Genomic DNA, 144,179 nt, shown 5'->3' on the forward strand with positions numbered 1-144,179 from the left:
AGGTCCCCAGAATCTTATTTATGACAAGCATCTCTCAGACATCTCTGAGCAATTCTCCTCTTCATCTGGCAATGGTGAAACAATCATTATATATACTCACATTTGACTTGGGCTCAGTCATAATATACTTTTACCAGCTGTGGTAAAAGTGACAAGTGCCAAGTCTCTCTAGTGTGTTCAAAATAGTGGAGATGCTTATATACAGTAAACATGGAGCATGGCAGCATGCTCACACGCTCCTACAAAAATAGTTTCTTTGCATGTGATACTAAGTTTGAAGTAATCTTATAAAAATAAGGATAAAATGCTTAATTTTGCCTTATGGTGTTGATGCTCATGTGATGTTTTCTGGCTGCTGGATATTGGCCCTGTATGATTGAGTGTGTGTGTGTGAGTTGTGACACAGAAGTGCCTTGTCTGGAGCAGGTTCCCAACTTTTGATTAACTTCCCACAGTCCTGAGTTAGTTAAGCAGATTTTTTAAAAGCTGGAAGGATGGATTAATGCTGTGAAGCACCACATATAACACTAAAACAATGGAGCTCCTGGTAGGTTTTAGGAGACACAAACAGAACCACAGCCCAGTCACTGCTGATGGGGCAACAGTTTCATCTTCATATTCTTTGGGACACAGATTTCCAATAAACCCAGCGTGGACTCAAATAGCCTCAGAAAGGTCAAAAGAATTGTTTAACATTGCGAAATATTTAAGGAAATACAACATGGGCAAACAGAAAATTGCATGTTTATTATTGCCCTACTTAAAATTGCCTTGATATATGGAATGTTATGGGATCTGACTCAGCTGAAGAGTTTTACACCAGAGTTAACCATAATAAAAGCATGTCCTCACCTCTACATTCCAGCATATACCACCAAGCCAAGGGGTGCATGAATACCCAAAGTACCCACAGTAGATTGTCCAAAATGTTGAATTTCACTTGTTGCATTATGTCTTAGACCATGTTGTTCATTGATATATGTCAGACTGATTTTCTATACTTCTATGCTCTAGTATGACTCTAGTTATAAGATGCAAGAAAAATCTTCCAAACAGAAACAGTCATTAGATGAGTGCTATGTGCATTACAGGAGAGATCATTGAGATGTACATATAGTGGATGTTTAGTATGAAGCCACCGTCCATTCATCCATCCATCCAGCGATTGGTGCATCCTACTATAGTTGTATCTGTTTAACCTAAAAATTGTACACGTTTAAAAAAGACAATATTACAATTTTCAGCCATTTATCAATTTTCCAATTGACTTCTTCATCTACTAAATACAGTCTTCCTTCCATGAAAACAGCCACCTATGCTAAAATCCACTGCAGGCTTCTCACCCTCTTTTGCTAAAATGAAAATATAACATCCTGGACATGACACAATGAGCAGTGTATCTGGGCAGCTTCATCATTTACATACTGTATGTGTACAACAGAAATGGACTTCATTTTTTCACCTAAAGGATTTATTCCCTTTACTTCTTTTTCGCAAGCCAAGGTGAAAAAGAGAAAGGAAAACAGCAAGACATGTAATGGCCACTCTGATAAATTAGCATTTCCAAGGTCAGGTGCTCATCAAAAAAAAAAAAAAAAAAAATCTTCAATAATCTGCTGCCTTCTAGCGAAAGTGAATAAAATATTACATAGATCAGTGCTTTCAGCAGCAATTCATAATGCAGAAAAAGAAATACTGTTAATTAAACTCTCAGTAATATTACTGCTGGTCTGCAACAATGGCAAAAGCAGTTTCTTCAAATCAGCAGCAAAGGAAAAAAAACTGCAGCCACAGCAAGTACACATTACAAAATTCAGGCAGTTAAAATATTTGCAATGCCAGAAATGGGACTTATTTTATTGGAAAAGTGAAAAAGGAAAAAAAATATATATATTATGTAGACTACATCCATAGTAAACCTTCATAATGTAGCTTTTCAGATGCCAGGGAGATGGGGCTTACACTGAGACTGTCCTGCACTGGACAATGGGGGGCATTGGTCAGTCACTCACAACGTCACACACTTTCCCAAACATGGGTAATTTTGAATTGATCTGTAACAGTGTTAAATTACAGACTAACTTAACACTATTATCTTGAAGATGTAGGAAGAGATCTGGAGTTCATGGAGAAAAACCAGGATGGAATGAACAAATCGAAGTAACACTGTGATCAAATGAGTCCCCTTTTGTAAATTAATAAGTTTAAATTATTCTTTAAATGTATGGTCATGTGTATACATATATTGTACAATGAAATTCTTACTTTATTCCATTTGCATGCACTAACTGTCATGTTACCACATATCCAGCCTTCAATGTGTTGTCTGTTCACTGTGATCAAGAAGAGCCGTAAGATAAGGCCAAGCAAAACATGAATGTTGTAGGTGGTGACTTCCTGTTGTTTGGTGTAGGAGATTATCAGTAGAGCACAGTCGCAATTAACAAAAATGACTTGTAGTTGGCTTGAATGTTTATATTCAGCCTTCTGTTTATACTATATGTCGTATGGATACCTGCCATGTTATTATTACGTTTCTAAAAAGATTTAACTGTTTGATGAATCATTTTAAAGCGGTATCCTTCAATAAGGGCCCATAAATAAAGGCGAGCTTCAAAAGGGTGACCTGAATTGGGTGCGCGAATAAAGGCAAAGGCAACAAAATTATTACAGAAAATGTATTATTTTTGTTGCTCTTCACATATTCCAGAGCCATTTGAACTAAATTATCTATGAACGCCTTTATTTGCCGTGCTCAATTGAGGTCGTCCTTTTGAAGCTCGCCTTTATTTACGCGGGCCTTTATTCACCGCGCCCAATTGAGGTCACCCTTTTAAAGCTCGCCTTTTTGTGCATGCCATTATTGAACAGAGCCTTTTAAAGCTAACCATAGTTAGACATACAGTGGTGTGAAAAACTATTTGCCCCCTTCCTGATTTATTATTCTTTTGCATGTTTGTCACACAAAATGTTTTTGATCATCAAACACATTTAACCATTAGTCAAATATAACACAAGTAAACACAAAATGCAGTTTTTAAATGATGGTTTTTATTATTTAGGGGCTTTAAGACCCGACTTATACAAAGTCCTGTTTTTTATACTGATCGTGTGTGCAATGGTAATTTTTATTTTAAAGCAATTTATTGTTTTTATATAATTTTATATATGAGATTACATCCATTAATATATAAAATGTTTATGCTTTACAGTAATCCCTCGCTATATCGCGCTTCGACTTTCGCAGCTTCACTCTATCGCGGATTTTATATGTAAGCATAACTAAATATATAACGCAGATTTTTCGCTGTTTCGCAGGTTCTGCAGACAATGGGTCTTTTTACTTCCTATACATGCTTCCTCAGTTGGTTTGCCCAGTTGATTTCATACAAGGGATGCTATTGGTGGATGACTGAGAAGCTAACCAATCAGAGCACGCAGTTGAGTTCCTGTGTGCTGAATGCGGTGTTAACCAGGAAGTCTTGTCTCACTCATTCAGCATCAATGTGTTTTGCTGTGTAGAGAGTCAACTTTTGTGCTCTTTTGTGTTTATCTTTGTGCATAGTCAAGCCCTTCATTATGGCTCCAAAACGATCTGCTCCTGCTTCAGGGGCAGTGCCCAAGCGCCAATGGAAGATGTTAACAATTGCTGAAAAGGTAAACGTTTTGGATTTGTTGAAGGAAGGGAAAAACTACACCGCTGTAGGATGCCATTACAGCATCAATGAGGCTACGATTCTTTTTATTTAAAAAGTAGGAAAGGAATATAAGATCTACAGCCACAGTGTCCTTTTAACCAGGGTGCAAAACGAGTTGTAAGTGGATGTAATAAGGCAGTAGTCTGGATGGAATCTGCTTTAGGGATTTGGATTGAAGACTGCCGGAAGAAGAACAATGGCAGTGCTACACAATCGCCTGAAGAGGCTCCTTTAGAAGGGCTGTAACGCTCTCCTTTCTTGTGCAGTAAACTAAACTCATTGTTATCGGACAAGTCATCGTGTCATTGTTGGTGAGTAACCATAATTAACTTTCTACTTACAGTACTTAGTACATGTACCTACGTTTAGTGTCACTGTACACACATTTACTGTATACAATTTTTCTTACATTGTACGTATTTATTGCTGGTGGCCTGTCTATCGTAATGGCTGTAACATATGTGATATCGGAGACACTCGATATCTTTAAAATAATATTTAGGTTTTACTGTATATACTGTAAACAGTGTGTTTACATACATAATTTCAATGAATCTTACCTAATATCTAAGAGAATACAAAGGGATTATGCTGTATAACTGTGCAGGGTATATTTATAAACAGTGTGGGAGAGTTTATAAGGGCTTAAAATATAGAAAAATAACCATAGAAACATATGGTTTCTACTTCGCGGATTTTCACCTATCGCGTGGGGGGGTCTGGAACGCAACCCCCGCGATCGGGAATGGATTACTGTATATGATTTTAAGATGCATGGATACTGACAAACCTGTTTGCACATTTCTACTTACTTTAAAGAATTTGTTCATTTTTAATATAAACTAGAAGGGACTACATTACCAGATGTGTACGTTGTATACAATTGCTTAATAAATCTGTAGTGGCAAAAATAATTACTGTAGCGTTTAGTGTGAGGCATCCCCAACCAGGGTGTAAATTTGCAGCACCCACTGCCAAAGTTTGGTGAAAAAGTCAGTTGTCCTAACACTAGCATGGTTTTGCTTTACGTGCTATGTTAAGAGCCTTATTAACTGCTATAATTGATAACATAATTATTGACTGTTCTGGAAGATTACAATGTGTGCTAATCTCTTGTTACTTGTTACATATGAAAAAATAGGCTCATAAGATGTTATAATTTAACTAGAGGCTAGTATGATAGGTATGACGTTAACCTGCATCCAGCCCTGCATGTAGGCCTTCCAACCTACAGGGATTGGAGGCAGAATTGGCATTCCAGCCACCATAAAAAACTTCACACTGTTCCACTTCATCTGAACTAGTGTGGTGCTGAGGTGTCACCAATTGCAAGGCTGCACTCGGGTCGTAATCTGGGATCTTCAGTTGGTTTGTCTTGTGGTGGGTGTGGCTATGTGCTGTATCAGTGTGTGCTCCTGACCTCTCCTCTCTCTCCCTAGTATAATAGCACTGATTTGGTGCTGTTTTATTAATATTTATGTATTTTTCAGACTACTTTTAAAATCAACATACATTCAATGTATTTGGCTTACTTCTTTGTGTTCCTGATTTAGGTTGGATTCATAATGAATGGATGGGTGGGTCACTGAGTTAAACTAAAGTTAATAAGAAACAGAAAACAATTTAAGGTAGAGGTTAAGAAATGTGGTACCAGCTGCTGTGGTCACCCACAACCATAAATTGGACTAAGCAGATTTGAGAATCTTGTGTTGTTATGTTACGGGTTTCACTCTCCTTTAAGTATGAATCAGAAGCAGTTGCTGGAAAAATATTTTCATGACAATTTATTGTTACTAGAATATTTAATATAATGTTTATAAGCTGTTAATAGCTACTTTATAATTCGACCGTGTCAGGATGGTCTAAATGTTTGAAAAAACACTCAGCCTGTCATAATGCCCATAAGTTCTATGTTCCTTATAGCATGTATGCAGCCGAGACTACAATAAAGTAGAAAGTTACTCTAAAGTGTTATACAGAGATGAAGATTGCTCAAGAGTAACAAGACTCAACACAACACTGACATCACAAAATCTGAGCTAAGAGAATAACCTTTTAGCTGAAAAGGCACATTAATTCTCATTTAGCTTGCTGTATATATTCTGTTACATAAGTAATCAAAAGAAAAGATGATTGGTTATTTATTAATTACATACTTATTTTATTAAATGAATGTTATTAAATGCAGCTTAAAGAAAGAAGAGAAGGCCAGGAGTTAATTACAATCTTTAGAGACAGGACAAAGTGTCAGTCAGGGTACTTTAGTATTTAGCAATCATTCCAAAAAAAAATCCAATTTTGTTCCTGCATAATAATAACAATAAGGTTTTATTTGATGGATATTTTGTTTTTTTATTTATTTCGCCAGCAACATTTATTATTAAAACAACAATATACTCACTCAATATTCTCTTCTGGGAAAAACTATATTACAGTGGTGCAATTGTCAGGAATCCTTCACAGAAAATGGACCTGTTTAAAGGATTAATTTCAAAATATAGAAAAGAACATAATAATAAAGTTACAATTAGTAAGTGGAAGACAGAGGTGCTTATATTTGTATTAATAGTGAGTGCTTGTCTGTGTGTAAAGCCAGAGGCTACTAGGTTAGAGTACATGATATAGATGCCCAGGAAGCATATCCTCTGAGGGCATAAAATCAGCAGCTGTGTTGTGGTGGATGGAAAAAATACCGGTTATGTATTTTCCATTTTCTAGGTGGAAATATAGTGCTAGAGAGGAGTATTTCGAGGGTACAAAGCCCAGAAGCAGCTCCATGTCCTGGCCCTTTACATAAGCATGATAGAGTGGGGTGAAGAGAGACCTGCAACTAAAGTTCATTCTGTTCTAGGATCATGGCTCAAGGCAAGAACGTAAAAGCCAATCTACCTCCTGAATAAGGTTGGGAAGAAGCAGACAATAGCTCAGAATGTTAAGGAGGGGAATTATTATAAATATGCTATATCTGATAGTTTTCAACCTATCAAATTTATCATGTGCTAGATGTTGTAGTCAACCAAGTGTTAACAACAAAAAATGTCACTTGTGTTCTGTGAGGTTTCAGACCGAAAAAACCTGCACTGGCCCAGCTATCCAAACTATTCAAGCAGCTGAGACAGAGAACCCAATACTACCATAAAGCAGCTTAACAAAAAGATGAAAAAGGACAAGTGGGAATTCCTGGGGCAGGCTATCATAAGAGAGCAGGTGTGATCTAAAACAGTCACTATATGTTTTGAAGCAATTGGGTGCTAAATCCTACTCACACTCTTGTGTTTCCATGTTTGGTTGATGCATGTTTGTCTTTTTATATGTTATTTCAGCTGTCCTCTGATAGAAAAGGATTGTTTCCATGTTTGGTTGTAACATGATCATCTTTTATGACTTACAAACTATAGAACCTGTATAAAAAAGGTCTGGCAGTTGCCGGACCTTTGAAGCTCAGCCCCGATGGATTGATGATGTTGCTGCTGCTGCCTATTTCTCATTGCTGAATTTAATGACTTCCACCATTTCTTATGCTCCCCTTCTAAGAATGGGCGTTGTCAAGAGTGTCACAAGAGTTTTGATTTGCAGTGTAAGCCAATATTAAACAAACCGAAGTTACTTCTACTATGTGATTTATTTAGTATTATTGCCATATCACAAAGGAGGGGTATTGTCTTTTATGTTATATCTCTATAGACTTGGGTTAAGTAACATGCTGCATTCACTAACAGCACCCCCTGCTGGACACAAATGCATAGGCTTGAAACAAATCTCCCATCTTGGTGCCCACAAACACATACACTATACAGTGTGTTGTTGAACCTAGTAACCCTCAGTTGGATTTGTCTGGTTTAAAATAAAATTTGTTCTATCTATCTATCTATCTATCTATCTATCTATCTATCTATCTATCTATCTATCTATCTATCTATCTATCTATCTATCTATCATGCGCAAAGCTGTCTGCTTTTGCTGTATACAAATTTAAACATAAATGTTATGTTAGACACATGCACATACATATACATTTTCCTATACACCATGCATACATAATTTTGCACCTTTGTCATATACAAGTTTTACTGTTCATTCATTGAATACTCACCAAAGACTAAACAGAAGGTAATTGACCAAGTAAATCAAGGACAGACATTGTGGGAATCAGAGCTAATTTAACACTGATGACAGCAGAACTACAAAGATGAGGTCAAGTAATATCCGGAGAAAGTGCCTAATTGTTGAGAGATGATTTTGATGTTTTGTGAGAATACAGAAATACTTTAACTTACAGCAGGGGTATTTAATTGTGTTCTAGAAGGACTGGCTGAGATGGCATGGAGTCCTCAGATTTCCTTTGCAGACTCTTAGCCAACAATTCATTTCTATTATAAGATGTGTTTGTTACCTTTAATAACCTTTACCAACAGCAATCATTTTTCTAGTTCTAATTTTTAATGCACATTTTATATTTGCTAATGACATATGGATGTTTCTTAAGGATGAAGGTAGTTCCTCAATTCATTGTCCATCAGTATATTTAAAATGAATCCCTTTAGTCCCTTAAGATTAAATTAGAGAATTAATTAAAGAAGTAAAAAAGGCCTTAGACTAGAAGGCTACATATGGTGTCACTGATGGAACAAACAATCTCATGGTAAGGAAACTATATTCTATACATTTTAAAAATAGTTTAGAGGATGTTTCTAAATAATGATCCTCATTTTCACTAACAATTTTATTCAACGTAGAACAACAACAATATTTTTTATATAGCACATTTTCATACGAACAATGTAGCTCAATGTACTTTACAAGATGACAAAAAGAAAGTTATATGAAATAAAAAACAATTAATATTAGGCAATGATAAAATAACAAAGGAAAGGGTGAGGTCAGATGGCTGGGAGGACAGAAAAATATCCATAGTACTTCTAGCATGTCAAAATCAGTGAAATTGTCTTTTAATCTCTCATTTAGTCTGGTGATGTCTACTCTTTGGAACTCTGTCTATTTTGATTTCCAACATCAACCACAAAACAAATGCTTGCATTTCTTCTCAGTTGAACCCGTTGATATTGTTTTGTTTTAATCATAATAATAATAATGTTCATCTATCTAATTTTTAACCCTCTTATTTGTATTCACGTCTGCATGCTGCTGGCACCTATCTTGGTATCAGCACATCACATGGTACATTAGTATATAAAATACTCCCACATTCTCACAAACTTAAACAATTGTCTAATTAGCCTAACACGCCTGTCATAGGTGTATCTGTGGAGGGGTAATGGGTCAATTGTCCTACAATCTGAAAGTTAGGGTACTATGCCACTCCAATCCATGGAGCACTGCTAGGCAAAAGTAAAATTGCACTTGTAAGTCCAAAGCAGATGTGGCTTGTAAGTCTATCAGTTGCTATAGGCTATTTATAAAGGCAAACCTGTACTTAACCTGACAGCCTAAACAATTTATTGTTCTTTTTACTCGTCCACTGTCCACCATGTAGTTATCAGTCACTAGAATTGCAGCTATAAACGTTGTTCATGCAGCCAAAGCAGGTGCAATGTTACATTTTTTCTTCTTCTTCCTCTTCTTCTTTCAGCTGCTCCTGTTAGGGTTTGCCACAACAGATCATTATTTTCCATATCTTTCTGTCCTCTGTATCTTGTTCTGTTACACCCATCACCTGCATGTCCTCTCTCACCACATCAATGAACCTTCTCTTAGCCCTTCCTCTTTTCCTCTTACCTGGCACCTATACCTTTAACATCATCTTCCCAATATACTCAGTATTTCTCCTCTGCACAAGTTCAAACCAACACAATCTTGCCTCTATGACTTTGTCTCACAACTTTCCAACCTGAGCTGACCCTCCAATATACTTATTTCTAATCCTGTTCATCCTCGTCCCACCCAATGCAAATTCTAGCATCTTTATGTCTGCCTCCTCCTGCTGTGTCTCCTGCTTTCTGGTCAGTGCCACCGTCTCCAGCCCATAAAACAAAGCTGGTCTCACTACCATCCTGTAGACCTTCCCTTTCACTCTTGCTGATAACCGTCACAAATTACTCTGGACTCTCTTCTCCACCCATTGCACCCTGCCTGCACTCTCTTTTTCACCTCCCTTTCACAATCCCCATTACTCTGTATTGTTGATCCCAAGTATTTAAACTCATCCACCTTCGCATACTCTACTCCTTGCATCCTCACCATTCCACTGACCTCCCTCTCATTTACACACATGTATTCTATCTTGTTCCTACTGACCTTCATTCCTCTCATCTCTAGAATATATGTCCAACTCTCCAGGGTCTACTCAACCTCGCTACAGATCACATTGTCAAAATGATGTAAAATTGTGATATTATAAAAAGCAGCCCAATAACCCTTAAACACAATTTTAGTTTATGAAATCAGTTGGCAAGCCCAATATTTTCATAAAATTTAAGTAAAAAAATATAATAATGACCTTAAATCACTAACCCATGTTTCCTGCTTACTGTGCACATACTAGTGTGAGTAAAGAATGCAATACCACTCGCTATCTGCTCAAAGTGCAATGAAACAAACTTTTCAGTGAACCAAAAGCAAATGTGAGGACTGTCATAGAAGGTAATAACCAACTGAGGATAATATTTGCCATGCTCTTATGTTATCCCATTTCGGAGACTTGTGTATTTTTCTTTAGCAATACATTTCAAGCCTAGGATTATAGTCATGTTGCCCTATAATCATTTATTTTTATTTTGTTGTTGCTGTGTCTTCTACGTTTCTGCCATCTGAAGATTATTATTGGTGTTGTTGTTTTTTTTATTGAATGACAAATCTCTGAAGCCATGCAATGTTTTCAACAAGTTGGTGCCCATGATGCCTATCATTGCGATGTAGGTGAAAACCAAAATGCACAGTGAAAAAGTTGACATAGGGAGTATGTGTTACTGCATACAAGGTCAGTGTAAACTGGCGATGTTATCCACTGTGCCACCATGCTGGCTAAAAATGAATAGCAATGATGAATGAAAATATATTATTATTTGATTAGTAAAGTGGTCATTTAGTTCAATAAACAAATGTGCTGAAGAGGAGGAAGAGGAGGAGTAATTTAAAAGCAGCAGGAGACACTTCTAAAATGGGATGGCTTTGTACCTCAGGTTGTTGCTTATGTTTCCAACTTTTGTTTAGACACAGCAGCAGCAATAATTTTTTTTCAAATAGCTGAATATGTATATATATATACTGTATACACGAACACACGGGAGGCAGTTTGGTGGTGTAGATGATGGTAATTCTCCACTGAGACAGGATGTGACTCGCGGTAATAACAATCTCTCTTTTCCTCACTCTGCCGAAAGGAAGATTGATGGCTTTTCTACCTCTGACATCACTTTTGTCCATCTGTACCTACCTGTTGCCCCAGAATGCCTCATAAACGGAAGAGCCACCATCTTTGGTGATCGACCTGAACATTACAGAAGACTTGTTTTGTGTTTTCACATATATTTTCTTTAAAATCATAATCCACTTCCGGCTTTTGAAGACACAACACCACTGGAGGACTTCATTTCTGGTCATCCCTTGGATCAAAGTGACCTACAGTATACGGGATGGTGTCCCAAACCTTTATACGGGTCTTTGTGCTTTGTCTTTCTATATATATGTATATAGTATATGTTCTAATATATATATATATACAGTGGAACCTCGGTTTACGAGTAACTTGGTTTACGAGTGTTTTGCAAGACGAGCAAAATTTATTAATAAATTTTGACTTGATAAACGAGCGATGTCTTGCAATACGAGCAGTATGGATACACTTTGTCTGCTGAGTGTCATGTGATCACAACTGAGCTGATGGTTCTTCTCTCTCTCTCTCTCTCCTTATCTCTCTTGCTCCAAAGCGAGTCTTTTTCTCCTTATCTCGCTCGCTCGCTCACAGTGCAGTCTCTCTCTCTCTCTCTCTTCTCTTGAGGGCAATTGTCTCCTATTCTCCGTCTGAGTCTGTTTGCCTCACTCATATAGTCATCATCTGTACGAGCGTATACTGTTTACTACAGCATTGTGACTGTGTGTGTGTGTGCGCGCGTCCCCATCTTGCGCCCCAAAACACGAAGCTGAGTCTCATTACTTTAACAACACCAGCCGCCTTCAGCTTGAAACAGCAACAGCGCTGTTATTTATTGCAGCAGGATGTTTATAATGTTTCTTGTATCGCCCATTGACGGCAGGCGCTATAGCATGTCTGTGATCTTTTTAAAAATGTGCTTATACGGCGAACTGCTACAGCGCTGGGAGACTGCGATTGCTTTGGGACGCTCTTCCGCGTGTCGTCCCGTTGGGTGGAATCCCACATGAGTTTAGAAACTCACTCACCCCAGCCATGATTCTTTTTAAAGGTAAAGTGCAGGTTAATTTGTTTTATGTATTTTTACTTTATATTTTGTATTAATCATTTTTATATGAATAGTTTTGGGTTGTGGAACGAATCATCTGAGTTTCCATTATTTCTTATGGGGAAATTCGCTTTGATATACGAGTGCTTTGGATTGCGAGCACGTTTCTGGAACGAATTATGCTCGCAAACCGAGGTTCCACTGTGTGTATATATATATATATATATATATATATATATATATATATATATATATATATATAAGAATATACAAGATGGGACCTATAAATTACGAGAAATTTTTTTTTTTAAATCATGTATTTCTCTGAACCTTTCCAACACTTAATCACCCTCAAAATACTCTCCCTGAGATATAATACACTTGTTCCACCACTTTTTTTCTGAAACTCTTGCAAAGTGATAGCCTTCACTGCCTCCATTGTTTGCTTCTTGACTTCCTCTGCATCCTGAAAATGCTTTCCTTTAAGGTCCCTCTCCACTCTTGGAAATAAGAAAAAAATCGCAGGATGCAAGGTTAGTTGGGGGTGCTATTTGAACCACTGTCATCCCGTTTTTCGTGAGAAACTGCTGTACACTCAGTGCTGCGTGGGCAGAAGCGTTATTGTGATGCAGAAGCCACTTTCCCGATTCGGTTCGTTTTCCCCACACTACATCACACAATCTCTTGAGCACTTTAAGGTAAAAACCCTTGCTTGGCTCAAAGCTTCTTCTTTGAAAGCCTCTCGAAGCATTGTGACAGCTTCTGCTGCTGTTTACCCCAAAAGAAAAGTCTGCCATCACAAAATCGACTAAGACAGTAACATAGGTTTAAGAAAAAAATTACACTGACCTTGCATGCCTTTCCCCAAGGACGCTGCTTGGCCAAATGATGCAGAGTGCAGTCTAGTACAGGCACCAAGCCGGCAAACATCGGAACTAACACCCCTCCAGCCTCCAGAAAAAAATTCTCGCTATTTTTGGGTCCCCACTCATATATATGCACTAAGTGTTTACATGTTACTCTACTTTCTGTAAGAATTCTCCCAGGGGATTTTGATATCTTTCCAAAGTAGTAGTATATGCTGTTAGTAGACTGGCATAATTTCCATGGCATATTTGGGCTTAATACAAAGACTTAAATAATCTCACTCCACCTTATATTTCAGAATGTCTTTCACCAAACACTCCAAATTGTAACCTTAGATCTTCAAATGAGTGTCTGCTTATTATTCCAAGAACTAAACTTAAAAGAAGTTATGAGGCGGCCTTCTGCTGTTATGCACCTAAAATCTGGAATAGCCAATAGGAATTCACCAGGCTAATACAGTGGAGCACATTAAAAAACTGCTAAAAACTCATTATTTTAACATGGCTTTCTCATTGCTTCATTTTAGTTTAATCCTGATACTCTGTAGATGCATTTAATTATCATTATCATTCCTGGTGGCTCTGTAAACAGACTAACCCCTACTTTCTCTTTTGTTCTTTTTCTGGTTTTCTGTGGTGTCGATCTACGCCACCACCACCTGATCAAAGCACCGTGATGTCCCTACATTGATGGATTAAAGGCCAGAAGTCCACATGACCGTCATCATCAAGTTCTTCCACGTGAACCCTGAATACAATGAGGACTGATTATGAGGTCATTTATGTTAGGTAGAATGACTAAAGGCGACTACATGGTCTTGTGGCCTAGGGACCCCTGCCAATTTTATTTTATATTTTTTCTCCAGCTGTCTGGAGTTTTTGTTTTTTTGTTTTTTCTGTCCTCCCTGGCCATCAGACCTTACTTTTATTCTATGTTAATTAGTGTTCCCTAATTCTATTTTCTTATTTATTTTGTCTTTTTTCTCTTTCTTCATCATGTAAAGAAATTTGAGCTACATCATTTATATCAAATTGTGCTATATAAATAAATGTTGTTGTTGCTGTTAATACTGATAAAATGTGCACCAGTTTAACAAGTTTCTGCCCAGGGACAGCAGGAACAGAAAACTCATGGATGTATGTTGTTTCCACTAAACCAATAAATGTTTCCCACTACTTTTGCTATTGTTTTATTTTTCAAAAATAATACTCTATGGTATAAAACAAAAGTATGAAATGGCACGTTCAGCTGATAGACTAATCCCCAGAGCTGATGCAGCATTCATAAGAATTATTTTGGTTTCCTACTGGTATTCAGTATGAGAAGAGCTGACTGCTGAAATGTTGAACTAAATGAAAGCAGTAATGACTTGAGCAAATGGGATGCGCTCAATGTAATTCATACTGACAATTGCATTTCGTCTGATATGACAAACTTGATGGGAGTTTAAAGAACAATTTTACTGGTGGCACACAGCTGATACTTCATACTTGAGCTACAGATGCAAAAGGATTCTATTTATTTATTTATTTTTTCAGTCAGACCTCACTTGGAGGAGTTTAGCTATTAACTTTGCGAGCATGAATGAATAAGTTTCCTTGTGATTTAAAGAGTGCAGTGCACATTTGAATAATACCAGTATATTTGTTGAGATATGAGAGTCTTAAGGTTAGAATATAAAGTAAATAAGTCCCAATAAATACATACATACACAAAATAATATTTCAGATTAGAGTAAAGTTCTTTGGGCAAAAAAGGAAAAAATTCATGCATTTAAATGACACGCTTAAAAAGTTTTCTGATGTGAATGATATATTCATGTTAATATTCTACACATAAGGTACTGCTTTCGTTAAAACCATACAATTCTACATTTGTTATAAAAGGGAACACATCTCATACAGCTCTCTCCATACTGAGACTGATGGCATTACTAGATATACTTACTATACACATGGGAGTAATGAACAAAGAAAGACTGCAAAATATTTAAGACCAAACACAAAAGCCCTGCTGCTTCTTTGATTCTGCTCTGCCTGCATTTGCCAGGTAAGGCTGGCTTCTTCACTTTCCAAATTTTGCAATTACATTTATATTAGAAGAAAAAGGCAATAGGTATAACACACATATCAAAAGGGATAAAAATCAAAAACCTTATAAAGATTCCAGTCCCTCCTGTAATAAAACTTCATGTCCAAGGATTATTGTGAGAATGGGGAAATTACATGAACTTAGAAACATTTAAAGAGAGCAACCAAGTCAGTACTGAAAGAAGTAAAACAATCAGCTAAACAAAAATAAAGGACAGAACGAGAAGCAAAGTCAAAGGCAGAAACAAGTTCAGTATTAGGGACTAGTTGCTTGAAAATCATAACTAGAATTATTTTTTTAGAATTTTATCCAACTGAGGAATAAGACATGTTGAAGCTACTGCCATACTTATACGTGATGACTCCTAATGCACTACAAAAACAAATAATTGAGACAGGAAAACCAAATAAAACAAAGAGAAAACCTTTAAAACGAAAAAAATAAAATAAAAATAAAAAATGTATACTGAATATATTACTACACCCCCCACACAATAATTCCATAATACGGGCCAACGAATAAGAAGAAGACAAAGTAAATCAAGAGAGAGAGAGAGAATGTCATTTCACTAGATCATAGACAAGCAAGCTGCAGATAACCTATTACTAAAAGTGGCAAAAGTTCTGAAACTACAAAATTTTTAAAAGACTTTCACCTATAAATTAAAATCAGTTTAATTGCTGTGGTTCGTAAAAAGAAATATTTACATCATATTGAAGAGAAGAAGAATATGAGGTGGAAAAAGAAATATTCAAATACAAATTTTTTAAAAGCAAGTTGGAGACTAAAGCCACAGAAAGCAAAAAGGTTGTTCCTAGAAAATAGAAATAAAGGTGCCAGGGTCATTAAGAGAGCTAGTGATTACATATGAAGTATGATGGAAAGCAGAATGGGAAGACACTTTTTTGTGGTAAGATATACACAATCGGGGGTGGCACAGTGGTGCAGTGGATAGCGCTGCTGCCTCGCAGTTAAGAGACCTGGGTTTGCTTCCCGGGTCCTCCCTGCGTGGAGTTTGCATGTTCTCCCCATGTCTGCATGGGTTTCCTCCGGGTACTCCGGTTTCCTCCCACAGTCCAAAGGCATGCAGGTTAGTTGCATTGGCAATCCGAAATAGTCCCTAGTGTGTGCTTGGTGTGTGATGGGGTGTGTATATGTGCACCCTGCAGTGGGCTGGCAGCCCACCCGGGGTTTGTTTCCTGCCTTGCGCCCTGTGTTGGCTGGGATTGGCTCCAGCAGACCTCCGTGACCCTGTAGTTAGGATATAATGTGTTGGATGATGGATGGATATACACAGTGCATAAACATAAACTGGAAATGCCAGTAATTAAAAATTTTGGAGACCAGAGAGATATTTCTAAATTTGTTTACAAGGAAGATCAATGGGCCAGGTAGAGCAAATAGACAAGGGACAGTAGGAAACTTTAGTGAGAAAAACATAAAGTGTGGAAACTGGTTTCTTAGTATATGTAATGGAATAAAACATTTCATACAATTTTCAATTATGGAGAGAATAAGGACACTGGAAGACCACATGTCTGGAGTCGGATCTGAACTGAAGACAAAAAAGAAGTAGAAGGGATAGAAAATTTTGCATTTAATTAATGGAACAAAACAAAATCCCACAGTCATGTTATTCAGTGAGCTTAGACCCGTATGTGTCCATTGGGAAAAAGACTTATTGTGCCCACTAATCATAAAGGGCTAAAGTAAGAAAGGCCAAGCTGGAAAGGAACCCCTTAACTCGGTATCAAGTCTTGGGGCATAAAAAATTAGAGTTGAAAAAGTCTGTATTAGCAGCACTAGTCTGAGATGTTCATAAGAAATGTAGGGATTTACTTCATGAGGTAGAAGTGCATAATAGAAACGATGTTAAGTCAAACATTTGTAATATTAATATGAGTTCTTCAATTTAAACATTTAAAGTCTAAATATTTTTCAGATGCAATAGTGAGAAGTCAAGCAAAATGAAATAGAAATGTGTCATTTTTAATCCTCTGGTTGAGGTCCATTGAGGGTTAGCTCCTTACTAAAGGATCAAAAATCAAAAATAACATCATATGCATAATCACCGACCATTAAATAGTCTTAAACAATAACCGAAATGCTTATATTTGAAATCTGTCATTTTTAGAAGGAACATCAGAAAGGAATAAAATATGAAAAATATGGTTACATTCATGATCATCCATCCATCCATTATCCAACATTCATGATCAGCAACCTCAAACTAACATAAAATGACACTCCATTTGTCTATATTAGTGATCCCCAGATTTTTGAAGTTTTTCAAAAAGGAGTAATGCTGACCCTTACATCACTCAGATCCCCAGGGTTGGTTGATGTGGCATACACAACTTCAAGTCCTTCTGATAATGTTTGCTGAACACTCCGGTTGGTTTTCTCTTTATCATAATTGTGTAACCTCCTGCCCAAAATATAGTCCAAAATGGCCTAAAATAAGGGGTTTTGTGTCTAGACGGCCAAAAATAAAAGGAGCCCATCAAGATGCTGCTGACTGAGGGAGTGCACCGCTCTTGGGGGAAGTGTTGGACACCAACTGGGTGTAATATATATATATAATATATATACACAACCCTTAAAAAAAAACAGGCATTTGATGGCGCATTCAATAAAGGAAAATGAAAAAGTGAGTTATCTAAATATTAAGCAAGAGGCTTTGATTACAGGTAGGAGCTTCAGTCATCAGTCTGCTCCCACCTTTAGTGAGATGCACCATGAATCCTGCTTTTATAGCTTAAGGATCACCGAGAGAGGAAACAGTTTCAACCTGTGGGCAGTTTCTCAGGGCTGTGGGATTAAAGGAAGATGTTATCAGTGCCAACACCCCTTTTTGTCCCAGAGTGGTAGTACTTACCTCATATGAGCCCAGAATACAAACCTCAGATTCACATGCTAGACTACAAATTGCATGGTGGATCATATGTGGGGATTTTCTTGTACTGGTAAGTCAAGAGGTGCTGGACAAAAAATAAAAAAGACAGGTGATTTTAAAGCATTCATAAGTAATTCTTATGAACAAAATAGTGCTGGCATAAAGGCAAATCTCATGATTGGTGTTATGAATAGTGTTAAGGGAGATCAGGTCAGATGTATGTAGGGCAATAGCTAGAGGAGCCACAGAGAGACCGAAAAGTAGAGGAGAGAAAGTGCATCATTGGCACCTTTATATTATTTAAGTTTGTTTGCAAAGATAACAGTTGCAAAAGATTACTGAATTTGAGCCATATTAATACACTATCCCTCAAACACCATCCTCTTTAAGACCTGCCATAAAATGACCCAGTTCATATAACTAAAGGCACTCAATAATATGGAGAAGGCAATGAATATTGTCTGAAGCCTGACTAAATTTAATAAACCTGGTGTGATCAGTGTGTATTGATTTGTGGACCAATCTCTGTAGAGAACATGCAAGCACCTTAGACAATAATTTGACATTTGAGTTCATAAGAACTAAAGAAATAGTAACTTGATTTTGTACAAAATTGCAATATCTATTTTTTCTGTCATAAAGAATGTAGCATACCAAAGCTATTGCCCTTTAAACCAAAGTAATTAATGCTCCACAATGCCATAGTCTGATTAGCCTTTTATAGTAAAGAGTGAGATGCAGTGACAATCAGTAAAGGCAAAGGAGAAAAGAAACCTCAACAGAATTCTCAGAGCCACCCACTCCAATGCTTTGGGAAATCAACACCCTACATAACATTCGCAGATCACAAACCTGTGTCAACAGATATACTTTAATAGAAATAAAAATGATACAGGCAAAGGTGTAACAAACTACAATGCCACAGGCTTTAAACCAGAAAATAAATAGAAAAAGAACAATTTATTATTCAAATCCATAGTAAAAATTACTTAAGTTGCAGGTTTTCACTCTAACCATCTTCTAAATTAGTGACTCATTTTTGCTGCTGATTAACTTGTTTTGTCTTAGTTTTAATTGACGTGACTTAGACCCCTTAGTTGTTTCCTTTTCCTTAATGAGCGTCCAAACAATAATGACATACAAATCAAGCCACTATATGACCAGCTAACCTGAAAATAAAGAAAGGAGAAGGTCTCAGTCATGGAAAAGGGTTAGAAACCCTGTAGTTGCTGCGGCCCACCAGGACCGGAGTTGGACACCCCTGCCTTATAACTTTGCAAGATGCTGAAAAATTAGTGCACGCTTTTGTTTTTAGTTGACAAGATTATTGTAACACACTCCTCTCAGGACTACACAAAAAAGACATCAATTGCACTAATTGAATTCTTCATTCAACTAGTGCAGAATTGCAGCTGCCAGAATCTTAACTAGGAAAAGAAAATCCAAGCACATCTATCTATCTATATATATTTTTTCTTTCCTAGGTGACGAAGCGGAAGCGGAAGTAGAAGCAGACAATGGCCGACAGTGAGATGAATCGCGTTGCCGTCGTTGTCGAGGAACTCCAAGCACTCGACAAACAGATTCAGAAACTCCTGTTCAGACGAAGGTACCTCAGAGACTTGAAGACTCGGCTGCTGGACAAACAACACCAAACAACTGAAGTCGGCGTAACATCAACCCCACCTCGTGCCGCTCAAGTCCAAGGGCAAGTAAGCTTCACCCCCGCGCCTCATAGGAACAACGACAACGCTGATGAAGACCTCGACGGGTTTCAGCTTTGCAGGCGGGGGTTCAAGGCTAGAACACCTCCATCGGCACAGGCGAGCATTCAAATTCAGAACCGATTCGACCCTCTCCGCGTCCCCAGTCTGCCTTCAACCCGGGTGATGTAATCGTGGTAGGTGATTCCATTGTACGAAACCTGAATATCACGTGCCCTAATCAAAAATCCTTTGTTTCTTGTTTTCCCGGTGCTCGAGTTCGAGATGTGATGAGGCGGGCGCCGACCTTCTACCAGAAGCACAAGAGGGCAATTGGATCCATCATTCTACATGCCGGCGTAAACGACATAAGGCACCGAGAGTCAGAGGTTCTCAAGGCTGACTTCGCAGCACTAGTTGAAGACACGAAGGAGAGGACCCCATCCGCAAAAATCTTCATCTCGGGTCCACTACCTCTCGTCAGACGATCGAATGAATACTACAGTCGTCTGCTGGGTTTAAACAACTGGCTGAGAGGCTTCTGCGAGAATCAAGACATCGGGTTTATAGACAACTGGGATCTTTTTTGGGAAAGGCGCGCTTCTTCAAGCGGGATGGACTGCATCCGAATAGATTTGGCCCGGGTCCTCTCCAAAACATCGCTAAGGTAATTCGTCTATCTTGACTGTCTACTTCTACTGCTAACCCCTTACGTAATGCTACTGATAGGATTTGATAGGACATAATGGCTTAACAGAGTCTTCCGTTAAAGTGCACATCATTAATAATCTAATAACAAATCTTAACGCACGTAAAAAATCTAGGCAGTGCGGCATAAACACCAATAATTTAATTGAAATTACTACTTCAGATCAACACTGCATTAAGACTATAAAAACGGATTGTAGATTACATAAAAAGTACACACAGAGCGGCGTTAACAAAAATAACTTAATTTTTGTTCCGATTACCAATAACACGCATAAAATTCAGCTCTGCCCTTCAGAAACATTAAATATGGCACTATTAAATGTTAGAGCTTTAACTAACAAGACATTTTTTATAAACGATCTTATTAGTGATAGAAACATTGATTTTATTGCGCTAAATGAAACATGGCTTAATTCAATGGGCGGCAGTTTTAATCGAATCTGCGCCCGGATTACAGTTTTACTCAGACCGCCAAAAGGGGCGGATTGGCAAACATTTACTCGAGCGATTAAAATGTAAAGATGTTAGTTTTGGTAAATTTAAGTCCTTTGAGTATCTCGCCGTTGTTATTCATGGAGATTCTCACGCTCGTATTATCCGTGTATAGACCTCCTAAATATAACGCTCTTTCCTTGAGGAATTCTCTGACTTAATGTCAATTTTAGTTACAAACTATGACGCACTCTTAATAGTCGGCGACTTTAACTTTCATGTCGACAATCAGTGTGACCAAAAGGTAAAGGAATTCATGAACCTCCTGGACTCTTTTGATTTGAGGCAGCTCGTAAGTCAGCCTACACATAAAGCAGGTCATACGTTAGACTTAGTGATTACTAAAGGACTTAAAGTTGATATAAAGCAGGTCACTGATATGGTCTATCAGACCATTTCCTTCTACTATTTAATATAGAAATAAAGATAGAAAACGCTCATAAGAAGCATTTTGTTAAAAAACGCTTCTTTGACTCATCAGCAGCTTTAAAGCTTACAACTATTCTAAGCAATCAGTCCGTTTATAATGCCAGCTATAATAGCGAGGATAATGTAAATAGTAAAGTGGAAAACTTTAATTCTAAAGTAAGAACTGCTGTTGACATAGTTGCACCTGAAAAGACAGTTAAAAAATCCTCTAGTATTGTTATTCCATGGAAGACCCAAAGAGTGTCTGATTTAAAAAGAACATGTCGTAGAGCTGAGCGTAAATGGAGGAAAACTAAACTAACTATCCATTATGAGATATTGAAGTTAAAATAACAGAATACAATAACACTGTCCGTCTTGAGAGGCTGCTATTTCTCTAATATTATAAATAACAATGCTAGTAATCCCAGAGTCTTATTTTCAACAATTGATCGTCTGTTAAACCCAGGTAACACAAAGGAATGCCCCAGAATACTTCCAGTGAAACCTGTGAGAACATTGCTGTATTTTTCAATCAAAAAATTAATGATATTAGAGATAACATAGTATATCTCCCCAACACTGCAGAACCTCCAAAGCCCCGGTACTCCATTATAAACAAATTAAATGCTTTCACCAGGATAGATTTACCTGAATTACATAGTATAATCTCTCAACTGAAACCCTCCACCTGCGTCCTTGACCCAATACCAACCAGGTTTTTCAAAGAAATATCAGGGTGCTAATTGACAATATTCTGGACATAGTAAATTGTCATTAGATACGGGGTCTTTCCAGACTGTCTTAAGACTGCTGTAGTTAAACCCCTCTAAGAAAATAATCTTGACCCCTCTGCCTTTGAAAATTTTAGACCCATTTCTAACCTGCCCTTCTTAAGTAAAATTCTAGAGAAGGCAGTCATTATGCAGTTAAATGACCACCTCAATAAACATGCTATTCTTGATAATTTCAGTCAGGCTTCAGAACAAATCACAGCACAGAAACTGCACTTGTTAAAGTAGTAAATGACTTTGGTAAATGCAGACAAAGGCCATTTATCTGTTCTCAACCTCTTAGATCTGAGTGCTGCATTTGACACCATTGATCATAATATTCTTAGAAATCGCCTTAGTCAATGGGTGGGCCTCTCTGGCAGTGTCTTAAATTGGTTTGAATCCTACCTGGCAGGAGAAAATTCTTTGTGAGTTGTGGTAATCAAATCTCAAAGACACATGATATCCGATATGGTGTTCCACAAGGCTCTATCCTGGGTCCGCTGTTATTCTCAATCTACATGCTTCCGTTAGGTCAGATTATCTCAGGTTACAACGTGAGCTACCACAGCTATGCTGATGACACACAGCTGTACTTATCAATAGCACCTGATGACTCCGACTCTCTCGATTCACTAACACAATGTCTTACTGGTATTTCTGAATGGATGAATAGTAATTTTCTCAAACTAAATAAAGAGAAAACTGAAATTTTAGTAATTGGCAATAATGGATTCATGAGGTTATCAGAAATAAACTTGATGCACTAGGATTAAAAGTTAAGACGGAAGTAAAAATTTAGGGGTAACCGTTGACTGTAATCTGAATTTTAAATCGCATATTCATCAGACCACTAGGACAGCATTTTTTCACTTAAGAAACATAGCTAAAGTTAGACCTCTTATATCATTGAAAGATGCTGAGAAATTAATTCACGCTTTTGTTTTCAGTAGACTAGATTACTGTAACGCACTCCTCTCAGGACTACCCAAAAAGACATAAATCATTTGCAACGAGTGCAGAATGCAGCTGCTAGAATCCTAACTGGGAAAAGAAAATCGAACACATTTCTCCAGTTTTGATGTCACTACACTGGTTGCCTGTGTCATTCAGGATTGACTTTAAAATACTGCTTATGGTTTATAAAGCCTTAAATAATCTCGCCCATCTTATATATCGGAATGCCTGACACGTTATATTCCAAATCGTAACCTTAGATCTTCAAATGAGTGTCTCCTTATAATTCCAAAAGCTAAACTTAAAAGAAGTGGTGAGGCGGCCTTCTGCTGTTATGCACCTAAAATCTGGAATAGCCTGCCAATAGGAATTCGCCAGGCAAATACAGTAGAGCACTTTAAAACACTGCTGAAAACACATTACTTTAACATGGCCTTTTTATAACTTCACTTTAACTTAATCCTGATACTCTGTATGTTCAATTCTTCATAATAACTATTCATGGTGGCTCAAAATCCATACTGACCCCTACTCTCTTCTGTTTCTTTTTCCGGTTTTTGTGGTGGCGGCCTGCGCCACCACCACCTACTCAAAGCATCATGATGCACCAACATTGATGGACTGAAAGCCAGAAGTCTACGTGACCATCATCATCAGGTCCTTCCATGAAAACCCTAAATACAAAGAGGACTGTTTGATTTATGTTAGGTAGATTGCCCAGAGGGGACTGGGCGGTCTCTTGGTCTGGAACCCCTACAGATTTTATTTTTTCTCCAGCCTTTGGAGTTTTTTGTTTTTCTGTCCACCCTGGCCATCGGACCTTACTCTTATTCTATGTTAATTAATGTTGACTTATGTTTATTTTTTATTGTGTCTTCTTTTTCTATTCATTTTGTAAAGCACTTTGAGCTACATTTTTTTGTATGAATATGTGCTATATAAATAAATGTTGATTGATTGATTGATTGATAGATATCCAGTTCTGATGTCACTACACTGGTTACCTGTGTCATTTAGAATTCACTTTAAAATACTGCTTATGGTTTACAATGCCTTAAATAATCTTGCTTCATCCTATATTTCAGAATGTCTTTCACCTTACACTCCAAATCGTAACCTTAGATCTTCAAATGAGTATCTACTTATAATTCCAAGAGCTAAAGTTAAAAGATGTGGAGAGATGGCCTTCTGCTGTAATGCACCTAAAATATGGAATAGCTAACCGCTAGAAATTTGCCAGGCTAATATGAACTTTACAGAACTGCTAAAAGCCCATTATTTTAACATGTTTTCTTATAGCTTCATTTTAGTATAACCCTGATATTCTGTATATGCATTTCATTATTGTTTTTAGCATTTCTCCTCAATCTGTACTAATCCCTACTTTTTCTGCTATTCTTGTACCATTTATCTGTGGTGGCAATCTGTGCCACCACCACCTGATCAAGACAAAATGCAGTAATCACGTTGATGGATTGAAGGCCAGATGTCCACATGACCATCATCATCTAATTCTTCCATGTGAAGCCTGCGAACCATGAGGACTGATTTAGGTAATTTATTTTAGGTAGAACCCCTGTAGATTTTTTTTTTTTTTTTTCTCCAGTCCTCTGGGGTATTTTTTTTTCTGTCCTCCTGGCCATCGATTGAGTCACGTCAATTAAATTTAATTAAAAACAAGTTAATCAGCAGCAAAAACTGCTCACTAATTAAGAATTTAGAATGAAAACCTGCAACCAGTGCAGCCCTCCAGGACTGGAGTTGGGCACACCTGTTCTAGACCATTTGAGGGCAAATCGTGATCTCAGCTTATGAAACCAAGGAGTCCTTTTTACAAGATTAGGCAACAAGAGGGCTGTCCTGAAGATGCTTCTCTTTTAACAAATTGATTGCTGGACCATTTATTACCAGGATGCTGCAGTATAGATCTATGCATATATGATAAATAATTTGTAAAAAATTTTATTGATTTCAAATCAACAATTTTATTAACATCAGTAACTGTCAAAAATGTAAAGAACCTGTTAATTACTTTACAGCAACATGACTAAAGATTTAAAGATTTGAATGAAAGTCCTTGAATGATGGCACCTCACAGAGTGCAGGTTTTGAAACAAACGTGCCACAAATATAACATTTCTTGGCACTGTTGACACTTGTTGCATAAAACACATGTGGTTCTTGGTGAGTGTTTGTGCCCAGTGGGCAGCAGAATATCCATGTAGCGCTGTCCTGACTGTTGTGGCAAGTTTGATGACTTGTAGTGAAGAAATGTCTTCGGGGCAGCTATCCGCATTAGTGCCAGAACCTACATGTTCCACATCATCCAACTGATTGTCCTATCTCGATCACTGTCATTATCATCAAACTATTCATCAGGCAACAAATCTATTTGTTTCAAAACATCAGCAGCTTTAAACTGGTGTCACGCCAGCATAACTGCGGACTGTCTATTTTCCGCAAGCTGTTGCATCTAAAAAAAAAAAAAATTGTATGGCTATCCACTAGATGGAAGCAGCCTAGTAGATAACTGAGTCACGACAGCAAAGTTCACCAGCAAGCTGGCTGTGTCTACAATGGCTGTAGATATGTTGTATGTCGCTCTTGGACAGGCTCAATGAGATATGACTTAACTTGTACCCCATGTTCAGAGAGTTAAGGCAACTGATGGCTCTGGGGATATTGCAACCAGGAAAACAACCCTGATTGCAGTGGGACATAAATGCTGAAAATAAAAGCTGGTGACTAAGTCATAAGCTGTAATGTCAGAAAACTTGTATGAACTGAAACTGCAAATAGCAGGACCTAAAGAATCTTTGAAATGGTTGAGGTAAAGGGCAGTGACCAAAGTTTAGAGGTGAAGCCACATGGCACTCAGGGCATTAGCTGTAGGAACAGCTCTTGATGGAAATGTAGATGAATGTGAAGAGAGGTTCCAAACATTTGTAAATGCCTGAGGCTTAATTGATTAATTATATGGTTTGTTTGCTGTTAAACTACCAAAGATCCTACAAAGTAAAGCCAATATTTGCATATTATCAATTAGCATTAAATAGACAGTGGTGGTGAGAGTAAGGACATAGAGAATTATGAAATGTGAAGACCATGTGACTAATCAGTGATATCAGTGATGGGGCGGCACGGTGGCACCAGTTAGGAGACCCGGGTTCGCTTCCGGGTCCTCCCTGCGTGGAGTTTGCAGTTTCCTCCCACAATCCAAAGACATGCAGGTTAGGTGGATTGGTGATTCTAAATTGGCCCTAGTGTGTGCTGAGTGTGTTTGAGTGTGTCCTGCAGTGGGTTGGCACCCTGCCCAGGATTGGTTCCTGCCTTGTGCCCTGTGTTGGCTGGGATTGGCTCCAGCAGACCCCCGTGACCCTGTATTCGGATTCAGCGGGTTAGAAAATGGATGGATGGATGGATAGACTGAATTTGGTGTTTAGGCTAAACCTTAGAAAAACAATCTTTCATCCATTTTTTTCAGGTTCATTAATTAATTAAATAATGCTTTTTCTAATTACAACTTATGTCTTATTATGAATCCTTTACACTTTTTGTTATTGGTAAAGGGGATTTGAATCATCCTCCAGGAAAACTGAGCTAAAACATAACTTAAAAAGGAAATGCCAATTGCTTTTAACTATTTATTACATTAAAATGTGAGCTAGGAACATATCTTGGAATTACCAATGGGTACTTAGTGAGTGTCATTATCTAAGAAGGCCTTTTAGGAAAGTAAGCTGATTTGTAGAAGGCGTAATATTCCTTAAGAACGTGGACAAGGATAGTTTATCATCTGGTAAAGAGACATGCAGTACTGCATAATAATGTATTTTTGAAAATGTCTACAAAAGATCTAAATACACATATTTAAAACTTAAAACAAAATTATAGTGCTGTGATTAGCAGAACACAGGATGGCGAAAAGGGTGAGTGGGTCTCCAATACTGCCAGTCAGACTAGGAGTTTGCTGAGTCTGACGTTGAAATACTGTAGACCTCATCCCAAGCAGTTAATCCCCAAACTCAAAAGACAGGCTTTCAGGTCTGTTCAGTGTCAAAATGGGACCTTTAAAATTTCCAAATAATCAAAAATACACAAAAATGTACCTTCAAGGGGTAGTGGAAATCACAAACCAATGGCCTTTACTGTAAAGCAATCCAAAGAAAAGGCAAAATATAAAACCAAAAGGGTAAAGACAGATTTGATGAGAGGTTCCAGCTTCTCCGTGATCCTTCCCTGGATAAGCAGGTTAAGAAAATGGATGAATGAATGGATGATATAAAGTTGTTTAGAACTGTAACAGCTTTATCATATTTTATTCATTTTATCAATTTATTCAGTTAATTATTCATCTTTCAATTTTTATAACAATTTTGATTTCACTGTTCAAGTACTTATGGAGCACTATGCATAAGAGGGGAATTTTAATATACAAATCTAATAAAATACTGTACTTTGCAGTCATGATTGAACTTTTTTACAATTAATCTAAAATACAGGAGTGACAGCTAAGCAATATGTAGTGAAAAGAATTGGAAAATTTCATGGCAATGAATTCTTATTTACTGTATATACGGAAGGAGCAGCACAAAGCATGTGTGTGTTTACTCTTTTATCCAAAAATAATATTTGTGATATTCATCTGCCAAAAAGTCACATACTGTAAATCAAAGGCATTGTAGTCTAAGTAAGTTTTCAAATGAAGTGACACAACATGAAAACATGACTGTGAGGAACAGCTCAATAACTACCTAATTTTGGACTCCAGGTCCAGTTCTTATTTTACTGATTTTCATCCCACTGTATCGTTCTGCTGTCACCTCCTTCTCCCTCTCTCCCACCCATTTCTTCTCCCTAGTGTCCTCTGCCTGCCCCCCGACCACTTCTCCTCCTTTGACACCAATGCTGCCAGTGACACTCTGTGCTCAACTCTGTCCTCTTGCCTTGATGCTGTCTACTCTCTCTACGCTAGTCATATTGTACATGCAAAAGACCGTCCTGCCAGTAGCTTTTTGAAGCTCTTTGCAGATTACAGACATAGCATAGGACAAATGAATGGAAATGAAGGAAGTCAAAGGTCCAGGCTGACCTGAATAACTATCATTCTCTCGTCTCTCTTTCTTCTCTTCTGCTACTCCCAATGTCAAGGTAGATTCCTTTCAAATCAGGATTAGCAACACTTTTGATACTCACAGCTTGTACACTGCTTTCCATCAATGCACCCTGACTCTTGAGGAGTTTGCACCTTTTTTCAGGGAAATGATGCCTTCATCAGCAGTCAATTCTCATCACCCCTACTGACCAGTCTACTCCCTCCTGAACAAACCACAACAGTCGGCTCTCTCTCTCCTCTCTCCAACACTGACATTTTCAACCTTCTCTCTATTTGTCCCACTACTTATCCACTTACCCCATCCCGTGACATCTCATCCAGGGAATTTCTTCCTTGCCCATTTCTACAATTACATACATTGTTAACACCTCAGCACAGGCACTTTTCTTACATTGTTTAAATAGGACACTGGAATCATGTTACGTATGTAATTAAAGACCAGTCTCTCTCCTGTTCTTCCTATCCAAAACACATGCTGAATGTGCTGTCTTTAACCAAGTCTCTTCCTCTGTTGTACAGAACAGACCACTTGATCCTACCAGTCAGACATTAAGAAAGACCACTTTGCCCAGTCGAGGCTGGGCGGTCTCATGGCCTCGGAACCCCTACAGATTTTGTTTTGGTTTTTTCTCCAGCCCTCTGGAGTTTTTTTTTTGTTTGTTTGTTTTTTCTGTCCTCCCTGGCCATCTGACCTTACTTTATTCTTTGTTAGTTAGTATTCCATAAGCTTATTTTTATATTTTTCTTTTTTCTTTCTTCATCTTGTAAGGCACTTTGAGTAACATCATTTGCATCAAAATATGCTATATAAATAAATGTTGTTGTTGTTCACTGAGACAGCTCTGGTTACCACTGTCAATACATCACAGCACGCTAGAACTACCTGTCATCTGTCCTCATCCTTCTAGATCTCTCCTCTGCTGTTGACATGGTCAGCCAGCAGATTCTCCTTGCCACCCTCTCTGACCTTGGCATCACTGGGACTGCCCTCAAATGGTTTGATTCCTACCTTTTCAGCAGATCTTGCTGTGTTTCTTGGCATGGAGAGAAGCTGAACACTCTCTTCTTCTCTCTATATACATTACCTCCACCACTATCAGCTAGAATAACTTTCTGTCATACTAATGTTGCAATCTGAATGAAGGAACACGATTTGCAGCTCCAAGTGACAAGGATGGACCTTCTTGTTATTCCAGCTCATCCATCTATTTAGTCTTTAAGCCACTTTGGATTGTTGATCAATGGCCAGCTGTCTTTTAGGACAACATTTCTACAGTCTCTAAGTCTTGCAGATCAGACTGTATGAGATGGTCTGAACCAGCACAACTTCTGGTCCATGGATTTGGTCTTGTCACAACTGGACTACTGCAACTCTCTACTTGCAGAAGTACCAGCATGTATCACCAAGCCAATGCAGGCAATTTAAAATCTGGTGCTGGTGCTCAACCATCAGAAGTGGGAACATGTCACTCCTCTTTTCAGATTACTGCACTGGCTTTCTGTTGCGGAACTTAGTTAAGTTCAAATCCTTGATGATGGCCTGCAGAGTGATATATGATCACAGGCAGGTCCTATGGCAGGTCAGGTCCTATGCTCTTTCTCTCCCATTCATTTCTGATGTTAAATGGCTTCTGGTGATCTCTGTGTGGCATCAAATCTCAACTCTTTTCAAGAGTAGCTCCTAGCTGGTGGGACAAGTTGCCAACCTCCATTTGAAATTCTGACTCCCTCAATTTGTTCAAGAAGATTCTCTTGTTTGATGAATTCTTGTCTAACTGATTTTAGCTGTTAGTTTTTGTAATCTAGGAATTGTAACCAACTAGTTTTTTGTTATGAACTCTTGACTTGTGATCAAATTTCCGCTCTTGTCCTGTAACACTTTTTTCCAAACAGTCTCAAAGACTGCTGTTTACTCAATTATGTTGACCTCTTTTGTAAGTCGCTTTGGATAAATGTGTCTGCTAAGCAAATAATGTAAATTTACAGTGAAATATCTGGCGTCATTACAGAAAAGATCCAGCTGGAGCACAGCCAGGTCATTAATGTGCACTGCCATGCAGAGTATTTTGTGATTGTCCTGATTATGAAAGGAAAATAAAATCAAAATTGATTTATAGCTGGCTCCAACAGGTTCAAAAAATGCAACAATGTTCGGAGTGAGCAGGGAAGTCTTATTGCAGAATAACAAGCAAAAAGCAATAAGCAAATTAATTTAATTTGATTTCTTCTTGAAAGCATGTACTCGGATATACCAGTGGATGGCACAAAAATGAGGAAAACTGGGAGCACTTCTTTATGACAATGGGAAGAGTGAATCTAAATCAATGTGCTCAGCTGGATTGTTGAAGTAGATGAGGGTGACACATGCTTTAAATGACAATTATATTGTTCCCCAGGGTAGTTTTGCCCTGAGAACAAAATTCATTTGAAATAACTGTCACTTCGAAAGAGTGTTGTTTTCTGTGCATCAAAAAAAAAAAAAGAAAAACAAATCTCCACATGAGACTCTCCAATGGGATCAGTTACCTGTTACCTAGCAAAATGATGTAGATTAAGTAGGCAGACTCCATTTATACATGTTAACATTTTTTAATGTAAATATATCTATCTTTGCCAGCATCAGAAGAGTAATCGTTTTTTATGCAGCTATTCAAATAACCTTGAGCTAAATTGCTTACAGATGGAAAAGAATGATTTATTATAGGGCAAGAAATCATTTGAAGCCCAACCTGCTAAAATGCAGAAAGCATGAATGTTAACTTCCCAGTAGAATGAACACTGCTTCATTTTACTAGCCCTTAACTTTGTTGACCATACTCTACATTAAAATTTCCTTTTCATTTGATGATCATGCAAAAAATGGTCCCCACTGCAAGAATAGCAAAGGATTCTGAATGCCATTCACACAATCTCAGATTTCCCCATTTATTCCCCAGACAATTCTTTAAAATTCAAAGATAAAGTATTGCTTGAAACTGCAAAATTATACACTGAAATAGGTACAGGATTTGATCCCAGGATGTAAACCAATGAAGTAACAGCACTACTAAAATGCCACCTAAAATAGCAGGTTTGAAAATAGTAGGTTGGAAAAAACAGTTAACTTAGAAAAACCCTTATCCCTTAAAGTTCAAGCATATTTCAACATAATCCATGGCAGTTTGATATTAGTAATTAAAGAAATACCTGAATAAATCTTAAAATATGTGAAATGCAAACAGCAACAAGACTGTCCTTGTAAATTTTGCCATACAAGTATTGCTGAATAATGACATAGCTTAAAAATGTGGCTATGTATTAAAATAGAAAAACGGGCATGTATGTGCTGGACTTCTATTGTGCTAAAATGAGACCTTGAGTTTAGAAAATGCTGGACATTTGCCATCAAAAATGAGTTCATTTTTAAGCCCACTATGCCACTTGTTTATGATTTCTATGTAATAACAATTGATCCTATATCAATTTGATATGTTGGATTTCTGTTGTTCCAAACCAGAGTTGCTCTTCCAGGTCAGTGACTTATCTATCAGCTTTAAATTCAACCTTTGACTGTTATGTTCTAGTTTACTTTTTGTTTTTTCTTCCCCCCTTTAATTTTATTTTATGTTGGGATGTTTTACCATATGAGATTAGACTACCACTGAATCCAATTATAACAGACATTTTGTTTTCAAAATTAATTTTAAACAGCTCAATTATTTTCATGGCACCTTGTTGGTTTGGTGTTGTTTCTGCTATTTTATAGACCACTGCTACAGGGTTGCTATGTATTGACAGGAGGAGTGCATAAATGTCAACATCACATTGAATATAATTTTTCTTTACTTCTGTAGTATAGACAGTCTGAAGCACAGCCCCTTCTTGGTGACATTGCTGCAGGGAAGCACAGTGCTTTTTGCAAAAACGTGATATGCTCTATAATTTTGGCATGAAGACACACTAAAATGAACCATCATGCACATTATTGTGTTTTTCTCCACAAGAAAATAAACAACATTATAACCCATCCCTTATACAGTGTTTCCAGAAAACAACTCTTTCCTCTTTCTTGATTCCTACAGATGAGGATGGGAATGTCAGTGATCTGTGCACTATGGACTATCATTTCTGTCTCTGATGTATCTTTGGGATTCAGACTGCCCAAGACTATCACCATAATTGTCAAAGTGAAGGCCTTAATTGAAAAAAATTCCATGCCAGACCCCAGGGGGGTTGGCAGAGTGCACTAACTCTTTCTCTCACTTCTCTGCAGACCACCCATCCATCCATTATCCAACCCGCTATATCCTAACTACAGGGTCACAGGGGTCTGCCGGAGCCAATCCCAGTCAACACAGGGCGCAATGCAGGAAACAAACCCCAGGCAGGGTGCCAGCCCACTACATCTCTGCAGACCACTTACGGGAAATTCCAACTAGCTCCAATGACATAATTTCTGGTTCCGGCCTTAATGATGCCACCTGTGGTCCCGCCCCCACTGATGACCTAACTTCTGGCACCTGGCCCAAGTGACACCACTTCCGGTCTTTGCCCCACTAATGACATTACTTCCGGTCCTGGCCCCAGTGACACCACTTCTGTTGCTGGCACTACGGATGACGTCACTTCCCTTAAAGATGCCATCTTTGTCCTAGAACAAAGGTGTTGAACTCCAGGCCTGGAGGGCCGCAGTGGCTACAGGTTTTCATTCTAACCATCTTCTTCATTAGTGACCAGTTTTTGCTGCTAATTAACTTATTTTGCTTTAGTTTTAATTAACTTGACTCAGGCCCCTTAGTTGTCTTTTTTTAATTAGCAGCCAAACAATAATGAGACACAAAACGAGCTGCCACACGACCAGCTCACCTGTGCCCGTCATGCAATATCTGAAAATAAAGAAAACTGAAGGTCTCAGTAAGGTTGATCTCTCAGGCCACCAAAACATTTTGACGAACAGAAAATCAACAGTTTTGGAAATGTCTGCTGTGGCAGAATGAGAGCAGCAACACACCACAAAATTAAATTATGTGCTTAATTAACAACAGGAATTAGCTTCTCATTAATAGATTGGTTGGAGTGAAATTGGTTGGAGTTTGAAATCCCAGTTTAGCTGCTCATCTGTTGGCTCGTTTCACATCTCATTTCTGTTTGGCTGCCATTTCATGAAGAAACAAATCAATTCAGACGACTGAATCCTTAAAAACAGGGCTATTAAAATGAAAGGAAAAGGAGTTAATTAGCAGTGAAAACTGGTCAATGATTAGGAAAAGGGTCAGAATGAAAACCTGCAGCCACTGCGGCCCTCTAGGCCTGGAGTTTGACACTCCTTTCCTAGAAAATCAGTTCTGTTGTGAATTCCAGTCTGTACACATCTACAGTATACCATATTAATATCAATTTTTCCAGCTAGGAATAATATACAGGTGGCTGTTACAAACCTTTTTGTGGCTCTTTTGTCGTGTTTATGACAGGGTCTAAGTAGTTGTTGAATCTAGAGGAGTGTACATTCCCTAAAGGGAAGGTCTACAAGACCGTAGTGAGACCAGCTATGATATAAGGGTTGGAGAAAGTGGCACTGACCAGAAAGCAGGAGACAGAGCTGGAGGTGGCAGAGTTAAAGATGCTAAGATTTGCACTGGGTGTGACAAGGATGGACAGGATTAGAAATTAGTACGTTAGAGGGTCAGCTCAAGTTGGACGATTGGTAGACAAAGTCAGAGAGGCGAGATTGCATTCGTTTGGACATGTTCAGTGGAAAAATGCTGAGTATATTGGGAGAAGGATGCTAAGGATAGAGCTGCTAGGCAAGAGAAAAAGAGGAAGGCCTAAAAAAAAGTTTATGGATGTGGTGAGAGAGGACATGCAGGTGGTGGGTGTGACAGAACAGGATGCAGAGGACAGAAAGATATGGAAGAAAATGATCCGCTGTGGCGATCCCTAACGAAGAAAAGAAGAAGAAGAAGAAGAGGAAGAAAAAAAAAAATTAACATTGCACCTGCTTTGGTTGCGTGAACAAAGTTTATAGCTGCAATGCTAGTGACTGACAACTACATGGTGGACAGTGGACGAGTAAAAAGAACAATAAATTGACACGCACAAAAGTTCATGATTTAAACCAGGCTAATGCTATAGTGACTATCACAGCATTTTCCCACCAAAGCACTTTGACTGTAAAGAAGACTATCCAAAGACAAAAAGGCTGCAGCTAGGCAAAAGGACCAGGTTCTTTTATTATACCAGATCAGTTAGCCAATCCGTGTTGTGGTCCATGGCCGGCCATTCATCCTGGCCAATACCCCCAGGCCGCAAGAGGGAGCCCTCCCTGGACATGGAGATGCCCCAAATTCCAGCAGGGCATCATGGACTATGGAGTTTTCATGTACAGCCCTGCTGAATAACGACAGGACTACCAGGGGTCACTGCAGGGAGACCCAGGGACTACTATTTGCCCTACGCCCCAGAAGTATGTATGAGTCACATGGACAGGAGGAATGACATTCCTCCGGGGTGAAGAAAAGGAATTTTTATCTGACTCGGAGGTAATAAGGAATCATGGACTGAAGGATGGGAAACACTTCCGGGATAGGGACTATAAAAGGACACTGGGAACTCCCAGACAACGAGCTGAGCTGGGTGGAAGGGTGGCAATGCGTCTGGGAGTGAAGGATTGGTTTATTGTGATTATTGTAGTGTATTTAATGAGTATTGTGGAGAGGAGGGTGCTTTGTGCACTGTTGTTAATTAATAAAGTCAATATTTGGAGTTTTACCTGGTGTCTGGAGTTAAGTCTAAGGGTTCAAGGGAGCAATAGCGCCCCCTATCTGTCACAGTGTATAAAAAAAAAACATGACATATATGTTGATTTCTTAGATGGGTAGTACAGCTAGTAGCTACAATAACACAGTAATGCCTCTAAGTACGTTTTAAAAGCTGGAAATACTGTATTCCAAACTTCCACTGTCCCTTCAGTAAAGAAGTGCTTTTAGATTTTGTATGCACATACTGTAGCTTCCTATATTTAAAACTAAAGAGGTTTATGCTTAAATGTTTACCAGGGTTGTCTTTTCCCTGAATGTTGTGGCTTGAGGTATAATGCTTAAGATTTCCTGAAACCCATAATATGAGTGAAGATACTGTCATGTCTCATTCTTTGGACACAACTTTTAATTACAATTGTTAGACAGCACAAATTGCACCATTGCCACTTAGCATTGTATGGCTTTGATTTATGGTCTTGGTCACTGTCTCTGTGGATGTTTTCCATGGAGCTCCAGCTTGTTTTTCCCACACACCATGTTTAAATTGTGTCAGAAAGTGACATCTTTTTAGGAACTTTAAGGTTTCCTTAAAGTGTATATATCACAGATTATTAGTAAGACATGCATTACTGTTATGTTTTTTGGTGAGTGTATGTATGTGTCTGTAAGTTAGGGTGTGTGTCCTTCTATAGACTGAAATCCCATTCAAGGTGCACTTTGTTCTAGTTCTTTTAATTTAAATTATCTGCAACCAGATAATGGATAATGAATACGTATGTATAAAAATAGAAAAACACTGTAAGGTTTTCTCAGGAGCACACGTTCCTACCTTACCATTTTCTAGGCTTACATTCTTCAGTTACTTATAGCTGAGGCATATGTGAAATGATTCTTAATTGCATGCTTGCTAGCTGTCACATAATGTACTATACAGTATATTTATATCTCTTAACCCCTCTTTTTCTATAGTCATCTCTAAGTAATAAATAAAGCATTTCACTTTAGAAAATTAAGGTATTGATTTTTAGGATTTTTCTTCCTTTCTTTAAAAATGACCATAATGCATATATACAGTATTTTTTCAGTCTTTTATTTGCACTGAAAATAATGACACCACTTGAAAATATTCTTTTACTATGAGTATGCAGAGCTTTTCCACTGTACACTATATAAGAGCTAAGAGGTACTATATATGTGATGCATGCCCCAATCAATCAGCAACTTGTTTTACATTCCTTTCTTCTTTATATCAGATTCTCATGAAACAGGAGGCATAATTAGGTCAGCGTGTGCACTTGGCTGATGAAGTCCAGTGCTCCTACGGCAGCATGCTCATTATTATCAGGTAGATTGTTCTGACTGAAAGCATTGTGATTTGTGAAGGCTTTCTACCACAGAGCCAGACTGATGTTCTCTAAATAGCTAGTCCACGATTGTTCGTCAGTCTTGACTTAAAGGTAGCTGTATCATTACTTTCTAGATGCTGCCTCAACATTTCAGTGAAATCAAGAGCCAGAGTGAGGCCATTGTGTAGCATAATGATATCTGCTTATAGTTTAAGTCTAATAACCCATTCTATTTTAACACGCTTGAATGCAGTAAAGTACGGCTGAACTTAATGTATTTGTTACACAGTGCTGTTCACAACATGATCAGCCCCAAAGCATTCCATATAGGTTGTATATATAACTGTAAAACACGATGTGCTGAGACAATACAACAAGCTGTGTGTCAAAGTGGTTTAACTTTTAATATGTTAGGATAATACTTTGATTTATATTGCTTTATAGGCTATATATTTTATGGATAAGGGGCTAGAAAGGAAATGTATTCCCTTTACAACCCTTCAGAATCAGAAAAGCAGATGTTTTTTTCACATTGAAGCTTATTATGAAAATAATGGTTCACGTGGTACATAGCTGAATGACAACTTAAATGCAAGACTGATGGGCGAGACTTTATAAAGTTCATGTCCTTGTCTTAGCTTTGGAAAATAAATCATGTTTATGTGTGAAAGTAGAAACTTCCTTTCTAGAAGAAAATCTAGCTCTGACTTGACTGGGAAGCTGCATGGATCGAAGTGTTTAAGATGTGACTGATGTAGGACACTGATTGTTACCTCATTTTGTTAAACTTTGCCAGTGGTGGATGTCTTATCATGGAAGGATTTTGGAGTGACCCTGTCCTAAAATGTAGATTATTTTATTGCCATGCCCAGATTCTTTGTTTTGTACACCCATGGATGTGTCCTCCACCCCGGTACTTTTTCTCTTATAGTTCCACATACTGGGCGTTGAATGAGACACAGCCTGCAGCTACAGCGCACTTGCACCTTGGACTATGGATCAGACTGCACCCAGAACTGCCTGCTACCATGCTTCCTGTCTCTGTTAGAAGATGTCTCCTTTTCATCCATTTATACCCCAAGTGACAAGATAGAGCAAATATTAAGTGCAAGTAAGGGGAACAAGTAATAAACTTTACTTCACTCATTATAGCTTTAACATTCTTAAGTATTGTTAGTGTGTCAAAAGCAGAAGAAAAAAACAAATGGATGTGGCAAATCACCAGTACCAGCCTATTTCATAGGCTGTCTCAGATGATGCTGGCTGACACACTCAATGTTTGTGGTGTTCACTTTCTTAAGGTTCCTGAGCTGTGTCATGTGGCGTGGGTCTTCTTGGTGGTGGTATTCTTCCTGATTCTCTCTCTTCCCCGTTCTTCCTCAAGCTGCTAACTTTTAAAAGTTTGTCACGGCCAAACTGAACACTCCTAGCCCCTCTAAGAAAGACCATATCAGTACATATCATAATGACATGTGCATGCACGAAGACAACAAATGGTTCAAGGGCTTCTCTTTTATGCATGTGGGAAGTCCACAAAAATGACCACTTTACCATTTAAGATTTTGACCTTTAATTTTTCAAGACTGTCCTTTTGTGGCGGTAAGTTTCATTTTAGCTAGTTTACCTCTGTCTCCTGTCTCAACTAACACTTCCTCTTTCTGTGGTTTAGACAAGCTACTTTTACAAAGATCAAAAGTTCACATAAAGCAAAATAAAAATAGTAAAAGTCACAGTTCTATGTAGTACTTACTTACCTGAGTATGTGATGAGGTTGAGGGACAGTATATCTGAATGAAGTATATCAAGTGTGACGCTCTGAGGCAAATCCAGGATACACTGACACTGGTAGGAATATAACTCTGAACCTGCTCAGAAGTGCCTAAGATTTCCTGAGAGCTGAAATCTGTTTCTGGAAATAGTGTGATTTAATTTGTCCAATTGCCCAATCGAGTATCCAGTATTTGTGGCTCTCACTAGAGCTTGTGCAATCAGTCAGGACTTTCTAAAATATTCTTTAATTCACTGCAAACGATTCAAATCTGTGTGTCACACAAGCAACTTGCAGTGACAGTGGGCCATTCAGAAGTCCACTGAAATTGTTATGAAAAAAGCTATAAAGCATTTTTTTTTGTTTTTTCTTAACACAAAACACACTCTTTAATATAAACATAGATTCTGATAGACCACAGCATATTTCAGACTGGAATCACTGAAGCATATACTGTCAAATACATTGAAATATAGATGTTCCCCTGCAAAAGAAGACCATTTTCATTAGGAAAGTTAAATCTCATACAATACATCAAAATTAAGCATTTTAAATGCCGCTCTTCATATTCTTAGTCAGGTGAGCTAGCAGCTTATAAAAGGACCACAATAATGTAATTCATTCAATAATTTAGTGTTTGGATAATCTGGAGAAACAGACAGACAGACAGACAGATAGATAGATAGATAGATAGATAGATAGATAGATAGATAGATAGATAGATAGATAGATAGATAGATAGATAGATAGATCATAATATATATGTATATTCTAATAAAACATATACTAGGAAGCCATGAACCATTAATATTTTTATATAACAGAACTCACAAAAAGTCAAAAATGTTAAAAAAAAACCCTACTCCTGTTCAGATTTAAAGACTGCAATTTGTAGCTTAAATGCGCGTATCGCAGACTGAGTGGTCCTTTAGAGAGATTGTAAAGGTTGTGGGCAATTCACATAAATCACAGCTCGAAAAGGCAGACTTATGCTAATGCAGGGGCTGCCCTGGAATCAGCCCCCATGGGACAATGTAATAGTTAATTTAGACATATTACTTTATTCACTTAGGCCGCCTCGCAAACCGAGACTGGATTCAATTACAAGGAGACTCTTTCTCTCCGTGCTGTCACTGGATGGCTGCTCTCTCTCTCTCTCTCTCATACATAAACCTCCAAAGATAAAGCAAAAATATCATTCACAGGACAAAAGCATCTAATCCAAAGAGCAAAGGTAAAAGTCAGTGAAGCCAGAGAGGTCCTATCCAAAGAGATGTTTTCCTCTTGGGAGCCTTATACAGTATGTGCAGATTGACACGGATTAATAGGAAGCCTTTCCAGCATCAAATCTATGAAGTTTTTTGAGACAGAATTGTTACTAATCTAGTAATCTATTAATATTAAATAGTACATTCTGTGTAAGGAATTTCATAAGTCCCATCCCACCACAGAGTGGATGGAGTTCTGTGTAAAGTATCCATTTGGTTTAGTCTATTTCAGATCAAGCTCTTGTTGAAACAAGTTAGTCCCTGACAAACTAATAACCTAATGTGCATGCCTTTGGTGTGTAGAAGGAAAACTGATTATACTAGACGATATGGGAAGAACATGTCAACACCACAAAGATAGTGTCTCAAGACAAGGTTCCATGAGTTGTAAATGAGCAGTGTTAACATATGTGCAATTGTACTGCCCCTTACGAAGTGCCTTACTTTGTCTACAGTTTTTACACACTATGAAATGTTTTAAGGAACATTTTAAAATAAATAACTTGATGTGGGAAAACTAGCTGGGGAAAATTATGTTTTCTAAAGTCCAGAGAAGAGCAACTATGTTGATTGCAGTACTGCAGGGGATAAGTAATAAGGAAAGAACAAAAGGAAAAGCAAAAGTAGATTAAATGCAGACATGATTTAAGTGTTTAAAACTTTGAAGGATTTAGTACAGTGGATTGAGATTGTTACTTTATATTGAGTACATCAAGAACACTGGGACACAGTTGGAAACTTGTTAATGGTAAATTTAACAAACATTAGGAAGTTTTTCTTCACACAGAGAACCACAGACAAATGGAATAAATTGACAAGTAGTGTGGTAAACTGTAGGACTTAGAGACCAAAACTAGACATGATGTTATTTTGGAAGAATTAATTGGATAGGAGTTGATTGATCTAATGTTCTAACTCTTTTCTTGAAATTTCTTCCAGGATGGAAAATTTCACTAGACTGGCACTCAATAGGAGAAAAATTAAATGAGGTCCTAAAACTTAAAAGTAAAAGAACCTGTAAAGGATAATAAAATCAACATACTAGTACAATAAGTGCACGTGCTAGGCTACTAAATTACAAGAAATGATTTTTGTGTTGGGAAAGTGGTTGATTCCTCCAGGGACAGGCAACCCAGCTTAGAGTAAGGCTGCCCAACCTTTTGACTAAGAAAGAGACAGGGTGCCATATTTGGGAAGTGGCTACAATCATTTCTAACTGATATGGTGCAGCAGATGGTTTCAGATTAGGAGAACTGGGTCCATATTACTCTTTTACAGATGATGCTCATTCTTTAAGAGTTACATAGGGTTTAGCAGTGCAGGAACACAGGAGATGTCTTAGAGTCCCTGTAGCTAAATAAGAGTCATTTTTGATCATAGAATTAACTCCAAAACTTAGAAGTAAGTGACTCTGGTAAGCCAGACTTGTGTGTAGCATAAAGCAGGGAGAAAAGCTGTGCAGATGTCTTACTAAATACATAATCAAAAAGCATGTCAGAAAAAGAGAGAGGGAGGGATAGAGGCAGGAGGTAAGACATGAATATTTTTTGTACTTAGGTGGGGTCCAGTGGTAATCTCTACTGGATGTAGAGAATTCACAGGGGGGGAGGGCAGTGCTTTATTTATTTTTGTTGTTATCCTTGCACTGCCTTTTTTTTTTGTTTGCCCCTCCTTTGTGTGTTTAAAGATGCATTGAGGGGGTGCCTTTATCTTGTAATAGAAAATAATCAAATGTGGTTGCATATGCTTTTTCAGCATCACACAATTGAACTTTAAGCAATGGGACAAATCAAAAGTGGGCTTTTCTAATTTCTCTGGCATTTAATTCTTAATTCGAAAGCAGATATGAAGAGGCTGTTTTGTTTTTAAGAGTAATTTAAGGAGAATACTAAATACAGTATCTGTTTTTGAAAAATACTGCAAATGTGAAGAAGATATAAACAAAAACAGCAACTATAACCAGTGTAGACTAGAGATCAAAAATTAATTGTATGTAATGCATTGAAAAAGAAAACATATGCAGGATAAGAAAGAATTATGATCAGCTTAGACATTAAATGAACATGATAGAGACTGATTAAAGAAAATCAGAAGGAAAACAACTCATAAATAACAACCAGGGAGATAGTAGTGCAGAAATGAAAGTATTATCTTGTCCCAGAATAGACAGAACAAGTTAGAAAATGTTCACAAGGCATAACATTTATATGCGGGCACAGTAGCACTCAAAGGACTGAGTTCAGTTAAGTCATTTCTAGGATGTTTTTCATGCACGCTGTCATAAATATATTGTGACAATGTTTGCGGCACTGAAAAACTTTATTAGATGGGCAGCCTGTCAAAACTGGGACATTTTCATATTTAGTTACTTATCGGGAAGCATAGCCTGAAATTGGGACTGTTGCTGTCTCTGGGACATCTTATCACCCTTGTAAATTATAGTGTCAGTGAAATAGTGAATCATTAAAAGCTACATATAATGCAGCTGTGAGTCTGGTTTGTTGTTAGGTTAATACAAATTAAATGTTTACTTACTTTGTGTATGTAGTACTAGGATGTTGTACCGTGTTAGCCATTATGAATGTAAAGAAAAGCCAAGCAAAATGACACATTTTATTGGCTAACTTACAATATGCAAGCTTTCGAGGCAACTCAGGCCCCTTCTTCAGGCAAGGCATTTAAAATTGTACGAAGGCCTGGGCCTCAAACTCAAAAAGTAGGCTTGTAGCCTACTGTAGGCTGTATACTCAGAAGGGGCCAAAGTCAATTAATCTCAAAATAAGAGAGAAGAACCATGAAAAGCCTGGCCCAATAATCAAGGGAGTCCTAATATAATAAAGAAAAACTGCTCAAAAAAAAGGTCAAAAAGATAACAAAATTTTATTCAAGAAGGCAACCAAAAGAAAACAAAGCCAGATACTCATAATAAATTCTTATCAAGAGGATACAGCAGAAATATTCAAGAAACCAATAGAGGCAGATATTACTTACAAAAATCATGAATCCAGAAAGGTGAGTTAAACAACAAAGCAAAAAGTTAACGTCTCAGCACTCACCTGAAGCATCTGTGGTCTTTAAATAGACCCACACATGAAGCAGCTATAAATAATTAAAGAAAGTAAAATGTGTTTCAGTTATTTTTATTTCATTCTAATTTGTTAAAAGCATTTTTTCTAAACCACAGCAAAAGTTACTAGTTAAAGTTACTAATTTAAGACAGACTTTCAAAAAAACCTGCATATTGTACTTTTGGAGAGAACTAGAATTTAGAAAAAGTTCAAAACCTAAAACAATAAAATGATATTTTTTGCAAGACATTCCATGTCTAAAAAGCAAGACATTTGTGCTAATGTGGTCTGTCAAATTATATTGAACAGCAGGGGGCTGTTCCCCAATAAGTTTTAAGTCAGCAGCCTCAAAGAAGGGATGATAACCAAGAATGAAAACAACCAGGAAGAACACAGCCATCAAAAAGACCTGTGTCGTAAGATGCAGCTATGTAGCCCTAGGGGACTGAACACCAAACCATCTACTGTATGACAGCTCGTGAAACATCCAGATTGTCATATCCATTTGCTTTCTGTTCTGATTTTGGCACAATAAAAATATTTAAAAATGTTAAAGACTATCATGACTGAATAAAACCTCCCCTTGCATGAATTTACTTTTTACTCTGTCCTACTTTCTAAGGTATAAATGAATAAAGAAAAGCACAGTAGCAGCCACCTTTGGGTACATAATACTTATAGTTCTGGAGTACCCGATACAAATGCATTGCAGTTGGAAGGATAAAAGTACAAGAGCTGGGGTGAAAGGCATACAGTATGTGTATACTGTACATAGCAAAGTTAAAATCCTGCGCCTCAAAACCCTTCCAAGGTAAACTCAGCTACTGTTAGGGTTAATATACTGTATAGTGCATATATAATATAGTCAATAGATTTTTTATTAAAACTAAAAATATATTCTTATATTCTTCTGCATACGCTGCAAAATATAGAAACATGACTTATATTTCAGTCTCATCTAATCTGCCCTAATGATACAAGTCTAAAATTTTTTTAAAAATGGCAATGAAGCTATCTGAAAAGTTTCTAATGATTATGGATGTCCAACACTTATCATTTCACAATGGAAAGAAAAAGAATTTGAGTTCATGAACCCCTTCAGCCTTTACTGCTGTCATTTCTAATGAATAATAATACACTTAATTATTGTTGCCTGGTGCCAAATCTTGATACTACGGAGAAATAGTAGTGTAGGTCTTTTTAAATGTGAACTTTCAATCCAATTGAATTGTAATGGATGAATTACAATGGGCATTATTAAAAATGTACATTCCAAGAGCCTTGTGCTAATTTTGAAAGGCCCTATATAAAACAATTTCTTACCTCTTGTCATTGTAATACTATGAAAAGCTACTGTATGTATAAAATGTAGATAAGAGGACTGTGGAATTCAAATTAAATTAATCAACCAACACATAATAAACAATGCCTCTTGCCATTGCCATCTGACATAGTTTTATATATATTTTTTAGAGTAAAAATAATCAATTTTACTATTGTCTTGTAAAATTGGTTTGTCATGTGGTGGGTGCAGTAATGTGCTGTATCAGCGCAGGCTCCTAACTTCTCTCTCTCTCTCAGGTAAAATAGAAATTTACAATCTTTCTAGTGTTTCTTGCTTTCTAAAACAGACATCTATTTATTAAACTGAAAATTGTAACTGATAATTAAAAATGACAAATAAATGTATCTGCATTTTAACCAAGCAGTCTATATTTGTGAAGGCAAACACTCAGGGTGACCAAGAAAAAATTGCATCTTAACGAAAAGGACAATATTATACATGCAACAAAGCATTAAAAAAGATAAACGCATAAAAAATAAAAAATCCTCTTCTAATTATTCAGCTAATGTCAAAACAATCACTATTATGATTTGATTCAATTAAAACAAAATTGTGAATCAACGTCCTGATTAGAGAAAGATATCTTAGTTATAAAGCTTTCTGTTATTACATTTTCAACTTTGTATTTTGACTTAGGTGATACTTGTTATTTTGTCTTCGAGCATTATTTTGTCTACTTTGTGCTCAAAGAGTCCCAATCTTCATCACTAATTTATTCCCATTTAATCCCATTTTCTCGGGAGACTGACAGGTGGTGATGTGTAGTGACTGGCTCACTGCTGAAACACATGCCTAGTGATTCGCCTGGGTTCAATTTTTGCAAGAGTCTTGAAAGGTTTAATTGGCCAAAGTTCCAGAAGAACCACTTCCCCACCTAAAAGATGTCAGGTCTCAAGTTTTCTTAAAGTGGGCAATATTGTTACTATAACTACTACTACATAATAATGATGATGATACTGATAATAACAGTTATAATAAAGCAGTGCTGCCCAGACTATTAAAAGATATTTTTTTAACACTTGCCCATTATAGTGTAACAAGGTCATTTTAATGACATTAAATGTGTTAAACATAATGGATAGTAGCATTAATGTATTTTTTTCCTTACTTACTCGTAAGAAATACTGGTTCTTTGTATTCCATACATAATTTAATAATAATAATAATATTACAATTATAAGTAGTTATATTATAATTCTAAGTAGTTATAATGCTACTTCAACTACTACATAATAAAAATGATGATAATCCTCTTTAATAAAACCCCTGTGTGCATCATACACAAATAAAGGTGGAACCTGGGCACACAGTGAATGGCGTATCCTCGGCCGCGCAAAATAAGCAACACAGTTATTGGCGTAGCCTCTTTAATAAAACCCCTGTGTGCATCCAGGTGTCCGTGTGTGTGTGTCTTCTGGTGAAGTGCACATGCGCGGGGCTGCACCGTGCCCCGCCCATTTGCACGACAGTGAATGGCGTAGCCTCGGCCGCGCATCATACACAAATAAAGGTGGAACCTGGGCACACAGTGAATAGCGTATCCTTGGCCACGCATAATAAGCAACACAGTTATTGGCGTAGCCTCGGCTGCGCATGATAAGCAACACAGTGAATGGCGTAGCCTCGGCCGCGCATAATAAGCAAATAAAGGTGGAAACTGCGCACATTAAATCCGTTGCTAGGGAGACGCCATACATAGTGCCCCGCGCATTTGCTGGGGACAGTGCTGATTGGGTACTTACGGCCGCGCACATAAAATCCATTGCTGGAGAGACGCCACACATAGTGCCCCGCGCATTTTTACTAACTAACTATCTACTAATAACATACCACCCAAAAAGAAGGACACGTCAAGTGGGACAAAAGACACAGACACTCAAACCCTTTTTAAGCAACATCTCCTGGAAGAACGGTCAGCTCAACCAGTAAACATCAACAAAAGAAAGGCTGAAAGACAAAGAAAAATACGAGCACATAGATCGATTGAAGACAAAGAAAATGAGCGTCATAAAAATGCTACAAGCGATGCTCCTTAGGAATATAAGCATTAAAAGAGTGTTTAAAAACCTCATCATTGCTCAAGTAATAACAGGTTCAGCTGAAGAGGACATCGTCTTTATTCCCCGTATTGATTTGGCTCCATCCTCTACTAATTTACCCTTTACCTTAGGAAGGCGACAATTTCCAGTTACATTAGCCTTTGCCATAACAATCAATAAAGCTCAGGGGCAAACCTTAGAAAAAGTTGCCATTTACCTGCTACAACCAGTATTCAGCCACAGTCAGTTATATGTGGCATTTTCAAGAGTTAGAAGTTTTTCAGATGTTATTGTCAAGGTTGTTGATGGTCCTGAACAAGGCAAACTGTTGCCAAACTCAGAGTATTTACAAAGAATGTTGTCTATAATGAAATTTTATAGGAAAATTTCATGAGGTAAAAAAATAAAATCTTTTTCCTAAATATCTTCAGATATTGTGTATTACATATTGTTACAAAGTTTTACACTAAGGCAATATTAATTATACTTACTGTATTATCATATATGTTTCTATTTTATTTTTATTTTTATTATTATTTTACTTTAGGCTTCTTGCAAAAATATTTTTGAAAAAACAAGTTATGACAAGAAGCAGAATGAGGTCGAGGACCCTTGCCATTTAATATGGACTGTTCCTAATAATGTTTATGCAATACTGTTCTAGCGCCGGTTATTGTAACGGGCTTAATGTCTAGTAGTAATATAATTATAATAAAAGTGCTACCCAGACTATTAAAAGACATGTTAACAATAACAAATTATAGAGAAACAAGGTAATTGTAATGTCATTCAATGTCTTAAATATAATGGACCGTAATACTAGTACTGATTTTTTTTTTACTCCCTTACGCTTTCAGAATTACAGGTTCATGGTATCCCTTACCATGACTTCCACTAGTGTTCTAACGTGAGTCTTTATACTAGCAGTTTTCCTCTTAACATTAGAATTACTAGAGCCTACAAAAAAACTCATAGATCCATCCCTCCTTAAATCGCTTCTCACCTCTCCGTCAGCATCTTTTGTCCTTTAAATGTGTTGATCAGCAGCAAACAGTCTGCTATCACATCCCCCACCGGCGCACAGTTTTCTCAGCTCAAGTCTGTTTACCAGCGTGTCAGTTGCTTGGAGTTGTATAGAGTGGGAAGTTAAGCAAAATCACACCTTTTATAAATACTATATTGGTATATGGAACACATGCATTTCATGTGTGTTCCATGTCTACAATGATCTATGTAAACACATTGTTAAAAAAGAAACATTTTTCATGTTTTAGTAATAATTGACAAAATGTAGACATGAAGTTTATAATGTGTGAAGCCTGAAGTCCAAATATCAAATAAACACTTTCACAAAAGATACAAAAATAACAGAACAAGTACACTTTTATTCAAAAATATAACTGCAGAAAAAGAACCTGCATTAGAGTGTGACATTCACGCATTTACTATGACTGCTTTGGTGGCGCAACAGTATCAACTGTTGACTGGTAATCAAAACTTCACGGGTTTGATCCCCGACGAGTCTGTTTTAAGAAGTGAGTTGCTTTTATTCTTAATGTATTAGAATAATCATTTCAACTGATTAAATTTGAAGAAAAAATGTAAAAACTAAGGTGTTCTAAAACTTTAGACTGATAGTGTAACTCTCTTCCTTTAATTTATCCAACTTCAACCCTGTACCAGAGTTCTACCAGGAGACCACCAAAGAACTAACCCTCATGGCCGCACCTGTGGCATTCCAGGTCACCAAGGTGTACCGTCTGGCCAGGTTTGGGCCGTTCCAGATGAAGTCTGCTGAGATATTCAGGGAGCAGTCCAGGAATCGCATGCGGGCAGCAGGTGGTAACTAGGTGCCTAGGTGACCAATGAGGAAACAAGAACACCCAGATCCTCAAGAGCATCCTCACTGCCACTCCCCACGGCCGTTGGACTGTTGAAGCAGTACCGGGATGCTAGTGTGTCCTCACCTCTGGTCCTATACATGTGCCAAAACTGCTGTACCTACTCAGGGCCAACCAAGGTTTCGCTCATGTTTCACCAGTTGGATCGCTGGTGGTGTGGCTTGACATGTCACACTTGATGTGACACTTTGAGGTAGATGCCACCACGGAGAGCCACCCTCTGTACAACCTCTTCATGGCACGTCTCTGTTTTTTTATATTTGAGTGGGACCAGGGAGATGTAAAAGGCCAAGGCCAGTGAGGTGGAAAAAGGACCTTAGGGCTTCAGTGTCAGAGATATCCCTCTCAATGAGCTGGCCCATTTCAGCCAGCACTGTTGTCATACAGAAACTATAGAGTTTGGCCACAGCCACTTTGATAGGTAATTCTTTTTCTCCACTGTGGCTGGCACAGTAAGGTCTTTTTTTTAATCTACAAATGGGCCCATAATATTTTTTCTTTGTTTTTAAATGTAGAGAACTTATGGGATTTTGAATGTTTATGAGGAGGCCTGCTTAAAATTTTGTTGAAATCTCTTTGAGTGACTGGCACTTTGTATGTTTGTAGCGAGGCCTCCTTCCTTTTCCAAGTTGTTTTTTGTTTGTAAGTTTTTTTCTAAGCTAATTTTTATTTTTAAGATTTTTTTGCAATCTTTGCAAGTGACTGTCAGTTTGTATTTTCATACATAAGACTCCTCCACTCTTTTATTGCTTTTTTGATTTTCTTTTTAATATTATTGTCAATTCTTTTAATTGTGGTCTTCATCTGCAGGTTATCAGCATGCTGACTGTAAAATAACTTTTGTAAATAACTTTTATATTATTGCCTTTTGTATTTTCAGACCTGTGGGTTGTTGTATACAGATGATATCATGATTGTTTGTATAATTTATTGATTGATTGTATTTATTGTATGTCTGCCTGTGGCCTCCCTCTGCCCTGCCTCTATTGTATCCCCTTCTCTCTGTTTACCATCCCATGGCCACATGGATAATCTGCTGTGATGCCAAACACTTTGCCTTTTTTGGAGCAGACGCCGGTCAGCTTCCACTTTCTTGACAAGTCCTATTAAGATCTTCTCATTCTTCTCGTTCTTTATTTCTTTTTTCTTTTTCTATTCCTGGAACATAACACTTTTCAAATGTCTATGATAGGTATGTGGTTATTTCTGAAAATATCCATTTTAAGAGCCATTTGTTCTTTATTAAGGTTATGTTAAATTGATAGAAGTATTTTCTTAGTTATGCTAAAATTTTTACCTATATATTAGACTAATCCCAGTTTGCGAACTGCCTTGCAGTTAATAAGGCATGAAGTGCAAACAGTTTTCAAACCGTAACGTATCACATTGAACGTATTGACCATAATGAATGTGCTGTACGTATAGAATGTAATGAATGTATTAAGTAAAGCATATGTAATTTACCACAAAGAAATAATACAACTTTTAAGTATAGAAAGTAAAGTTTAAAAAGAAAAAGCTAAGTTTGTAGAATAAATATTTTCCTTTTTTGCGTAATAATTTTTGTCTCTATTTTTGTGTGAACCGCTTTGCTTTGAAATTTCACTAAACCTTTTTAAAATTAACTTTATTGGACTGAAAATTTTCTTGACTCATGCCAACTCAGTAGTTGCTTGATTTTGAGATCGTGGGAAAGACGCAGCTACATTCATTACTTGTGATTGATTTCATCAATATACAGTGTCATAGATGGGGTGGCGTTCCAGCTGGGACAATAGGCCCTCCCCTACCTAGCCAGGGGACCACAAAGAAGGATGAGTGTAAGGGATTAAAGTACGTCCTGAGACATGGGTTCAATGTTCTTCCTCACAACCAGGAGGCTTTTATGGAAGGATAAAATAATTAAAGGGCAGGTTTCCCTTCCACATTGCACAATGCCCCCTTGTATGGCCTGATGGCCATACAGGAGTAGGCTCAACACCAGAGATGGATGGGCCTCCCATTTTGGATGGGTGCTACTAACTGCATCTATTGGGAGGCAGGAATAGTGGAAGGAGAGAGAGAGGCTACTTCCGAAAGACAACCTGTTTTCCTCGTCCACTAGTTGTTGTTCTGCTTTGGGTACGCACAGGGCTGCCTGGGATTTGTAGTCCTTGTTGGGCTCCTCAGGTGCCACCATGAGAGACCTCCCTTGCTTCATGCCAGCTCTACTGACCCAGAAGTGCTTCCTAGGTACTCTTAGTTCCAACATAAAAACAGCCACTCCACACTACACAGACAAGTTGGTGTCAATAGAGGAGAAAGACAGCACTCGACTGTGAAAGAGTGGAGGTTTGCAAGGAAGGAGAAAAAGAAGAGGAGAATTTGTGTTTGTGTGATTTTGACACTGCATGAAGGTATTTTGTGAAATAAACCTTTTCAACCTATGAACATCTTTTGTCCATTTTTTTCTGGGGTCTGGGACTCTGCTCTGCCCACTATAGGCCATAACAGGTACACTTCCCTTTGGAGTTTCTAGCTTATAAATGAAAATAACATGGAACCACGCTGTCAGTTTCATGTTGTCACCTATTGTTAGTTGGAAAGTATAAAGCTGTTCAATTATAGTGAGACCTCAGTTTCAGCATCAGATTCACAGTCTTTTGCAACGTCTTTCTTTAACAACACAATGATTCTGTAGGTGAAAACACTTTCAATGATGTAGTGATACAAATTCACCAGTACTTGACCAGGCATCCCCAACTACCTGAAGCATTTCAGCAAACAGAGATGTTGTTCTGCTCTTTTGATAAATATATCAGTGCTCATAGTCTAGCTCAGGTTATCAGAGATAAGCTACTGACTGCTTCCACCTTAGTTCCATTACTACAGATTAATTTCGGACTGTATGTATTTTTACAGAAGTCTACTAGCAGTTCTTTTGATTATCTGATATTTACAGTAGGTCAAGGTTGTTGATCCAACATTATTTAAGCAGTTCCTCAACTTCATCCTGCGGCACAGATTCATGGTTGAAACTACTCCATTTAACTACTGTACCATGATCTACAAATTGCATGACACAGTTATTGCTGTGTCATGGTGTGAAGTTTTTCATGCACAGGAAGTGTAGTGTTGGGATCAGACAGCAGTCTTGCAGGGTATCACTGGTCAGGATGAACTGTGTAGAGGTTTTATTTTCAATCCTATTCTCCTGTGACACCCCACTTAGGAAGCTCATCACTCAGCTACAGACAGAACTACCTACACTCAAATTACTAAGTTTGATCATGAGCTGATTCAGCATAGTAGTGTCAAATGCTGAAGGGAGGTCCATAAACAGCAATCAGGGCAGCAGTCATTAATGCATGATACCCTCACCTTCTTAGGAAATAGCACATTGGCATTTTATAACCTCCTTAGTATTAACCATGAGCATAACTTGAACACATAACGCGAATCAGGCTCTGGGTGATGTGTAATGGTACTCCTTATTTTGTGAATTGCAATTGACTCTTGGGAGAGCATTCTGCTGCAATCTAGGATGAAACACGATCATGCAACAAAAATACCATGAATATTTTTAAGGTTTTGCCAGTTTATGGTAACTCTAAAGTAACTCATCAATATTCATGAAAGTGCTGGAGCTTCCAACAAAAAACACAATGTCAAACGAAAAAGTCATTAAGGCAGTTTTATAATGTACTGAATGATTACTATGGTGCTAACAACAACAACAACATTTATTTATATAGCACATTTTCATACAAAAATGTAGCTCAAAGTGCTTTACATAATGAAGAAAAATAAAAGACAAAATGAGAAATTAAAATAAGACAACATTAGTTAACATAGAAAAAGAGTAAGGAACAATGGCCAGGGAGGACAGAAAAAACAAAAACAAAAAACTCCAGACGGCTGGAGAAAAAAATAAAATCTGCAGGGTTCCAGGCCACGAGACCACCCAGTCCCCTCTGGCCATTCTACTTAACATAAATTAAATAGTCCTCTTTGTATTTAGGGTTCTCACAGACGGACTTGATGATGATGGTCATGCAGACTTCTGGCTTTTAATCCATCACTGTTGTAACATCACGATGCTTTGAGTAGATGGAGGTGGCACAAGCCACCACCAAAAGGACACCGGAAAAAGAAACAGAAGAGAGAGTAGGGGTTAGTACAGATTTTAGAGCCACCATGAATAGTTATTATAATGAATTTTTATATACAGAGTATCAGGATTAAATTACAGTGAAGTTATGAGAAGGCCATGTTAAAATAATGTGTTTTCAGCAGTGTTTTAAAGTGCTCCACTGTATTAGCCTGATGAATTCCTATTGGCAGGCTATTCCAGATTTTAGGTGCATAACAGCAGAAGGCCGCCTCACCACTTCTTTTAAGTTTTGCTCTTGGAATTCTAAGAAGACACTCATTTGAGGATCTGAGGTTACGATTTGGAATATAAGATGTCAGACATTCTGATATATAAGATTAGGCAAAATTATTTAAAGCTTTATAAACCCTAAGCAGAATTTTAAAGTCAATCCTGAATGACACAGGTAACCAGTGTAGTGACATCAAAACTGGAGAAATGTGCTCGGATTTTCTTTTCCTGGTTAGGATTCTAGCAGCTGCATTCTGCACTAGTTGCAAACGATTTATGTCTTTTTTGGGTATTCCTGAGAGGATTGCGTTACAGTAATCTAGTCGACTGAAAATAATTGCGTGAACTAATTTCTCAGCATCTTTCAGTGATATAAGAGGTCTAAAATTTGCTATGTTTCTTAAGTGAAAAAATGCTGTCCTAGTGATCTGATTAATATACAATTTAAAATTCAGATTACAGTCAACAGTTACCCCTAAGCTTTTTACCTCCGTCTTGACTTTTAATCCTAATGTATCCAGTTTATTTCTAATAGCCTCATTGTATCCGTTATTGCCAATCACTAAGATTTCAGTTTTCTCTTTATTTAACTTGAGAAAGTTACTATTCATCCATTCTGAGATACAAGTCAGACATTGTGTTAGTGAATCAATAGAATCGGGGTCATCAGGTGCTATTGATAAATACAGCTGTGTGTCATCAGCATAGCTGTGGTAGCTCACGTTGTGCTCTGAGATAATCTGACCTAACGGAAGCATATAGATTGAGAACAGCAGCGGACCCAGGATAGAGCCTTGTGGAACACCATATTGGATATCATGTGTCTTTGAGTTGTAATTACCACAACTAACAAAGAAGTTTTTTCCCACTATCAGGTAGGATTCAAACCAATTTAATACACTACCAGAGAGGCACACCCATTGACTAAGGCAATTTCTAAGAATATTATGATTAATGGTGTGAAATGTGACACTCAGATCTAAGAGGATGAGAACAGATAAATGGCCTCTGTCTGCATTCACTCGCAAATCATTTACTACTTTAACGAGTGCAGTTTCTGTGCTGTGATTTGTTCAAAAACCCGACTGAAATTTATGAAGAATAGCATGTTAATTGAGGTGGTCATTTAACTGCATAATGACTGCTTTCTCCAGAACTTTACTTAAGAAAGGCAGGTTAGAGATGGGTCTAAAATTTTCAAAAGCAGAGGGGTCAAGATTATTTTTCTTAAGTAGGGGTTTAACTACAGCAGTCTTAAGACAGTCTTGGAAGACTCCCATATCTAATGACGAATTTACTATGTCAAAAATATTATCAATAAGCACGCCTGATACTTCTTTGAAAAAATTTGTTGGTATTGGGTCAAGGACGCAGGTGGAGGGTTTCAGTTGAGAAATTATTTTATGTAAATCAGGTAAATCTATCCTAGAGAGTTTAATTTGGTTATAATGGAGTACTGGGGTTTAGGAGGATCCTAAGTGTTGGGGAGATATACTATGTTATTTCTAATTTCGTTAATTTTTTGATTGAAAAATACAACAATAGCCTCATAGGTTTTACTGGAAGTACTTAGGAGGCATTTCTTTGAGTTACCTGGGTTTAGCAGACGATCAATCGTCGAGAATAAGACTCTGGGATTACTAGCATTGTTATTTATAATCTTAGAGAAATAGAAATAGAAATGCTATAGGCTATAGTGATAACTAAGTGAATTAGTCATAAGACATTGACATGGAAAATGAAAGTGATGCATAATACAGCATTGTATGACTAAACCATCATGATATTCCAGGTGAATTTAGTCGCTTGAAGCTTCACAATGGTATAACAGTAACAGGGTGATGAAAAGGCAAAATAATTGTAATCAAATGCAAGGACAAGCAACACGTTAAGCTCTAAGCTGTCAATGTCCATGTTAGTGGAAAATTGGAAGTCAGTCAGCCTTGCGCTGTTGTAACCTACAATAACACAAGTCTCGTGTCAATCATGCAGGTCAGGCATAGCAAATGCCTCAGCACCCAAAAGACACAGAGCAAGCAATACCTTAGCATCTTCTAATTGTTAAACTGGTTTTCATTATACTAGTAATACAGAGTAATGTAGAGCTATCCAAATAGAACTGTTCAATACAACATTTTCCATGCTGTAACAGTAAAAGATTGAAATACCTAACAGGAATGAATACTTTCACTTTATATTCAGTTTCTATTATAATTCTAACTTAATGGTAAAGTAGCTATTTCAGATAAGAAGGGCAAAGGTTTCAAAGTTAATTAAGACAGAAGTATTATGGTAAGGTTCTTATACAGATTATTCATGGTGATGATTGATGCAAATGGTAAAGTGTTGCATGTTGATTAGCACATGCAAGTAAGAATTTTACTGTACTCTGTACATGTAACATTATTGACTCCATAAAAATTTAAATATTCACAGAGAAACAAAGAATACAACATAGACAGCTTTTTTGCAAACTGTCTCCATCTTGCTGACACTGAAAATGATACATTTACAATAGGCTATAGATGCATTGGTAAAATGTTTACTCAGCGTATCAGCAAGTCACTGTAAACATTGTCACTCTCTCCATAACGGTCTGGGGTGGCAGTGCATCTGCTCACTTAAACATAAACTGCAGTGTGTCATTCAGTCAGCAGAAAGTATTGTGGGCCTGAAACTGGACTGCTGAGGAAGTGTATGCATCATGGCTCAGAAAACATGCTGGAAATATAATTAAAAACTACACTCACCCAGGTAACTACTTCTTTCAGTTATTACCATCACAGGAACACTACATGCACTAAAGGCAAGAACTACTAGACAATTAAAGAGTTTCTTTCCTATTGCAGTCACTCTCATTAAACACAGGCTCTAATTCATGTCTGTTTCTTTTTCTCAAAATTATCTTTACAGTATGAAGGCTTACATAGTATACAGTCTTACTGGGCATGAGTGCTATTCTACATCATCAGATAGTTTCTTTATGCAATATATTGTAATTCTCAAGAGCTGTATAAAATGTTGGGATGGTGTCACTTATTGTATATTCGGTACACTGTATTAAACCCCAAGGGGATTGTCCTGCTAATTGTATTTACTTTTGTTATGTGGATGGATGTAAATTCAAATATATATTTTACAGAAAATTGCTTTCAGCAGAGTTGCATTGTAGATATTGCAGCAAGAAAGTGTTTGAGAAAATAACAGTAATTTACTGTAATCACTGTACAGTATACTATTGTATAGTTCACAGTACACTAATGTAAACATCTCTTTTGTCAGTAATTTACTGCAAAATAAACACTTAAGAGTCACTCAACGAAAAACATTTTGCAGTAATTTAAAATATTTTTATTCTCAGTAATGGATGCAATAAAAATCAAAAGTCTGTCACAATTAATATTTGATTAAACTATTACACACATGTATATTTTTCAGAGATGTTAATATAAAACTAAAGCAAAACTCACTTTCACACAAGATCTTTACACATGTTGTGAGCAAAAGGATGTATATGTGATGTATAACAGGCATGTCAAACTCACTACCATTGGTGGGCCGCTTCGACTGCCATACATGCGTCAGTGGGCTGCACTGTAAATAATACTATTATACAAAGTTACTGTAGCTTTCTTTCCAATACTGAAAACTTTAAAAAATGTAACACTTAAAGTTTAAAGAAAACCAATTTATTTCCATACGCTCTCCGTACAACAGCATACAATTAAAGTCTTAGCCTCTTAGCTAGGTCCTTATATTATTATATTATATTCATTATATTATATTCATTGCTTATACAGGAGTCTTACAGTGTGAGATCTATTTCTTTTGTCCCAACACTTGGCATCTCTTGTTAGTAACCAGTTCGTCAATATCAGGCTTGAAATCTTGTGCAGCTGCAACTTTTATGAGGGATGAAAGGTGCTCGACAGTAAGTCTTGAGCGATGTGGGATTTTGGTAGCTTTCATTAACGAAAAAAATTGCTCACAAAGGTAAGTGCTTTTGAACATTGACAGTACTCTCGATGCCAACTTACGGATCTGCACATATGAGGGTGGCAGGTAAGCATACAAGCCTGGCACACCAACTTTGTTGTATTTTGCCTTCAGAATAGAATCTGACTGCAATTCAATCAATTTCATTTGGATATTCTAAGGCGCATTCTCAACATTGTTAGAGAACAGTGCAAAGTCCTGTTCGTGTGAACTGAAATCACGAAAATGCTTACTGAATTCATTGCTCAGTAATTCAAGTTGGAAAACATATCCTCCAAAAATCTAATTTTACTTTACTAAGTTTACTTCAAAGTTTATATTGTAAAATAAGCCGATATGCAAAAAGCCACCTGACCTACACTAATTTTACAAACTCAAAATCACAAAAATTTGTTAATAAACAACTCACCAACTTCTCGCATCCACTTCAGATCTTCAGCTGTAGTCTGAACTAACTGTTCGTTACAATGCTAGCACACAATTACATAAAACTAGAGCAAAAAAACATGAAAATATGCGAGCTATTACTACTCGTGATGGTCAGTTCTGCCCAGTGGCCAGTCTCAGCAGCCCAACCAGTAGTGTAGCCTAGCAGGGGCGGATCTAGGCTCGTGGCGGCCCTGAGCAGCAAAAGAATCGGTGGCCCCTTCGCCCGCCAATGTCAATATGGTATCTTATGCACGGCGGATGGCCATGTCCGTTGCGGACACTGCATAGAAACCTCGTGCTCATGACACGTTTCTATATGCGTTCGTAACTTGAAAACCAAGAGGCGGCCCATGATATTCTCATTATGGCAGAATGTTATAATACTAAATATAGCTTACTGCTCCGACTCTAGCAACATTAGTAAATACAGCGTATTAATTAACAAGAAACACAATGTTTTTCGGCCACATTGCCATCAGCTGTGTTGTTATTTTCTCTTTCTGTTTTATATTCAATATATATTGGCTTGGTGGCCCTGTGCAGGTGCACAGTTTGCACATGCCTAAGGCCGCCCCTGCTGCCTGCTGCTGCAGCCTAGCACTTCAGTTGTGACGTTGCAGCTCATTAACTTTGGTCAAGGCTCGTGGCTATACTAGCAGATGACGTTTCCAGTACCGTAATGCCATGGGGAAAATGCGCTTTTGTCAGAAGGCAGAAGTAAGAAAAGTCAATAAGTAACGCCGAAGATGCAGAATGATTAAATCACAAACAATAGTAATCATTTTGTACAAGTTCAGTGCTAACTAGAATCTGTCATGCAGGCCGCACAGATTTCTGTTGCGGGCTGCATGTTTGACATGCCTGATGAACAATGTACAGCAGGGTTGCCAGTTAATCGAAAATAACCCACCATAAATCAGCTTCTCCAACCAAAAGAAGTTTGCTATCTATCTTTAACTTTCTTTCCCATTGACCAAAGTTATGGAGATCACCAGAAACTATTTGCACCCTAAAGGGGGCATTTCCATATGGACATTATTTGTCTGTATGATAATTAAGAATTTAATTCCAAGAAAAATACACCAGAAAATGTAAAAAGGGTACTGAAAAATGGCATATTACTGTATATGGCAACCCATGCAGACCTATTTTTCCTCAGGTGCACATTACTCAAAATCAATCAATCTGGGGTGAACAGTAGTGAAGAATAATTTGTGAACAGTTCATTATTTTTGAATGACTCTTTCCAGTGACTTGTCTAAACTGATTCATAAAAATGAGTACATAGATGCAGTGGAGCTCAATGGGAGTGCTAAAGGGCATGCATGTCCTTTCTGCATGATATTGGCAGCATCTTGTGTTTCGCTGGTAGATGTTGTAATGCATGCACATCAAAGAGTCACCCTCCAGGTTCCTCCCAGGTATGTAATTCCAACACAGGCTGAGAGAAGGAGCTGCTAAGTATGTTGTACTCCTTTGCCTCCACAGTACCGAGAAACTGCCTAGTGAGGGAACCTGACTCCATCTCATATGGTCTAAGAACCATAAAAGTCCAGCTGCTGGGAAGGAGGCATCATTTATTGACTAGAATCAAGCAGATATGGAGCTCCTTCATACCCCATCCAAAGTGATCCAAGACACCTATACAGGCAGTATTTCTGTTGTTTAGAATGCCAGTGGGTATCTGTTTTGTTTGATATTATACCAGTGCCCACTATTTTTGTTGAATTTTTGACCCGTCATTCCCTGACACGACCACAATGTTTAAGGTGCATGCCCAAGATCTGTCTTAATCGTGCGCCTCGACCCATTTGGTTCATGAAAGAGTCCATACTCAAGGTTAATTTTATTCATGAACCTGAGAGTCAGCCTAATGCTGCTTGTTGATTTAATTTATAAATGAGTCACCACCAGAGGACCAGTGTAAGTTTCTCATTCATTTGATTAACAAATGAGTCATTATGAGTTGCACAATTCTCAGTCACTTGTGAGTCTGTAATGACATGTCTTTTTTTAATCATGGGTCTTAAATGTGTTATCTTGTTTTGTGTATAGAAGCCGGACAACACAATATAACTTATCATATTAAATATATAATTATTTATATATTTAAATTATATATAATTAAGTATCTGCGGTGGGCTGGCACCCTGCCCGGGGTTTGTTTCCTGCCTTGCGCCTTGTGTTGGCTAGGATTGGCTCCAGCAGACCCCCGTGACCCTGTAGTTAGGATATAGCGGGTTGGATAATGGATGGATGGATGGATAATTAATTATATAATATAATTAATTATTTATATATTAATAAACAATATTATTTATATCAAAATAATGCATGAAGTATTACATTTTACATTCATGATACGATCAAAGGGAACTTACCCTCCTCTACCAGACTTCCCATATATGCCAGACTCTAAACGAATCCAATGAATCAAAATAATTGATTCACTTAAACAGATAGTTCAAAATAATTGACTCAGCAAAGGCAAACAAAATGCCCATCACTAGTGAAAGAGTATTCATTTAAGTTACATCAACTTAATACAACTGTGCTTTAGGGAAGATTGTCAAACCAGATTTAATAGTAAGAAAAAAGTTAAGTGATATTGTCTCAAAGTGTAGAAGATGTTGCCTTTGTGAAATAGGGTTTGTAACAGGTTTTATTCCAAACCCATTTATTTTTAAAACTATAAGTTAAACGTCTCAGAATACATAGCATTTACCTCCCCCAGTACAGCAATTTACTACAAAGATGTATAACTTTGGGAATGCATTCTGTTTAACAGTAAAATACTGTAAACAAATCAAATATCTATCTGTCTATCTATTGTGAATTCCATGTGCTATTTTGGCTAGCGTAGGTAGTTTAGTCTTGAGCTGATTGGGGGGATTAGTTCCAGTTCTCAAAATTCTCAAAAGAATACATAATAAATAAAAATTGAATCAGCAGCATTATTTCTAGTAAATACATGCAGAATTTAAGAATATATCTGGTCATTTTGGGGAGCATGCCCTGGTACAACACGTTGCCGCACCCACCACACGACAAAACAGCTTAGGATCCTAGTTGGCAACCCCAACAAGTAAACATGCAGTCCAATCTCATCCTCTGGGAATGAGCATCTTTCTGCCACAGCCAGGTGTTATGTGGATGTCCCCTTGGCCTGGTCCAGCCACTCGGGTCCTCAGCAATGAGGATGCTACGAGCTGGATCACCCTTGGGGAATTGTGCCATATGGCTATAGTGCCGTAACTGATGCTCCTCCACGATGCAGGTAATGTGTCTCATTCGAGACTCTGAGCAACTGCTCTTTCATCACAAAGTCAAACCAGCAGTATTTAAGGATTCTCAGAAGAGACATGGTACTGAAGGAATCCAGACATCATCTCCAGTCACTGGATAGCATCCATGTCTCATAACCATATAGCAAAACAAGAAGCACCAGGACTCTAAATACTTGAACCTTCAACTTTTTGCAGAGATATTGGGAGCACCACACACCCCTTTTCCAGCAACCTCATGGCTCCCCATGCTCTCCCATTCCAACTACTGACTTCATAGGATGAGTCACCAGAGACATGTCACTGCGGAGGTATGTAAACCTCTTGACGAGGTCAATGCATTCCACAGACAGAGACAAGGCTGATGGCTGTGCCCAAGAGGTCATTAAAGGCCTGGATCTAGGTTTTTATTCAAGACAGTTGCAAATCCAGACACTCATACTCCTCGCTCAGTCTCTTGGGAGCCCTCATTATAGTCTCCATGTACTCCACGAGATCACTGCATCGTTGGCAAAGTCAAGATCATTGAATCTTTCTTCACCAACAGATGAGGATTTGAGAAAAAATGTGAGATCCAGTTTGAGAACAATAAAGAAAAAATATGGGGAAGTACATTTAAGATACAAGATAGGAAACAGGTCTCAACAGCAAGGTTCATTGAGATCCTGAACCAGCTACAATGTCAAGTAACTTTGGCTACCAAATTAGCTTCATGGACTGAATGATCTCTTCTCATTTTTCATCATTCTTACATGTTTTTGTTATCCGGAAATTGGATTCATCTGACATTTAAAGGAGTTTGAAGTGTCAATAAAAACAAAAGTAGAGAAACACCCAAAATTGACATTCTAATGAAGTGAGGGTGATACGTGTAGGGGACTGTCTTAGAAAAGTCTGTTGACTTCTTCAGTAGGAAGAGAGCTGCATCCATCATGTGGGAAGATTTCTGTTTTAGGTGTTTCACAACTTTTGACAAAATCACATCTGAAATAAAAAGAATGATGCATTATAAGTCCTATACACCTTGGTTAATTTTCATATAATTTAATTAGATCATCACCCATACTTTTTACTGAAAGAAAAATTTATTGATGAAAGATATTGAATAGAAAATTATGGAAAGTATTCAGACATCATTTACTTTCACAAATATATTAAGCAAGGACATATAAATGTGCGACTTTCAAGGACATAATGAACCGGTGTTCTTGGCCTCTAGTGATGTACTTTGTATTTCTTGTTTTTAAGACTAAACACAAATGATTTCATTTCGCCCACCTATTCTGACTATTAACAAAGAGGTACATAGGTAAGACATACCTTTTAAACATATTTTCTATATTTCATAAACATCTATTTTATGTTTGCAAATGAGTTAGGAAACAAAGAGACTCACACAGCAATTCAGTCATTTCTTTCCACAGGCATATTTATTGGATTTTTATATATCTGTATGTGGCTTAAACTGAAATTCCAAAAAATCCCCTCACTCTTTAAGCCATTGAGAACACCTACTAAGCAACAAAAACAAAGCCCTGTTAGCTAGGATACTCTGTTCTCTCTCTGCTCACACTCTCTTGCGACAAATGTTCTTGAATTTTCTTCCTAACATGCTGCTAATTCTTTCAGTCTTGCCTTCGAGCTCTCCTGCAGCAGGCAGGATCTCCTTGACTGGTCACTACTTCAGCTTCATCCATCCTGACTGACCTTCTGACTGCTGTACTTTAATCTCAGTCTATGCCTACTTAACCCACCCTCAGCAATGCCATGGGGTCATTTGGCCATTGAAAAAATCCCACCAAAAAATAACAATCATATCAGGACCTAAAGATCACTGCCACAGCCTAGCACAGTCATACTAGAAAAGACCACTCATGCAGCTGCAGGAAAACATTTTTTCATAGCCTGAGTGATATTAATGTGCCATCTGCTATAGTAATTTGGAAGAAGAATGCATAATCCAAAGAAGATATAAAAATGGTTTTGGGTATTGGCATTAGTTTTAGTGAATGTTATAATGATCTTTCATATAAAATAGGTTTAATGGACTGAGTAATTACTTCTTATTTAAAAACCATCTAATGTTCTAAAAGGAGACACTCTTTCAGTACTTTGTAATAGAAGGCTGAACAATGTCCACGCTATTAGTCATGTTTATCTTTAACTGTGTTGCAACCACACTTTCTGAGGCTCAGAATGAAAGAATTAAAATGTTTCTTTGTTTGGTAAGTAAACACCTACTTGGGTGAATGTCAGATCAAGAGGAGATTTATACTGCCTACATTACAAATGGAAAAAAATACATTGAGCAAATATGCACCTGTGTGAAGAAACTAAATAAAGGTAAGGGTGAAGATGGAAGAAAACGCAATATTAATTTTGTGTCAGTTCAGGGACATGGGCAGGGTCATAGATAGATAGATAGATAGATAGATAGATAGATAGATAGATAGATAGATAGATAGATAGATAGATAGACCTCACTTCCAAAAAAATGCCATCTAGTTTCCAGTATCCAACTAAACACTCCCTATTCCCTTGCCTCTGACCTCCACCCAAATAATTTCTCCTTTCTTTCTGAGATAGGAAATAAAAAAATCAAGAGCATGAAGCTTTGGAAGGGGGAGAAGCACCTGCCAAAAATTTTTATAATGACAGAAGATAATTTGTCCAACTTTTTACTACCAGGGAGAGAGAGATAAGGAGATACACATCTGTCAGTTTTTCTTTTATGCGGCACACTCTTGGTCTGAATTTACATGAGTGAGAATACATTTTAGACAGCCAATTAAATTATTCTCTGTATGCTTTCTTTTTGACAGACCTGCACACAATGTAAGGACCGTGTACTATGTTGAAATTTCTTAATGCTAAATGATTATGAATTTGGCTGAAAAGCTAGGGATATTCATAAGCCACCACTAAGATCTTTCAAATGTATGATGTCATCTATCATGTAAAATGGGCAATATTATATGTATATAAAAAGCTTGATATTTTTATCAAGCATCTCAGAATTATTCATAGGAATTGCACTAAAAGTTTGACTAGGATAAGAATTTGTCCTACTTTAGAGTAGGACATGAGAGCTGTGAATGAAGTATCCTACACCCACTCTCAGCTAGGAGTACAAGTTCATGTTTGAGAATGAATGACACCACAACTTTACAACACTCCGAAACACAAAATGGCACTCATGAAGGCATTTTGTAGTTTCTTTGGAAATCATGATGACATTTGATAGTTTTCTTACACTTATGCTGTAGCTTAACTATAAAGACAATAATAATAATAATAATAATAATAATAATAATAAAGAATAAGAAGAAACAAAAGATAAGTAAAACAAAAGGCAAAATAAGCTGCATGTACTTGTTGACACTTGGCAACAACATTCAGAATAAAGCAGTAATGAAGAATGAGATGGAAAGACCAAGGTGTACACACCGAATAAGAGTAAAAATGAATATCTGACACAGTTATTTAACGATAAAAGTCCCACAACCATAATTGAAGAAGAATCACCTTTCCGCTGTTATGGTCAAAAGAAATGGCATAACATGTCTGTCTCTTTCCGTGATCCCTTTTATCCTCTGTGAAGCTAAATTTACGTAATTACCCGGGAGTCTCTACCTGCCATCTTGAACCTCCCCAGGCTTGTGAAGTGCAACAGGAATGTTCCAGGGATTCATGGAATGCAGAGCCCAGATTGCCTATGTGACATTTTACTGTCAATAACCCATCCAGCCCTGCTTATCTTCAGGGTAATATACTGTTTACTACTATACAGTTTACATCCAAGTCCACCCTTATGTTGATAATGTGATATCACTTGTTGTTTACACATGCTTGCTCATATACAATGATCTTTATGTTTATGCCAATTTGCATGGATGCAATTTGCTTTAACATTAACCTTTGTGTTAAATTTAGAGTGTAATTATTCATAGGATGCAAAGACGTTGTCTATGTACAGATCTCCTAACACTAGAATTACCAGAGGCTATGAAAAAACTTGTTGGTCCTTCCCTCCTTAAATCACTTTGCACCTCTTCATCAGCGTTTTTTGTCCTATAAATGTGTCAATATGCTGCAAGCACCAAGCAGCCTACTATCACATCCCCCCACCGACGCACAGTTTTCTCAGCTCAAGTCTGTTTACCTGAATGTCAGTTGTTTAGAGTTGTACAGAGTGAGAAGTCAAGCAAAATGACACCTTTTATAAATACTATATGGTTATTTGGAACACTTGCATTTCATGTGTGTTCCGTGTCTACAACAATCTATATAAACACATTGTTAAAACAGAAACATTTTTTCATGTTTTAATAATAATTGACAAAATGTACACGTGTTTAATGTGTGAAGCCTGAAGTCCAAGTATCAAATAAACACTTTCCACAAAAGGAACAAATATAACAGAACAAGTACACTTCTATTCAAGAATATAACTGGGCGACTCCATTTTGAGAAGTGAGCTGCTCTTATTCTTACTTAGAATAAAAACATACATTTGATTTAAGTGTGTAACAGCTGCTGTAAATGTATGGTACTTGTAAAGGTTAGCTTTGTTTGTTTTTTTATTCAGTTTTATTCTCTCAGTTGCGTTCACAATCCCACCCCACATCTGATACTGCTGTTTTCACATAAAGACGCGCTATAGCAGAGGTGAACTCAGATGATGACGACAGTTCTACAGAGAAAGAATGCACATCGCACTTTTACCGTTGCTGTATTTTGTATATGTACACAGGAAGCTCTGAAGTCTACTTGTGACTTTACGCTGTAGGAAGTAAGTAAATAAATCAGGATAAATAGATAAATAACATTCGATCTGGCTCTTATATACAAGGTACAGCGATGGCAGCTTCCACCTGCAGCTATAGACTCTTCAGTATGCAAGCAACTGTTCACGCTAGTGTTTAGATCTGGATGGTGTATCTTTCCAGCAACACATTTCTTTCACTACCTTCAAATCAGAAACTTTGTTAAACAAAACCTATCCAGTTTCCCTCACCTCCCGTGTATCTCTGTACTGGAAGAAATTTTGATCAGTCTTGAGGACTCAGATAGCATTTCTGTAATACATAAAAACATTTTAAAGTCCTTCCCTTTCAAAGATCCCAGAGTACAGTGGAAAAAGGATCTCTCACTCAATATCTCAGAAAAGGAATGGAGGGTAGCAATGCACAGAATTCACTCGAGCACAATATGCACAAAGCATACAATTATTCAACTTAAAATTATATATCGGGCACACCACTCTCATTTAAAATTGTCCAAAATGTTTCCTGGGCCAGATCCAACCTGCGAACGTTGCAATCAAGTTCCAGCCTCACTGGGCCATATGTTTTGGTTGTGCACCAAATTAACATCATTTTGGTCAAAAATTTTTAAATGCCTCTCAGACAGCCCTGGTGTCACAATCCTTCGTAATCCACTAACAGGTGTGTTTGGTGTACTTCCAGATGGGCATAGAGTGGAGAAGGACAAACAAACTGTAATTGCCTTTACTACATTATTGGCACATAGACTTATCTTGCTCAACTAGAAGAATCCTAACTCACATTTTTAATTCAGTGGGTAGCTGATGCTATATATTATCAAAAATTGGAAAAAATTAAATTCTTACTTAAAGGATCTGTACAAAACTTTTTCAAAACATGGCAGGATCTGAAATAACATTTTAGAATAAGCATTTAAATTCAGGAAGTGGATTCTCTCCCCTCTTTTTCTGATCTATCTATCTATCTTTATTTATTTATTTTTACTATTATTAAATTGCTACTCTGCTGACCTAGCTCTCTTTCTCATGTGTTTGGGGTTGATTTGTTTCAAACTAGTTTTATTAAACTTGATTTGCATGTATGGAATGCTTTTTTCATTTTAATAAAATAAAACAAATTAAACAAAAAGATCCTTTGTGGATCTTTTTTCATGGGAAAATGTATAAATCTATATAGTATCTGTATAGTACCTCATGTTTTGTAAGGGCATTCAAAGTTTGGTTTAAAATTTGAGAAATGGCAGGTTGAAACATACCCAGATCATCACTTTTGCAAAGCCGCATTTTACACATAACGTTACCAACTCTTTAATTTTGGTTAACAGCACATGGCTGTTCCACATAAATGGAGCAATCACGTGATGTACAGTATTCATTATGTATATTATCCCATCTCTGTTAAATAGATATCTTTTACAAGTTCATTTTTGTACAGAATTTTAAAAACATTCAGCCTTTCCCAGGATGTGTGTGTCAATTTTTACCTGAATGCCATCATCTAGCAGCTCCTAGAGAGTATTGACAGCTCACAAGTTCTCGTAAATCCTCATGAAGTTACAAGTAGTTTTCTAAAATAGTAAAACTGATAAAATGCTTTTCCTCCTACTTCTAAGAGTAAGACCAAATTTTCATTAGTTAGACATTTTTGAGCTAACCTTGGCGAGCTCTGCAAGCCCTGCATTTTCTTTGAAGGACATGCATGTGGTAGATTGACTGGCAGAAAGACGACCAACTTGTTGCTGCATCCAAACGGTGACATCTTTCGCCTTTATGTCTGGTGCAATTGCATTGTTCTTATTTGTGAGTGGATGTTGCTTGCAGGTAGGCCTTCTGTCCTCGTTCTCCAATGTAGAACCCTCATCCGAGTTTACCTGTTATAGCACATCTTTTTTTGAAAACTAGCAGTGTCAGATTGGGGGGAGTGTGTACGTGACTGAGAGAATAAAACTGAATACTAAAAAAAAAAGGTAACTTTTACAAGTATCATAAATTTACACTGGCTGTTACAGACTCAAATCAAATGTTTGTTTTTATTCTAGAATTGCAACAATAAGAGCCACTCACCATTCAAAACGGACGAGTGCAGAATCGAATCGGGAACCTTTTGATTACAAGTCAGCAGTTCTTACTGCTGTACGACCCAAATGTGGTCAGTGTTGTACCCTATCCTAATTTATTTTTCTACTGTTATATTCTTGAATAAAAGCACATTTGTTTTGTTATACTTATACCTTTTGTGAAAGTGTTTATTTGATAATTGGACTTCAGTCTTCACACATTATACACTTCATACCTAAATTTTTTCCTTTATTACTAAAATATCAAAAACATTTCTTTTTTAGTTATGTGTTCAACAATTCCTGCCTCGCATTTCTGCCTATATTTTCACAGATCGCTGAAGACACGGAACACACATGAAATGTATGTATTCCAAATGACAATATATTATTTACCCTATACAATTCCAGGCACCTCACACCCAGAAAAGGAAGACTTGAGCTCTGAGAATCTTCTCTGCAACTTGGGCCGCCTTGACCAGGGATGGGATAGCAGACTGCTTGCTGTTTGTGCTGATCGACACATTTACAAAACAAAAGACGCTTAGAAGGAAATTAAAGTGGCCCGGGATTACAAGTTTTTGTAGTTAAAAAAAGGTTTACAATACATGTTTTGATTGGTACTTTTATGATTTTTTTATGCTTTGACATAAATGAATCAATGTGTATTATAATTCTGAAATCAGATCTTATCAGATATCAGTAGTTTGCAGCAACATCATTTTGTTTTTAATAGAATTACTTACGAATGCTTTGAAATCACTTCCCTTTTTTGTGTCTGGTGCCTTCTGACTCATTTCTACAAGACAAAACCTACATATAATATACTGTTAGGCTTGTCTTGATATCTAGTTGTAGCTGTGTTTTTACAAAATTACCCAAGTTCAGCAGCTCTAACTCAAAAAATGGGATTCAACAAAAGCCTGACGCGCAGAAATGATTCCACAAACAAAATATCTTTCTTTTTAAAAATTTAAAGTTCAAAGTAAAACTGTTCACACAAAAAAGAAAATTAAAATAGTAATAAAGAAAAAATTCTTATTAAGAAAAGTTCTGTTCAAAGTTTAAATCTTGTTACATCTCAAATCATTACTATTTATTTAACATTTCTAAACCATTTCAAAATGGTCAGAAAACTGTATGCTTATCCCATTCCTCAGTTGAAAATGGGTCTTTCAAGTCCCTCTTTAATGGACCTGTTCTAAACACAACAGGACCTATTATCACACTGTCTCCCAGTTATAGTAAGAAGGTTCTATCTCTTACTAACTTATAGGGGGAAAAGACTATACAATTGTCTATGACTATGGAAAAAATGTATATTCTATTCAAATTAAGCAAACATTAATATGAGTTTAACTCAAAACTTTAACTTTCTAAAATTGGCTGTTATACTAGTTTTTCAAGAAATTGAACGTTTTGGGATTACTCATATTTTGTGCCATTTAGACCCTAATTTTAGGCTTTTAACCAAAATGTTGTGGAAGACCAAATTTTGTGCAATGAACTACAACCTTATGATAAAGACAAAACAAATAGCTGTCTTTAGCAAAATAACCAGAAGTATTTAAAGATGTGCATACTACATCAGCAGACCCAAGAGGTTCACTCCCTAATAGGTTATGAAGGGTCAAAGTTTCTCCTTTCTTAAAATGGCAAACAAAAGGGAATCAGTATTGTAGGCATATGGAGTTTTTTACTGTATCTTTTTAACAAACCCCACTTCCATGTGGGGTCGATGTTTTCTCCTGGTCCTTTACTTAAAAATATTATTATCTCCCAGCAGGGCAGTACACTTAGATGAAGTCTGTCCTCCAAGATCATAAAAAGCACTGGCACAGATCCTTCTGTTTAGGATTTTTTATATAATTGTCAGCAAGAAGGAGAGGAGCTGTAGTGAGGGTCAAAATTACATCATTAGTCTTTTTTTTTAGGGGGTGCTGTCTTTTAAACTAATGCCTGCTAGGTATGATGATGTAATACCCTGAAAACACTTATCTCTTTGAAACAGCTATTGGAATTTTATTTTCTGCTTTATACAGTGCCTTTCATAGCAAACATTTTCTGAACGTGTTTAACATACAGTACTTTAAATTGTAAGCATCTATTATTGCTTTTGAGCCAATAGTAATACCAAATAGCTACAGCAGTGCTAAAGATAGGGAAGTTCATTCTTTTATCTCCCCCTTACAGCTTTGCTCTGAGGCAAATTACTCAGCCTCATGTACCATTAAGTAAAAGTGGGAGTGGAAACACATTAAATACTGAAAAAAGCAAATCCAAGCTAGATGAGAACTCTTTTTTCTTTTTTTATCAACTTTTGCAATTTGGCTTTCTTAAAAAAAAAAGAAGTAATATCTATATGTAAAATAACCATACTCAACTCCATCTAGTAATAACTGGAGCAAATCCAAACTACAAAGAAATAAGCTCTATGACTCCTTAGCATTGCTTCATTTAGATTCCAAGTGTTTTGGAATTTAATAGTGCAGACACATCTAGAACATCTGATTTGTTTTCTAAAATATCTGTACAGATACTTTCATCAAGAAAAAAGAAACATTTTGTAAATAGTAATAAAGCTTTTATTTTTATTATTTCACTGCATGTTCTGTATTTGCCAATATGGAGATGGAGAGGAGGAGAAGGAAGAGGAGGAAGAGTACTTCTTTAAGGCTTGTTCTGGGATTGTAGCTACACATGTGGCTAATACACATGCATATAGTAATGAACCATGCATACAGGGAAAATGTTTATATATCCATTGACATTCATATTCTCAATATGGTCAGCTAATGTATACATAAAATGATAATACTTCATGTTTTAATTTAATTTTTCAAATGCATGTGGAATGGAAATGGAAATGCAGTGTTTTTCTACAGTTGTGGCTTTGGGACCCATTTATATATTTTTAAATAAACTAACAGCCCACATAAAGTAGTTGAAGCACTGGTTTGCGGTTGAAACAACTGCAAGATGAAGAGCAGGATTTTCTCTTGTTGAAATGAGAGAGGTTAGAGACAGGGGAAAATATTGTGCAACACTGTTAAGTACAATACTGCATTTTTTTCCCCTCGTGCTTGACATCCAGCGATGGCTTCATCAGCAACGATCTTACAGTAATCATGCTTGGATGTTCTGTGCAAGGCTTCTTCAGTTCTGTGATGTCATGCTGGCCTCATGCGACTCTTTGAAAAAAAATGTTTGCTTAAGCCAGCTGCAGGGCAAATTTCTTAGGAAAATATTTGTTGAGGAACGCCTTGGTGCTCTCAGGCCTGTAACACCTGATTAAGGTATCAGTTTTCATATTGGGAGTAACCATAGAACAATCATAAAGAGAAAGTTAAATAAAAAGTCTTATTGAGCCAGGAAGTTACAAAACACAATCAATTTAATAGGTATTATTACGATACAAAGATAAGAAGTGTTAGTGACTTCTGCCTGTCCCCTCATTAGAGACAGATTAGAAAGATTAAATAGATCTCAAATGAAGAATGATATGCGGTCTTTCAGTATCACAAAAACTCTAAGACAGTGTTGATCAGACCTTAACCTATGTCCCAGTCGCACTCACAATCTATGGCTCACTCCTCCTGATCCACAGCAATCTGAAGGAATGTTCTGCCACCTTTTCCATGCTCTTGATGATTCGTCTCCTGTTCACAGTCCTGTTCTGGGATAGGAGTGGCTTCCCTTAGCTAACAAACCTGATGGTATGCATTGTCAGCTGGAGAACCATGATATTACCTATAGCACTGCAAATAGCTCCTTGAGCCAATTGCTTATAGCATCATCTATCCTGTGCTTCTCCAAATGCCCTAGGGTTGCAGCTAAGTATACTCCAGGATTCCTCTCCCTTGGCACAACAGGCATGCTGATACTTCTACCCTACCCTACTCTACATATAGAAATTGTATGCGCTAAACAGACAATCATAAATGGCTCAGATAAGGAATGTGATCTGCTGGGACATTGATTTTCAGAGCTTGGGCAATGTGAACTTATGCTTCACTACTGCCCTCTATCCTTTCCATTGTCTTTGCTGTATCATGGTAACCACCCTGATTGCACATGCTGCCTCAACACCAATTTTCATCTATTCTTTGTCTTGAGAACACAATGCATTTATATTATTTTTAAGCAACACTCACACAACTGTGGCTTGGATTAGTACATACAGTAACTGCAGTCAGTGTCATGGTGGTGACTAGAAGTATGGTTCTAATGAGTGTGGACACTGAGCCTCCCCTCTGTGAATATTCGGCAATGTAATAAAATGACAACTACAAATGTGAGTCAGTATTCTACAGAAGAATGCTGTGGACACGGATCAATTTTGAAATATTTAAATGCTTTCTTCTGAATTGCGTGAAGGACTGATAAAAAGACAACTCAGAGACACTCCGTCACATACTTTTCAATATAGTGGATGACACAATAACAGATGAGCAGTAGTTATGCAATAATTTACTAAGACAAAGTATACTGTGTGATAAATCAGTCACAAAACAATTATAAAGGTTTGGGGAATGACCCTGTATAATGTTTCTCTGGTCAAGTTGATAAGTAAAAGTATTATCAGACATTAGACATTAGCTGTTTGGTTCAGTCGGCTTTTATAAGATGGCTACAGGAAATGACAGAAGCAGGAGGGGACGTCATCCACAGGAGCCAGAGGTGACGTCATTCGTGGGAACCGGAAGTGACATCATCATAGCTGCGTTGGTCTGTAGAGAGCCCCGAAGATAAGTGACTCTGAATCTGTAAGGTTGCAACTCTAGGAACCACCTAATGACACAAGGGTTAGACTCCCGATTCAGGTCCATCCACTGTAAGACGGCATGGTCTGTCACCAGAGTAAACTCCCGTCCCAGTAGGTAGTAACATAATTGTGTCACAGCCCAATTAATCACCAAAACCTCCCATGCCACCGCCGCATACCTGCTCTCCCTGTCCAACAGTTTCCGGCTGAGGTATAAAACGGGGTGTTCAGCACCCTCGATGCATTGGCTGAACACGGCACCCTGTCCTGAGTCTGATGCATCGGTCTGGAGGATAAAACGATAAGAAAAGTTAGGATATCTCAAAATAGGTGCTGAAGTAAGGGCCATCTTTAAGTCACGAAATAAAGCTTCAGTAGAATTGTCCCATACCACTTTAATAGGAGCCTTTTTCTTTGTCAGATTAATCAGAGGCGCAGCTCTCTCGGTAAAACGAGGAACAAAGCGACAGTAATAACTCACTAAACCCAAGAAAGCTTGAACCTGCCTCTTAGTAATCGGACGGGGCCATTTAATGATGGCATCAATTTTAGAACACTGTGGTCGAACCAAACCACCCCCCACCAGATAACCTAAATACGTACATATTTTTTTAGAGGAGCGTCTGTATCTTCTAGGCAAACAGCCTCTATGCAAACAGCCCCTCTGCTCACACCCCCTCCGTCAGGCCGCACTCAAGCCAAAGAAATATTTCTTCAGGTTGATACGCAGCCCGGCTTTAGCTAGTGTGAGTAGAACAGATTGCACATGCAATAAATGATCCTCCCATGTGCCAAAATAGATGACAATGTCATCCAGGTAAGCGGCACTATAGGAATTGTGGGGCCGTAACAGTGTATCCACCAGACTTTGAAAAGTCACTGGAGCCCCATGCAATCCAAATGGAAGGACCTTGTACTGCCAGTGTCCACTAGGGGTACTAAAAGTGGTTTTCTCTTTAGCAGAATCCGTTAAGGGAATTTGCCAATACCCTTTTGTCATGTCAAGAGTAGTTAAAAACTGAGCACTACCCAGCCTCTCAAGGAGATCGTTAACTTGCAGCATAGGATAGGCATCAAATTTAGAAACCTGATTGAGACATCGAAGTCGTTACAAAACCTCCACAACCCATCTGGTTTAGGAATTAAGACGATTGGACTAGACCATGGACTATAACTTTCTTCAATAATGTCCATCTCTAGCATTCGTAGAACTTCCAATTATACTTTGTTTGCCTCAGGAAGTCGGTATGGTCTTTCTTGGACAATAACCCCAGGGTTTGTGACAATGTCATGCTCAATCAGCACAGTGCGTCCTGGCTGTTCACTTACTATGCCATGCACGGACAGAATAGCGGATTCTAACTCACTTTTCTGTCTGTCAGATAAATTGTCACCGAAATGAAGGGGTTGATATTCTATGAAAAGGGAGCGTGACTGACAAGAGGGAGGCTCCGCCTCTCTATCCTTCCATGGTTTCAGCAGGTTGATATGATAAACACGCTCGCTTGGCCGACGATTAGGTTGTTTAACTAAACAGTTGACAAGCCCTTTTCGCTCCTTAATTTCATAGGGCCCTTGCCAATAATTTAGAGTGCGAAGAAGGAATGAGCACCTTGACACAATCCCCCGGAGCGAACTCACGGAGGGTGGTGTTACGGTTATAATAGCACGCCTGCGCTGCTTGAGCCTTTTCCATATATTCTTTTAGTACAGGCTGAATTTTATTTAACCTATCGCGTAATTGTGTGATAGGACCTCCTCTTCCCAGCCCTATTATAACATATCCAATAAACCTTGGGGCTGTCTTCCATAAAGAAGCTCAAAAGGAAAAAACCCCGTAGAGGTCTGTGGGACTTCCCGATAGGCAAAGAGGACGAGGGGGAGTAACTGATCCCAGTTCCTCCCATCCTCGCTAACTACCTTGCGTAGCATCTGTTTAAGGGTCTGATTAAATTGTTCTACCAGCCCATCAGTTTGAGGGTGATAGACCGATGTTTTCAGATGTGTAATTCTGAGTAACCTAGCACATGCGCGAAAATCCCTACCAGATCCCGTGTGATTGTTTTTGAATTGGCTGAGCGCAAGGGAACAGCTTCAGGAAAATGGGTGGCATAATCTACAAGTACTAATATATATTTATGACCTCGTAGCGAAGTTTCAATGGGTCCCACGAGATCAATTCCAACTCTTTCAAAGGACACATCAATTAGGGGAAGAGGGATAAGAGAAGCACAGTCCTTCTTAGTAATCTGACGAATCTGACACTCCGGACATGAAGCGCAAAATCATCTGACCTCCTCATTAATTCCCAACCAATAAAATCTGAACTTGATTCGTTCTAAAGTTGTCGGTCCCCAAATGGGCTCTGAGTAAATGCAAATGAGCTAATTCACACACCTGACGACGGTAAGTGCGTGGAATTAACAACAATTCTTATACAACCCCCTCATGTTCTGCCACTCTATATAATAAATCATTTTTTATGACAAAGTAAGGCATTCGTGGTACAGACTCCGCAGACCCATGCCCATTTACTGATACTGCATTTCTAGCAAATTTCAATGAATCGTCATTCCATTGCTCCCTTTTAAAGGATGAAGGCGTAAATTTAAATTGGAACGTTAAATCGCTAATAGGATCAGGGTTTACCTCAAGGGGCAGAGACTCGTGTTCTGGAGGACTTACAGGAATACCTACTGTAGTGTCTGAGGTGCCTTCGTCTCTGTTTTCTATGGAATCAATTTCACTATTTTGGGAGTTACTACACAGCGTGGAGGCAATTGGATTAACTGCATTAACATCCATTATCAGGCCCTTATTTATTACAGAAGCAGTTTCTGTTTTTCCGCTATTACTTTGTGCCCAATCTTGTCCTAGAATCACTGGATAGGGAGGCTCTGTCGTTACGGCCACTGGTGTAGCCTTCATGACACCACCTACCGTAATAACACAGGAAGCAGCGCGATAGTATTCTATGATTTAGCCATTGTCGTGGAAAAACAAAACGGCGAGCAACAATAGAAATGTTACTCCCGGAATCAAACAAAGCTATTACTTTGTACCCATTCACAATCACCACCCCTGTACATGAGAAGATAAAGGGTTAACGACAGCACAATACCTCTCTCCCTTTCCCAAAGAACAATCCATCGGCTCCGGTGTAGGGCAGGCAGTGTAGATATGTCCCAGCCCTCCACACTTGAAACAGTGCGGAGGTGGGGCCGATCGTTCTTTCTTCTTAGCGGAGACATCAGGCATTTGTCGGGAGAGCTCATTAAAAGGCACACGAACCTGTCGGGGTTGGCGAGAGAACCGTTCTGATCCGCCTGATTTACAGACACCCCAATGTCTATCTCCCACCTCGACCAGGTTATCCAATGAGGTTACTTCCTGTTTGCGGACCTGCTGGGCGAGATTATCTGGAAGTGCATTTATAAATGTCTCGATGGTAAGCAACTCAGCCATTCTTTGGGCACTGTTTACATCTGGCCTTAACCAGTGGCCCACTTTGCCCCAGACTTCGTACACTTGAGTACGTACGGCTCTTTCGGGGTCAAATTTCCAGTCACTTCACTCCCTCGTCTGCTGTGTCGCGGATTCGATGTAGCATTTAAATATTTCTTGTTTTAATAGATCATAATTGGATGCCTGCTCCTCAGATAGATCATAATAGGCTCACTGCGCTTCCTCCTTCAGATAGGGAGCTAGAATGTAGGTCAATTCCGTTGGTGGCCAGGCATTCCTTTTTGTGGTTCTTTCAAATATAAGAAAACTGGATTCTACATCATCTCCATCTGTTAAATGGGTAAGTACAGGAGGTACTGACCGTGATGTCTCCAGTCGGACTGTCGCTGCCGCTCGTACCTCTGCTTCTGCCAATCTGGTTTGAGTATCTCCCAGCTGAATCTTGACTTGTTGTAATTTGGCTGCGAGAGTGTTCAATACGCTGTTCAGGTCTTGTCCCTCTGTCATTTTTAGAGACAATAATCCTGCCGGTTACGCCAATTGTGATAAATCAGTCAAAAAACAATTATAAAGGTTTGGGGAATGGCCCCGTATAATGTTTCTGTGCTCAAGTTGATAAATAAAAGTATTATCAGACATTAGACATTAGTTGTTTGGTTCAGTCGGCTTTTATAAGATGGCTACAGGAAATGACGGAAGCAGGAGGTGACGTCATCCGCATGAGCCGGAAGTGACGTCATCATGGTGGAGCCGGAAGTGACGCCATCACTGTGAAGCCAGAAGTGACGTCATTCTCTGGAGACGGAAGTGACATCATCATGTTGGAGCAGGACATGACGTCAGTGGGATCTGGAGTGTATGGTGAACTGTTTGTAATGTGTTTTCCCTTGCACACAAAAATACAATATTCACCTAATAAGCCACCTACATTGTCCTTTGCTACTGTGGCACTAGCAGGTTGCAGTCAGCAGGGCAGTATTCTGTTACCTTTCCCTGAACTCAAATTCCATAAAGTAGCAACAAAAATACCTCTGCTTGAAGAAAAGCTAGCACCATTTTCATTAGCTCTCACATAACAGTTCACAAGATCTTGCTTGAACCCCGAGCTTGTCTTCTCCAGTTAACCATTGACTTTTCCAGTTAGTTATCTAGCATTTCAGTACTTGAGCTTATATGAATATGCCATAATATAGATATTGTCTGGGCGGCACGGTGGCGCAGAGGTAGCGCTGCTGTCTCGCAGTTAGGAAACCTGGGTTCACTTCCTGGGTCCTCCCTGCGTGGAGTTTGCAAGTTCTCCCCGTGTCTGCGTGGGTTTCCTCCGGGTGCTCTGGTTTCCTCCCACAGTCCAAAGTCATGCAGGCTAGGTGGATTGGCGATTCTAAAGTGGCCCTAGTGTGTGCTTGCTGTGTGGGTGTGTTTGTGTGTGTCCTGCAGTGGGTTGGCACCCTGCCCGGGATTGGTTCCTGCCTTGTGCCCTGTGTTGGCTGGGATTGGCTCCAGCAGACCCCCGTGACCTGGTGTTTGGATTCAGCGGGTTGGAAAATGGATGGATGGATAGATATCGTCTGCACAATATATATTATGATAATAATAATACATTTTATTTACTGAATATAATGCCTTTCCCCTCAAACTGCTGTTCTTAAGATATTACATGTGCTCAAACATGTGCTGCTTTTTGGGACTTAAGTGACTCCATATTTATATCTTTAGAACTGGTAAAAGAATATTCTTTAGGTGCTGTTTTCAAATAAAAAAAAAAATATATATATATATATCACACACACAGGCACGCGCGAGTCACGCACACACACACACACACAGGCGCGCGCAAGTCACGCACACACACACACACACACACACACACACAGGCGAGAGACAGACAGACAGACACACACACACAGGCTAGAGACAGACAGACACACACACAGAGGCGCGTGCTTAAGAGACACACATGCGAGAGACACACACAGGCCCATGAGAGAGACACATACACAAAGGCGCGCGCGTGCATTGTTGCAATGTTACTTTTCTTGATTGTTTATTAAATTACAGATTTTTCAGATGTTCATTTTTTCCCCTGTGCTTAAAACTCATTAAAAAAAGAGTTTTTAGCGAGCGGGTCATAAGGCTATAGCGCAAATTCTTGCAGTGTTAGTCTTCTCAGTTGTTAAAGGTTTTCTTAGTGTTATTCAATGTTTTTACATTTAGTTTACTATTACGCTGTGCTTTCTATGGTATAGTTAACTATATTTGTGCTTAAAAATATATATATTTACATACAGTTCATACGGTCTGAACGGATTAATTGTATTTACATACAATCCTATGGGGAAATTACTTCGGTTCACGACCTAATCGAGTTACAACCAGAGTTTTGGAACGAATTATGGTCGTGAACCGAGGTTCCACTGTATTACTGTCAGACAAAATTACAGGCATTTTACAGAAATACAAACCAGTATTACTGAGAGAGAAAATTAAAGGCACACAATACAGTGACACATATTACAGCCACATACAAGGTCCCTTGTCATTTAATATAGACTGTTCATACAAATGTTTATGCACTACTGTTCTAGCGCCCATTATTTTAACGGGCTTAATGTCCAGTATATATATATATATATATATATACAGTACATAATATATATATATATATATATATATATATATATATATATATTGTGAAAGTTGACCCGGACACAGACAGGCAGACACATTCATGTCACCCACAAACACGTTTATTTACAATATTTACAAGTAGTTGCTACGGTCACACAGACCCAAATAATGGTCACTAAGACCCAAATTAGTGCACAAAACAAACCCCAAAGTCATAGTCCTGGCCACAATGCCTTTCTTCGGGCCGCCTCCACACTCCTCTCTGCCTTGTCCTTCTTCCACCCGACTCTCGCCACGACAGCTGGGAGGCGGCCCCTTTTATGGGAACCCGGATGGGCTCCAGCTGCTTCCCGGCACTCCTCCACAGACACACCCTTGTGTGGCGGAAGTGCCGGCTGCGCACCCGGAAGCCATCTGGGTGTCCCCTGTCGTCTTCCCCCCAGAACTTCCTGGTGTGGCGGAAGTGCTGGGCTCCAGGGCTGTTCAGGCAGGGGCGCCGCCTGGCGGTGGCCACGGGCCCCTACAGGGCTGGGCTTCCATGCCCCTTACCCGAGGCCACAAACATAACCAGGGCAGACACCCCCTCTTGGTCTGGTGGAGGTACAGGTCCTCCTCTGGTCCTCCTGGGCATCCCGGCCGGGCTCCTGCCTCGGCCGGATGTGGCAGATGATGGTCTGGAAGTGGGGCGCCGCCTGGCAGTGACCATGGGCCCCTACAGGGCTGGGCTTCCATGCCCTCTACCCGAGGCCACCAGCGTAACCAGGATGGATGCCCCCTCGTGGTCTGGAGGAGGTACAAGCCCTCCTCTGGTCCTCCTGGGCGTCCCAGCTCCTCCCCCGGCCGGGTGCCACAGTGCTCCACCGCTAGCGAAGACACGTGGGTCCGAGTGACACTCCCCAGCACGTCCCCAGAGAGGGTCCTACTCTGTCCCCAAGGTCCAACACGGCACCCTGGGACATCCGTCTTCGGCGCCCCCTCTGGCGCCCACGTGCCCCTCTGGTTTGCGCCACTCCTGTCTCCACCGTCCCCGCCAGCTGGGGCACCATCAGCCTCCCGGCACGGAGCCCTCCCACAGAGTGGCCTGTTCCAGGAGGGCAAGTCCCAGACGACGTCGGGTCCAGGGCTTGTCGGGGCTTCAAACCTGTGAAATAAGCAAAGGGAGGGCCAGAAGCACTGCCTGGATACTTGCCCCGAGCATCCTGTCGGTCCCTGTACCGGCAGCGCTCCGCCCCCTTATCGACAGCCCACGACTTGCCTGTTTGGGTCCTCCGCTGTAGGTTCCCTGCCCGTCCTTTTGGTGTCAGCAGGTCCACTCTCGCAGGCGCCTCTGCCACCGCCAAATTCAGCCTTCCTCCGGACGCGTGCACCCAGCGCAGGGTCCCCTCCTATCGGAGGAACCAGCATTCACCCTTCGGCTCCTCCTTCTCCTCTTGGACGGCCTGACGGTCTGGGTCTGAGCGTGGCAAAAGCTCAAATCCAGCCCCGTCTGCGTCCAGGCAGAGCGACCGGCGACAGCTTCTGGCTTGGAGCGCAGGGCGCTAGGACCCAGGGCATTCATCAGCCCCGATCCTACCAGCCCCTGCCTGCTTGATCGCCACGCCTCACAGGCTGTCAGCCCCGTCGCATCCGCTGTTGGGGAATTTCCTACTCGATGCTGGTCCTCCTTCGGAAAGTCACGGCTATTTTCGGTAAATCCCCCCTCATGCTTTACGGGGACGGCAATACTTACCACCCCCGTGGTGCTTTGCCTGCCTCCGTCTCCCACGGCGTCTCTCCCGACGCGACTGCCTTCCCCGTCAGATGCTCCAAACAAGCGGCGAGAGCACTCAGCACCTGTTCCAAAGGCGAACACATAGAGACAGACAGTGGTGGGCTTACCTGTCCATCAGCCCCACTCCCCGCCTGTCTCCTGTGGGCCAGCCCCTCTGGCCCAATCGGGTTTCTCGTAGGCACGAGACTGGCATTCCTTGGTCCCGCCTCCATCCAATCCGGGCACGCAAGACACACCGGCCAATCCCGTGCCTGTCAGCGGGCGGGACATCCGGCCCACGGCCATCTTGTCTTCCCCACTCTGGGTGCGGTGACGTGCCTCCTTACAGCTACGCCACTGCTGCGGTTTTTCGAGCTGCAGCGGCTTCGACCTCGCAGCCTCCGTTGCTGCCACCACCGCGCTGCCGACATCCCCTGGACCAGCCCGCTCCTGCCACCGGCGCGGATCCGGACCTTCTCTGCCTGCGGAAAATAAGGTACAGTCTACCCCGAAGGGCCAATTACTGCAGGGCAGGGCACTCACCTCGCGGATCCCGTCATGCCGAGGCCCTTGCCTTGGTGTGGCCTCCCGTGTTGCAACACCGGCTGGGCCGCCCTTCATAACAGCGCGGCTCTCGGAGCCCGCTGCACTCTGGCGATGTCTGGTTTTCTTTCCCCGCACCCGGGGATGGCCAAACTGCGGACCGGCGGCGGTCCCCTGGGCGAACCGCTCCGCTGGGTTGTGGGGTTGTGCACGGGCCGCTCCCGCGGCCAGTGTGTGGGGTCAGCTGCTGCGACGGGCCATTCACAGACATTTGTTTTTGCAAAGCAGGTCCCCGTCTTGAACCAGACGGATCATCCTGCCGACTACGCCACTGTGAATGCTGGCCAGGAGAAGGAAGACGGAGCTAGAGCGAGGACGGGAGGCGGCCAGGAGAAAGGCACCAAGACTGGAAGAGTGTGACCTAGACATTGGGGAATTGGTGCTGGAGGCACTGGGGTGTGTGAGTGCACGTAATTGAAAACTGTAAATATTGTAAATAAACGGTGTGTGGTGAAACTATGTTGTCTGTCTGCCTGTGTCCGGGCCAGCGTTCACAATATATATATTGTCAGGGATGCCAGGGGCCATGACCCGGCCGGGACGCCATGAGGGACTGGATGTGGGTCTGCACCCACCCTGGATCATGTGGGGGTTGCCTTCCTGGTTGCTTTGGGGGCCACAGGTACAGGGCATGGAAGCTCCAGCCTGTAGGGGCCCGTGGTCACCGCCAGGAGGCGCCCCAATGCCTTGGGGACCTGTTACCCCAGCACTTCCGCCACACCAGGAACTGCTGGGGGGAAGAATTAGGACGGCGCCCGGAGAGCTGCCGGGAGGACAGCCGGCACTTCTGCCACGCTGGGGCGTGGCTAGAGGAGGAATGCCGGGAACACCTGGGGCTCATCCGGGTCATATATAAAAGGGGCCGTCTCCCTTCATTGGAGGCTGGAGAGGAAGGACGAAGCTCAGGAGAGCTGTGGAGGCGGCCCGAAGAGAGGCATTGTGGCCAGGACTGAGTTTTGGGGGGTTTTTGTGCACATGACTGGGTCTTAGTGACCATTACTGGGGTCTGTGTGACCAGTTTAAATACTGTAAATATTGTAAATAAACGTGTGGTGGTTGAGAACAACATGTCCGCCTGTCTGTGTCCGGGTCAATTTCCACTATATATATATATATAGTGGTAAGCACCTCCAAACACAGACAGACCGATACCAGAATGTCCAAAACACACTTCTTTATTTATATATATTTTGTGCACCACAATGCCTTTAAACCAACTCTCTCCACTGTCGTCTTGTTCTTCTTCATTCTCTTTCTCTCTTTTGACCTCCTCTCTCCTCCTCACAAGCTTTGTCTTCTTCCTCCCAACTCTGGCACGTCTACTGGAAGGAGGCGGCCCCTTTTATTATGACCCAGATGAGCCCCAGGTGTTCCCCCTGACGTCACTTCCTGGTGTGGCGGAAGTGTCAGGAAAGCACCTGGAAGCACTCCGGGTCTTCTTGGAATTACTTCCGGCAGCACTTCCTGGTGTGGCGGAAGGTGCTGCCATCCAGGATTCCCCAACTGTCCGGGCGCCCCCTGGCGGTGGCCATGTCCTCTCATGAGCGTCACAGCTCCGTCCTTGTGGCCCCCAAATAGACCCGGGCGGCTGCCCTTTCGTGGCCAAGGAGAAGTATTGTCCAACTCGGGGACTGTCCAGGCGTCCCGGCCGGGCAGTGTCCCCGCACATCTGTGACAATATATATATATATATATATATATATATATATATATATATATATATATATATATATATATATATATATATATGTGCGTGTAAGAACCAAAGAAAGCATGAAAGAAGTGTCCATCTGATGGAAAAGGAGGGGCCCACCAACATGTGAAGGACAGCCCATCAACCTTGAAATAAAGTAGATGGTTTTGCTTTTTCTTCCTAGCACTTAATCTTGCTTTTTTCTAAAAGTGTCTGCTCCAGAATAATTCAGTTAAAGAGAAAAAATAGACTTTAAAAAGAAATCATCTTTTTTTTCCTCAAAACGGGATTCTTTCAACTGATTGTAAGTGATCAACATTAAAAAGGAAATCAAGCTGAGTGCAGTTTTTCATTTTAGTTTTACAGAGCGTCCTCTTTTCACCAAGGAATGGGGAATGGATGTTTTACTGCTTAGCAACTACATGCTTTTCTTTAACAGAACTGAATTCTGAGAGAGCTAGCACTGTCAGCTGGCTAAACCAAACTGTAGTAGAAAATTGACCAAGCTGTGCAAGAATCTATAAAATCTCATAAATCACCAGCAAACTCTATGAAATACTGACAGTGGCATCAATGAAATGCACCGGAGCATTTGGTGCAACAACATATGCATCCTTAGCATGGGTGGTTGTCAAACACTGAAAAAATGATGGTGTGAACAGCACTTGACACCCAACTGCAAAGTGTAAGCAAAGAAACAAAATAATTTGTCTACGTTTGGAGAGATGTCATGTGAAACGTTCTCTTGCTAAAAAAGACATTTAAAAGTGAAGAGTACTTATATTTATTATGTAAAGAATATGATGAACAGTGCTGATATGTTCTGCATAGTTTAAAAAGTAAAAAAATAAGTATGAGCATTTGATGCATTGTGTAAGAGACTGGATAGAGAAATAAATGTTAATATAGTGCATCATAAAGACAGCATAATAAAGAATATAATAAATGTGTACTGTAGTTCTTTTAAGGACCACAGAGCAGTAGCTCAAACTGTATATCACATGTCATTAAAACCTTTGAGAACTGTATCCTAAAACAATTAAGACCACTGATAACAGACTATCTGCATCCCTTGCCAGAAATGTATAAGAATCCTGTGACCCCTCTTTATACATCTGATTTTAGCTACTTTGGCTTTTTGGGGGCATAGCAGAACAGACCTCAAATCTACAACCAAAAAAGAATCAGACTTATAAGAAAAGGATGTTTTATTAACTGAATAAAACACCGGGGAAGGTTCATATTCTGGAAGAGCACACAGCAACAACCAGATAAAACAAAACAATCAACCTTCTGACCCTTTGAGCCTACCTATACAGGTTTTCAACGAAGCCTACTTTGGTAGGTTCCTAAAACACTTACTTATGCCTGAAACCACATAAAAACTCTCTTCTTACCTCTCTGATTCTCCTTGAACCTCTGGTCTCTCCTTTTGCCCTTTGCCAGAGGAGACCTTGTGTCTTACCTACACCGAAGTCCAACCTTGATTGACAGAGGCACAAGAAGTCCTTTTAAGAAATTGCCAATAATTACCTACAGTGCTTCATCCAGTGCCTGGGGAAGTCATTCGGAGTCATCCAGAATTTCTTCAGAAAAGTGTGGCTCCACAGCAGGAGCTCTTCCAGCCTCCTAAAAGGAAAGGTCCAGGCAAAGAACTCTGGAACATGATAAAAACCTCCTTTTGCAGCCCTCTAGATTCCCAGAATACTGGACATTCAACTCCAGGCCTACAGAAAACCTTTTAGACCCCACTGGGGAGTGTTCCAAATGACATCTTGAGCTTGCGGTTAGCATCCAGTCCTGGAAATGTTTCAGACAATTAACTGGACTAGTACATGATCATCTCTGACAATTCCTTTACAGTTAGTGCAATGACTTCTACAGCAGCTCTCTTTGTTGGTTGCATTACCAGTGGATATGGACAGACGTATTTAAAGGCAGTAATGGTCTTATTGAGCATGGAAAGCCACCTGGAATTGAAGATTCCCAAGACATAAGATTTGGAGGTGGACTTCCAATATGGCTGGAAGCCTCTGAAAACAGTTGCCATAATAAGGGAAGAGGAGGTGGTGTAGAATTGTAATACCTGGAGGCCATGTTCATCATATCAACAGACATGCTGTACAAAATTGCCCACAGCAGGTTCTTGTTTGTGAGCAGATTTAGATTTGTTAATGCACTTTTCTTTTTATTTTGTACAATGTTTTTAATTTCTGTTTTGGGGAATTAATTTCCTATTTGGAATCAGTAAAGTATTATTTGTCTATCTATACTCTCCTTTAATCATGGCAAGATTTTAATTAATAACAATAAACTTTTCTGTATATAGAAAATGAAAATGAAAATTTTTACTTTAAATGATAAAATATTCATATTTTAAAGTAATCTTAAAGACTATAGGAAGCTAACAATATTTTCTGGATTGTCATTGTGCACTGTAACAGAATGAAGGGTTATTGCCATGTACAAGAACAAAAGCCCTGGTGGGACGTCGACTTTATGGTAAATGGTCCACGTAACGCTGTTAATGAGTGACATTTTAATGTGTGGATTGTGTAGCAGTTGTAAATGCCTGTGTTACTCTCTGTTGTTAATAAGCACAAATAAAATGTTACAATGAATGGCTTGGTTTTCTTCTATTAACAGCAGATTCTAGACTGTATGTCTACGTAATCCTAACTGCAGTGAAGATTGGGAAGCAGCAAGTTTAATGGATACAATTCACTTTTCTGCTTGATTGGTCATCCGGCTATAGCAGCTTGTTAGGTATTCATTTAAAAAGTGTCTCCTGTGTGAGGCAGCATTTGACAAAACTGTAATATTGATTCCCCATTTTAAATGAACAAATTACTCAATTTACTCATTGATTTTGTTAATGACATAATCATTCTCCAGACAGTGACTATCATTATAACAAAGGAGTAACTGCTTGAAGAACAGAAATGCAGACTGAAGCATTACCCGCCAAATCAATCTCTTCTTGGCCCTTTTCTCTGTCTAGAGCACTTAGCATGTCATATGAACAGTTTTAAAAAAAATCTAAAATGCCTAGGAAGGAAAACTGGTGTTAACTATCTTCAGCTACATAAAGGTAACATAATGGCATGCACTGAGTAGTCACTTTACTATGCTCATTCAGTGACGTGACGGTAGCATATAAAGACATTGTTAAGCAGAATTTTGTGTTTATTTCTATACTGTAATTCTGATAGGTAACTGATGCTCTAAACTGTCTTTGACCACACCATCGGATTCATCACCAGGCATACTTGTGTGAATATATCAAGTGTACAGACCTTCTGGGGTTTTAAGAGTTGACATTCAGTGCACTTACATGCACATACATAATGGGGTTTAAGGTGAATAATATGATTAAGGCAGAAAACTGGTTTCTTAATAATCCACGTTTACATGTGTGATGTCTGTGCAGAAGCAGATGTGGGGGGTTGTAGGAGGAAAACGGAAGTATTGGTTGTTGGTGTGGACGTTAAATAATGAAAAGATAGTTAAGCATTACACGTGTGTGAACTGCTATTTCTGATACAACAGTTTTGTAACAAGGATGGCAGAATTTGGTTTACCTCCTTCAGCTTCTTTCTTGTCAGTACCTGGTGAACCGCTAGTTCCCTGGAGACACTGGTATCATTTGTTCAAGACGTACCTGTTGGTGGCCAGGTTGGATAACGTTGAGACAGCAAGGAAATGGGTGCTTCTGTTACACTGTTTTTGGAGCAGAAGGACAGAGCATTTTTTCTACCTTGCAACCGACTGATGAGTCTTTTGCAGCCGCGGTGGCAGCACTGGATGGCCATTTTGGCCCAAGCTAAAGCATCCTCCTGAGCCGTTTTCAGTTTCGTCAGCATGCTAAGTAGCTGGGTGAGTCAATCACACAGTTTGTTTCAGCGTTGCGTAGCTTGTATTACACTGTAAGTTCGGGACACTACAAGACTAGTTAATAAGGGTCCAACTGATTTGAGAAAACGTCTTATGAACAGTTGAAAGAGCGTTTATTTGGAACCGGATACCTTAACGTTAAGTAAAGACATAGAGATTGGAAAACAAGTCGAAGCAGTGAAAAATTGTCAGGCACAGCAACAGCACAACCTACTGACACATCATTGCCAATGCCAGTGCAGGCTGTAAAGAACGCCCCGCAGGCTCGCCAATGGCGTTGTGGAAACTCAGACATTTTACCAAAGCATGAGACTGTCCTGCTCTTGGCCAGCAAGGTAGAAATTGTCAAAAAATGAACCATTTTGCTCGGTGGTGTCGCTCTGCTCCAAATCCACCCCCTTCTGAGACACCTTCACCAATAATTAACTCAGTGTCCAGACCAGGCAACCCTTTCAAAACGTGTACCTGTTATGTAAACAACATTCTTCTCCGTTTACTCATTGATACAGGAGCCAAGTTTTCTTTGTTGAATAAAGTGGCATATAAGAGACACTTCTTTCATGTCCCACTTCAACACACCTCAGTACCACTTTCAGGATATGGTAATTCAAACATACCAGTTCTGGGCACTGTTTGTCTTGCAGTTCAGTATAAAGACCAAGGGACTTTTGATTTTACATTTTTGTAACCATAATGGGTGCAAATCTAATGGGTTTGGATCTGCTCCATAGATTACAATTTCATTTGTGTGATTCAAGTGGCACTGACATTATGCAGGTGACATCACAATGGCACCAGGCCTTCCCAATGTTATTTACAGGGATTGGCTGCATTACTGGGTTCATCCATCGACCCACAGTGGATAAAACAATTTCTACAGTTATCCAACCGCTGCACAGAGTGCCATTATCATTAAAAGACCAAGTTTTGAAAGAGCTTTGCCACCTCCTGGAAGAGGACATTATTGAACCAGTGGCTGCTTCCCCATGGATTTCAAATTTAGTTGTGGTGAAGAAAAAATCAGGAGGTTTGCGTATTTGCATTGATCTGCGTTCTGTAAATAAAGCAATTATTACTGGTAATTACCCTTTGCCAACTGCCGAGGAGCTGACCACACATTTTCATGAGTCTACAGTGTTCAGTAAACTGGACCTAAATCATGGCTATTTGCAGGTTCCCCTTGAACCTATAAGCAGAGATCTAACAACTTTTGCGACACATCTCGGTGTCTTCCGTTACAAGAGGATGCCTTTTGGCCTCAGCTCAGCACCTAGCTGTTTTCAGAAGGTCATGTCCATCATGCTTGCAGGAATTCCAGGTGTAGCCATTTATTTTGATGACATCGTAGTGCATGGTACCACCCTGGGCCAACATGATGAACGCCTTTCTCAGGTTCTCCACCAGCTTATATGTTAACATGTCACTCTTAACTCGGAAAAGTGTATTTTTGGGGTGCAAGAAATTGAATTTGTGGGGTATAAGATATCAGGGCAAGGCATCACGCCTATAATGTCGCATATGGAGGCCATTCACTATCTTCCTGAACCTCAAACATCCTCACAACTGGCATCTTTTTTGGGAATGGCTACATATTATCTTCGCTTCCTCCCACAGTTTGCCTCAACAACAGCACCTCTACACCATCTCCTTAACAAAGATGTTCCCTGGCATTGGACAGCAGACTGTCAGAAGGCAATGGAGACACTTAAGCAGCAGCTCACCAGTTCTACTTTAGCTCACTTTAGTCTGACAGCTCCCACTATTGTGACATGTGATGCTTCTGTTGCAGCTTTGGGAGCAGTCCTTTCCCAAGTACACTATGGCGTTATGCTTCACGGGCACTGTCTCCCACTGAACAGAAGTATTCTGTTGGAGAAAGAGAAGCTTTGGCCTGTATATGGGCTTGTGAACGCTGGCACCTCTACTTGTATGGCAAGTCTTTTACTCTCCGTACTGACCACCAGGCTCTTACAACACTGTTACACACAAATGGATCTGGTCATAAGCCCCTCAGATTGCTGCATTGGACAGACCTTTTGCACCAGTACAATTTTAAGCTTGAATTCACACCGGGTAGGCACAATGCAGCAGCAGACCTCTTATCCCGAACAGTTGTGCCAACTGCAGTACAGCAGATTTGTGACCTGGAGCCAGACCTGGGGCATCATGTATAAACAATGCGTACGAACAGAAATGTTCCATAACAACGTTTCCACTTTCAAATTGCGGTGTATAAAACCTAAACTTTTCCACGATACCTCATACCCTGTCGTACGCAAGTTCTCTGCTCGGTTTTGCAGACTGGCGGCACCCAGCATCAAAGCAGTGCTACAGTTCCTGTGTGGTTTATCTTTCTTTTTCAGATCCACTTCCCTGACACGGCTTTATAAATAGACTGAAATTAACTGCATATTGTTTATTACTTATGACTTACCTGATTGTAACTAACCTATAACAATATAATGGTCCACAGAATGGCCAAACTATTCCAAATACCATAGCTGCTTTAGCGTTGTTACTTTCACTGCACCTTTATTTGCTTCTTTCCGCTGCTCCCATTAGGGGTTGCCACAGTGGATCATCTTTTTCCATATTACTCTCAGTGCACCACTCAGAGCAGCTGATTGGAAAGAGAATTATCAGTATACAGCATTAAGCACTTGCTGCCTCAGCCATGCTTCTTATTTGAACTACTTCTCACATGGCAAACGCTTCAAAACCTTTCCTGTACGGACCTCGCAGTTCAAGAAAGAGTTTCATCCCAAGAGCTCTAAATGCAATCAATCAGTCCATCATGTGCTCCTTGTATAACTGTTTGTACTTATTTGTACAATCACCTCACTGTAAACTTGCACTCCAATTATAATATTGCACAACCAGAGCCATTTTATAAAGCGCGTATTTACATATGATGACAATATCATTTTAAAGATGAAATGCAGCAAAATATGTTTATTATATTATACAGATAAAACTTTAACTTCATTTAAATAATCTATATTGTTAATAACTAAAGGACATGGTGTCGCTACGCTAGCAAAGATCTGGCGCTCCGTTCACGGATTGTTCCTTCTTTGCACTGTATGCTTCACTGGGACTATGAAGATATTTCAGTGTTCCTTAAAAGTTTTGAAGAATCGGCGTTATAAGCTTACAGATGGCTTAACGTCTATTACAGAGCTGATTGTGTGGTGATTGGGTATTTGGAGAAAGAAAGGTAAGGACAGGAATTGGGGGTTAGTACGTTTGAAAGAGACAGTACTGCTGCAATAAATTCATCAAAGGTCGCGCACAATCACTGTGCCACCATGTTCCCATGTTCAATAACATGCTTTAACTCCTATCATCATCAAAATTATATCAAGTATACATCTCAGTATTTTAATTATTCAGAGAACTGTAATATTATGAATTTAATGGATTCTGTGTCCTGTCAGAGGAAGACAAAACCCGGAAGCACGTAGTGATTCACACACATAGAGCACATAGAAGAACAAATACAAAACAAAGCATTTATAACGTGCTACTTTAGTTACGATGGGATTTGAGAAACTAGTAAATTAAACAATTTTAAGATGAAATTTATGATGTTCTACTTTAATGACAAAATAAACTACGTGATTAAAGTGGAAATTTCGAGATTATAGTTGACATTTCATGCTTTTTTCCCACTGTGTGCCTATTTTTTTTTTTCTCTGTACCCTAATGAGCTTTCATATGAAACTCATATGGTGGGCTACAACTCGCCTTTTCACGGCGACTTTGATATCTGACAACTTCTTTTTTATTTTGGGCACTGTGCGACTTTGTAAACTTGAGCTTTCTAGTTTCTCCGACATGCTATGTCTCTCAATCGACTTCCTTTTGTTGTTTGTACCACTGTTTAAACCAACAAATAGTATGTTTTTCTTTGTCTACACTTAGTATTCGCTGAAATTCTATTTTCCCCTGAGCTTTTCCCACTGTCTTTTCACAGAACGCTGAGCTTAAGGACTATTTATATTGATTTGCATATTCAAAGAGGCGTAATTCTGGGAGGAGTTGGGGTGGGGCAGCAGGCACGTGCACGAGTGTTACTTTTCACGCTGACTGGGATTTATGTAGCGGATGAACGTCGAAGTTGGCGAACGCACAGATTTACAGTATGCATCTGGATTTTTCTGTGTGTAAGCACATTTCGGCTTTTGTTGTTACGTCATATTATAGTGCAGATTCTACCACGATGTTATGCATGAGGCCCCTGGTGTTTATGTTGCATGCTCCCCTCTCTTCTGTTATCTCTTTGGACCAGCTGTCCCAAGCATCTAGGGATGACCGTATTTTTTCCAAACTTTGCTGTTTTATTAGGAATGGATGGCCCACCACAATAGAACAGGAACTGATTCCATACTATAGGGTTAATCATGATTTATTATATTGGGAAGATGTCTGTATTGCTCGAGGCCATCATACTCTCATACCAGCAGTGTTACGAGCACAAGTTTTGCAAATGCCACATGAGGACCTTTTGGGCATTGTTAAGCTGAAACAGCGTTGTAGGGATATTGTGTGGTGGCCTAATGTAGACTGTGAATTTGAGATACTGGTAAAGGACTGAACTGCCTGTCTCCTCAGTGGCAAATCCCCAGATAGCCCACCAGCTCCTCTCACTCCTGTACAATGGCCACTTGCTCCTTGGCAGCACATTCAAGTTGACATTTGTGGTGAATTGCTTGGTGCTCTGCATCACGCTTGCTATCTCTCGATGGTGTATGATCTCAATTCCAAATGGCAAGAAGCCCTGTCTCTTGCAATTTTGACTACCCAATCAATTATTAGGAGCCTAGGCTACCTCTTCACTTGGTGGGGCTTGCCAGACAAGATAACTACTGATAATGGGCCCCAGCTCATTTCTGGTGAATTTCATAACTATTTGGAAGAGAAGGCCATTAAGCACATGAGAACTGCTGTGTATCACCCGGAATCGAAAGGTGGGGTCAAATGCCTCAACAGCATGATAAAAAATGGAATCTGGGCATACCTGACAGAAGGTTGGCAGTTTGAGGCAGCTCTCCTCCAGACCCTGTTACAGTTTTGTGCAACAAAACATACCACAACAGGGATATCACCTGCTTTCTTAATGTTAGGTAAAGAGCTGACTCTTCCTTTACACCATCTTTCTTTGGGTAAATCGTTACCTATACCAACATTCTCACAGACACAAGCCCATGTTACCTCTCAACAGCAGCGTATGCAGCAGCATTTCAGTCAGGCCAGAAAATCAACACTGCCATTACTAAAGGAACAAGACTGGGTGTGTGTGTGGCTTCCTCACTGTATCAACAAGATGAGACCCTGTTGGTTAGATCCATTGAAAATTACTCAGCAGCTTGGACCAGCTACTTTTCTTCTGCAAGATGGCTCTAGGCATCACACAAATAGCCTGAAAAAAGTGTCATCACCAAGTCAGCTTCATCATGGCCCAAAGATGCATAACCTGATGGCATGGGAGCGCCAAACAGTGGCTGGAAATGGACTGGCTGCTCCTCAGTCACTCCCACAGGTTTCCAATGAGGTTTCACATTCATTCAGGCACAGAAGACCTCCCTCCTGGCTTAAGTACTATGTTACCAAGTAGGCCTTCATTTTAAAAAAAAGGGAGGGGAAATGTGATGTCTGTGCAAAAGCGGATGTGGGGGGTTGTAGGAGGAAAACAGAAGTATTGGCTGTTGATGTGGATGTTAAATAAAGAAAAGATAGTTAAGCATTACATGTGTGGGAACTGCTATTTCTGATACAACAACCTGGACAAGTAATCTTCTGGAATTCTCTTTTAGGAAAAAGGTCCAGCATCATTAAACTGTGCAAAAAGAGTTAAACATCATTCATGGATTCCATAATAAGCATGACACCTGTGATAATGTTCTTGTGTTTTTTAAACACATTTAGTCAAGTTGATGCTTCAGAACTTTTTTTACAGGACTGCAAGCAGCAAAATCCTTTCAGCAAAGAAAAAAGAAAATGTGTGCTTCTTGTCTTAAACCCATTGCTCCTGGAAGAGTAACACGGGTATTTCTACTTTAGTAAGATAAGTATTGCCTTAGGTTACTTGTTACTTTAAAACGTACTACATAACGAATGCTACTTTTTACCCTGCTGCTCTCAAGATTGTGTTGCTGAGCATTCAGGTCATCAAAATAAATTTAGCAATTTCCGAAATATTGAAACAGACAGAAGATGGAATAATGTTATCTCCAGATCATTTGCCTCTCAAAGTATATTTTATTATTTTTTATTTTTTTTTATGTTTTTTTTTTTTATTTTATTGATATTATTGTAATCTCACAACATTTCATACAGATAGATCATTTTTTACAAAAATAGGATTGAAAAAAATCAACCCCTACCCCTGAGAAAGAGAGCATGGCCATGCAAAACTTAAAGCTAGTAAAAATAAGTAAATCGATGAATTAATAAGCGGATAAAGATAAATGGAGAACAAAAAGAAATGGAGAGAAAATCGGCTTCCTCAGTGCTTTAAGAGCTTAATCTAAAATGTTATTAATTAGATTCTGCCAGGTTTTGAAAATGTTCAGCACAGATCCTCTAAGTGAGAATTTGATTTTTTCCAATTTCAAATAGTATAAAACATCAGTTACCCACTGACTTAAAAGAGGAGAGTCAGGATTCTTCCAGTTGAGCAAGATAAGTCTACGTGCCAAAAGGCAATTACAGTTTGTTTGTTCTTCTCCACTTTAAGCCCATCTGGAAGTACATCAAACACAGCTGTAATGGGATAGGAGTGACTGTGACACCAAGGCTGTCTGAAAGGCATTTACAAATTTTGGTCCAGAATGATGTTAATTTGACACATGCCCAAAACATGTGGCCTAATGAGGCTGGAACTTGATTGCAGCGTTCACAGGTTGCATCTTGTCTTGGAAACATTTTGGATAATTTTAAACGAGACAGATGTGCTCGATATATAATTTTGAGTTGCACATTGCACATATGGAGCTCGAGTGAATTCTCTTCATTGCTACCTTCCACTCCTTTTCTGAGCTATTGAATAAGAGATCCTTTTCCAAAGTATATTTAATGCACACCTCTACCTGTGGCTGCTGATAGCATGTGCAATGCAAATACATGTGCAGGCTGCAATGAACATTCACAGACTACAAAATTCTTAACAGTAACCTAGTTATAAGTTTACACAGCCACATAATCAATTTTTTTGCAGAGAAATATACCTCTGTGTTCTCAGAAGCCAAAAACCCGATTTCTCTAATCGTAATAAGTGTATATATGGCATTTTGGAAATCAGTTTTCTGTGACTAATCGAGTTATTGAGCATATGTAAACAAGGTTAACATCAATGTTGTTTTGAAAATAACCCATTACCATTAAAATACTTCCAAAGGTGGTCCGGTGGTCAGATAAAGCCTATTGTTAGAAGAAGTTATTATCATGGTGTGAGTGGGAGTCATCAAGTTTGTCATGGATCTACTCTCGCACATTAAGCTTCACACAAACACAAATCCACCTAAGCACTAATTGTGAGAGATGCCTACACAGCCTCAGTACTCCACAAACTAATTCACTAGCTTCATCGTAAACAATGCACAGGTGTCACCACATTTAACCTAGACACTAAAGGCTTTCATACCTTGGTCCCCAAAACTAATGTCAACGCATGGCTTATATTTTTTGGTCAATGCCACTTACCAACTAACAATTATGTTACTTCCAACCAGGCTGCTATCATTTGGAGGCATCCCTCCTCATCCTGCTAACCCTGAGAACTAATGTGTCAGACTCCACACATTAGGTGCCATTGTTCCTGCCTTACTAGTTAAGCCACTCCGTATATACAGACAAACTATATATTGAGTTTATTCACAGGATTTAAGAGTAGTTCTAAAAAAGAGAAGGATGACAGACAGCAAGATGAGTTTTCAGGGGGCTTAGAAACACTAATTAGTGATAATAGAGGATTAGAAAAATAACACCTGTTGTGTTGAGTCCTTGACAATGAGGTCAGGCTATTCTGTTGGCATGTTTGCTGTTATATTGGCATTCTGTTGCCATGTTTGTTGCTATTATAATATGTGAAAAGCAATAAAGCAATCACTTTGCATACATTGATTGGATTTAAAATTGTTGAAAAATAATTAAGTGGGTTAAAAATTCATAGCAAGAAGCATCTGATGTTAGTGTCAATATGACAGAAATCACTTTGGCCATCTGCAGCCTTGGGGAGAGAATTTAAACGTGTGCTATGTAGATTTTAATGTATCCTTGATGTTACTGTTCCCTTAAACCTGTATCTATGATATCCATATAATGAAATGACACCCTTCAAAAAATACAGTGTATTCACTATTCAGTAGTACAGTATTTGGTAGAGGTTTCAGGTAGTGGAAGCTATGACAACAGGAGTATATTGGAGAAATGAAGAAGATGAGATGACAGAATAGAGGAGAGGTACTTAATGCTGTTGCTGCCCTGCCACTCCCTGTACCGTGTTTCATTTCCAGGCATGGATCCAGTGCTAGTCAGTCCATTAGGCAACATAGGCAGCAGTTTATGAAAGGTAAGGGGTGCGCACTCCGAGCCCAGAGGGGTGGCATATATAAAGGTACACAAAACTAAAGGACAATATGTTGTGATATGGACACCAAGGGGTGAAGTTTTGGTAACTTAAGGGGCAAATGCTCTAGACACCAAGGGGTGGCATTTATGTTACTAAAGAAGCATGCATTCTGGGCCTTTAATCCAACTCCCATCCTCAAAGTCCAATAATCCTGAATATATGCACTGGACACCCAAAGGGTGCTGTGCACTGGACCTTTAAGAAACCCCCAATGCCAGGCTATGAACAACGAGGGATGTTGTTTTGATAAATCAAGGGACACGAGTGCTCCAGTTAACCAAAGGTGACCCCTTTCACGCCTCATGTTACATATGGGCTTCACCCGGTACTGCATGGATCTGTGTATAGCTTGCTCATTCCCTGTGGGTTGTATAGGTGAATTGCACTTCAAACATGGAAATGTTAGGTTATAAAGTAGCTCTTATTTTCTTATTTTGAAGTCAGGCACAGGTAAGACTCTCTTCAAAGAAATCTCACAGTCCAAAAGTTTGTTTTAAAATATTTAGTGAAAGTTAAAGGCAAATAATCCACACAAGAATAAAAGGAAAAATAGTTACACACGTAGAATAAAGGCAAAAAAAAGAAAAAATGTATCTTCTATAAACGTAGCTTTTCTTGAGAAACTTTAGTTATTTCTATACTTAAACGTTCTTTACTTCTTTCTATACTTAAAGGTTCTTAATTTCTTCTTCTGTATGCCTAATAAAAGTGCTATTTTACGAGTTACTTCACACTCAAAAGGCCCATAGGCCAATTGGCACACAGGCATGTGCCCAGGCACGGTCACGATCACGGTTAAAAAGCATATACCTCTATATCTTACACAAGGCAAGCTAGACACTAAAAGGAGAACATTGTTCACTCAAAGCTGTTAGAAAATGACAGGAAAATACCAACACAATTCTATTTGCGGGGGTTATAGGAACCTCCCATATTTTATGCATTATCATCTAGTAAAATATTCATGAATCTTACAGAACTATCAAAATAGCTCTTACAGTAAGTGATAATTTGTGTGTAGAATGGCATCCCATCCAAACTCAGTTCTTGCCATTCTCCTAGTATTTTCGAGATAAGGATAGACATTTAAAGCAAGATACAGATTCAGAAAATAAACGTAAATAATTACACGGTGAGGAGTTTGGATAGCATTGAATTACATTATCCATAACTAGGTGATTTGCCAATGAAGTAGTAATAGTCAGCCTTATTAGTTTATTTTAAGGCAGAATGTGTGTTTTTATACACCCACAAGTGTGTATTCCATCATCTGCTATACTTTACAGCACCTTCATATCTGATAATGTAATAAAAGCAGAGTAACTCATTTCTTACCCTCTCACGCTTCACTACATAATTATCAGTGTTAAATTAACTCTTACACTGTTATAATAACTCTTGAGAGTGCATGTATGGAAATATTATTCATTTTATAAGTTAATTTAACACTGAAAGTTTGTTGTGTTAATACTTTTAAGCTACAGCTTTGGCTGCTGACTTCTAAGAAAAAAATGTCAGAAAGAGTGAAGTTTTAAATTGTCCTTTTTCTATCCTTCAGTGTTCAAATTACTAGTAACTCTCTGAGGAACCTTATCCTTATTATCATCTGTTTGCAGAGCTCCTTCGGACTGTTTAGTAATCACGTCAGTGGTTTACTGTTTCTAATATGTGAACTGAAAAACTATAAAGCTGAAGTGAAAATAATTCAAGTCACATCATGCCTCTTTTTACTGCCCTCATGATGGATTTGTTGTGCTTACCAACACCTGGTACTTTGAGATGTAATCATATACCCTTCTCTGCCACCCTTACATTCAAAGCAATGAATGAAAACCAATACATCAGATCTTACTTTAAATAGTGACTTTCACAATGAGCACTGTAATGCAACAATCAAAATAGCCAAAGAGAGATGGAGAAGAAAAATTATGGCTCCTTTGATAGGTCAGCTGAGTGACCACATCTCCAGATTGTGAAAGTATGTCACAATAGTGAGGAAACTCTTACTTGACAGGACTGGACTGCAGGTTTCAAAAAAACAGCACCATCTGAATAAAATTAATTAAAGTAAACACCAGCATAGAATACTGTATGTATATAAAAAAGACTGCAAATCACTCTCAAAGGATCTATGGAAAATGATTATTCAAGTTTAGCTCAGAACACCGTGTTCATACTGTCAACACTTTAATTAAAGCTTTTGATCACTAGTAAGAACATAATATTTTCAGACCTGCTTAATGCAATTCAGGAACATAGAGGACTGAAGCCTATTATACCTGCATTGGAAACAATACAGGAAGCATGCTTGGAGCAGGCTGGGCTGGATACCAGACGTTCGCAGAACCAAGACACATGCACACATATTCACATGAATCCAGTCTAAATTTGCCAAATATGCATTTCTTTGAGAATATGGGAAGAGAAACAGAGTACCTACATAAACCCCATGTGTACACAGGGATAACAAGTAGTCTTCTCATGGGCAATAAATGGTATAGGTTTTGAAGCCAGGACATTGAACCAATGAGGCAACAACCACCAGAAGCTGCACCATATAAAAATATTCATGGAAGATATATGTGAATGAGGGTAACTAATTTACCTTCATTCAATATGTTCTATCTTCTGTAATAATTACTAATTTTGAGAAACACATTATATACAGTTGGGCAGGATGATCAAGTTGTTACAGCCTGCAGCATGGTAGGTTCTGAAGAGCAGAGTGGGCTCCATTATTCTTACAAGGAAGAAGTTTGAAACAACCCACAACTTTTCTTAGAGCAATCAGAGAGTATGGCCATGGTAAAAGAGGTGTCTAAGAACTTAGTGTTCACTGGCTGAGGAATAAAAGAATCTGTGTGAAGAAGGGAGAAACTTCTAGAAGAGCAACCATCATTAAAACACTCCATCGATCGGGACTTGGTCAGACTCTCCTCAGTAAAAGACACAGGAAATCACATTTTTTGTTTGCAAAAAGGTACCTAAAAGACTTCTTTGGTCTCATGAAACAAAGAAAGAATTGTTTGTACTCCGTTCAAAATTTCAAATCAGGAGCTCTGCTCTTTACCTCCGCAGTATCACTCTAATGATAAAGCATGGTGGTGGCAGCATCATGTAGGGACTGGGAGACTAGTCAGGGTCAAGGAAAAGCTGAATGGATCAAAGTATAGAGATATGCTTAATGAAAACCTGCTCCAGAGTGTTTTAGATGTCAGAATGGCCCAAAGGTTCACCTTCCAACAGCACAAAGCAAAGACAATATAGGATTGATTTATGGTCAACTCTTTGAATGTTCTGTCTGTTTAAATGATCCTGAGTGGCCCAGCCAGAGTCACAACTTGAACTCAATCAGAGAACTCTGGACAGACCTGAAAATATCTGTCCATTAACAGATTCCATGCAATCTGACAAACCTTGAGAGGATCTACAGTGAAGAATGGCAGAAAATCCCCAAATCTACGCAAAGCCTGTCACATCATACCAAAAAAGTACCCAGGGGGTAATCTCTGCCAAAGATACTTCAACTAAGTGCTGAGTGCTAAATGATGTAAGGCTGTAAGATAACAACACTTTCTGAATACTTTCTGAATGCACTGTAGATAGTGAGTTCGAGTGACTATTATGGATATGGCCTTCCAGGACTTTTGTACTAAATATTGTATCCTACTGTCTCTTTATTCTTTTGCTTACTGATCGTGGCCAAAATCATGCAGCCTTCTTTTAGAGTCCTGTTACCTATTCATGCTTATTATTCATTCTTTACACCTTTACCCTCTCTTATTAAGCTGGTTTCTGCCCTATCTTCTCTATTTTGTCATTTCCTCTGCCACACATTTTTGGCATATAAAATGTTGCATAGAGATCTATCCCCTTTTCCTTTGTTGCTTGCTGGAAGTCTGGTAATGGTCCAGGTTTAATTGTGGTGTTATATATTTAGACCATCTACATATATCATGCAGGATTTTGAGAAATGGTGAATGGGAGTTTTTTTTCATTTTTGGGAGTTCATTTTATACAGTATAATCTGGATTTGTATATTTAGGGGTGGGGGTGTTAGTCCTTCCTGTTCTAAGTTTTCGATTTTGAATTGAGAGCAAGAGAGTTCAATGTTACCTTTTGTCATTACTTTCAATTTTATTTTCTTTCGATTAACTTTAGTTTTGTTTCATGCTTTCGGCCCTTTTTGATTAAAAATTGAGTACAAAGAAGATAATCACAGTGTCTACCATATTATGGAAAGCACTTGTCCATTTACATAGGCATAAAAGGATGATGAAGTGCAGCAGATGACAAGTTATTGTTTAAGAGAATATATCAGCACTGTCAGGCTCAAAGGCCCCAGTGGTACATTTATTTTCTTTGATCAAAGCAACACTAAATGGTTTGTTTGTGTTCCATGAAAATAATTCAAAGGCACCTATCAAAGAAAACAGCATGCACTTTGATACCAGCACTCAAATACAATAGTGCTCATACCCACAAGTATGTGATTTGAAGAAATATACTGCATGTCTACATATGTACACAGAGACTGATGTTTTTTTCCAGAGATGGTTCTAGCCTTACACCTGAAACAGCCTCTAACCTCCAGTAGTAACAGTAATTCCATTTCATGTGGCGATATTGATTCCTTTTAAAATCTTGATAACATTGTAGATAGTGTCATTTATAAAAATGTACTTCATTTGAAATTAATTTTATGGCTAAATGTAATTTTAAGGTGCAAGTGCACAATATAAAAATAAGAATGTAAGTTGAATTCTATATCTATTGGGCAATACCTACTCTAAACATAGTGCCTACATTCATCAATTGTACACATTAATCTTTTTTTTTTTTACCAAATAATTTAAAAAGTCTTGATGCTGACTTGCAGTCTTTAAAGCTTGCATCATAACATGAATAATGACTTCATGAATAATTTACTGAAATAAGGGAGTTTAAGCTTTATATGTCTAAATGCCTGTGTAGTTAAATTTTAAAAAGTATAGTTTCTATCAAAGACAGTTAATTAAATAATATTTTGATGGAGTATATGGAAGGAATACACTTGATTTTTTGGGGTTTGTGTAAAGGATATGTCCATGATCAATAAAAGTGATTAAAAGTGATTCAAGGATTATACTGATTTTCCAAGAAGAACAAGGAGACTGCAGAGGTGGTCTCAAAGCAAGTTTCACTTTATTATTTAGTAACATGTAGACAAAGAACATCTGCATGTGTCTGTGCAGCTACCATGACTTGATGATACATTTCTGCATTGGTTGGCTTAGTTTAAAGGAACACTCAACCCAAAAATGATATTTTTATATCTGCTACTTACTTTTTGCTGTTCAAAATGATGATCAAGAACATTTTCAAATCTCATGTTTTCATGCAGAAGTATAAAAAATGGGCTATTAGTGAATGACAGCAAAGAATATCAAACCATCCATGAAAAATATACTAAATTATTTGTGTTGCATAATTCTTATTTTAGGTATCCTGTCTTATGCTCACAAAATAAATAAATATGTAAATATTTGGTAAAATATTATTAAATAAACTACCTCTAGAAGATCACTATTGAATGAATAGGGAATGCATTTAGACGGGATCAGGCTTTTGAATGGAAGATCTGCCTTTCCACTCATATGCTGCTCTTTAAGCTACTGTATAGTACCATATTCCATGTTTTACAATAATTCGGAAATCTGTACCAGTAAATTGACCATCTGCTTGTTGAAGCACCTCAGATATACATGTATACTAGTTTAACATGCATAAAACCCTAGCATGCATAAAGCATGCTGATTCTGAGTCAAATATTGTAGAGGCATCAGTTAATTTCAAAGAGGGTAGGTGACATATACCCAAAGTAGTGGAGGTATTATTTTGGAAAAACTATTTCACCCTCCAGAATTTATTGTTGATTACTAAGAACTACTAACTGACTATTGAACATTGCACTCAGGAGCCAACTGACTTAAAGCAAATTAATTTTTCTGCACTCACATTCACTTTGGTGCATACATACATTAAATGCATTTGCTTGTACAGAGCTTGCTCTATGAATACATAGGTTGAGGTATGATGCAAAATACAATGTGAATAATGCACAGCAAGCAGTGGTAACCTAGCATTTAGACCATACATAGACATAGATGCATTGGACATAAACACTAACTAATAAAAGTCTCACGTAAAGGAATATAAAGTTTTGACTCACAGGCAACATTTGAGTTTGGTTCAATAGCACCCTCTAGAGAGCACATGCAGATATGTAGTGCTGGACATACGTTCCTACTCAGTAAAACTGTCACATAAAGGAGGAGATGAAGCATATCTTCCACATGATAATTTCATTTTAAATCTCTAACTATATTCCCCTCTCAGACCACACTCTGCAAAGGTGTGTGTTCACATAAAGTGCCATGGCAGACAGTGGATGAGCTATTACTCGGCAGGGCTCCTAACTAATGTATGGTTCTTTACTTCAAAAGGTCATTCTCATTTGGACACACTCCACTTTTGCTCATGAGATTATTATCCGGAAAGTCTTTATTTATCAATATTTTAGCAAAATGACATGTTTTTGGGAGATGGTGATCACATACGGTAACTGGATATCTGAAGTGTATTATGAGGCATGAGTAATTACAGATTTTTTTCATTGTCATTTTCACATTCTCTGTTGTTGTTTAGAACTGACTCCCTTTGAAGTATATTATATCAGGAATCTCTATTTTCCATAAAAACATGAAACTTTTTCTCGGCCATCACTACAAACAACATGGGTAAGTAAGAAATAACAGTGATCATGTATACTTGGTGTATTCTGTTAATTGTCATATTTTGATCATTACGTATTATTTGTTTTTTAGAATTTCAGTCCAAAGAGCAGTTAATAGCTTGTCAGTACAACAACAACAACAACATTTATTTATATAGCACATTTTCATACAAACAGTAGCTCAAAGTGCTTTACATATTAAAGAATAGAAAAATGAAAGACACAATTATAAAACAAAATAAATCAACATTAACATCGAATAAGAGTAAGGTTCAATGGCCAGGGGGGACAGAAAAAACAAAAAAAACTCCAGACGGCAGGAGAAAAATAAAATCTGTAGGGATTCCAGACCATGAGACCGCCCAGTCCCTCTGGGCATTCTACCTAACATAAATGAAACAGTCCTCTTTGGATTTAGGATTCTCACGGAAGGGCTTGATGATGATGATGGTCACGTAGACTTCTTCCTTTTAATCCATCCATCATTGTTGGAGCATCATGAAGCTTTGAGTAGGTGGAGGTGGCACAGGCCACCACCACAAAGAAACCGGAAAAAGAAACAGAAAAGAGAGTAGGGGTCAGTACCGATTTTAGAGCCACCATGAATAGTTATTATGATGAATTGAACATACAGAGTATCAGGATTAAGTTAAATGAAGTTAAATTGAAGTTATAAAAAGGCCATGTTAAAGTAATGTGTTTTCAGCAGTGTTTTAAAGTGCTCTACTGTATCAGCCTGGCGAATTCCTATTGGCAGGCTATTCCAGATTTTAGGTGCATAACAGCAGAAGGCCGCCTCACCACTTCTTTTAAGTTTTGTTCTTGGAATTCTAAGGAGACACTCATTTGAGGATCTGAGGTTACGATTTGGAATATAAGGTGTCAGACATTCCGATATATAAGATGGGGCGAGATTATTTAAGGCTTTATAAACCATAAGCAGAATTTTAAAGTCAATTCTGAATGACACAGGTAACCAGTGTAGTGACGCTAAGACTGGTGTGATGTGTTCTGATTTTCTTTTCCTAGTTAGGATTCTAGCAGCTGCATTCTGCACTAGTTGCAAACGATTTATATCTTTTTTGTAGTCTAGAGAGGAGTGCATTACAGTAATCTAGTCGACTGAAAACAAACGCGTGAACTAATTTCTCAGCATCTTTCAGTGATATAAGAGGACTAACTTTACTTATGTTTCTTAAGTGAAAAAATGCTGTCCTAATGATCTGATTAATATGTGATTTAAAATTCAGATTACAGTCAACAATCACCCCTAAGCTTTTTACCTCCGTCTTGACTTTTAATCCTAATGTATCCAGTTTATTTCTAATAGCCTCATTGTATCCATTATTGCTGATCACTAAAATTTCAGTTTTCTCTTTATTTAACTTGAGAAAATTACTATTCATCCATTCTGAGATACTAGTCAGACATTGTGTTAGTGAATCAATAGAATCAGGGTCATCAGGAGCTATTGATAAGTACAGCTGTGTGTCATCAGCATAGCTGTGGTAGCTCACATTGTGCCCTGAGATAATCTGACCTAACGGAAGCATGTAGATTGAGAATAACAGTGGACCCAGGATAGAGCATTGTGGAACACCATCATGTGTCTTCGAGTTGTAATTCCCACAACTAACAAAATATTTTCTCCCTGTCAGGTAGGATTCAAACCAATTTAAGACACTGCCAGAGAGGCCCACCCATTGACTAAGGCGATTTCTAAGAATATTCTGATCAATGGTGTCAAATGCAGCACTCAGATCTAAGAGGATGAGAACAGATAAATGGCCTCTGTCTGCATTTACCCGCAAGTCAATTACTACTTTAACGAGTGCAGTTTCTGTGCTGTGATTTGTTCTAAAACCCGACTGAAATTTATCAAGAATAGCATGTTTATTTAGGTGGTCATTTAACTGCATAATGACTGCCTTCTCCAGAACTTTACTTAAGAAAGGCAGGTTAGAGATGGGTCTAAAATTTTCAAGAGCTGAGGGGTCGAGATTATGTTTCTTAAGTAGGGGTTTAACTACAGCAGTCTTAAGACAGTCTGGGAAGACCCCAGTATCTAGTGACGAATTTACTATGTCCAGAACATTATCAATTAGCACGCCTGATACTTCTTTGAAAAACCTTGTTGGTATCGGGTCAAGGACGCAGGTGGAGGGTTTTAATTGAGAGATTATTTTCTTTAAATCAGGTAAATCTATCCTAGTGAAAGAGTTTAATTTGTTTATAACAGGATGTTGGGGTTTAGGGGGATCCTTAGTGTTGGGGAGATATACTATGTTATTTCTAATATCATTAATTTTTTGATTGAAAAATACAGCGACAGCCTCACAGGTTTCACTGGAAGCACTTCAAAGTACACTGGAAGTACACTCAAAATCTTGCAGCAATACTACAGAAGAAAATAAATAAAAACAGGCTGATGCCAACTATGAGCAAAATAAACCTCTGGAGGCCTGCCAAATTATTGTGACCTTTCAGTAGCTGATTCCCTTGTCCTCCTTTAGACTCATCAATGCACAATGAATTGAGTTTAGTTCTTGTGCCAATTTCAGGTCAAATTATAATCACTAGGAAAACTAAAAATTCATTGAATATACAACCACTTGATTTTTTATTTATTTGACAGAGTGCCTTTCATAGCATTTTCTTCTTCTTCTAAAATTACTGCACAATGTAAATTACTCTCTGCTTTGTCCACTAACAGCCCCCAAAGTTCAGACAGCAGGTAAAAACTGTTCATTACACACAAATAGGTATGAGGGAGGCTGAATGTGGTGATGAAAAATGAACAATGGAAAAGATTTAAAATGAGTTTTTGGGTATATTTTGATTTGAGATATTACCAGTTTATTAATTAACTAAAATTAATCAATGGATTCTGTATTAAACAGGATCAGATAAATGTTAGCACATTGCATTGTTTGAAATGCAATAATTTGGTGTGTATCTCTAGTTAGTGTATATCGACTAGGCTGCCTGCTTTCTCCTTTTCGCCTTCAAAACTTCTCAGATGTTCAATTTATTGATTTATTGTCTGTTTGCCGTCTCGGTGAATCATTTTCTAAAAATTGGAGCAGAACTAATCCCTACTTTCTAACAAGCAGAATGGTTGGCTAATTTGCTTCTTTCAGTCTGCTCTTGTTTATATCAGACACACATAGGGAAGAGAACATATCAAAATAATGAAGGCTCACCAAACCCTGGAATTTCATTTCTTTTTAATTTGTTTTAAGAGCTGTTCATCCTCAATCAAGACATGCTAAACTTCAATAAATCGAAAAAGTGTCTTATTTTGATTGTTTTGACAGTGAAAACCTGTTAACTCTGTTTTTTTAACTGCTTCATCTCATAAGGTATACAGTATGAATTCCCATACCTTGCAGGAATAAAAAAGCAATGAATAGATAAATGGATGTGCTGTTCCTAATATTAGCCTGGAATACTGATTATTCTGATTTTTATTTTCCTCTGCAGCCTAGATTTACAGCTTTTCAAGCATATAACAGTTGGTATTGATTTGTAATAAGATCATTTCTTTGTCCTGGCTCTAGCGCTTCATTAAAATGAGAATGGAGGTTTTATATGACCTCTTCTAGTTTAAGCTTCGAATTCAAGCAACTTATTTTTTATGAGAAAGGTGAAGAGCAGTAAAACAGATCCAATCAAAGAAGTCTGAAAAATTACCGGGAACTATAATTGAAATTAAAACTATATTTTGGATATTATAGTCTTAATGTTTGGATGCTTTTTGCTATAGCAATATTAACATCCATCCATTTTCTAACCCGCTGAACCCGAATACAGGGTCATGGGGGTCTGCTGGAGCCAATCCCAGCCAACACAGGGCACAAGGCAGGAACCAATCCTGGACAGGGTGCCAACCCACCGCAGGACACACACAAACACACCAAGCACACACTAGGGCCAATTTAGAATCGCCAATCCACCTAACCTGCATGTCTTTGGATTGTGGGAGGAAACCAGAGCGCCCGGAGGAAACCCACGCAGACACGGGGAGAACATGCAAACTCCATGCAGGGAGGACCCGGGAAGCGAACCCGGTCTCCTAACTGCGAGGCAGCAGCGCTACCACTGCGCCACCGTGCCGCCCAATATTAACATCTTTGGAAAAAAAAAACTTGTGATGGTATCCACAATGAAAAAGCATTTCTTAAAAGGATTGATTAAGCAGCAAAGTGATTGTTGCCATAGTGATCTGCAAGAAAAACTCTTCCAACAGTGGCAGATATTGTGGTTGCACATGACAATCCTTTCTTGTGCTGTGCACTCAGTTGTGAGACAGCATTATTACATGGTAGCATAACAAATGTGTAGAGGACAAAGGAACAGCAAATGTGCAGAGAAAAAATGTGTTCAGTGACAAATGCTCACAGCTAGTAAAGAGTCATTATACTGTGCAATTAGCAATATGAAAAATAAAACATATAACGTGTGGATAAGCAACTATGCTCAAAGAAAGATAACACAAAACTATACTCTTCAGTCATAATAAAAAATAAGACCTCTGTCCCCAATACTTTCTAAACAAATACAGATCTCTTCACTAAGAGAGGCTCATTATCCAACTGAAGAAGACATGTGTTTAAATTCTGTTTTACATAAATGTAACCTTCCGTCCATCATTTTCTGTTCTGTTTACCCCTACTAAATATGCCTATCCCTCTATGTTATACTCATCCCCATCTTTGTTATTTAGCCAGGTTTCTGTTATTGCTATAATATTATAATTATGCCCAGTTACACACAACTCCAACTCACTTGCTTTATTTTTGACGTTTCTAACATTAAGACAAGATATACAGTATTAATGTATTACTTATTTTACTTTGCACATAAACTTTGGGCTAGAATTTACATTATTATGCATACTTGTTTTTAAACATTTTTTCATTCCTTTGTGCACAGTTCTGAACCTGGCATGGCCTAAACTCCCTTACCACCCCTGTTCCCTAGTTTAAACAATTCTCAACTAACCTGCTTACACACCTCCCTAACACACAGGTGTGCCTCCGGTTCACATGTAACCTGTTATGGTGGAATAAGTCCCATTTTTTCCAAAAGGAGTCCCAATGCCTTATAAACCCTTCTGTCCTACATGAAGATCTGAGCTTACACAAAATCTGAAACTTCTAATTTCCCCTGTCTTACCTGGACTGGTGCGTGGCACCGACAGAACTCTGGAGAGGAATACTTTGTCAGTTCTGCTCTTCAGCCTGGAATCTAACTCTTTAAATTTGGATTCTAGAATGTACAGCTTGCGCCCTTACATATGTCTTTTGTTCCAACATGGACAATGACAATTAGAGTCTTCCACTATCACAAGTTTCCTATTTCTGGGGTCTGATTTGATGTAGCTTGTGAAAAGTTAAGTCCTCAGAGAATTGAAGAAGAGTTTTGCATAGCAATTTATAGCTTATCATGTTAGAGTAAATAGTTATACTCTAGGAGAGGTAAAAGTTACTTAGTTGCTTACTTATTGTTTTACCACTTCAGCGAGAGAGACCGCAATGACGAGGTACAGTCACATTCATGTCAGCGGTTGTTGCATATGGGTAATGAGGTGAGGACTGAGATCAAAAGGTTACTGGCAGAGAAAACGTGTGTAGAGAAAGTGGAATAATAGACAGCGTGAGAGTAGGTGAATGTTCACCATGTAACTTACCTACAAGTTGAACTAGCAGCTAGCTCGGTGTGGTTGTGAGAGTGGAGAGTTTGAGGTTTAATACAGAGACATTATATCTGAATACAGAAGGATGACAGGTGTAAGACTCAGTATTGCTTGCTTTTGGGGGTCCCTGGGAGATGTGAATGCGGTTTGGCTAGGCAACAGGGATAACTGTAGAACAGACCACCAGGGGTCATCTTTTAACTGGTCTTTGGGCTAGAGAGAAATTCTTTTCAATTTATTTCTGATTCGTATATTTTTTGGGTGGAAATAATCTGTGGTTGTGGGTGCTCAATATTTCATTATTGTCTTTGTACAAAAGTTTCCACTTTTTACCATCTGTTGTTCATAAGTCAAAGTGAAAAAATGATGTGGCAGGCTAGTCCATTTTGCTGAAATTTAATTGCAGCAACTCCAAATCATAATCAGTAGTTTGTATGGCGCCCACGTGCTTGTATTAATGCCTGATAACATCGGGGCATGCTCCTAACAAGATGACAGATATTGTTCTGAGGGATCTCCTCACAGTTTTGCACCAGGGCATCACTGAGCTCCTGAACAGTGAGAGGTGCAACCTGGCAGCGTCAGATGGACCGAGACATAATGTCCCAGAGGTGTTCTATTAGATTTAGGTCAGCAAGCGTGGGGGCCAGTCAATGGTATCAATTCTTTCATCCTCCAGGAACTGCTTGCATACTCTCGCCACATGTAGTGCACCAGGAGGAACACAGGACACACTGCACCAGCATAGGGTCTGAGAATGGGTCCAAGAATTTCATCCCGATACCTAATGGCAGTCAAGGTGCCATGGTTTAGCCTGTAGTGCTCTGTCTGTCCCTCCATGGATATGCCTTCCCAGACCATCACTGACCCACCACCAAACCGGTCATGCAGAATGATGTTGGCAAATATCATCCCATTACATAAAAAGGGTGACAGGGCAGATCCAAGCAACTATAGGCCAGTAAGCTTAACATGCATCACAGGAAAATTAATGGAAGGAATTATTAAGGATAAGATTGAGCAACACATGGCAAGGACAGGAGTTATTCTGAACAGTCAGCGTGGGATCAGAAGAGGGAGGTCGTGTTTTACTAACATGTTGGAATTCTATGAGGTTGCAACAAAAGCATACGATCAAAGTGGAGATTATGATATTATTTATCTGGACTTTCAGAAAGCATTTGATAAGGTGCCACATGAGAGGTTGGGCATCAAGTTAAAAGAAGTGGGAGTTCAGGGTGATGTTTTTAGATGGGTGCAGAATTGGCTCAGACACAGGAAGCAGAGGGTGATGGTGCGAGGAACATCATCAGAACTGACCGATGTTAAGAGTAGATAGTAGATAATTTGGAATCCGTTATATCATTACAGAAGGACTTGGATAGCATACAGGCTTGGGCAGATTTGTGGCAGATGAAATTTAATGTCAGTAAATGTAAAGTGTTACACATAGGAAGTAAAAATATTAGGTTTGAATACACAATGGGCGGTCGGAAAATCGAGAGTGCACCTTATGAGAAGGATTTAGGAGTCATAGTGGACTCTAAGCTATCAACTTACCAACAGTGTTCAGAAGCCATTAAGAAGGCTAACAGAATGTCAGGTTATTTAACACGATCTGTGAAGTACAAATCCAAGGTGGTTCTGCTCAGCCTTTATAATGCACTGGTGAGGCCTCATCTTGAGTACTGTGTGCAGTTTTGGTCTCCAGGCTACAAAAAGGACATAGCAGCACTAGAAAATGTCCAGAGAAGAGCGACTTGGCTGATTCCAGGTCTACAGGGGTTGAATTATGAGGAAAGATTAAAAGAGCTGAGCCTTTACAGTTTAAGCAAAAGAAGATTAAGAGGTGACATGATTGAAGTGTTTAAAATTATGAAGGGAATCAGTACAGTGGATCGAGAATTGTATTTTAAAATGAGTTCATCAAGAACACGGGGACACAGTTGGAAACTTGTTAAGGGTAAATTTCGCACAAACATTAGGAAGTTTTTCTTTACACAAAGAACGATAGACACTTGGAATAAGCTACCAAGTAGTGTGGTAGACAGTAAGACGTTAGGGACTTTCAAAACTCAACTTGATGTTTTCTTGGAGGAAACAAGTGGATAGGACTGGCAAGCTTTGTTGGGCTGAATGGCCTGTTCTCGTCTAGATTGTTCTAATGTTCTAATGTTACAGGCAGCATAATGTTCTCCATGGCTTCTCCAGACCCTTTCACTTCTGTCACATGTGCTCAGGGTGAACATGCTGTCATCAGTGAAAAGCACAGGCTGCCACTGGTGGACCTGCCAATTCTAGTATTCTATGGAAAATGCCAATCGAGATCCATGGTGCCAGGCAGTTAGCACAGGGCCCACTAGAGGACGTTAGGCCCTCAGGCCACCCTCATGAAGTCTGTTTCTGATTGTTTTGTCAGAGATATACACAACAGTGGCCTGCTGGAGGTCATTTTGTAGGGCACTGGCAGTGCTCATCCTGTTCTTCCTTGCCCAAATGAGCAGATACCAGTCCTGTTGATGGGTTAAGGACCTTCTACGGCTCTGTCCAGCTCTCCTAGAATAACTGTCTTTCTCCTGGAATCTCCTCTATGCCCTTGAGACTGTGCTGAGAGACACAGCAAACCTTCTGGCAATGGCACGTATTGGACTACCTGTGCAAACTCTGTAGGGTCCAGGTATCACCTCAAGGTACCAGTAGTAACACTGACCATAGCCAAATGCAACACTAGTGAAAAAACAGTCAGAAAAGATGAGGAGGGAAAAATGTCAGTGGCCACGACCTGTTAAACCATTCCTGTTTTAGGGGTCATCTCATTGTTGCCCCTCTAGTGCACCTCTTTCTAATTTCATTAACTCCAAAGCAGCTGAAACTGATTAACAACCCCCTCTGCTACTTAACTGACCAGATCAACATCCCAGATATTTCATTGACTTTATGCTAGACTTTGATTAAAAAGTGTTTCTTTAATTTTTTTAAGCAGTGTATTTTGAAAACATTATTGTAAATAAACAGTTCAGGAATAAACCAGAACTTGTTTTTTCTCAAACAGTCATCATTGTCTGTGTCTCAATTTTCACATCTCCTGGTAGTCTGGCTACAGATCCATGTGCCTGGAGTATGAAATATAGTCGTCTGGGGCTTCTCATGCTTGCCTACCACCTCAGAGTCACTGTTACTTACTTATTCACTTGTCCATTTCTCCTTCAATTGTCCCTGATCGGCATTCCCTCCCTAGATGCCTTAATGCAGAGTCCTTCTCTTTGCTGGTTTCAAATCAGCCGCCGACCTCTACTTAAAATAAATGTTTTCTTCCTTATGAACACGTATAACCCTCACATTCTACTAGCACTTACTTTATGAGTGCTATATACTGTTTATCCAATTACTCTTTATATACCTTAGCTTCTTCCCTCTAAGAAATCTCTGTTATTTTTAACTATTCATTGCTATAAAGCCATTTCATTATTTGTAGACTTGCTGGTTTCTGCAACTGTTTTCTGCACTTTGTGCCTCACGTCTCACTTCACAAATGCAAGTTTTTAAATGTTTGAACACTATTTAAAACACTTAGCTACTGTTGCTCCTGTGCAGGTGAAAAAAGCAAAATTAAAAAAAAAAAACATTTGTTAAGGGAAAAAAGCTTTTAAAATTCATGCACAACTCCTTAGTGGCAAACCCCAAAAAATGTTTTGGCACAAAGTTGTATTTTAATTTTTTCTCACACAGCAGTAACACAAAAACAATCATCGCTTCTTTTTCCACTTTAACTTGCAAGAATGACAGCCGTACATCAGTTTCTGTCTCCAATCACTGAGTCTCCTCTCTTCAAGCACTGCTTGAAGATGATTATTTGAAACCTGCTGCAGGACCTGTGGCACTTCTGGTTAACTGCTGGCATCACTGTTCACTTTTCTTTTTTGATTTTAGATTTCAGGCTATCAGTCTTGAGTATCTATACTGATAAGAAAGCAAGCACAGAAACTGCAAGCAGGACATCTACCTCTAGAAAATTACTAAAAGACTATTTGTTTTTTTCCAAATATAGACCCTAATTACCTAAATCAGAGATGCCCAAACTAGGGCCCGTGGTAATGTTTGATTTGGCCCGTGTCACACACGCGCACATGGGAGGCAGCTAAAGGGCTCGAGTGAAGGCAGTTCTAAAGGCCTGCCAGGATGTGGCAGAGTGCACTAACTCTCTTTCTCACTTCCCTGTAGACCAAACCCAGGAGGCTCCACCTGGCTCTCTTGACATCACTTCTGAGACCGAACCAATGGAAACAGACTTTACCAGCTCCGGCCCCCCTGATGTCACATCCGGGCCTGATCCAATGAATAATGAACACGTGCCTGATCCTTATGACCTCACTTCCTGTCTTCCCCTTTAAAAGCCTACCCTTTTCCCTTCTCCCGCAGTCTGGTTTTGGACTCCATTGTATGCACTTCAGTGCTAGTTGCTTAAAAAAAAACTACTTTTGCAGCCAGGATACCAAATTATATGGGTGGCTGCCCCAAACCTTTATCTATCTTTGTCTCGTTTTGTGACAGAAAGAGTAAACTGATATTAAATGTTTAAATTAAATGTAAATTAATTCAATTTGCGACACTTCACGTCAATTAACGTCAAAAAATTAACAAACGCAATAATGGAGAAATCAAGGCGGTGACACACAGACAAGAGAAATTTTAAAAAAGTTTGGCAAGACGAGTTTTTATTCACTGATGTCAAATCAAAGGCAGTATGTCTAGTTTGCAAACAGTCTGTTGCTGTTTTAAAAGAGTACAATATCCGTCGTCATTATGAAACAAAACATTCTGCAGCTTTCTCAAAGTATAGCGGCGAGGCGCAAAAACAGAAGGCTAACGAGCAGCTTGCTAAACTTCGATTCGAACAGAGCGCGCTGCTACGTCCTTTAACAGCACAAGAAAGCACCACACGGGCCAGTTATCAGATTTCCGCTCTAATTGCTAAAAGTGGAAGAGCCTTCGCTACTGGAGAGTTCGTCAAGGAATGTCTTGCAGTGGCTGCAGAAGCAGTTTGTCCTTCTCAGGTACGAATGTTCTCACAAATTAGCCTGTCAAGAAATACTGTCACCCGATGCATAGAGGACATGGCTCAAGACATCGGCGAGCAAATCAAGACAAAGGCAAGTGCGTTCTCTGCCTATTCAATAGCCTGTGACGAGAGCACCGACATATCCGATTCCGCACAGCTGTTGGTATTTTTGCGCGGAGTAAATGAAACTTTTGAAGTGACACAAGAGCTGGCTGGCATTGAGACCCTTTCTGGTACTACTAAAGGACAAGATCTATTTTTTGCTGTTGAGAGAGTGTTGGAAAAAAATGAATTAAAGTGGGAGAAGATGGCTGGCATTACAACTGACAGAGCGCCGGCAATGGTAGGGAGGAAATCTGGCCTTGCTACATTAGTGTCTCAGAAAGTCAGTGAATGTGGAGGAAAAGTTGTTAAGTACCACTGCATTTTACATCAACAACAACTATGTGCTAAATCTGTCGGGCTTGTGGATGTGATGCGTGACATCGTCAAAATTGTTAACAATATATGCTCCAAGGTGCTTTCTCACCGACAGTTCAAGGCACTAATGGAAGAGATGGATGCGCAATATGGTGATGTGTTGTACCACCAGGAGGTCAGATGGCTCAGCAGAGGAAAAGTTCTCCGGAGATTTTTTGATCTGCGTAATGAGATCAGAGTTTTTCAGGAAAGCAAGGATGGTAACTTTCAAGTGCCCACTGATAAGAAATGGCTCACTGACCTGGCTTTCCTTGTGGATGTAACAGAGATGCTCAATGTTTTGAATGTTCAGCTCCAGGGAAAGGACCAGATTATCACCCAGCTTTTTGATCACGTCAGAGCCTTCAAACAAAAACTACTGCTGCTCAAAAGACATCTCTCAGCAGGTAACCGTAACATTTACAGTTATAATATTCAGGAAATTTTATGTGCAATTATAATTATATTATTACTAATTATATTTAGAATTATATGTGGAGTTTGCATTTATAATCAGTCATGTCAGCATTTGTGTTTTTGTTGTACTTCAAGCTGATAAAAATTGCTTAAAATTAGCTTGTTTCTTAAATTGTCATGAAATAATAATTTCCTCCTTTTCAGTTATTTATTCTATTTTTTTCTTCCTCTGTTTTACATGCCTGCTTTGCTCGTTTCACTTCCAATCTCACACTGTTCTTTCTGTTTCTTACCCCACATGCAGGAAATTTAGCCCATTTTCCCTTTCTTGGAGAGATAGGCATGGTGAAAGAGAAGATCCATGAATATGATACTGTTCTCAGCAACCTTATCCAGGAGTTTGATAGCCGCTTTGAGGACTTCAGATACAACACTGCTGACTTTGAGTTGTTTGCTCAACCCTTCACCATCAGTGTGGATGCAGTCAGAGATGATCTTCAGATGGAACTAATTGATCTTCAGTGTGATTCAGAACTGAAACACAAGTTCACATCTCTTCCTTTGACAGACTTCTACAAATGTGTCCCAACAAACAGGTACCCAAACATGTGCAAGCAGTCACAAGTGATGCAGTCACAAGTGATGCTGTCTCTGTTTGGCAGTACCTACTGTACCTCTACGAGCAGACAAAATATCTTGTCTTTGTCTGTAAATCAGCTACAGCCCAATCTTGAAAAACTTCTAAAAAATAAGGACCAGTTTCATATCTCTCATTAGGTCAAGGACATTGCAACCGAATGGTTTTATTATTGCTTACAGCTTAGCTAGTGTGTCAGGCATTGAACTGTATTGTACATTGAACACTTGCAGATTGTTTGTTTTTATTGTAATAAGTTCATTAAAATGCAAAACTTTACAAATAAAATTGCATTAGTTAATCAGATTAAAGTTGTTTTATATTTATTTTAAACATTATGAAATAAATAAGGGGAAACCATAGCAACTTTAATGTAATGCAGTTTGATATATGATGCAAAATTTACTTTTGGCCCACGGCACCTCAGTCAAGTTTGATTTTTGGCCCTTCATAGGAAAAAGTTTGGGCACCCCTGACCTAAATGATAATTAGCTTTTTGTAAGAAGGTGTCAGCATTTGGTGGACTATTCTTTCCGGACAATGTTTTAAATCATAACCTTGTCCTGTTTTCAGTCATTTTTGATTAGTTTTAAACAAGCATATTTTGATTTTCTATTATTTATTTATTTGATGATTCTGGTAATGCCATTTTGCTTTATGACATTGATTGGGTCACCTCCAACTTGTATTACTCATTCCATGGCTACCACCATGTTCTTTATTTTTGTTTCTTTGATTGTTTGACATGTGACTAGAAAATTATGTTATTGCTCCAGTTTCCTGCTTCAGACATACAGATAAACAAAAAAATGTATCGTTGTGTGCCTTTAAGAATTTATATTGATTATGGAATACCAATCTTTTCTTCTTCTTCTCATCTCTCTACTGCTGGCAAAGAAATCATTTATGTTTCAATTACAAATCCAAATGATCTTTTCTTTAACTTCAGTTTTCTGTTGCACCCTTCTGCTACTCTTAGCCACATCCATTTCACATGATGACTTTGTCATGGTGTTTACTTTAAAGTTTGAAAATACCCAAAAATAGTTCAAGACTCCATGGAGGCTCTTTGTCTCACCACTAACTGGCTCACTTCTTTTTTTTCTGCCCTGTATCTGAGTCAGGGATATTTGGCCTGCTTTCTATCCATATACCTACCACCTGTCCCCTGGTTTCAACTTCTTTACTTTTCTTTCAATTCATCTCTCCTTCTATGAGTGCATATATAAAGTATATATTTAAGTCCTGAAACTATGCAGGGTATATCCTGCAGATTTCAAGAAGACCCACCTGATTCCCTTTTTTTCATGATCCCTACTTTCGAAAATCCTCTTCCATAAAGTTCAATAAAGGCCATTTCACAGACTACTCAACAGCCAGTCACAAATGTTCTAATGTCTGTTTAAGCTACTTCTTTTTTCCTCCATCTTTATTCTTCTTGAACTTTCACCCATCTTTGATGAAGCTAACCAATTCATAATTATCTTTTCCCTTCCTTAACTTGGAATTAATAGTGCTGTGTTAGACTGGTTCAAGCACACCTTTTTCACTGTTCTCTTTTTGTCTCATGGTTTAGCTGTCTTCTTAAAGACTGGCACTCAGCATTCTTTTCATTTGGTTCTTGTAATCCACAGATTTCATCCCCTATCTTCATCTGCATTTTTGGCATCTCATTTTAGATAAGTAAATATTCCTATACCTAACATCTTAAAGTGTGCTATTATTATACTTGCATTCTGATTCTTCATCGGTAAATCTTTTTCTAACTATTGCTTTTCTAGATGTCATCCTTTTACAATTGGATGTTATTGAATCAATGCATTTATCAAATAATGCAATGATCATCATTTCTTCTTTCTCAACATTCAAAGATTAAAACTTTCCTAACTACCTACACCTCTCAATACATTGCTCAGGCTCTTGTTTCTCTTTCCTAGGGCATTTCTCACTTCCATAAAGAACCAAGATTATGAACATTATAAACTTTACCCTTCAATGCCAAAGAGAGACTCCTTTAGAAATGAGGATGTGGGGGAACTCTCAGAATATTTTCTTTGCCCCTGTCACCCTCACTATCCCTGCTGTACTTACAGTTCTATCTGCAGTTGACATGTCACCTAACTTCCTCAAAACACCTCTATTGCTACATATTTACACATACTACATCACCAATTGCGCATTTCACTCACACACAACACACAACAAAGACTACACTTGCTGCTTGCATACTGTCCTTTACACAGTTACATATTTTAAGCAACTTCTTCCAACAACCTATATATTATTCTGAGTTTCTACCAACACCTCCATCACACATGCCACACAGTCATGCACCCACTTCTTCCATGCCTTCTGCCCCTGCACATCCAACCATTACCCTGATCATTCCTGCATTTAGTTTGGGGCTTTTTATTTTCAAACTAGCTTTTCATTTCAGTATCATCTTCTCCTCCAATTCCACAATTTTGTCATCAATACAAAATAATCAAAATAAAGTAACTCCCATGGCAATCCTTCATGTACTTCTCTGGGCACCACTTCCATTGCTCAAATGTCCTGACCACCATTCATGTTTCCTCATACATTAACATCATACACTAACTATTCTTCCACAATACCTCTCCTAGGATTCAAATGTCCTCATCAGATGTTCAGATGCATAATATAGCTTCTTTTGTTTTACCTGATGTGTTTCCTGCATTTGCCTTAAAATAAAGAGTGTATCTATTGCTTCCTTCAGAGTCATGAAACTAAACCACATTTTGCTCATTTTCACTTGAATCCTAATTATTTTCTCTAGAATTCTTTCAACCATCATCATTAAATGCTCTAGAATCTTGATATGTTCCACAATCCAATAGATCACCCTTTTCTCTCTATATTTAAAGGAGTACTTTTATTTTTCAGTTGGTAGGTATCCCACCTTCAAACACAATTATGTTAATTCTTTGGACTTTCCATGGTCATAAGTATTTTCAACACCACTTCAGTTAGTCTGACTACTTTACTTATGTTTAACTTTTTCAGTGCTTTTTTGAATACCTCCTTTGAAAACCTATAACACAGTCCTTCTATTTTCTCTTAGTCAAAATCATCTCTTTTTTCATTCAGCAGCTTCTCCATAAAGTTTTCACAGTTATCCTTAATTCCATCACTATTAACCATGGTGTTCCCATCAGGATTTTTCAAGGAATTCACACTTACATTATCATTTTTTCTTTTGCTATTTGGTTTGTGATCCTATAGCCCCACAACAGCTTTTCTGGCATATTTGCTACCTTATAGATCACCCTTCTGTTTATTCCTTATAGCATCTCCTCTTCCTCAATTGCCATCTTCATCTGTGCATTCCACCATGTTTTGTTGCGTCATGGTGATGTTTCAGTCCAATCAGAGATTTTTTTTTACTTTTCAACCAAACATTCTTCATCATTTCCTACATGCCATTCATTTGCTCGTTACCAATGTTTTAGCAAATGTACTTTGCCCTACTACAACTTCTAACCTTTCAGCCTTGTTACTCAATTTCTCTAAGTGTTCTTCATGTCTTTTATTAAAAGATCTTCTGTAACTAAGCAATGTTGTGAAACACTTCTTCTCTAGGTATCAGTACTACATTTTTCACTTCACCATGGTCAACGTTTCTCACAAATAAATAGCTAATTGTACTCCTTACAACATCAGATTCATATGCCCCAATTTATTTTCTGCCTCCTTAAACATGGTGTAGCACACAGTTATTTCCATTGTATCACTAATCTAAAGACTCCTGTCACCCTCTACATTATTGGAACTAAAGGAACCCCCATCAATACTAGCTCAATCATTAGTTATTATACTCATTATCATCACCTTCCCTTGAGTCACCCCAAGATGTTATTTCTCTACCTTATACCAAGACTCATTTTTCTCTTCAGTACTTCAGACAACCTGTACGGCATACTCACCTGTACGGCTCACTAACGATCATCTTGATGTTACAACATGCTCATTGACCCTCTTCACCTCCACCACTTTGTCTGTCAATTATCCTGGCACAAATACATCAACCCAAGTGCTGCCATCACTTTCCTCTTGACAAAAAACATGTACTTTCCACTTTTCCCACTAAACATATGTGCGCATTTTTCTTTCCACCTCTTCTGTTGTACACATCCCATCTACTCCATTTTCACCACTTTGACTAATATTCCTATTATGCTCCAAAAATTCCAAACTGCATTGCTTATAGTATTACTAATACTCCGTCCTCCACACATCTTACTACCTCTATATCACCTTCTTTGACACCAAACTGACCTCCCCATACTGAACAAAATTTAGAATGATCATAAATCAGGCTTCAGCTGTGGTTTGGCTAGATATTTGTTTGAGTTGCGAAGGTGGGAACGCTTATATGATAGTTATGGAAAATTAGTTATAAGGATTGCTTAGCTATTAGCTAAACAAACAGGCTTAATGGAATGAATGGTTTCCACTTGTTTGTCAAATTTCGTATGTTCTTATAATTTGTAAGTCTCATCCTTGTTTCTAATCACTAAAGGAGTACTAAATTTAAAAAGATTAAGGCCAAATACCTTTACTGATGCCATCCTCCTTTAGTCACCTTTTATGACATGCAAAATAAATGGTGATTATGTTCTAACACCAAGACACGGGGACAACCACAGGTATGCACCACACAATGTCCATTCAGGCAATGTCTGACCACATATACATCAGTGGTCCTATAAGGTTATAACAGAGTTCAGAAATCAGAGGACTGGAAGTTGCGGACATAACTAGACGTAGTGAGCATAACAGCTTCCCATGTACAACACATGTATCTCAAGTCACTTGTATACAAAGCGATTGTACTACCAAGCGCTTAATGGCACAGAACATATACAACTTATAAATGTCTTTATAGTCATAATAAATGCCTATGTTACTGGCTTATTTATGTACTGCACTGTGTTATTTTAATGAGAGCTACCTACTTGCAAATAAAATGCCTGCCTTACAACATTTTATGCTCGTAGGAAGCAGCACCCAATCTGATGTATTGTGCAGCTCTTGAGTGTTGTACTGTTACATCTCTGTTTAATTTTGTTTAGAAAATATTACCATGAAGCACATCAGTGCTCCCATTGCTGAAGTATGGTACTTCATGTGTACCCCTGTCTTGGCTATTTAGTCAAAACACGTATATTACGGTATCCCACATAGACTTCCTAAATTTTCTTTATAATATGGTGTTTGCACAATGTCCAAATCATGTAATGTTCTATTTCACAGATTGTAATAATATTAATAATAATAATAATCATAAAAAAACATAGCAACAATAAATAATAATTCAGCATATTCAGTAGGAAAATGTACCTCTGAAATTACAAAAATATAATTTTTCATATAATAACAGGGAAAAAAACTTATTTGGTTCAAGACAGTGATCTTTACCTGATGTTAACATAACTACAACAGAGTACTCTAGTTATTACTCGTTTTATTTGAATAATTAATAGTAATGTTATTATTTGGCCTTTGTAAGAGTGATACTAAGCAAATTCCACTTTAGATAACATTTCAAATTGCATTACTATTTAGTATTGCTTTACTGTGAGCCTGTGTAGGTTTAAGTCACTTGCCCAGCAATCCACTGAGATCAAATCTGCCACTAGGTGTGTTGTATTCCTGTTTTATAGCCATGCAAATGACCTAATATCATTACACCACTGGACCTGGAAAGGTTCCACACCTTAGCATCATTAGGTTACATTGGCACCTACCCGGCAGCTAGTCATACCAAGACAGAGAAGGCAGCTAGCAGAGAATCCAAGCAGAAAAATTGATGAGATTAGAAAAACACTAATAAAATATGTCAGAAAAAAAATGAGCAATGACATTCAGAAAGCCATAAGACATTAAGCATACATTCCTGCAGTGAAATGATGATATGATTGTCTGGACATGCATCCTGCTGCCTGATGATTTATTCTATAATCAGGTGACCTGCTCTCCTGCCACTACAGAATGACTTCAGTGTGCAGACCAACATAAAAATTGCCTCAAGAGTCAGAGAAGGTGAGAGCCAAGCAGCTTAATGTCTTTCAAGGATTGGCATATGGCTACCCACATGATTTGGCAGGGGTTATTTCCTAATTAAATTCTTCTAAATTTTCTTTAGTCTACACTTGTAAGAAAAAATGTCCAAAAGTGATTTCTGTATAGTCAATAAATCATAACACTGTAGGCTGGCAGACTGATCAAATCTGAATGTTGGAATCAATTAACTACTCTGGCCAAATCCATGTTCTAACCCGTATCTCACTACCTCACAATATTTGGATTTCAGATACCTTTAGGGATACTTTGCACACATGGTAGTTACTGGTGTTTCAAATAGGGCTGCTGAGCCCTAGCTGAAAGGTCCATGTGACCTGAAGACCACATTCACTGTTTTGACCTGGAGCAAGTCACTTTACATGTCTCTGTCCCAATTGCATAAAATTACGGGAATGATGATAACCATGGCACCCATAATCTATTAAACAATAGGATTTTCCTTGGAGAATTTCAGTTAGGCCATCATTGTTCATTGTGTTCTGATAGGCTTGGGCCTTTATATACGTGTGGCAACTTCAAGTTTGTTGTGACTTGACATCCTCATGGTTTTGCTCATTTCCTTGCCCAAAAGTCCCACCAATACAGTACCTTCATTCACGTGTGCTGCCAAGATTCCATCAGTATTCTACTGTCTTTCTTGTATTATTTATTATTCCATTAAGTTCCATAAACTTCACTAAGAAGAGAATACAGTGCTCACGGCACCAAATCATTATATTCTTATACATGATCTAATCACTGTCTGTGTGGGGTTTTCATGTAATATGCATATCTACGTGGGTGTTTCTCTGAATTCTCTGTTTTTTCTGTCACATCCTAAAGATGTTCATCCTTATTTAAATGACAACACTAAACTGGTTCGGTGTAAGTGTGTGTATGTTTGTGAATGTTCCCAGTGATGGAATGGTGTCCCATTTTTGTATGGTTTATGCTATTTTTCTCAGTCCTGCTTTGTTAGGTGATGCTCCTCACCAATCTCACCACAATGAATCTGATTTGATAATGTATAAATACCGTGCCCTCTGTAATTTTTGAGACAAAGAGACATTTTTCCTTTATTTACCCCTCTGCTCCACAGTTTAAAAATTCAAATCAAACAATTCAGACATAATTAAAGTGAAAATTGCAGACTTTCATTTAAGGAGATTTGCATACATTTCAGTCACACCATGTAGAAATGACAACACTCTTCCTACATGGTCCCCTATTTCAGGGCACCCATAATATCTGGGACATAGCAATGGCAGGTCTATTTAGTTCTTTGATGTAAATCTCTTGCATGCAATAACTGATTGAAGTTTGCAACTCATGTACATCACCAGATGCTGAGGATCTTGGTGATGTTCTGCCAAGCCTCTAATAATATAAGCCTCTAATAGTTATAAACAAATTAAACTCTTTCACTAGGATAGATTTACCTGATTTAGAAAAAATAATATCTCAATTAAAACCCTCCACCAGCGTCCTTGACCCAATACCAACTAACTATTTCAAAGAAGTATTGGGCGTGCTAATTGATAATGTTCTTGACATAGCAAATTTGTCATTAGATACGGGGGTCTTCCCAGACTGTCTTAAGACTGCTGTAGTTAAACCCCTACTTAAGAAACATAATCTCGACCCCTCTTGAAAATTCCCATGTCTAACCTGCCTTTCTTAAGTAAAATTCTGGAGAAGGCAGTCATTATGCAGTTAAATGACCACCTAAATAAACATGCTATTCTTGATAAATTTCAGTCGGGTTTTAGAACAAATCACAGCACAGAAACTGCACTCGTTAAAGTAGTAAATGATTTGCGAGTTAATGCAGACAGAGGCCATTTATCTGTTCTCATCCTCTTAGATCTGAGTGCTGCATTTGACACCATTGATCACAACATTCTTAGAAATTGCCTTAGTCAATGGGTGGGCCTCTCTGGCAGTGTCTTAAATTGGTTTGAATCCTACCTGGCAGGGAGAAAATTCTTTGTTAGTTGTGGTAATTAAACTCAAAGACACATGATATCCAATATGGTGTTCCACAAGGCTCTATCCTGGGTCCACTGCTCTTCTCAATCTATATGCTTCCGTTAGGTCAGATTATCTCAGGGCACAACGTGAGCTACCACAGCTATGCTAATGACACACAGCTGTATTTATCAATAGCACCTGATGACCCCGATTCTCTTGATTCACTAACACAATGTCTGACTTGTAACTAAGAATGGATGAATAGTAACTTTCTCAAGTTAAATAAAGAGAAAACTGAAATATTAGTGATTGGCAATAATGGATACAATGAGGCTATTAGAAATAAAATGGATACATTAGGATTAAAAGTCAAGACGGAGGTAAAAAGCTTAGGGGTAATTGTTGACTGTAATCTGAATTTTAAATCGCATATTAATCAGATCACTAGGAAAGCATTTTTTCACTTTCACTTTTTCACAAACATAGCTAAAGTTAGACCTCTTATATCACTAAAAGATGCTGAGAAATTAGTTCACGCGTTTGTTTTCAGTCGACTAGATTACTGTAATGGACTCCTCTCAGGACTACCCAAAGAAGACATAAATCGTTTGCAACTAGTGCAGAATGCAGCTGCTAGAATCCTAACTAGGAAAAGAAAATCTGAGCACATTTCTCCAGTTTTGATGTCACTACACTGGTTACCTGTGTCATTCAGGACTGACTTTAAAATTCTGCTTATGGTTTATAAAGCCTTAAATAATCTCGCCCCATCTTATAAATCAGAATGTCTGACACCTTATATTCCAAATCGTAACCTCAGATCCTCAAATGAGTATCTCCTTAGAATTTCAAGAACAAAATATAAAAGTGGTGAGGCGGCCTTCTGCTGTTATACACCTAAAATCTGGAATAGCCTGCCAATAGGAATTCGCTGGGCTGATACGGTGGAGCACCTTAAAAAACTGCTGAAAACACATTTTTTTAACATGGCTTTCTCTTAATTTCATTGTAATCAAAATCCTGATACTCTATATCTCCAACTCATTATAATAACTATTCATGGTGGCTCTAAAATCTGTACTAACCCCTACTCTCTCTTCTGTTTCCTTTTCCGGTATCCTTTTGGTGGTGGCGCAAACTCAAAGCACCGTGATGTTCCAACAATGATGGATAGATTAAAAGCCAGATGTCTGTATGACCATCAACATCAAGTGACTCCGTGAGAACCCTAACTATAAAAAGGATTATTTCATTTATGTTAGGTAGAATGCCCAGAGGGGACTGGGCGGTCCTGTGGCCTGGAACCCCTGCAGATTTTATTTTTTTTTTCTCCAGCTGTCTGGAGTTTTTTTTTTTTCTGTGTTTCTGTCCACCCTGGCCATCGGACCTTACTCCTTTTCTATTACAACTAATGTTGTCTTATTTTAATTTCTTATTTTGTCTTTTATTTTTCTTTTCCTCAGTATGTAAAGCACTTTGAGCTACTTGTTATATGAAAATGTGCTATATAAATAAATGTTGTTGATGTTGTTGTTAAAGCAGCCATATTCAGCTTATGCTTTTACAGGGGATTGTTACCTTAAGTTTTCTCTTCAGCATATGAAAGGCATGCAGAATTGGATTTAAACTTGGTGACTGGCTTGGCCATTCAAGAATTTTCTGTTTTTTCATTTTGAAAAACTTGTGTGTTGCCTCAGCTGTATGTTTGTGATCATTATCTTGTTGTAAGGTGAAATGCCGTCCAATGAGTTGGAGGCATTTACTGGAACTTGAACAGAAAAGATGTTTCTCTACACCTCAGAATTCATTGTACCACTTCTATCAGCAGTTACATCATCAATAAAGATAACTGTGCCAGTACCTATGGCAGCCATACATGCCCATGCCATAACATTCCACCACCATGTTTAACAGATGAAGTGGTATGCTTTGGACATGGGCAGTTTCTTTTTGTCTCCACACTTTGCTTTTGCCATCACTCTGATGCAGGTTTATCTTTGTCTTATCTATCCACTTTTTTCCAGAATTCAGCTGGCTCTTTTAAGGTCGTTTTCACAAACTGTAATCTGTCCATCCTGTTTTCATGGCTAACTAGTGGTTTTCATGTTGCAGTGTGGCCTCTATATTTATGTCCTTGAAGTCTACTGCAGATAGATGTCTATGGCACATATACATCTACCACCTGAAGACTGTCTCTGATCTGTTGGACTGGTGATCAGGGCTTTTTCTTTATCAGTCTCTTTACCCTTACTGGGCCCTCCAGGGTGTTCTTTTTTCTTAGATATTCATGACAGTTGATTTAGGTAATACTGAGGCTTTACTGATGTCAGAAATGTTTTGTTTTCTTGTTTTTCAGCCTCATAACATCTTTGACTTTAATTGGCACCACTCTTGCACTCATATTGAACAATGGCAACTACAGACTCCAAAGGGTAGAAGCAAGCCTAGATATCTTATGCAGCAATGAAACACACTTGACAAATCACAAGCATCTGTGACATCAATTGTCCCAAACATTATGGTGCCCTGAAATTGGGGGACTACATAGAAAAAGTGCTGTTAAAGTCTACATGGTGTGACCGAAATGTCTGCAAATACCCTTAAATGAAAGTCTGCAATTTGAACTTCAATCTCTTCTAAAATATATGATTTGTAATTTTAAACAGTGGGGTAATGAGGTAAATCAAGGACAAATGTGTCTTTTTCCCCAAACATTATATAAGGAACTGTAGACTGGCTGATAAATCCTAGTAGTGAAAAATAGGCCCCCAGTGCATTTTCGCCACTCCAATGACTTGTTCTTTTCTTCCAAACTTCTTTTTGCTACAAAAATAACCTGCTATTTTATTGCAGCAATTTAGAGAAGACATCAGCTACGACAGCAGCAACAAAAGTAGCTGTGAGCGGTGAGGAGCAGTAATGATCTGCTCAGCTGCATTTTGCGTTCAAAAGGTTACACTGTGACTTCTGATCAAAAGACTCTTTTTTATTTAAATAAACAGACAGAATGTATATTAGTATAGAACAGTTTTAGGAAAATAATTGCCTGTCTCTGTGTGATCTGTTTTTTATGCTTTAACATTTTTTTCTGTATGTTTGTTGCTTTTTTTTCCTCATAACCTAGATATAAAATAGGAGCTTGTTTAAACCTACATTTTATTTGTGGACACTAATTTGGCATTCTTGTTTACTGAGGCTGGATCAAGAAATGAAATGTTTTATGCTGGTGCAATGCAAAATCTAGTTGGGAGCCCTGGGTTACTGTGCAGGTTTCAGAGTAATGATGTTGAAAAATGCTTCAGACAATGTCAATGAGAATTTATAATCCCAAACTGGACTTTCGCGTTTGAACCACTAATCTCTTTTTTCTTGAATGGTAATTTTTTAATACTCTGTAAATAAGGATGTTGCTTAAAATGAACAGCATTGCCAAAAATGAAATATAGTAAATACAAAATGGCCCTGTGCTCACTGTCTAGATATAAGATGCTACCCAGAAATCTCCATTGAATTTTTCAGCCTGTTCAAGAGTTTCAGGTAAGGCAGAGATTTCTAGGAAAGAAAGATGAGGACTCATATATTTTAAAAAGCACACATACACAATTACAGGCCATGAAATCAAAAATGTTAAGGTGCTAGCTGACATCAACTGAAGACTAAGCACTTTTAATGATTAATTATTAATTTGTTAGAGGCAAGTTCTAAATGAATTAATGGAAGGTAGGCACCGATGTTGAACCATCTAGCCAAAATGACATTGGCAGCAGTACACCAAAGAGAAAAACACTCATTTAGAATTAACTGATAGAGAGACAGGTGGCACAATTCCAAAAACCTGCATTTAAATCATTCCTACCTTGACCCTGTGGTGAAATACGTGTGTGCAGAAAATGAGGGAGTGAATACAATGAAATAAACAGAATGATTCTGTGGATAAACACAGTAGAACACAAGTGATAGATAGACTGTAGTGCAGAATGAAAATCCATTAATATAATCTTTGAATTTTTGCAGAAAAGGGCTTAGAAATCCAAGGGAGTAGAATTGCCAGGATTCATTATGGTCAAGGCCAAATCTCATAGTTCCTGTGAGAAAGGAAAATAATCCATAGATGCTGTGTCGTGAATAACAGGTTGTGCTTTTTGGATGACAGGATTACATTTATCTATGTTGTATACCCAATAGGTTAAGTTAGTCCACATTGAAATGAGAGGCAGATGCTTATAACAAGATTTCTAAAGTAAGAAACAAACAAGAAATACCATGCTTTTTTAGTTGAGAAAATGTTAGGGATTGGTAGCCTTAAAATACACAATAGATTTTCAATACAGAAAGCAAGTGAAAGTCTAGTGTGATTAAAAAAAAAAAACTCTGAAAAGTCTCTGAAACTGAGAATGCCAAGGCTACTAGGTACTGACATAGCCTTTAATCAAGAGATATGATGACACAGGAGATAAATAGTGCTATTATATATATATATATATATATATATATATATATATATATATATATATATATATATTAACTAGGCATGTGCTGTCAGTATTATATAAAGGGAGGACTAATTTGGTAAACAATAAAATTAAATATGGATCATCATGTTTAAAGGGGTGCTGAAAAAGAAAGCTCAAGGTAAAGCTTTACGTCAGACAAAGTGAAACTACAGGAATATCATCTTTGGCATGAATCATACACAGGTATTTAATCTTGGTTTCCTCCATTTTAAATAAATATTAAAAGCAATAACTTAATTCAGTAGGGGCCATAACACAGATAAAATTTAGTCTAGTCATTAAATTACTTCATACTACCATGATGCGAGCTGGGAGAGTCATGAAAAGTGAGGACCAGAAGGATAAAGCATTTTTGATTTCACAGATGATACAGAGGTAATTAGTGGAAAAAATATATTTAGTGAGGGCAGGTCAGAAATTCCCAAATATCAAAATTGATAGACTGCTGAAATGTTGGATTGAATGTTAATACATTTGTATGTGCAAGTAATCAGGAACAGAGCATATTTCTGACAAATTATTGGGTATTTCTTTTACCAAGACTATAAACTAGAATGGGAGCAACAATAACAAAGTGTCCAATGTATTCAATCTTGGGATAAGATAAGAGTAACTTGAATTTAAATACAAATAGCTATAGTGAAGAGTTTATGCAAATACAATCAGATAATGGAAACATTGAGGAAAATAGTAAGACTTAAAAGAGTTGGCCTTGTGTACTAAATGAACGGCACGGACAGCAGTTCCTACCCATTCTAGTGTTGGGCTCCGTGGGGGAGACAATTTTTGGAGTTTAAATTATTAGACTGACCTACCCCAACCACAGATATTAATTTTAAAGTTAGTGGGGGTGGAGCATAGTTGCCTATAGGTCCCTGTTAATGTCCCCTTTGGGTGCCTAATGTTAAAAACGAAAATCTGATTTGCGTCACAATAATAGAAATGGGTACTAGCCGTCTGTGCCATCTGTTTAGTACATAAGTACCAACATTAATACTCACAAAAACAGACTGAAATATCAACCCTAGTTTAAAATAATGTACAATTTATTAACAAACAAACCCAAAATTGTATACATCCATCTTCCAACCCGCTGAATCTGAACACAGGGTCATGGGGGTCTGCTGGAGCCAATCCCAGCCAACACAGGGCAGGAACCAATCCTGGGCAGGGTGCCAACCCACCGCAGGACACACACAAACACACCCAGCCCAATTTAGAATCGCCAATCCACCTAACCTGCATGTCTTTGGATTGTGGGAGAACACCCACACAGACATGGGGAGAACATGCAAGCTCCACACAGGGAGGACCCGGGAGGCGACCCCAGCTCTCCTAACTGCGAGGCAGCAGCGCTACCACTGCCCCACCGTGCCGCCTCAAAATTGTATACAGTAATATATATCTATACTAATAAAAGGCAAAGCCCTCACTCACTCACTCACTCACTCACTGACTCATCACTAATTCTCCAACTTCCCGTGTGGGTGGAAGGCTGAAATTTGGCAGGTTCATTCCTTACAGCTTCCTTACAAAAGTTGGGCAGGTTTTATATCGAAATTCTACGCATAATAGTCATAACTGGAAGCAGTTTTTCTCCATTTACTGTAATGGAGATGAGCTTCAACGCCGTGGGGGCGGAGTTTCGTGTGACACGCAGTACATAGAAAACCAGGAAGACCTCAAAAAAGCGCTTAAGAAAACATGCATTATATAATTGAGAAGGCAGCGAAACAATAAGAAGCGAGCGAGTGACATATACAACCATATTCATGAGTTCTGCTACTTCGGAAACAAAGCACGATGTAAACCTACACTTTAAATTAAGTTCATAGACAGGCTGCGCTGGCGTTTGTAATTTAGTGCCTGCCCATATAAGGCCGTCCGTCAGCGGCAATCCAATAGCAAACTGCCACGGGTAAATATTCACGGGTGAAGGACTGTGCTTATGGAGAGGAAGATGAGATGGTCAGGGTGGTGTTTGACACAAACTCAGCGAAACTGCGAGAGAAAGTTTTAAGTGCCAGGACTAAGGTAACATTAAATAAAGCTATGGACATAGCACGAGATGGCACCAGCACAGCTGGGAACCTTCGATGCAAGTACACCGAGTGGCTCACGTGAACTGACGCAGTGCACAGATAAAAGCAACAGTTCCAAAGAGCGCTGAACAAAACCGAATTACACAATTGAAAAGGCAGCAAAAAATATGAAGCGTCTGATAAGCATATTCATAAATGCAGCTACTGTGGAAACAAAGCACACGGTGGAAAAAGTCAATGTCCCGCTAAAGGAAGACAGTGTAAAAAACCCGTGCATGCAGTGTGTCAGGTCTCAGATAAAGAAGAAGACGAGCTGTTTATTGATGCAGTAAGAAACGAATCAATGAATGAAACCTGTCATCTTTACAACGATTGACAAACACGGAATGTAACTTGAACACAACACATCCTACAAATACGAACCTGATTGAAAGAAATAATGATAATCAAATCCTTGATGACAGCAACACTCAGTAACACTCACAAAACAAATACTGTATATTGACAGTCATGTTACGTTATTTTAAAATGTTCCCTTTTCTTTTTCTACCTTTTTTAACACACTACTTCTCCGCTGCGATACGCGGGTATATATATATATGTATATATATATCCCGCTCTACATACTCGAATAATGGATACTTTATTCGCCATCAATGATTGTTTTGGTAAAGCCATACTCAGTGTATTCATTAGATGAACGGTAAAAAAGTAAGAGCGAGGGAGGATGACTCATTGAGGCATGCAGGCTGTAGTGCGTCAACTCTATCTGAATTGTGCGATCACATTTGAAAAATATATCTTTTCAAGTTCTATTTAGTCCATATGTGTCAAACTCAAGGGCGGGCCACATCCGCCCGGCGTGTAATTATATCCGCCCGCAGGATCATTTTATATACTGTATTATTGTTATTAAAGCCCGGTATATGAAGCGCTGGTAACACAATAAACTACAGATCCCATAATGCAGCGCTTCAGCTGCCTTGCCGAACACTTACCGCGTTAATCAAGTCTACCTTATGATGCTGCAAGTTATTGCGAAGCTAGAGTTATTGCGCACTGAGTTTGCACGGCGCTTTGGTGACTTTGAAGAACAAAAAAAGTCCGTCTACATGCGGCTCGAACCTTGTGCATGTTTGGTAGCACATATCTGTGTGAGAAGCTCTTCTCAGTGATAAAGACTAACAAAACAGCACACAGGAGTCGCCTCACTGATGAGCACCTGCAATCCATCCTGAGAATCTCCACAACACAGAACCTCACACCAAACAGAAACGAACTTGTGGCCAAAAAAAGATGCCAGGCGTCCAGCTCTAAAATGACATATGAGCAAAGACAACTGAATGATTTGATTTGTTATTGCACGTAAGAGCGGGAGTCAACCGTTTTAACAAACAGCGTATTGCACTGATCTGAAATAGCTGTGTGTGTATATATGTAGATATGTATGTATATGTATATATATGTTTATATATGTGTGTGTGTATGTATGTATATATATATATATATGTATTTGTGTGTATATATGTGTGTGTATGTATGTATATGTGTGTATATATGTGTGTGTATATATGTAGATATATATGTATGTATATGTGTATATGTATAGATATGTATATATATATATATGTTTATGTGTGTGTGTGTAAATATATATATATATATATATATATATATATATATATATATATATATATATATATATATATATATATATATATATATATATATATATATATATATGACAACAACACTCATCACTCACAACAGTGACAAAACAATTACATTGACAATCAGGTTACGTTATTTTCAAAATGTTTCCTTTTCTTTTCATTGCTTCTTTAACACACTACTTCTCCGCTGCGAAGCGCGGGTATTTTGCTAGTTACAAATATATGGTGGATAATGGCTAAAAACACAGATATTTGTTCTGGGAGATTGACCTAGAATCTTGCAGACTGGCAATTGTACTTATACTCTGTTGTACAGTTTACTACTGTAGAACCACTGAAAACAAAAACTATGCTACAATTACTTAAACTTTTGGAAATCATTAGTTATCAGATGGAATGAGGCATGGCTCTCTGGGTCCTGGGAATGTGTAGCACACAACAGACACAACTCTGATATCAGAAAACATAAAAAAAAGGTTCAACATTTCTGTTGTGAAACAAACAGTTCTTATCTGAGAAACGCCAGAGTCTAAACAGAACTTTGTTTTTGTCATCCATGAAAGAGAGCCTTTTCAAAAAATAATTATTTAATAGCTTTCAATTGTTCAGTCCCCATTGTGGCTTATCTGAAGCCAGCAACAGTTGTTTATCCCATCAGATGGAACTGGTCCCCTCATTCTTTCTTGTGTAGCCAAGGCAACTGTTGATGCAATGCTTTGGACAGGGATCTGCAGTCAGGTCATTTATGGTCAGTCAGTTTATAAAAAGTTTCTCTTGTCAGTAATTGCTCCAAAATCCTACACAAGTTTATTGTTTTGGTCAAATCTCTCAAAAATAGCTTGGTCATCTACAAGAGTAGCTTACCTCAAACTCTCTTTGTTTCTTCAATGCCATCACTTCTGAATTTTTTACAGCAAGGAAAAATATAATCTGTTTATAAATACAAATAGTTATGTCAAAAACATAATACAAATAAAATGGAATAATGGAAAACCTTGCTTCTTTGACAAATGCTTTCTGAAGGTCTTGTTCTGCAAATAAATTTCTAATCTCTTATTTATCACTACCACCCTTCTCCTGGAAGATCTTTGTCTCCAAGTAGCTTTCAACCATCCAAATACCCAATCAAAACATAAACATAAAGGACACGTTTATTGTAACTTTTAATTCTTTTATTTTCTGAGATAATAAATCTGCCAATACTAATTCACATCCACCCCATTTTGTTTTTGCTTAGGCTCCTAGTCAGGTAGGACTATTGCTATGCTGACTATTGGTTAAATACTGAAGGCTCAGAGAAACGACCACAGGAGAAGGAGCCTTTTTGACTTCTTAAGCAAAATAACAATATTATCAGACCTGAAAATATGGGTATACTGTATCTCATAGTCCCAGACTTTTTACCAGGATTGCACAATGTTATTATAAAGGATTAGGACTTAAGTTTGCTTTGTAATCTACAGCACTACTGCCTCATAGATCCAAGAGACCATATTTAAATACCAACCTGGTCAATGGCTCTGTGGAAATTGTATGTTCTGTCTGGCTTGGCATGGCTTCTAATCTAAGCTCATCCTACATACCAAATCCAATGATTGATCAGTGTACAGTGCAGCAAATATAAATATCTAGAACATTACCGTGATCTATGATTTTTGCAATATTACCAAATTTTACATAGAGCTTAAGTGGACATTTGCACATACCTACAGAATTAACGTTTTTTTAGCTTATACTAGGAATCTGAGACACAATATGAACAAAATAATTGTTGGAGATGTAGAAATTGGCACAATTACCATGTTTATTTGGGAATTAATGAAGTAAATAGAGATGAAACAGTTATTGGGAAAATAATCTTATATATAAACATCTATGCGTGGAAGTGTGTGTGTCTGTCTGGCCCAGAAGTGAGAGGTGAAGTTGGAGTAAGGGCTCCACCTCTGAGGAAACAGAAAACTCACTTAGCCACTAATAACACAAGCGAGACCAGCACGTCAGCAAAACGAAAGCTCAGAAGAAAGACAAAGTCGCTTAGCCGCTGACATCAGCAAAACGGTATCGCTTTTACTTTTCCTCCCGTTGCTAATGCGAGTATTTTGGCAAAACAAATCCTCCTAGGTGAGAGATGCCCAGAGTAGTTCCTTTCGATTACCTGACATATCTACGTTTCAGTTTTTTTTTAAGACGATTGCAATTGTTTCTTTGACCTTGTGCCGTAAACACGGCTAGTATTATAATAAAATGACAAAAGGTGTAGAGGTACTATATGCCATTTTTGCTGTTTTGTTCTTTTCAATGATGTGCATTGTTTTTATATTTTTTAATTTTTACTATTTGTCTAGTTATATAATTTATGCCAATTGTATTTTATCGTTTGTGCATTTAGTTTCTATATGTGAGAATATGTGCTGTCATTGTTCCTTGTATTTCTTGGGTACATCCCCAAGAGATGGGACCAACTATCCACCATAGTTAAGGGACATCCCCCAGCCTCTATAAAGGCTGGTAGGAAATGAAGTCCGGAGCAGTTCAGTTTGTATGTGCTCTGCTGTTTGATAGAATTGTAAGTTTTGTACCCTTCATGATTTCTGATTTTCTTCTTTTTTGGTTTTTGACTTTTTGTGGTTCTTGGTTAAGGATGCTCTTTTGCATTGTGTTTTTTTTTTTTTAATTTATTAATGTATTTTTTAATCATTAAACCCTTTTGTATATTTTACTTTTTTTTTGTTAAGAAACATAATTTCTTTATAAGTTTTTGTGGACTCTTGAGAGGCATATTTCAAAGTGTTTATGATTCTTTTGGCATGTTGAATTTAAAAGCCTGACCTCCTTCTTGATGCCTAGTGAAGCCTGAAGCCTCCTGTTTTCCTAGGTCCAGGCTTGCCTTGCAGTAAGATTTGTTATTTTGGCTGCCAGAGTAATCAAAACACTATCTATTGTGTCTTCAGTGGCTTAACATGCAACACACTAGTTGGAAGTCTTCAAGCTACATAGCCTTTGGACTTTTTTTCTAAGCACAGCTAGCTGAATATAAATGGAGAGAAATGCATCAGAAAAGAAATGTATTTTTTTCTTATTATACCAGAGACTTTAACTTGCAGATTTTAATGTGGTACTGTATCTTAAAGGATAAGTTTGTTATTTTTCAAGTTATTTCTTCAAAATCATACTATATTTTAATTTGACACTTGAATAGAGTTTTTCTTAATTTATATGCAGATAGGAGCAACAAAGGCATTTCTTCATTACAAGGCTTGCCACAAGTGTCAGCACTACTTGGACGTTCTGCTACCCATTGACTGAAAACATTCACCAACTGCCAAAAGTGTTCCCGCAAATTACAAGGAGGCTTTAGTGTACACAGGTCCAAAGGTGATAGACAAGGCCTTAAAACTTCTCAAATTCATCTGTTTTTCAAGACAAATATGTTATTGAGCATTGATCTTGAGATTACAATACATATGTACTACAAAACCATCCAGATCATTTCAAGAAGGAAAAAACGCAAACTATAGTTGTGAGATTCAGCTCTTTTAACAGGAAACTGTGCATGTTACTACCCTGTTTGTCTTACTGCTGGCATTGTGGCAACTTTCAGAGCCAACGGGCAGTGGATTCTCCTCGTAAACTCATTGCCAATCTTCCTTTATTGATACTGAATGTTGATGTTCAGATATGAATGGTCTTAGTTCTGTACAACTAGACAGTAGTAGTGGAAAAAAGTCACACAATTCCAATTTCAATATACAAAAGCTTTTTTTATTTACTTTCGCAAAGATAATACATGCTGCTGCTGTATCGTTAAAGTGAACATGTGCTAAAGCTTGAGATTATTGAGCAGGCACGTACCCAGGACTTGAAGTGGTTGCTGTAATTGGTTGAAGCATCTCACAATCTGATTGCAACCACCTCCCTCCAGCACTCTCCACCCCTCCACCATAATCTCCCCAATTTAGTGAACAAAATACTCTAAGGTGAACCACTACTTAATTAGTGCTTAATTTGGGAATTGCACAAAATTTGAAATGTGCTGCCAAGAGGGCCAAGTAGCCACAATAATAAAGTATCAGCAATTATTTCCACTTCAAGCACTGCACTTGGTATGTAATCAAGAAGTGAACAGATCTTATAGGCATCCATTCAACTTAGGAAGGACATGGGCTACATCCTACCCTAGCAATCAAAAGATGGACGAAAGTCAGAAACAATTCCTGGACAGAATGCCAGTGCATCACATGGTGAACACACACACACACTGAAGGTCCAGTCTAGCAAAGCCAATTCGCATTAGTTTAATCAGGTTGAATTTGAAGCAAGTCCAGTACAAATGTTTTAACATAGGCTAAGTGGGCTGCCTATACATTGCCAGGTTCTACATGGGGTCTGCATGTCCTTACCATGTATTTACGGATTGATTAGCCTTTGTGTAAGTGAATTGTCTCCTTGAAACTTTGTGCTCAATTCTTTCATTACCATATTATCATTGGCTTTTGATACTTGGTCTTCTTCAATAGTGCACACTCTGCCCAATTTTATTTTCTGAGGTGTTGTTGTTTGTGCGTACACTAGACATGCCACAGAAAAGGTGTCTTGGCTCTTTAAAAAATAAAAGCCTTTTACAATGCAGTATAATCACTTTACTTCAGATGTATTCTTATGTGTACAAAGTACAATAAAACTCACTATACTTCAAATTGGCATGCATCCTACTCCATAGGCAATTTAGAATAACAACACAGAAATTAATAGGATTGGTGGTTGGGGGGGTTGGAAATTGGGTTCTCATAACTCCATACATGATGGCTGTTGCAAGCAGACAAGCAAGCAAAAAACATAACCTTACCTTGAGAAAATAATACCAGGAATCTGTTAATAAATTTTTTTTTCTGGTTTTCTTCGTCATAAACGGGGAAGGCATATTTTCTTAAATTGAAACCTTTGCCATTTCAAAGTTGACATATTTGGTAAGACTTTTTCTATCACCCATTAACCTATGTACCCTAAAGAGGTTGGGAGCATGCACTGATAATGCATTGTCGCACCCACCACACAATGAACCACCTGATTAGGGACCCGAGGGCAGTGGGTGACACCTCATCACAACAGTGGAAAAGTGTGAGGTTTTTTTTTTTTTTTACCTGGTGCCAATCCTGCCACCAACCTCCAAGTTTTACCGGCAAGTTAGAGGGCCTGTGCCCTAAAGCTCCATTGAAAACTGCAAGAACAGACAAGGTATTTTTAAAATGTATGAAAAACACGTCTCTTTTGAACACAAATTCAAGCGTCAAACTAATATATAACACGATTATTAAGAAATAACTTCAGTTTGAAAAATGCTGAACTTATCCTGTAACAGTTGTTTGTTCCAGGTCAAACCAGCATTGAAAGCTGAACTATGTGCTATTCATTTGTAATGTGTGCAATGTTGCAATGTTTAGTCTCACTGTTTGTTGAGGTGTGTGTGGATGCCTTTAAGCTAACATTATGCTCAAGATAACAGGACCAAGTTTTCATTGCGTTTGTACCCCCCTGCAAGATTCGTCAGTGGTTCTATGCTGGCCCAATGTAACAAAGTATGCACTGAAATTTACTGGTAACCTTTTTAGAAATGTTTCCTGATGTTCCTGGGGTACAGTTCCAATTGGACTTGAAAATGGATGAATAGAACAATCTATGGTGAGATGGTGTTGTGGGGTACAAAATCTGTACATTTTGGTTTATATTTCCATTAACTTTTGTTCAAGACAAGACAACAGATGAACTACATTCAGGACAAATTAAAGCATGTCTTCTTCACAGTCATACCTCACTTTTAAAACAGTTGTTCCAACAAAGAAAGGAAGACATGCTGGTGGCCTAGACTATCAATTACTGTACTTTATAACCTGAGAAAGGATGGACATCTAATTATTTTACAGCCTGGGAAAGGAAGACCTGCCGATACCTCAAAGAACATCAAAAAGTTTTATTGTTTGGGAAAAAGGACAGTAAATTAATTCATCATATTGACAGCCTGCCAATCAGGATATCTAACAATCACATATTGCAAAACCCCCAGTAGAATTTTAGAATAAATATGCCTTGTCTCAGGAGCGATATAGGAAGGAGGGAGGAAGAAGAAGGGACAAATATGTCAGAAGAGAACAGAGCGATAGCAACGTGTGGCCATTTCCATCTGGTGGTCAGAAAAGCATCATGAACAACTACAAGTGCTAGATCACAAGCCGCCTGTGACATTCATCCTTGTCATCTTTACTTTTCGTAAGCTTTTTCTAAAGACTATATATATGCAGACTTTACTATCAGTCCTATTTTCTGTTATTCTTTGTTCCACTGGTATTATTATTATTATTCTTGTAATAAATACCATGCTGCTTTTAACTTTCTATGTTTTGTCTTAATATCTAGAGTGATTGAAGTAATAAGGTAGATTTCTTTGAGCACCTGGTGCAGCCGGAGATTTGCCATTACCTCTGTGCTGTGGGTAAGAGCTCCACCCCATAGTAGGGAACAGTACATAAAGTAAGGCATTCTTGGCTGATAAATGTCCTATAGTCAAGAGTGCTGAGCATTTGCATGTTTAAATATATTCTTGTAGACCAAAAGTAATATTTAGGTCTGAGATATCTTTAAAACATCATATGTTGTTTGTGCTGATAATAAGTAAGTCTCTTGCTGAGAGAGTGACAGGATGTGTTATTCCTAAGGCACGTGTGTGGTTTAAAATGCCAGAGGTTAACCAGCTGTGGGTTTGTCATTCATGGGACACTGTTGTTTTTAGGGTCAGTGAGTATGTAAGTCTCATTAAGTCCTAGGAGAGTGACAAGTTGCGTTATTCATAAGGCACTTGTTTGGTTTAAAGTGCTAGTGATTAACCAGCTCTGTGTTTGTCATTCATAGGGCATTGTTGAATTTCTGTGGGTATGCGTATAGCTATGTATGTGTGTGTTAATCTTAAAGTGCAACAGCAGACCAACCCGGTAACGAACTTGACGAATACACTTACCCTTGAAGAAAACAGGTAAAGGGTAAGTAGAGGGAAATACTAAGATAATGCAGATGGTAAATAATAAAAGCAGATATATTGAAGTAAGCATTTTAGCATGAAGGAATGCCTCAGCACAATAAGAGTAATTAACCAACTTTTCTTGTACAGAGATATACCACTTGTAACTGGACAATAATACATTTCACTTAGATAACTGGAAACTTATCTGTCACAAAAATCTAAAGCTAAATGCTTAAAATGCTTAATTCAGTCTAACAGTTCCCAACATTATGTTACTGTGATCAGTTATCAAATGTGAAAAAAATGTTAGTGGTGTTATGGCACTGCCATGGAACAGAGATGCTGTTGTGCAGCCAGGGTGCCCTGTCTGAAAATGAAACACCCTAGCTCTGTTTCTCTAGAAGGGCCACTAAAAAAATACGTTGAATCAGCAGACAGAAACATAATATGTGAACACACAATTGTATATTTTTTCGGAATATCTGTTCTACAAGTGGTCACTCAATTTATTATTATATCACATTTTATGTTCTGTTCTCTCGTTCAGATGTGAAACATTCAAGATTACAGACTTCATGAGTCTTCGACCAACATCATATATCAGCTTTATATGCAATTATAGATTGCTAGATACATAGAACTTTATCTGTCCCCAGGGGAGAAATGTGTCCTTTTACAGAAGTTCTTTTAAAATATACACAAAACACTTTGGTCTGAACACGCACCAGAATGACAATAAAGCAAGTAAAATTAGAAAGAAAGAAAAGTCACAGTCACAGTGAGGCTTTATGCAAACATATTGCTGTTGGTTTGAAGGAGACCCATAGCGTTTCTTAACATACTTCTGCTGAATTATTCAATTCTGCACAACAGGTTGCTCAGGATATTTCATTATAATTTTCAATTTATGAAGTAAACTTAATCAATTTCATAATACTTTAAAAACTTGATTTTTTCATTTTCAGCAATCAATTTCATCCTCAGTATATGAAATGGATAATGGCTGCTGATTTGAGCCCTAGCATAATAATAATAATTCTTTGCATTTATATAGCGCTTTTCTCACTACTCAAAGCACTCAGCAATTGCAGGTTAAGGGCCTTGCTTAAGAGCCCAACAGAGCTGAGTCCCTTTTTGGCATTTACAGGATTCGAACTGGCAACCTTCCAACTGCCAGTGCAAATCCCTAGTCTCAGAACCACCATGCAAATCTTTATGTGCCACATTTTAAAAAACAGCTTATATGTTCCCAGCCTAACTAACACAAGAATGTTATTATCTGGGGACACTATATATTGTAGATGATAGGTTTTCTTTTGAAATTAAGAGGTGTTTTTAATTTTTCTTACATACATACATACAGTTCCAACTTCACTGTACACTTAACTATAATCCTACATTTATTCTATTTTGAGATGTTACAGTCAGTAAGACTAGCATTTCCTATTGCTTTCATTATTTAGAGAACTCATTGACTGGAACACTGTACTACATTCTTCCTCCATCCTAGGTCCTTAATTAATTAACAATATAATCATCATCATCATTTTTGGTTACTGGCCATCTTTTCTAAATGAAATGAATGTAGTTATTTCAACAATGACTGCAAAGTATGATTTTAATAAAAGTGGTTATTTTAATAAAAGATTTAACCATGCTCTATTCATTAACAGGAATTTTCGCTCTACAGCAGAAAATCAGAAGTATCAGATTTGCAAGCAAATGTATGTTTTCAACACAGGCTAATCATATCTGCCATTTCATGTAGAAGCACTGCCACCTACTTTAGTTACACTTTTTTTCAGAAGCCTCACTGTTTGCTTTTTTCTTTGGCCAAAATATTTTTAGCAAAATTATCTTTGACAGCTTTTTCTCTGCATCAATCAGCTATTTCACAATCCTTAAAACCTGCTCATTTTCCCTGTTTATAACCTAGCTCTTACACAAATGTAGATAATGCCCACATCACGGCAATTTTGCTTGTATCATTTTAAATCACCCGTCGGACTATTAGACACTGCGTTGAGGAACATAAAGGTACAGTAAGTTCAGAACTCACTCCACGAACACTCATTTTTCCGTCATTTTATAATGGCACAACACTTCATTACAGACTTAAAATAGAGATCGTTAAGGCACATCTTCAATACAGTCAATTCAATAACCTCCTCCTATATAGATAGAGAGGAATTCTGAATGTTTAAATGTAATACTGTACAGCTCACAGGTTTAAAAGTACTGAATAATACAGTATGACATGTTTCCCTTGCATCTCTAGTCCTAAACATTGTTTAGTTTGAGGCATTTATGTAGCATTTATTCATGTTTTTCACTCTCTTTTGTTTTTGCTTCTTCACTTTTCAGTTTTACCATTTAATTCTTTATTAAACATTATAAGCATTTGTGAGACAGATTAATTCCTATTGCGTCATGTATACAAATGATTTGCCTCCTTTTTTGCAGCTCATATTTGCATAACATTTGATGTGGTTAAATGCCTTTTATAAAGCTCTATCACATATACAGTATGGTATTTGGATTTCAGCTCTAAATATAGCTCTATTGGGTGAGGTTAACATTCACCCATTTCTTTGACTGTTAAGCTATATTATTTGTAGTATCACTTGGCAAAAATAATTTTATTTTCTTTCCTAGTGATTGCCTCTACCATATCAGATACTGGTCCTTAAGAAGATGTTATCTGTGTGTATATCAAGTGAATAATTTGTCTTCAAAAAAGGTAACTCATGATTGGCAATTATCTTTTCCCAGCTCAGTTTTACTATTCTCAATTATTTCTGTAGTTTGATACACTGATAAAAAGTGCGTCTTGTGTTTATTTTTTGTGACACATGACAGTAACATCATGAAAAAGAGATTTTTTTTCTCTGAAATATATCAGCATTTTAATCATACTTTAATCTGCTCTGGTCAAGCCATTTACAAACATATAATTAGGACACATTTTCCGACTTCCTGGCTCTTCAATCTTAGTTTGCACTTTTTGTTATTTCTGATACAAGTTTCCTTTTTGAACTTTGTTTCAATGATAATCTTCCTGTTTGTGCCCTGCATCTTTATTTTCATTATCTATTCATGTATGTTTTTCTTTATATGTTTATACAGTATATGTGAGTTTTGTATATACCACTAGGGGGGCAAGCCCCCCTGGCGCCTTTGGCACTCAGCCCCCAGTTGCGGCCAGACTGCCGCCTGCATTGTGAAGAGTGGGGCTGAACGCACCCCAAGGAGATGCGGTCGCTCCTCGGAAACCCCCTCTTAAACTGTGATACAATAGGAAACAAATAGAGTTTTTTTTAATTTTTTACCTCCTCTTTGCTCGATCAGCTGCTGCCATGCCACGTGACCTGCATCTCGCACGGCGCTTCGAACATTTAAAAGCCTGTACAGCAGCTGTCCTACTCTTTGTTTTTTTATTTCCAGCCCCGGGCGTGGTTAAATCTCTTGGCACTCTTGGTAAGGCTTGTCTCACGGAATGTGAGTTCTTCATATTCTTTGGTTTATAATTTAAAAACGGAATAAGAATCTGAAAATCTAACAACATCACATTAAAGTTCAATAAATTCTGAAAAGAATGATACCAAACATAGATATGTAGGTTTTAAAATAAGCCCGATTTAAAGTGTGATAAAAAATGTGACATAAAAACATCACATAAAATCGTTGCACTTTTAGGCTTAGGATTTTATATTGAGAGAGCGGATATGTGATCTTGTTTCACTGCTGGGGTCTATGGACATTATTTTTTCAATTTATGTTCCACTTGAAATATTACAGTCACGTGAAAAAGTAAGTACATCCCATTGAAATGGTCGACTCAAAAAATTTGAACAGGCAAACATTAGTTGTTCATGCAAACGGTGCCTACAAATAGAGTTGCTATATTTGAACAAATGACATATAAAATTGACATGGTATATTCATCCTCATAAATTAAACAAACAAAAATGCAACATTTTCAGGTGGAAAAAGTAAATACACATCAACATTTATCACCACTTCAAATGCATGAAATTAGAATCAGGTGTTCATTAGGTGCCAATAATTAGTGAGAAGCACCTTAGGGAGCATGAAGGTGGAACCTGTCTTATTTGAACCACAAATATCTAGGGTCTGGTGTTCTCTTTGCTTCTGACATGTGTGGTGTCAAGACTGCCAAGATCAAAATATTTAACTAAGGACTTTGGAAAGTTTTGGATGCCTGTGAGCCTGACAAGGGATTTAAAACATTAAATTATTTGAAATCAATAATTCCTCTGTAATGAAAATCACCTACAAGTGCCGTAGATTTCAAACACCTGCTAATTCATGTAGGTCTGTCTGGCCCCATTCAGCCCAAAAGCTGACCTTTCATTACTAAACGAAGTCTGAAATAACCTCAGAATCCTCATTAAAGGATTTGCAGGTAACTCTTAGAAAAGTTGGTGTCAAACTGCATGCATCTACAATTAGAAAAGTATATGACATGTATGTGAGGTGTGTCAGGAAAAAGCCTTTGCTGTCCAAAAAGAACATTAAATTTCACAGAGTCAATGTCAGAGACTGGTGGGCAGTTAAGTAAAACACCTACAAGAACTCATTTCTGCTAAAAGGGGCAATGTCACCTTCTGGGAATACTTACTTTTTTTCGCAGAAGACGATTTCATCTATTGATATTTTTGTTGAATAAGTGATTGAAAAGTCACAATTTCAATGTGATTTTCTTCAAGTATATAACCATTATCTTTAGGCAATGTTTGAGTGACAATCTACGGTTTACCTGTTTAAATACAGTATGTTGAAAAAGTCATGACTTTCCATATGGTGTGCATACTTTTTCACATGATTGTATATTTTGAATTTATGTCTATGATAATAATTTTTCAGTTCAACATCTGTTCCATTTATTTTCATGTGGATTACAACCTTTAAATTTTATTAATCATCATTCATGTTTTTTTCATGTATTCAGTATAATATTTGTAATTTTTGTTTCAGTCTTCTAACTGATATTATATTAAGGTTTATTATTTACTACATAATGATATAATTTTCTTTAGTCTATAATACTTTTATTACTCTTCAGTTCCCTGTTTAACCTTCCTTTATGACAGTAACATATCTTACCAGAGGTGCAAAAGTACTCTAAGGATGCACAAAAGATTACAGAAAAAAACATCCAAAGAATGGTGACTCCTCTTGCCTAAGCAAATTTCAGAATCCATAATCCCACTATTCGAAAAACACTCAGCAAAAAAGGGCTTCATTGTAACATGGTTACTTGGTAACTTCTAACCAAAAAGAAGAACTTAAATGCATGATTCTCATTTGCCAAGGATTAACAGGATAAACCCCAAACCTTTTTCTGAAATGTTCTATGGACAGATTAGACCAAGTTCAACGTTTCGTAAGACATATGTCTTGTCATTTCTGGGCTAAAGTAAACACAACTTTCCACAGTTTGAACATCATATACCAATAGTCAAACATGGCGGTAGTGTGATGCTGAGAGGATGCTTTGCTGCCTCAGAACCTGGACAACTTGCCATAGCTGAAGAAACCACAAATTCTGCATCATATCAGAAAATTCTGACAGAGAACATCTAGTCATCTCTGTGAGCTAAAGTGTTGCTGTTTTTGGATCATGAAGCAAGACAATGATCCAAAAACAAAAGGAAAAGTCCACTTTAGAAGAGCAGAAACTATTGTTTTTGGGCATCCCAAGGTGAAAGTCAAGACTTAACCCCAAAAAAGATGCTGGAGCATGAACTGAAATGAGCATTGCATAATGAAAACCTTAGCAATGTTTCTTAATTAAAGCAGTTATACAAGTAAATTCCTAATATAAATTCCTGATGCAACTGATATATTGCATTATAGGATGGAGCTGGTAATTGCAAATAAAGTGGTTTGAACAGTTAAGTGTAAGGAGGAATTAAATTTTTCATAAACTGCCAGCTGGTATTGGTTAACTTTGTTCACTCAATAAATTACCTATGTAGTCCTAACTGTTCGGTGAAACATCTATTAGGAGTTTAAGTGTTTTTTTTTTTTTTTTTTTTTGTTTTTTGTTGGTGGAACATCCAGAAGGAGTTATGCCGATTATGATGTGCACGACTGTCTTTCAGTAAAACCAATCCGTTAATCAAATCTCCATTTAAGATCTAAAAGGGAGCCGACATTTGTTTCATTACAATACACATTCACATAATACCGGCTTCACTGTTTTATGAAAGTTTTTTTCTCTTTCCTATTAATTTACTTCATTTATCTTTTAGTTTATGTAGAATAACTTAAAATGTCATCCACTGCAAATGTAAGCAAATGAATTGCTCCTGGAGGTGTGCAATAACGGAAATTGGAAACCGCCCGCAGCACAAAGTTCAATGAACGTGGAATGGTCGACTAAGAGCTGCGAGGTACTGTTTACCTCTTAGCCGCCCTGCACCTTGCCAAATTCTCCTTGTCTCTTTTAGCTAAGCACACAGAATCCAAAGGGCCTTAGTGTTTAGCATATATTTTGATCCGAAGCTTCCGATGCGGTTTTTGTCGGCTAGTACGCTGGACAATCAAGCTTGCACACGTACATCGGTGGTGATATAGCGCCACTTGTCTCCGAATGAATGACAAAGAATAGTGTGTATGTCAGCCGCAGTATTTTAAATAAAATAAAAGCAAAACAGAGCCTTAGGTGGGCTGGGTGGAATTCGTCTACATTATGTTGTATAAAGTGTCGCAGTGCCACCTGCCTGCTTCACGTGGGAGTCTTAAAAGAAAAAAAGAAAGAAAAATCCCCGTAATGGTAAAATCGTGTTACATCAAGTTAGCCTACCTTTGCCTAATGCTAAAGTCAAAGAGAATGACTACAATTATAACGTTATTCCCATGACGCGTCTTGCTGATTCTTAGATTGACTCACACGTGCAAGTGGGCGCTGTGGAAAGACTAGAGCGATGTGTAACGGCTTAGTAAGACCTGTTCATTCATTTAGTTTATGAGTCGTCTCTGTCCTTTACGGGGCTGAATCATGCGAAAGGCAAGAAGCGATGCCGCACTTTGCGCCATTCCACTCCCGAGCTCTCAGAAGAGGAGCATACTGGAGTCCAAGATTGTGCTAATGTGAACATTTGTGGGATAAAAGGTAAAGCATCAAAAGATAATCCGGGCCATGGCGAACCTACCGTTATCTTGTGGCTATACGAGAGGTCCTAAAGCAGTGAGGCTGATGCGCTGTATACTGTATAATCGTTCCACCTTTTATTTTCCATCCACTTTCAGAGCCCACGAAAAACGATCTATGCAAAGAAACGTCATTCTCTGTTATAAATCCTACGTCAAAGAGACAGACGGACAGACAACCGGACAGACAGATATATATATTTTTATTCCAATAGGAAACTGTAGTGTTTAAGCTTGCACAGAATTCACTGAACTCAAAGCACGAAAAGCTGTGGAAGGCGATTTTGTAGGTATACATTTGATGAAAAAAATGCATGGATGGTCATTTTTAATAAAAATAATAATAAATGACGCGTTTTTCCACATATTAAGTAATAGGTTTGTGCTAATATATTTCATCAAATTTTATTCAATGAATGAAATAAACAGTATACCCTTTACTACGAGCACTGTCGCGAATTGAATGGGAATGTCGACCGAAATTTTACTGGCGTGTTACTGGTCGGTCCTATTGCATTTTACCAACAATACTGGACCTATGCTGTAACACGCATATTAGCAACCCTACTGTAGCAACTAGCTGATGCTGCTTCGGCAGCAGCCGGAGGTGCTTTTAAAAATCAATGCCTTTAGACGCATAGTAAATATATGCCAGTACTCTGCAGAAAACGAAATAATGTGTGATTAAATCGCTTATAACTTTATTAACTTTCCCTAACCCTGCCCAAAACTGTTTTAAAGACGGCATA

The sequence above is a fragment of the Polypterus senegalus genome, chromosome 13, assembly GCF_016835505.1.
Source record: "Polypterus senegalus isolate Bchr_013 chromosome 13, ASM1683550v1, whole genome shotgun sequence".
NCBI lineage: Eukaryota > Metazoa > Chordata > Cladistia > Polypteriformes > Polypteridae > Polypterus > Polypterus senegalus.